At 44.7% G+C, this 131,087-nt stretch overlaps 2 protein-coding genes across 3 annotated transcripts; one reads left to right on the top strand and one right to left on the bottom strand.

Annotated features, from left to right (window-relative positions):
- Positions 1–34,591: 34,591 nt before the first annotated feature.
- Positions 34,592–38,725, top strand: LOC147452091 (pentatricopeptide repeat-containing protein At4g18520, chloroplastic-like). 2 transcript variants are annotated; one of them, XM_086517889.1, is made up of 3 exons: positions 34,592–34,818; positions 34,946–35,010; positions 35,140–38,725. In XM_086517889.1, the coding sequence occupies exons 1-3, from the start codon at positions 34,677–34,679 to the stop codon at positions 37,492–37,494; spliced, it is 2,562 nt and encodes an 853-aa protein (XP_086374015.1). In that variant the 5' UTR covers positions 34,592–34,676; the 3' UTR covers positions 37,495–38,725. The 2 variants fall into 2 exon arrangements, with proteins under 2 accessions (XP_086374015.1, XP_086374014.1); XM_086517888.1 differs by having other exon boundaries at positions 34,594–34,818; positions 35,137–38,725.
- A 2,410-nt stretch (positions 38,726–41,135) lies between these two features.
- Positions 41,136–123,105, bottom strand: LOC147452090 (uncharacterized). The gene is made up of 2 exons (XM_086517887.1): positions 119,684–123,105; positions 41,136–41,530 (listed from the first exon to the last, which is right to left on the bottom strand). Exons 1-2 carry the CDS (start codon positions 123,003–123,005, stop codon positions 41,214–41,216), a joined length of 3,639 nt encoding a protein of 1,212 aa, XP_086374013.1. The 5' UTR covers positions 123,006–123,105; the 3' UTR covers positions 41,136–41,213.
- Between the last annotated feature and the right edge of the window lie 7,982 nt (positions 123,106–131,087).

Here is a 131,087-nt window from a genome sequence, read left to right as displayed (position 1 = left end):
ATAGGAATTCATAATGAATCCATACTTGTGTGATTGTGTTTGTACTTAACTAGTGCACATCGTTACAAGAAAAGGGAAGGTGATGAAGTGCAGCCATGGAGCTTGAGAGAGATGATTAGGAATGAAGAGTGAAAGTAGTTTTGTGCAAAACTAAGTGTGTGTGAGCAAGCACATGAATAGGGCAAGATAAGAGAAGACTAGGTGATAGAAAAAAGGCCCAAAATAGGTGTTTTTTCCACCAAAATGGCTCCAATATGGGTCCCAAAGGGTTCCATCCGAATTTTGAGGGTAGGTGGAAAGGGGAGGGCATGGAGGGGGTCCTAGGGGGGTCTATTTATGATATGGCATCCATCCTTTTAAAAAACTATTGAAAAAAATGATAAAAAAGGCTTGTTTTCGTTATGAGCCAAAGGGGAAGGTGGCCCTCACATGCACCTTGCTTTGGAGTCTTTCATTATGCACCACATGAGCTTGACACCTCAAGATACATAAGGGCTCATGATGTCACCAATCATCTTATCTGTACACAAGGAAATTTCTAAATAGATAATCCTAGAATGGTGGATCTTGCCACTTGACCTTCCAAACTTCACTCTTTCCCTAAGTAAAATTAACTTCCATTCCCTTTACCATGGAGTTCACCAATGCATGGAACTCATTCCCATGTGAAACCTCATGCATGCGGGAAAACCAAGTCATGATTAGGCAACATCCCCCAAGCGTATCCTCTCAACTAGCTATAATCTTCTGCCCACACTAGCATCACGCATGGAGTTGAAAGCTTGCAAATTTTTTTATTTTTTCTCTTTTTATTTTTTTTTGTTTTTTTTCTCTTGGCTATGTACAAGGGAAGACTTCTTGGGGGTCGTGAAAAGCATGCATCAACATGAAAACTCTCTGAATTAGAACAAGACAAAGTACTTGGGTCATTGATGATGTTCATTGAAGTCTTTCTACCGCTCCTGAGGTGCTTGGATTCTTTCTTTGTTTTGGACAATCCTTGTCGCCACAGAAGTGGCCGATTCGATGGCAATCATAGCATTGATTCTTCTCTGATTCTTAGCACAAGAAGTTTTACCTTTGCCATTGTCCTTTAACTTCTTCTGTGTTGGTGTAGTTGGCTGCTTGAAGTTGCTAATGTAGCAAAGGGATTAAACTTTGGCAAAGAAGGGCCACGGTTAGAGGTCTCCCCTGCACGAGGCCACTCTTTGATATTGCTAGAGTACTATTGTATTTCTTTTCAAAGCTGTAGATCTTCTAAGTAATGTAATGGGATTGCACAATACCTTATTTTGGTATGCCAGTGGCAATCTGAACACATAAAGCATCTGTAGAATGACTGTTGGGTCTTTCAAGGCCTTTGTCTTGTGGACAATTTCCAACTCGAATAGTTTCTTGAAGCATTCAATCTTGTCCACTTGCATGAAGCGAGCACGAAAGACCACTTTAAAATCACCCAAGTTATCAGCTAAGGGCATAACCCAACCCACCACAAGGTGTTTCCATACAACATAATTTGTATTTGATTGATGCATTGGGCATCAATGAAATGATATAAATTGAGGTAGGCATTCCATTTTGCTAGCCATGAGTCAATGGCAGTCTCTTCACATTCCTTCTTCTCCCCTTTGAAGGGGTTGGGATGGAATTGAAGAGGCAAAGTGCTCATGGTCGTGCACAAAAATAAGTCTTGTGTGGCACGAATCTCCACGATTTTCTTCTGCATCTCCTCTAGCTAGTTTTGAAGCACGGCTATAAGAGAGGCATCGAAAGTGGGGGGAGATAGAGAAGAAGAGCTTGAAGGACAATGCTTGTGCGTGTGTGTGAATTCAAGAGGAGAAACTAGGGTTTCCTTCATGGGTTGAAGTATGCTAGCATCACCAATCCCATGTAGAGATGCATTGTGTGATGCCATGGTGCTGCATACATAGTGATATTCAGGAGTATGTGAAGGAGTACAAGCAGAAGTGCGACGCGAGAGAGAGTGCGAGAAGAAGAGCACGACGATATGGTGAACTCGCTCTACTGTAATGTGTAGAGCATAGTGAGTTCTTATTAGGTTTTTACAAAAGAATATGTGTACATACCTGGCGGCCCGCCCACTTACCTGGGCGACCACATTGGGCTTTATACCCCAACAACCTCCCACTTAAAGTCCAATGTGGTACTTTAAGTGTGAGAGAAGCCACTATACAAGCTAATATACAAGAGATGTGGAGAAGTGATGTACTACCCTACACCTAACTGCTTGCGAAAATGCGCAAAGCTCTCTGAGGGAAGTCCTTTTGTAAGTAGATCAGCAGGATTTTCTGTGGTGTGAACTTTGACAAGCTGAAGTTGCTTATCCTCGAGCATTTCCCTGATGAAATGATACTTCACATCCACATGCTTTGTCTTTGAGTGATAAACTGGATTGCGAGCCAATTGTATAGCACTTTGACTATCACAATATAACACAGGCATCTCTTCTTTGATTCCCAAATCTGTTACTAGTCGATTAAGCCAAATTGATTCTTTGCATGCCTCTGATGCTGCAACATATTCAGCCTCTGTAGTAGACTGAGTAACAAAATCTTGTAATCTAGAACGCCATGATACTGCTTCACCAGCCAATGTAAAGACATACCCTGACGTAGACCTTCGGTTGTCTAAGTCACCTTCATAATCTGAGTCTGTAAAACCCTTTACACTTAGCTCCTGACTCCCATAGCATATGCGCATACTCTTTGTAGCTTTCAGGTATCTCAATATTCCTTTCACTGCTTCCCAATGTTTCTTGCCTGGGTTTGACATGTATCGACTTACTACTCCCACTGCAAATGCAATGTCTGGGCGAGTAGAAAACATTGCATACATCAAACTACCCACTGCAGACGCATATGGAATCTTATCCATTTCAGCCTGTTCTTCCTCAGACACAGGACAATCTTGTTTGCTAAGTTTCACATATGGTGGCAATGGAACACTCTCCATATTGAAACGTTGCAAAACCTTGTCAATATACTCTGTTTGAGATAACCAAATCAACTTCTTTGATCTGTCTCTCTCAATGCGCATACCAAGTATATGACTCGCCTCACCCATGTCTTTCATGTCAAACGATTTTGCCATCTTTGACTTCAAAGCTGAAATTTCTTCCAAGTGCTTGCCAGCAATCAACATGTCATCCACATACAAAATAAGGATCAGCCAACTACCATCCTTAGCCTTCTTTGTATATAGACAGTGATCGAACTCACTACGTTTGTAGCCTTGAGAAAGCATAAACTTGTGGAATTTATGGTACCATGCCCTCGGTGATTGTTTTAAGCCATAAAGACTCTTTAACAACTGGCATACCCAATCTTCCTTGCCTTTCTCAACAAACCCTTCTGGATGTTGCATGTAAATTTCCACATCTAAATCACCATGCAAGAACGCTGTCTTGACATCCATTTGGTGCAACACCAAATCTAATATGGCAACCAATGCAAGAAAGCATCTCAATGTAGTCATCTTGACCACCGGAGAGAAGACTTCATCAAAGTCAATGCCTTGTTCTTGCTTAAAGCCCTTGGCAACAAGCCTTGCTTTGTACTTTGGCTGACTATCATGAGTGGTGATCTTATACCTGTAAACCCATTTACAAGGTAGAGCCTTTTTGCCCTGTGGTAATTTAACTAGCTTCCATGTCTGGTTTTTATGCAGAGCTGTCATCTCTGACTGCACGGCCAATTGCCAATTCCCGGAGTCCTTCATTTGCATTGCTTCCTTGTAACATGAAGGCTCATTGCAATCAGTCAACATGACATAGTTCATAGATGGAACAAACCTATCAGAAGGTCGCGTGATACGTGTAGAACTACGCACAATAGGTGGCTCAGGCTCAGCCACAACCTGTGGTTCCACTATATCCTGTCCTTGCTCCTCTTGAGCCCTGACATTTTGTCTTGCACGTGCAGGTCCATCTTCTTGGAAGACAACTCTTCTAATCTCCTCAACCCTCTCTGGTTTAGAATGATATTTGGCTTCACTAAAGTGAACATCATTGCTGCGGATAACCTTTCTGGATTCGGGATCCCAAAGTCTGTACCCCATTTCACCAGAATTAACATAGCCTAGAAAGATGCACTTTCTACTCTTTGGCTCAAGTTTGTTCCTAAATTCCTTGGCAACGTGAGTATATGCCTCACAGCCAAAGACTCTGAGATGCTTGTATGAGGGCACCTTGCCTGACCATACCATCTCTGCCACTAAATCCTTCTGCAAAACCTTGCTAGGAGATCTATTTATAAGATGAACAGCTGTTGATACAGCTTCAGCCCAAAACCCATTTGGCAGCTGTGCATTAGACAACATACTTCTGACCTTCTCTTGTATGGTCCTATTCATCCTCTCAGCAACACCATTTTGAGGAGGATTGTAAGGAGCAGTAAGTTCACGTTTTATACCTTTTGACTCACAAAAGTCCTGAAAGGCCTTTGAAACATACTCTCCACCATTGTCAGTGCACAAGCATTCAAGCTTCTTGCCACTCTGATTCTCCACAAGTGTCACAAACGTTTTGAAAACACTAAACGCTTCATCCTTGTGCTTGAGAAAGTAAACCCATACTTTCCTTGAGTAATCATCTATAAATGTCATAAAGTAAGAAGCTCCCCCTAGAGATAGGTTAGGCATAGGTCCACACAAATCACTATGAACAAGTGCCAACTGTGTATCTCTTCTACTGCTTCTATGCTTATGTGGCTGCTGTGTTTGCTTACCATACAGACAATGTTCACAGAATTCAAAATCATTAAATGACAAGCCAGGCAAATAACCAGAACGAGACAAGATTTCCATTCCCTTCTTGGACATATGTCCTAACCGGCTATGCCACAAAGAAACGTTCGGCTGCTCGGTTACATTGATTACATTTTTAGAGACATTTGATACATAAATCATGTAAAGTCCTCCAGACTTTACTCCATGTGCTACTGTCATAGAACCCTTGGATATCTTCCACATGTTCTGTCCAAAAGTGGTGATGTAGCCAGCATCATCAAGTAAACCTGTGCTGATCAAGCTCTTTGTAATTGCGGGAACATGTCTCACATTCTTCAGTGTGAAAGAAGAGCCATTCTGAAACTTCAATTGAACATCTCCAACACCTAAGATCTCACATGTCTGCCCATTGCCTAGCCGAACATGATCTTTAGTGGTCACATAAGAGGTAAACCACTCCTTGTTTGGAGACACATGAAGTGATGCCCCTGAGTCTATAATCCAGTCACTCAGTGCATTTCCATCAGATGCTGTAAGAAGAGCTGAGTCCATTGTATTCTTCAAGAAGTAGATGTCTCCTGACACTAGACGGTCACCCTCTGCAACAGTGTTTGTCACATTTATTTCTTGAATCTTCACTGAGGACTTGTTCTTCTCACCATGGTCTTCAGCTTTCTCTTTGCCTTTTTCTGCTTTCCATTCTCTGCAGTCTCTTTTCATGTGACCCTTCTTGCCACAATGGTAGCATTCTATGTCAATCTTGCCTTTAGCACTGCGGGACTTGCTACGAGACTGATTCCTCTTTCCACCTTTGTACTTTTTTTTGGTCCTTCCCCTGACAACTAAGGCTGTTCCTTTGCCTTTGTCCATTGTCTTTCTATTGGTTTCTTCAGTAACCAGACTTCCTTCTACACCTGCTATGTTCAAACCATCTGGAGGTGCAGAATTACTCAAAGCTGTGCGAAAAGTGTCCCAACTTTCCGGCAATGTGATCAACAGGAACATAGCTCTAACAGGTTCATCAAACTTGACACCTTGAGCTGACAACTGACTATAGATTGTGTTGAATTCATTTAGATGATTGGACATAGGTGTCCCTTCTTTCATCTTCAAGTCAACAAGCTTCTTAAGCCAGTATACCTGTGAAGCTGCACTCTGCTTCTCATAAAGATCACTCAGCTTTAACCATGCTTGATAAGCCGACATCTTGTCTGCTACATTGAAGTAAACGCTTTCTGCCAAAGTCAGCATAATGGTAGAAAGTGCCAATTCATCCATTTCGCTCCATTCATCTTCGTCCATATCTTCTGGTTTTATCCCCTTGAGCTTTATAGGTTTTATCTGCTTCTTTTGTACCAACACGTGCCAAATTTGCTTCTTCCACAATGGGAAATTGGTTCCATCCAGTTTCTTGATATTGTAAAGAGCAGTGTCCTGTGATCCAACCATAGCTACGCTTCACAGTAGTTTACTTTCCTGGGAAAAATTCGGCAGAGTTTCCCCTGTAAACTGACCTTTGAACCAATATCAACCTGTCAAATGAACCAAGAAAGCTTCAGATTCTACAGAAATTTCGGCAGAGTCTCCTTTGTAAAATGGCTCTGGTGTACTCAAAAACAGACCAAAAACAACTCAAAAAACCACTATCTCTCTAACACTGTAAGCTGTGGGTAAACCTGTCCTGCACCTGTACTGTCTCTCACTGTCCTGTCACTGTCCTGTAAGCATAGACTGCGACAATGCCTCAACTGCAGTAAAGCAAAGATGCAATCCCAACTATCTAACTCACAGTCAATACATCCTAGCTGCCTATCTAAGGGTGCTCGAGGGATCGCTCCAAGACCTGTATCACCGAAAGGATCTCAACATTCGAGAATCCCCCAGCTCAATAAAACCTCACTCGACCCTCAACAAAGGCTCCAGTAAATCTGATAGTACATAGACTTCCCACAAAGTCATACATCCACAAATTTCCCCACTGTATGCTGTAACCGCTGCGGCGGTTGTTTGCTGCGTGACTCATAGCCAGCAAACCCTCAACAGACATACATCATCTCTGACAATACATCCCATGTGGAAGTGCCTGCAATGTCAGGAAGAAATCTGGAATATCAAGCAGCAAACACAAGCTACCTGATGAACTGGTGGATGTCGCCTACAGTCTGTGTGTAGGTGCGTCCGTGTCGTATGTGACACGCCTCCAAGAACTGTGAGCCGTCCTTCGATGTGTAGACATCCACAAATCAACACTCTGGGAGTGTCGATATCCTCAGCACCTGCAATCGTAAGCCGAAAACCCCGAATTTGCAGAGTTGGATCTGCACCTGCCAAGACCACGTAGTCGAAAATGGCATGCACAGAACTTTGTCGAAGCTGAACGGTGGCCGAGATGATCTCAGAATGAAATTCTGAGAACATTCGGGTTCTCCCACAGGAATTTGGGCCGTGTCTTCGCCTGTCAAATCTCACTCCAATCTGAGCAGGTGACTCTGGCTACCTGCAAATGCTGCCCCGAGCCTCGATCTAAGCTCTGATACCAGTTGAAGGAGTACGAGTGGAAGTGCGACGCGAGAGAGAGTGCGAGAAGAAGAGCACGACGATATGGTGAACTTGCTCTACTGTAATGTGTAGAGCATAGTGAGTTCTTATTAGGTTTTTACAAAAGAATATGTGTACATACCTGGCGGCCCGCCACTTACCTGGGCGACCACATTGGGCTTTATACCCCAACAGTATGTAGTAGAGGCTTTCTTGGGAAAAATGCCTAAGGCACTTAGGTAAATGAGAGAATTGATAGTAGATATAAAAGAAAACGAGAGGTATAGTGGGAGAGAGAGAGAGAGAGAGAGAGAGAGAGAGAGAGAGAGAGAGAGAGAGAGAGAGAGAGAGAGAGAGAGAGAGAGGTCCGCAAGTGAGAGTTTGTGGTGAACAAAGTCATCATACTCTCACTCACCGACACCTATTTATAGATGAAATGCTTAACTACCCTTGTTTGCTTAACCTCCTCAAAGGGAAGCTTCCCACAAAACATCTTGCAAGGAGGCTTAACCACCATTGCTGCTTAATCGCCTCAAGAGGAAGCTTCTAAGGAAATTTCCTGCATCGAGACTTAATTGCCCTTGATGCTAAATTGCCTCAAGGTAGAAACTTCCTAGGAAACTTCTTGCAGGGAAGCTTAACTTCCCTTTATGCTAACCTCCTCAAGGGAGAAAATTCTCAGGAAACTTTCTAATTTATGGCACAAAAAGCATTCGGAAAAACGTATATCTTTTATCCATGAATATCTTGAAAAATAAACATACTCTAGAATGTGAAATCTCTCTTACCATGATGTACCTGCGGAGGGTACTGCCATGTCCTAGGGTCGCAACTCCGAAGGACACTCTCCCACAAATGGTAGTTGAGAGATAAACTAAAACTTAGAAAACACACCCACCAACCATGTGACTGTCTCTAGCATCAACCTCCACACACGAGAATCCATGTGCAAATCACAAAAGCAAAAAAAGATTCTCACCATCACAAAAAGAAAAACAGATTCTCACCATCGGCTTGCACGCGCCCCCCTTTCTCCCTTCTCTTGATAGTATCAAATGCTTTATGTGTTCAAATTGCCTAGAGTGACATGCTGGCCCCCCTTTCTCCCTTCTCTCTCTAGTAGCCATGAGGCCATGATGGTCTAGCATGACTTCTTAGCCTCCTTTCTTAACCTTCCTTCAACTAAGGACGCGTTCACATGCAAGGTCAGTTCACACCGATCGAACATATTGCAGCCGCCCATTCTAATGTCATAAAATATAATATCTAACCAACCCAAATGATTTTCTCATATTAAATTGATCATCTAATGTGGGAGAATAAACATGAACAAGGGTTAGAATATAGACATGTGCTTATGGATCTATCTCAACACGGGGCCAAGGTTAAAGGGGTCCAAATGAGAGATGGTCTGTTAAATAGCAATGCTACATAATGGAGCTTAAAGACCTTAGGGTTAGCTTCATTAAAGACCTCCAAAAGTTAGTGTTAAAAAGTACTTTGATCTTAGGCAAGCTAGGGCTGACCTTGAGGTGGGAATCCTACCTAAGCATGAGGTGCTTATCGGCTTGCTAAGTGTTAGTGGGAACCTTGCCCAAAAGCTTGAGGTGTTTCTCACATGCTTAAATGACTAAGGTTCTTGAAGTGTTCAATTCAAAGATAAATTCTCAAGAGGCATCAACGTTTCCATATGCTTGATTGACTAAGTGCTTGAAGTATTCAATTCAAACCAAGTGACTTAATAAGCATAAAAGACACATGTTCAAATGATCCTCCATATGTGGCCCTCATGATGTGCTTGAATACTATTGGGGTCCAATGAGAATTTAGATACATAAAAATAAATAATTATGTTCTTTCTCTCAAAGAGGAAAAAGAGGACACATGTCCAAATGAAATAATCAAATAATACGAGAGAGAGAGAGAGAGAGAGAGAGAGAGAGAGAGAGAGAGAGAGAGAGGTGTGGACCAAGCATGAGAGGGGGGTATACTCCCTCCCTCTCTCTCTCTCTCTCTCTCTCTCTCTCACTCACACACACACACACACACACACACACACACACACACACACACACGTTCTCTCATTGTGTGGAGTACAAAGAGCAAGATCTCCATCTCCTTCTCCAAGCTTGTTAAGAAGTGGAGAGCTTACATTAACACTCTTGGCTATGGAATGCAAATCAAACCAAGAGCCATGCTTCAATGCTTAAGCTTTCCATCTTCTTCATCTTCATTACTATGCTATTATGCTATGTTAAGCAAGAAGAGTGATGATAAGTGAGGAACTATTTCTTTCTCCTATGGATGGTTCTTCTTCCTATTCCCTACCCTCATCCCCCGCTAGCTCTCTCCATCTTCGAAGGTGTTTGAGGCCTTGGAACTGAGGCTTGGGATATTTATTTCTTTTTGCAAATTTTATGTTAAGCTCGTGATGCATGAAGCTTTCCATCTTCATAGCATCACCAAGGTCACAAGGAACACAAAGATTGTATTATAGCAAGTGTTTCTTGAAGGGAGAATCTATAATACAAACGCCTTTTGGAGGGGGGACCGCCGGCTCCAAGTAAATCCTGTCCTCAACTATTGTCACATTCTCTAATACTCTCTCTCTTGCAAAAGTATCGATCATGCCAAGTTAATTAATTAAGTACTATGTTCATGTTGCTACCATCAATTAAGTTCACCCTCTATGTTCTCAAAGTAATCTCACAAAAATGCTCACTCTAATTCTCTTAATTCCGTTATTCTCAAAGTTCATAGGCCATTTTCATTAGATTGGTATCAGAGCATTTGGTTTCTCTTTTTTTGCTTAAGAAGAGAGGTCCTTAAGTAGCCTATTTATGGTTGATTTTGTTAATTATATTAGGGTAAGCGGGAATGGGATCTATTATCTATTTTGTTGAGCCCACTATGTGGAATATGGTGCACACCTCGGAAGCTTTGGTCTTAATAATGGGGTCTTTTTAGACTTGCCTACGGATTTACCATTATTGAGCCATAAGAAGTTCAAAAGGAGGTATCCCTTGGCAATTCTGCTATGTTAGACCCACCCCACTACTCTCTATAATTAAACAATTCAAGCCGTGGGTGTAGATACTTAAGTGCTTATTTTTCAAAGGCAAGGAGGAGTAGCAACTAAAGCTTTGAATTGCCAAAGAATACACTAAGTAAACACATAAGTATAATTAGCATGGTTGACAATAACCAAGAAAGTATAATGAACATTGATAAGTTTGATTTTGCACATGAGGGTGCTAATGAAGATGCCCCCATGTTTATCAATTATCTTGTTACTAGGTTGCATCAAGCTATGGGCAACCCTACTTTGCAAGCCGAAGTTACTCAACAACTTCGTGCTTATGGGATTTCCCTTCCTCTTTAAGAGGAGAGAGAGCTTATGAGGCCTCTTTATGAGACCCCCAAAAGAAGATGTTGGATTTAGGCAGAGAAACGCACACAGCTTGGAGAAGATGAAGGAAGCTCAAGGCACACAATAGAGAGTTTGTTACTTAGTATGCAATGGAAAGATAGATAGCCCTAGAGTGATGGGCGTATATACAATGCTCGGGGGGGAAAACCTCCTAAAGAGGGAAAAAATGCCCCAACGGTCCTAGTGTGTTCACACACATCACTACCACATGTATATGGTAACAAATCCCCCTTGGAGTGATGCAGTGAACGAGAGCTGGCACATGAGTAAAGGGAAGTGCCATGCCCTGAGGACATGATCAGTCCACAAAGGGGAGTAAGCCCAAAGCTTTGCAAGCTTCAAGCTTCTCACGAGACAATGCCTTTGTGAAAAGATATGCAAGGTTGTCCTGAGTTGGCACATAAGCAAAGCTGATCTCTCCTGCTGAGAGTCTCTCCCTGACATAGTGGTAATGCACCTCAATGTGCTTTGTGCGAGCATGAAAAACTGGGTTCCTCGCAACTGCCAATGTGCTCTAACTGTCAGTGTAGATAGTGTTGGCAGTGTCCTGTCCAACACCCAAATAAGCCATAAGGCGTCTGAGCCATACACACTCAACTGTAGCTGTGAAGACTGCCCTGTACTCAGCCTCACAACTCGAAGTGGCCATAGTAGGTTGCTTCTTGCTCAACCATGATATACATGAACTGCCAAGCATGAAACAAAAACCACTTGTGGACACTCGCGTGTCAAAACAACCAACCCAATCTGAGTCCGAAAAAGCATGTAAGTTTTGCGGCAATGATCCCCCCTTGAGATAAAACAAGCCAAGATGTAAAGTGCCACTAAGGTGGCGGAAAATCCTCTTGACAGCCTGCCAATGCTTAGACCCTGGACTATGCATACATCTGCTGGCCTGTGAGACTGCAAACTGAATATCTGGCCTCGTGTTTCATACATAAATGAGGCAGCAAACATCAGTTTGGTAAAGAGTGACATCAGCAGGATCGCCAGCATCATGTAGACTCAACTTCAAACCTATTTCCATGGGAGTGGCAATAGGTTTGCAATCCTCAAGTCCAAACATACATAGTGATAGCCGTTTTTCGGCTCTCCGTAATTGCCATAATGAGTTAACCCACCCTATCAAAATCATCCAAACACTGTGGCTATCCCTACAATTTCACTGTATATAGGTGTGTGTGAGTTAGGGGACTTTTCCCATATCTTCTTAAAAACCCTTAATTAGCTAGTCAGTGGGCGCCAAAGTCTTTGACCTTTGATGTGAAAGCGCGCCAGGTGTCTGAACAAAAGGCACGCCCATTCAGTTTCTAGTTGTTCCAGAGCTATGATGACAGTCTTGATGGCTAGTTTGTCAGCCCAAGCACTGACATTTCTAACTCCAAGACCTCCCAAGTTCTTGGGCAAAATGCAGATGTCCCATTTGACTTTTGCAGCCCCCTTTTTGAAGGGGTCCCCTACCCACAAAAAGTTCCTGCAGATTTTGATGGTTTCTTTTAGATGGGAATCTGAGGGCCTCCAACAGTCATATAGTGATTGATTACATCAACTCTTCCAGCAATGTTGCTTTGCATCTATTCTCTTTTACTCTCATAAATTAGAACACCAAAAATATTCATCTTTTTATGTAGACTTATAATGAGAGAGATTTATTTTGACCCCTTTATATTTTTTCCACCTATATTATTTATATTTGACATGTACATATTTTTTTAGACCCCTAAATATTTGATTTTCTTAGTTGTACTATTCACTTATATCATGATCTCAACAATATCTTCAATTATAGACCTACCAAATAAGATCAAGGGTATGTGGCATGCATGCATGCACCATGGGGAGCTCACTCTTGGAGGTATTCAAAAGAATCATCCAAAGAAGGACCTCACAAGGACCTTGTGCAGTGGAAAAAACAGTCGGTTTTGCTGAATTTTTAAAGATCACATGCTCCCGAATTTGAAAAGGTGATACAAACAAAAGTTGTAGCTCGTGAGCTGAAATTTCACCTCAAATTTTTTCATATTTTTTTGAGCTACGAGCTGTGAGCTATGATTTTATTGGTGGACCCCAGTTTGCCCATGCTATGCAGCCACACTCCCTCTTCCACTTTATCATTTTCCTCTTTCACACACACTCCTCCCTCTCCTTCCCACTCCCAAACTTGCAACTCCCATGTCCTAATTCACCCTCTTCACCATTGCCACATCTCTCACACCTCCATAGCCTTCATCCTCCATTTCTACACCCTATGTGTCCCCCTTTCTCTCTACATATATGTCCATATTACCATACTCTCTTCAACTTTGTAAAGAACTTCAAAAAATAAACAAAAATCCAAGGATAACCTCTGCAAATGAAGGCTTTTATCATGAATTTTCCAAGGTTTGAAATAACATAGCTTCATCGACACGCGCTGCTTCGCCATGCTGACTGCTTCTTCTTCCAGTGCTGTAAAGAGGTGAATGTCAACTTCTCCAAAGCTTCAACCTCTCTTTACAAGCTCATCCCTTCTCTAACTTTTCTCATCATATATCTCACCATTTGGTGAATGATTTTGTAAATATTTTTTAGTGATAATTACTAACTACTAACCACTAACCTTATTGTAAAATGCACCCTCTACTAGAGTAGGCACTCCCAAATTATTCACTCAATCCTCTCCTATCATCCTCAATAATTCTCTTCCCTTGAGCCCACATCCATGTGACTCAAAGGACAAGAGAGACCCACCCTCATTAAAAAAAATAAAAATATGCATAATCTTTTATTCCTTCAAATAAACTTGATTAGGCCTAATCCTAATCGGGGCTTCTAAAACCTATAAATAGAGACCTTCTCTCCCTTGTAAATCAACACATGATCACACTACACCACACCATTCTCAACACATAACACACCACTCTTCAAGCCTAGTTGTGTAGAGTGTGTGCATTGTGAGTGCTCTATTCCATCACTACACATAGGTGCATGGAGAAGCTTGAAGTTAGTTATGCCATCTAGAGGAGTGGAGTGATACTATACTCTGCAATTACACTTGTAGCCTACTCTTATCCATAAATAAGATTCATAGTTTTGGGTGCAATTGTATGCTGCAACTACGACTCTTCTCTCCAAATTGACTTGATAAGTTGGCTCATCAGGTGGTTGAAGGTATATTGTCCTTGAAGTTTGTTGTGCCATTTCATGCTTGGTGGTTTGAGGGTTTGTGGAATTGTTTGCCTAAAAGGTAAATTGTAAGAGGGTGCTCGGTGAGAGGGCTCCCGTGACCCTAAGACAATTTGTGTATTGGCAACAAGGTCAAGTTTTGTGTTGTCTCTCTATTTCTCATCAAGCTTTGTGTGCATCTAGTCTTTAAGGCTAAGATTGAGTTGCTCAAGTTGATTTGTGCGCTTTACCTCTCTCTGGCGTGGTGAATGTTTGTGTTTGGTTCCCCTCTCTTTGTGCGTTTGAGTACAAGGAGATATCACTTGCGTCCTAGTTCGCATCTACAACTAGGTGGTGCCCCTTTTCTTGTTTGGTTTCGGGCTGTGGGTTGTTGTTGTCTCTGATTGTGCTTGCCCCAGCCCCAATTGAGCAGCACGGGAGCCTCGAAGGGTCTTTAGAGGCCGCTCTTCTTGTTGCCCACCCCGGACCGCCTCAAATTGGTGCCCCCACTGAGGAACCAACTTGTGTATGTTTTTGTGTAGGTTCAACCTTTAGCATAGTCAAGTAGGTTGCATGAATCACGAGAATCTATATGATCGTTTCATTCCGATTGCAAGGCAAAAGGTACACATAATTGTTAGTACTAAGTTGCAATTTCAACGTGTAATTCGTAGAATTTTATGTCCCCTTAGGTTGGCAGAGATAAACGCATCAGTAAATCCCTTTATTTTGCCTCTCATTAGGTACGACCTTAGTTTGGACGTCTATATTTTTGTTTTGTTTTAAGCATTAGGTCATGCATAGACAATAGATAATGGCCCAAGAATAGAGGTTTTCCCCTTTCATTTCACTCCACACATTAGAATAAACATTGCAATTAGTAGAAAAATCCATTTTTAACAACGTATGGTGTTCATGTTTGGTGTCCAAAGAGTAGGAGAAATTCTCGCATCACCAAACCCTGTCATCCTACCTCTTATTGATTATCATAGGTAATGCATTTGATGTGAATATTTTTATTTTGTTGTAGAATAGATTGCAATTTAGAAAACATTATTGTGTAAATCTTTTTAAGAAAGAAAAACAAAAACGAGTTGTCACTTTGAAACCGATTCAATGGAGGCCCAACGCCAAATGTCCGGATATCCTCTTTTCTTTGGAGAGCCTGGAGAGGATGCATAATTATTTTTAGCAAATTTCAAGATGTCTTGTCGTATCAAGAGGATAGTAACTGATCAAGAATGTGTAGAGATGTTTGAGGTGGTCCTTAGGAAAGATGCTAGCACTTGGTTTGACTCTTTGCCTGAGGAAGTTAATGGGAATTACACAGAAGTTGTGAATCATTTCAAGAGATACTTCTTTGACCCCCAAAACACTCAAAAACAATGCCTGACATTGTTTCTCATAAGCAAAAAGACTTAGATGACTACTACTTGTACAAGCAAGAGTTTCTACGTCTTTGGGCTGTATGGGTGAGAAATGTTGCTAACCCTGGTGATGGTGCAGAGTTCCTAAAGAAGGAGAGATTCATAGCTGGACTCTTTCCTGACCTTAAGATAAAAGTTGAGGCGGGTGCACCTGCTACCTTTGATGCAGCTAAAACTAGGGTTGCTGAGTAATATAGGAAACTCAAGTGCTTAAGGGGGGAGGTTCCAATAGAATGTCTTAGACCCAAAGGTAAGTCACAAGAATCAACATCTAGGGAGCTTCCGGAGGTAACGGCGGAAGTGATTGAGAAGTTAAATGAATCTTTAAGCAGCTTGTCAATCCACCTTGCACAAGCTGTAGGTCCAAAGGGACAAGCAAAGAAGTCTGAAGAGCGAGATCCACGACCTAGGAGAGTCTTGCAATGTTGGAATTGCGGAGAGTCTGGACATGGGATGTATAATTGTCCTTGGCCCCGTGGGGAGCCAGGGAGACCTAACTTGAATTACCCAGTGATGAATGCAGGTGAAGGAACTGGTCAACAACCAAGGCTTCTACAAAGGCCAAATGGAGCAAGACCACCTCCACAAGGAGTGGAAGGAGTTCCACCTTTGCCAGACCCAAATGTGCATGTGGTAGAGGTGACAAACTCAAATGAGGTTGACATGGAAGCAAATGGCATTAAGCGTGGCCGAGGAAAAGGTAAAGAGAAAGAAGGTGTCTCATCACAGAGTGACCATGGACGAGGCAAGAAGGCAAAGGAGACCAAGGAAGCTAAGAGGACTCGATGTCGTATCAATCTCCAAGACTTCCCTCTTGGACATGGTATGGATCCATACAACCTATTGGAAGACATGAGAGGTAAGGGTCCTGATATCTCATGGCCTTAGTTTCTTGCATTATGCCCACAAGTTAGGAGGGATTTAACAAAGGCAGTTAGCACTAGGAGAAAGGTAAAAGAGAGTGTGCCTGTTGTAAAAATTGCACATGCTGAAATGAATGAGGATATTACACCTGTGCTAGATTGTTACATCAAAGGAAGATTGGTTAGGAAAGGTCTAGTGGATGGGGGTGCACAAATTTACATCATGACAGAGGGACTCATGCAAAAACTAGGCATGCACATCCATGAGACACGTGAAATTAAAGTCAAGATGGCAAACAATAGCAAAGCTAGGTGTGTAGGCATTTGTAAAAATGTCTCTGTGGAGGCCTTTGGCATTAAGAAGGCAGTGGATTTCTATGTCATGTCTACCAAAGGAAATGGTTACCCATTTATCCTAGGGAGACCATGGCTAATGAAAATGCGAGCTTTGCAGGATTGGGAGAGTGGAAAGCTAATTTGCAGGAATGACAATCATAAGAAGGTTGCCTTTGACATGAAGGAGCAACGCCAAGAGGAGCTCCATGAAGAATCATCTCAAAGTGAGACGGAGGAAGGCTGGACCGATAGCACTTCGAAAGGAGAAAGGAGCGGCAACATTACTGAAGAGGAGTCTTCCATCGAAGTCATGGGGGTAAGGTTTAAGCCAAACAACCAAGAGACCTCTTGCCCAGGTTTGGAAGAGGTAGGTTCCCATGAAAACCAAAAAGTGGAAGATGAAAGAATGCTAGAAGGTATGTTATCTACAACACTTACAAAGGATGAAAGAGAGGAGCTCAAAGGTGTGTTAAGGAAATTTCCTAGGCTTTTCGCTAAAGACTACACCGATGTGCGTGGAGTAGATGCTGTTCAACACAAAATTGAGTTGAAGCTAGAGGCCACACCTAAGGCTCAAAAGCTACGAAGGCTAGGAGTCATCAAGGAGCAGGCTTTACTCAAGGAGGTAAGAAATCGTCTAGCAGCAGGTTTCATTTATCCAGTGGAGAATTCAGAGTGGGTCTCTCCCGTTGTTGTCACTCCTAAGAAAAATGGCAAGTGGAGGGTGTGTGTGGATTACCGTCCACTCAATGAGGCAACAAAAAGAGATCACTTTCCCCTCCCATTTCAAGATGAGATACTAAATGAGGTAGCTGGTCATGAGAAGTACACTGTGTGTGATGGCTACTCGGGTTACTTTCAAATAGGTATCGCATTGGAAGATCAGTTAAAAACAACCTTCATCACTCCTTGGGGTTGTTATGCTTTTAGAGTCATGCCATTTGGTCTGACAAATGCTCTTGCAACATTCCAATGTTTCATGAACATGGTGTTTAAGCATTCTTTGGAAAGTCAATTAGGGTGTTCATTGATGATTTCTGCATTTATAGCTCAAAATCATTGCATCTACAAAGGGTAGAAGAAGGTTTAAAGAAGCTCTATGACATGGGAGGTCAACTCAACCCCGACAAATGTCACATAGGTGAGGATGAAGTGATCTTGCTTGGTCACAAGGTTTCCTATAAAGGCATTGAGGTGGATCCTTCAAAAGCAAAGGCTCTTATTGAGCTCCCATCGCCCAATAATCTCAAAGAGGTAATCTCATTCATTCAAAAGGTGAAGTATATGTCACGCTTTATTCACTTAGCTTTGGAGTTGCTTCATCCTTTGCAAAAGTTGACACAACAAGTAGAATTTGCATGGTCTGATGAGCTTGAAGAGTACTTTTGTAACATTAAAGTCATTTTGTCAGAGCTACCAACACTCACGCCTCCTTGTTGGGAGTATACATTCTTTGTTAGCTCTAATGTTGGGAAAGAAACAATTGGTACGGTTTTGATACAACAAGATCCCCACAGTACCAGAATGCGACCCATCTACTTTGCTAGTAGGGTCATGAATGCTTTAGAGAGAGGCTACACAGAGGCAGAACTCATGATGCTTTATCTCATGTTTGCGGTGAGAAAATTTAGATCCTACCTGCTACCAAAACCTTTTGTAATTCTCACTGCAGAAAATTTGTTCCCTTGGGTGTCATCTCAAATGAATCTTAGTACTAGGATCTCAAAGTGGATTATGGAGTTGCAAGAGTTTCAATACTCTTTCAAAGTAGAAGATAGTGTGCGTGCAAAATTGGCAGGGATCCTTACTTATAGGGTACATGAGAAGGAGATTAAGGTGCCTGAAGTAAAGACCCTACCATTTCCACCACCTAAAAGTATTCCTAATGCTTTTACCTTGTTCTTTGATGGAGATTTTTGACGAGCCACAGGAAAAGCAGGGGGAGGGCTAGTATTGCTCAACCCAAGTGGGGAGGTGGTCATGCAAGAGAAGGTCAATCTACCAGGTTCAACTAGCAACAATGAAGCAGAATATGACACACTACTTCATGGTTTAAAGATATGCATTGGCCAAGGTATACAACGTCTCATGGTAAAAGAGGATGCACTTCTCATTGTGAAGCAAATTTTAGGCATTTGGGCATGCAAGAATGAAAGCCTAAGGACAAAAGTTCATGCCATTCGTAGATTGTTTAATCAATTTGAAGAAGTGCAACTATATCATATTCCTAGGAAACAGAATGAAGATGCCAATTTACTTGCGTAACAAGCAGTTACATGTGTTGAGAAAGAAGTGCAGGTCATCATGGTAGCAACAACTGTCAAGCAACCGAGATACCAGGGATTGGAGTCATTGACTCCCATTATTAGCTACATTTTGGAGGGTGAGTTTCCACAAGACTTCACGAAGGCTCAGAAGAGAAGACTCATGAAGAAGGCAAGCACGTATCTCTTCCTAGAAGGATCCCTCTATCAAAGAGGGAAGGATCAAGTGTGCAGAAGAGTACCAACTATTGAGGAAATCCCAGCCATTCTAAAAGGTTTGCATGAGGAAGCGTGTGGTGGTCATTTTGCACAGGAACTCACTGCAAAAAAGATTTTTCTTGCCGGATATGTTTGGCCAAGCTTGCACATTGATGTTCAACATTGGTGTAAAAGCTGTCACAACTGTCAGATTAATGGAAACAAGCGTCTGTTACATGGTCCACGTCAGTTAGTCCTTGCAAATGGTCCATTTGAAAAATGGGGCATTGATGCTATGGGTCCATTGCCTAGGACTAAAAATGGGAAATCGTATATCTTGGTGGCCATAGACTACATGACGAGATGGGTAGAAGCACAAAGTGTGGCAAAGGTAAATGAGAAAATAGTGAGCAAATTTGTCTACACTCACATTTGTTGTAGATTTGGCACACCTTTGGAGATTGTTTCTGATAATGGTCCAGGGTTTAGAAAGGGCTTGCTCACAGAGGTCTGTGAAGAACTTCACATTCTACATCGTCATAGTACACCCTACTATCCCCAATCCAATGGTCTGGTAGAAAAAGCTAATGGTGTCATTGCAGGCATCATTAGAAATATGGTGAGAAACAAGACAAAGTTGTGGGATGACTTCTTGGATGGTGCCTTGTGGATACTAGATTTTTACAAAGGAACAGTGTCAGAATAGTATTGTTACATGAAGCATGAGTGTAACTTAAACCAAAATGCCGAGGGGCCAAACATTGAAGATCTTGTCAAGGACTTCTTGGATGGTGTCCAGGATACTAGATTTTTACAAAGGAACAGTGTCAGAATAGTATTGTTACATGAAGCATGAGTGTAACTTAAACCAAAATGCCGAGGGGCCAAACAATGAAGATCTTGTCAAGGACTCTGAGGCACTCTCTTTGGAAAAGATGCTCTATGAGTAGTACATGAATATACTATCATCCTGGGGAAGGGCTAATGATAGCCGTTTTTCGGCTCTCCGTAATTGCCATAATGAGTTAACCCACCCTACCAAAATCATCCAAACACTGTGGCTATCCCTACTATTTCACTGTATATAGGTGTGTGTGAGTTAGGAGACTTTTCCCATATCTTCTTAAAAACCCTTAATTAGCTAGTCACTGGGTTAGTTGAGCCAAAAAATTAAAAAATATATAAAAAATATAAGTATATTATGGCCCATTTGTGTGTAAATATTTCATTGTATATAGGGCCTAAATAAAAAGATTTTTCATAATTATTTTGGTATTTATTTAAATATTTCTACCTATAGTGTGTTATTTATGCTATGTACATTTGACTCACCATTACCATATTTTTTCTTACCATTTTGCATACTCTTTATTCTATATAAAAATAATTTCATGCAAGCTTCACTTATTTTTGGTGTAACTCCATCCGAAAAAAAAAAAAAAAAACTAGTTTTATTTATGTGTATATTTTTTCACTATTGTGATTTTTCCTTCCTACATCTATTTTCTTTTACTCTCATAAATTAGAACACCAAAAATATTCATCTTTTTATGGTAGACTTATAATGAGAGAGATTTATTTTGACCCCTTTATATTTTTTCCACCTATATTATTTATATTTGACATGTACATATTTTTTTAGACCCCTAAATATTTGATTTTCTTAGTTGTATTATTCACTTATATCATGATCTCAACAATATATTCAATTATAGACCTACCAAATAAGGTCAAGGGTATGTGGCATGCATGCATGTACCATGGGGAGCTCACTCTTGGAGGTATTCAAAAGAATCATCCAAAGAAGGACCTCACAAGGACCTTGTGCAGTGGAAAAAACAGTCGGTTTTGCTGAATTTTTAAAGATCACATGCTCCCCGAATTTGAAAAGGTGATACAAACAGAAGTTGTAGCTCGTGAGCTGAACTTTCACCTCAAATTTTTTCATATTTTTTTGAGCTACGAGCTGTGAGCTATGATTTTATTGGTGGACCCCAGTTTGCCCATGCTATGCAGCCACACTCCCTCTTCCACTTTATCATTTTCCTCTTTCACACACACTCCTCCCTCTCCTTCCCACTCCCAAACTTGCAACTCCCATGTCCTAATTCACCCTCTTCACCATTGCCACATCTTTCACACCTCCATAGCCTTCATCCTCCATTTCTACACCCTATGTGTCCCCCTTTCTCTCTACATATATGTCCATATTACCATACTCTCTTCAACTTTGTAAAGAACTTCAAAAAATAAACAAAAATCCAAGGATAACCTCTGCAAATGAAGGCTTTTATCATGAATTTTCCAAGGTTTGAAATAACATAGCTTCATCGACACGCGCTGCTTCGCCATGCTGACTGCTTCTTCTTCCAGTGCTGTAAAGAGGTGAATGTCAACTTCTCCAAAGCTTCAACCTCTCTTTACAAGCTCATCCCTTCTCTAACTTTTCTCATCATATATCTCACCATTTGGTGAATGATTTTGTAAATATTTTTTAGTGATAATTACTAACTACTAACCACTAACCTTATTGTAAAATGCACCCTCTACTAGAGTAGGCACTCCCAAATTATTCACTCAATCCTCTCCTATCATCCTCAATAATTCTCTTCCCTTGAGCCCACATCCATGTGACTCAAAGGACAAGAGAGACCCACCCTCATTAAAAAAAATAAAAATATGCATAATCTTTTATTCCTTCAAATAAACTTGATTAGGCCTAATCCTAATCGGGGCTTCTAAAACCTATAAATAGAGACCTTCTCTCCCTTGTAAATCAACACATGATCACACTACACCACACCATTCTCAACACATAACACACCACTCTTCAAGCCTAGTTGTGTAGAGTGTGTGCATTGTGAGTGCTCTATTCCATCACTACACATAGGTGCATGGAGAAGCTTGAAGTTAGTTATGCCATCTAGAGGAGTGGAGTGATACTATACTCTGCAATTACACTTGTAGCCTACTCTTATCCATAAATAAGATTCATAGTTTTGGGTGCAATTGTATGCTGCAACTACGACTCTTCTCTCCAAATTGACTTGATAAGTTGGCTCATCAGGTGGTTGAAGGTATATTGTCCTTGAAGTTTGTTGTGCCATTTCATGCTTGGTGGTTTGAGGGTTTGTGGAATTGTTTGCCTAAAAGGTAAATTGTAAGAGGGTGCTCGGTGAGAGGGCTCCCGTGACCCTAAGACAATTTGTGTATTGGCAACAAGGTCAAGTTTTGTGTTGTCTCTCTATTTCTCATCAAGCTTTGTGTGCATCTAGTCTTTAAGGCTAAGATTGAGTTGCTCAAGTTGATTTGTGCGCTTTACCTCTCTCTGGCGTGGTGAATGTTTGTGTTTGGTTCCCCTCTCTTTGTGCGTTTGAGTACAAGGAGATATCACTTGCGTCCTAGTTCGCATCTACAACTAGGTGGTGCCCCTTTTCTTGTTTGGTTTCGGGCTGTGGGTTGTTGTTGTCTCTGATTGTGCTTGCCCCAGCCCCAATTGAGCAGCACGGGAGCCTCGAAGGGTCTTTAGAGGCCGCTCTTCTTGTTGCCCGCCCCAGACCGCCTCAATAGCAATGTCTCTATGTAACTTTTCTGACACAAGGCAATACCACCATCACACTGCTTAAACTATATACCCAAGTAATGATGCAACAGCCCCAAATCTTTCATCTTGAAAGTAGCATTCAAATCAGCCTTAAATTCAGCAATATGTCTCTCATTTGGTCCAGTGATCAACAAATCATCGACATAAAGAACCACAATGAGAAGTACATCACCCTCACGCTTTACATACAACGTGCTTTCTGTTGGACTATTACAAAAGCCTCGTTTAACCAAATGAGTGTCAGCTTTCTCATACCAAGCACAAGGAGATTGCTTCAACCATACAAAGCCTTCTTACATCTGCACACTTTGTCCTTTTGTCCTTTTATGACAAAACCGCGAGGCTGTGTTATATAAACTTCCTCAAATATGTCACCATTCAAGAAAGCAGTAACAATGTCTGATTGATGTACATCCCAACCAAAATGAGCTGCCAATGCACATAAAAAACGCACAGTAGTCATACAACATGTGGGAGAAAATGTCTCTTCATAATCTATGCCTTTTTGGTGTGCATAACCCTTTGCAACAAGTCGAACCTTATGGCGATCGATCTCACCATCCGCTTGTGTTTCAACTTGTAAACCCACTTCGTACCAATGGACTTTTTGCAAGGAGGCAAATCACATAAAGTCCATGTGTCATTTTCTATAAGTGCATCATATTTTGATTGCATGGCAGCCATCCAATTTTCTGAATTATGTGCTTCATCAAAAGACAGAGGCTCCTTAACATCATGTAAGCTAGACACAGCCAAAGCATAACAATCTGATGCATAAGATGCATGGCAAGAGCCTGAACGAGTACAACTAGATAAAGGTGCATCCAATTTACTGTCACGCAAAGTGTGCACCAGCCATTTTGGCATACCTCTAGCTTGCTCATTTTCAGCCCTTTCCTCATCAAGTACATCATGTACATCTGCATCAGTAATAGAGCTGATCTGTAACATTTTCAGAAACCCCCATAGGCTATACATTTGCCTCATTGGAAATTACATTCGTATTTCCACCACTCAAAAGAGGCAACAAAGTGTCATAAATGTCCTGTGAGCTTACATTACTGTCTCTAGTACATGACAGCAAGGGTTGAATAGAATCTTCCACAAACACTACATCCCATGAAACCAGAATACGCTTTGTTTGCGGATGATATAACCTGTAGCCTTTGCTTTCAGCACTATAACCAACAAAAATACATTTGACAGCCTTATCATCCAATTTTCTGCGTTATGTTTGTGGCACCAAAGCATATGCCAAATAGCCAAAAGCACTCATGTGCTCAATAGAAGGCTTTCTATCATGCCATGCTTCATATGGAGTAATAGACTACAAAGCTTTTGTAGGACACCTGTTAAGTACATAAGTGGCACACATGATGGCCTCAAGCCAAAAACAATGCAGCAAAGCTTGACTTTTGACCATACATCGTGCCATTTCCGTCAGTGACCTGTTTTTCCTCTCAGTGACACCATTTTGCTGAGGTGTATAAGGCAGTGTACATTGGTGTTTTATCCCACGACTAGCCAGAAATGCATTAAATTCATGAGACATATACTCCCCCCCTCGATCGGAACGGAGGGTGCCCATAGTACATTTCGAGACATTTTCAGCCATAGCCAGAAATTGTTTGAAGCACATAAAAACTTCGGACTTCGCTTTAAGCGGAAATACCCATGCATGCCTGGAGTAATCATCAATGAAAGTCACGAAGTAAAGGTAATTGCCCAAGGATGGAGTTTGCATGGGCCCACAAACATCACTATGCACAAGCTGCAACCTGCATGTGAACCATCCTTTTGAAACTTAGAACGCTGCATCTTACCCAAAATACAAACTTCACAAACATGTTTGACAGGTGCTTCAAGAGGTGGCAAAGAAGCAACCATATCAAATTTCTGCAAACGCAGCAAACTGGCAAAATTCAGATGACCAAAACGTGCATGCCAAAGTTTTGCATCTGAAATAGCCCTTGAATCTGCAACAGCATTTGCAAACTATTGTCCACACTTGTCATACAAGGTGAGCTTATACAGCCCATGGCACAAAAATCCAGATGCAACAATTTCATCACCAAAACTGAGATCATGAACTGTACATCTATCATCCACAAATTTGACTACAAGTCCAAGTCTAGCAAGTGCGGATACAGACAAGAGATTCTTCTTTATGCTAGGTACATAAAGTGCATCAACAAGTGTGAAGGAACTGCCATTTGCAGCAGTAAGCACAATCTTTCCAACTCCTTAAACCGGATAAGAGGCATTGTTGGCACAAGTGACTAAATTCCCATGAGGGACAGACTCGAGAGAGGTAAACAATTCACGATGTGAGGTAATGTGCTTTGAAGCACCACTGTCGAAATACCACACATGTGAATTTGTAGCAACTGACAAGCATGCATCATGGACAACAGGATTGTAAGTGCACTCTGCACTAAAAGCCCATTCTGCATCAACATCAGCAACACAGTCTCCTTTCACAGAAGAGTCAACAATGGCTACATTTGTAGTGGAACCAGCATTTGTAGTGGAACCACCCTCTTTCTTCTTAGCCTCTTTGGCCTTCAACTTAGGACACGACTTGATCAAGTGATCATTAGCTTTACAATAATGGCAACGCATCTTCTTTTTGCCCTTATAACCAAAATTTCCAGACGAATTGCTGCCAGCAGAAGCATTAGGAACAGAATTTTTGCCACTCGCAGTAGAACCATAAGAAGTGGTTGCATTGCTGTTACCACCCTTTTTTTGAGAAGCAATAAAAGCCTGTTCAACTACATGCTGCTTAGTCCTGTTTTTTCTGGAAAGTGACTCTTGCAACAGCAATGTGCATAATGCATCAAACTTGATAACTTCAGAATTTCCTTGGGTCATAAGTCTCTAAGTACTATCAAAAGTCTGGTAAGAATCTGGTAAGGCATCAAGAACAGTTTGCAGAAGGGAACTGTCTGAAATGACTTCACCTGCAGAAATAAGTTGCTCATTGAGATCCTTTACACCAGCAAGAAAAATGTCCATATCATCTTCCTCATGCATAATCTTCGACTCCAGCTCTTTACGCAACAAAGCAATTTTAGCCTCATTGCGGCTTGCATAAAGACGTGCTAGAATATCCCAAACCTATTTTGCAGATTTTGCTGAACGAATGTGAGGAACAATGGTGCACTTCACAGACAACGCAATCAATGCATGAGCCTGTGTATCCTTTACATCCCAACGAGCTTGTTCTGCCGTAGGCAAAACAACTCTAATAGCAGCAATCCTTGCAGCAAGACCTGTAACATCCTCAACATCGCCTACATCCTCAGAACCATGACATACATCAATGCCCTGCACAATGCCCTACATCCTCAACATCGCCTACATCCTCAGAATCAATGCCCTGCACAATGTTCCAGACGCCCTTTGACACAAGAACATGTTGCATCATATAAGCCCACATAGGGTAGTTGTTCCCATCCAACCTGTCCTCAGCAGCAAATATCTTGAACACATCTATAGCACAAACCGTAGAAGACTATGAGGCACTTGTTATGCAAAAAATGACCCTGACAGTAATTTTGCACAAAATGACGAAATAGCCTGTGCAGTAATGCCTGTAGTAGAAACGGAGGCTGAAATGAGCCCGAAATTTTTGTCGACTTGCGAACGCTTGCCAAAGCTCACTAAAATCGGAGAAAGTGAGCAGGCGTGTGCTGGAGCAGCTAGTGACTAAGCCCGGGAGGATGCAACCTACTCTGATACCGATTGTTGGATTTAGGGTTTCAGAGAAACACACACAACTTGGAGAAGACGAAGGAAGCTCAAGGCACACAATAGAGAGTTTGTTACTTAGTATGCAATGGAAAGATAGATAGCCCTAGAGTGATGGGCATATATACAATGCTCGGGGGAAAAAACCTCCTAAAGAGGGAAAAAATGCTCCGACGATCCTAGTGTGTTCACTCACATCACTACCACATGTATATGGTAACAGAAGACTCTCTCCCATGTGAGAGGAGGAATCCAAAGAACAAGAAAGTAATGAATCCATATGTACCTCTGAAGATGTGGCTCCACGAAGACGACGGTCTAGACGATCGCCAACTCCTCCCATGAGGAAACGGTCAACACACAGTCCTTCTCCTTGTCACTCCGAAAGGGAAAAGAGGAAACAAAGGTCAAGAAAGAGGTCACCCTCTTCTCCTTCTTCTTCAGCTTCCTTCTCTCCCGACGAAAGCTATGGCTATTCTCCTAGAGAATACAAGCGGGGAGGACATCGCAAATCATACCCTGCATGGCGAAGATCACAAAAGCTCAAGAAGTTCAAAGAGGAAGGAAAGAGTATCTCTTTTCTCACCTATGATGGCACCTTTGATGCCACCCACAAAGTATTGGCCTTCATCCAACAATTTGATGCGGCCTTTGGAGACAAGGGCTTCACGGAGACCTCCAAGCTACACCATGTAGCTATGCACTTCCAGAAATCGGCTCGTCAACGGTGGGCTAGCCTTCGTGGCAATGATGAAGCCCCAAAGACATGGAAAAATCTATGAGTTTCCATCATGAAGAAATTCCTTGCAAGCGATGCAAGGGACAAAGTACTTACCGAATGGTGCAGTTTGAAGCTTCTCTCACATGAGTGTATTCACAAATATGTGGACAAGTTTTGGGATTTACATCTCAAGGCTATTGTCTTCCAAAAGATAGAATTCGCCAAGCAAAAGAAAACAATTTTGTGCGGGATTACCTGAAGAAACGGCTGAGTATGTCAACTCCCAACGGCCTGGTTTTCTCACCGAAGTAATCCACCACACCATGGTTGCTTTCCGCATCAATTTCCAACAAGGGGCTAGACGGAATGTCAAACCCATGGAAAACAAAGACAAAAATGATGCAAAGGGAAAAACCAATGACCAAAATTCTTCCCAAGGCGCTTCCTACAACAACAACAACAATAGGTCCAAGGAGAAGGGAGTTTACAAAGGTTAAAAAAAACTCTCTCATGAAGAGCTTAAAGCTTTTTGCAAGGATCATAAGTGCTTTAAGTGTGGGGATCAAGGACATGGCTATCGTTCTTGCCCCTAGAAAATGCTCACAAATGAGACTCCTAGGGCTTCCACCATCGAAGCTCCAAAAGAGGATGTTCGACCCTGTCTCTACTCACAACTTCATATCAATGAGTTGGCCACCAAGTTGGGCATTCAAGCTTTCGAGATGGGAGATATTGTAACGGATGACACAGCTTTCAAGGGACAGCAAGCCTCCGTTACTCTCTTGATTGGGAAGTTGAGGCTTCATGTCCAAAGCTATGTTGACAAAGAAGATTTTTTCATCTCTCCTCTCCAACATGAGGATGCTATCCTAGGGGCGCCATGGTTTGATCGCATGGCTGCCAACATGAAGTTCCCTGAAAAGAGAATCTACTTCACCTACAGGGAAAAGAACATGTATATAGATGCTAATGAGTCTGGTCATACTATACCACTTGTAAATTCACCAGCTTTTGATAAGTCAATGAAAAGCTCAATTTCTGCGTACATGATTTTTATCAAAGAACCCACTAATGATGCTAATGGTTTATCAAATGAATATGGTAGCAATCAAGAAGAGTTAGGCTTGTCTACTTTTCTAAATGGATTCCAAGATGTTTTCATCGATGATATCCCTATGGACTTACCTCCAAAACGAGGGGATGATGACCATTGAATTGAGCTCCTACCAAGAAGCTCACCGCCTAACAAGCCTCCTTATCGAGTTTCCCAATCTCAACAAGAGGAGATCATGAGGCAAGTACAATAATTGGTAGATAAAGGGATGGCGAGGCTAGATCCTCTCCCTTTTGTTCTCCAGTCCTTCTAGTGCAAAAGAAAGATGGTACATACGGTATGTGTATGGACTATCGAGCACTAAACCATATCACTATCAAAAACAGTTAGAGGTAATAAAAGCATGGTCTAATCCAAGGAATATACATGAGCTAAAAAGCTTTATTGGTATGTGTGCATACTATAGATGCTTCATAGCAAAATTTTCTCAAATAGTAGGACCATGACATGACTTAACAAAGAAGAACGTTAAGTATTCATGGACTGCTAAGGAGCAAAAAGCCTTTGACAAGCTCAAAGAGAAGCTTACCTCTCAACCAGTCCTCATGCTTCCAGATCTCTCAAAGCCATTTGAGGTCCAATGTGATGCTTGTGGTGATTGCCTTGGAGCGGTCTTGCTTCAAGAAGGGTATGCCATAGCATATGAGAGCCGAAGGCTCGATATAGATGAACATGCCTTGGGGCATTTATGAGAAAGAGCTTTTAACTATTCTGCATGTCCTAGACACATGGAATCACTATTTATTGGGGACTCCATTCATTTTACAAATAGACCACCAAAGTCTCAAGTATTTCATGACGCAAACCAAGATTTTTGACAAACAAATGAGGTGGGAAAACTTTCTTTTGCAATTTTATTTTCATATTGCTCACATTGCTGGTAAGCACAATCAATGGTCGATGCACTTTCACGACGGCCAAAAGTCAATGCGATGTCTATAGCAACTAACAATGATCTATTTTCTATGGTAGATGAGTATGCTACTGACCCTGACCTTAAAGATGTAATGTCAGTCCTTGCTTTGGGGAAGAAAGAGGAACCATTCACCTTGCAAGATGGTTATCTTCTCCATGGCAATAGGCTATGTGTTACCCACTCCCTTCTTGAGAAGGTCATGTATGAATCCCATGCTCCTTCCTATGCGGGGCAAAGAGGCATTCAACCTACTCTTCAAGGAGTAGAGATGTACTTCTATTGGCCTACCATGAAAGTGGACATACAAGAGTATGTTTCAAAATGTGTGGTATGCCAAAAGACTACGTATGATAGAGGGAAGAAACCTCGATTACTCTAGCCATTGTCAATCCCTAATTCACCATGGGAGAGTATATCCATGGATTTTATCTTTGGATTACCCAAGTCTATCCATGGGAAATGGGAATATGGACAATAGTTGACAGGTTTAGCAAGCAAGCACACTTTATTCCTGTCAAAAAGACTATTAAGGCACACCAAATGGCAACCATCTTCATATCTCATATTTTCAAACACCATGGATTACCAACATCCATCGTGTTGGATAGAGATCCTAGAATGACCAGTAATTTTTGGAAAGGCATCTTTAAAAATCTAGGTACAAGATTGAATTTCTCTTTGGCCTATCACCCACAAATGGATGGCCAAAGTGAGATAGCCAATCTTACGATACTCGATCTACTAAAGACTTATATTACAGAAGTAGATCAACAATCACAATGGGAGAAGTACTTACCCCTTGTAGAGTATGCGTACAATAATAATGTCCATACTACTATAGGAAAAGCACCTTTTGAGATCATAGAGGGAAGACCTAAAAGTACCTTGCTACTTAAAGTACATGGGAAGATCTTCGTTGCTGATGAGTATAGCAGTGACCTAAAAGAATGTTTTCAAAAGGTTAAGGAGGCTATATCTATCTCTCAACAAAGGCAAAAAGCTATTGCTGATAAGCACAGAAGGGCCTTAACGTTCAAAGAAAATGATTGGGTCTTACTTAAGTTTCCCAAGGCTCGATTGAGGCAAACGACGGGCAAAAATCCTATGGGCCATCAAAAGTATTATGCTAAATAAGCAAAAAGATACTATGGACCTTTTCAAATCTTGAATCCAATCAATGATATGGCTTATCAACTCAAGTTTCCCAACCATTGGCTCATACACAATTCTTTTCATGTGAGCCTACTTAAGCCCTACAAAGGAGAGCCACCAATAGAACCAATTATTGAAGACCCTCTAGAAATCAAAGACCAAGAAGAGGTGCTACAACCCGAAGCTATCCTTCGGCATGACGACAAGGTACTACGGCATGGTAAGATTATCCGACGATATCTTATTAAGTTAAAAAATTATCCATTTGAAGATGCTGGATGGATGCAAGGAATACAGCTTAAGGATAGTATGAACCTTGTCAATGCTTACAATGCTGCACTAGAGTAAGTTAATATAAATGCTTTCTAAATGAACAATGTTTTTGTCTTATAAGACTAATTTTCTTTTGTGCACAAATTTAAATAGTATGCATGCTTAGAATCATGTTTGTGATGACGACGTCACTCAAACACCAAGTATAATTTGTCACTCTACTTTGGGAGTATGATATGGACTAAAGAGCAGACATGCTTGCGGCAGCTACGTCTTCCAAGCACCAAATGGACTAGTCATCCATTCTAAAATGATGTTGTAGGGTAAAAAGGGATCCTCTACCCGCTAAGAAATGTAGACTAATGACTAAGACTTTATATCTTTTACCTCATAGTGAAGGACGGCTATGATTTCAAGAGAGAGGTATTGTCATAAAATCTAATATCTAACCAACCCAAATGATTTTCTCATATTAAATTGATCATTTAATGTGGGAGAATAAACGGGAACAAGGGTTAGAATATAGACATGTGCTTATGGATTTGTCTCAACACGGGGCCAATGTTAAAGGGGTCCAAATGAGAGATGGTCTGCTAAAGAGCAATGCTACTTAATGGAGCTTAAAGACCTTAGGGTTATCTTCATTAAAGACCTCCAAAAGTTAGTGTTAAAAAGTCCTTCGATCTTAGGCAGATCTTGCGCAAGCTAGGGCTGACCTTGAGGTGGGAATCCTACCCAAGCATGAGGTGTTTGTCAGCTTGCTAAGTGTTCATGGAAACCTTGCCCAAAAGCTTGAGGTGTTTCTCACATGCTTAAATGACTGAAGTTCTTGAAGTGTTCAATTCAAAGATAAACTCTCAAGAAGCATCAATGTTTCCATGCTTGATTGACTAAGTGCTTGAAGTATTCAATTCAAACCAAATGACTTAATAAGCATAAAAGACATGTGTTCAAATGATCCTCCACATGTGGCCCTCATGATGTGCTTGAATGCTATTGGATAAGTTTTTAAGGGGTCCAATGAGAATTTAGATACATAAAAATAAATAATTAAGTTCTTTCACTCAAAGAGGAAAAAGAGGACACATATCCAAATGAAATAATTAAATAATGAGAGAGAGAGAGAGAGAGAGAGAGAGAGAGAGAGAGAGAGAGAGAGAGAGATAGTCATGCTTCAATGCTTAAGCTTGCCATCTACTTCATCTTCATTACTATGCTATTATGCTATGGTAAGCAAGAAGAGTGATGATAAATGAGGAACTATTTCTTTCTCCTATGGATGATTCTTCTTCCTCTTCCCTACCCTCATTCCCCGCCAGCTCTCTCCACCTTCGAAGTTGTTTGAGGCCTTGGGACTGAGACTTGGGATAGTTAATTCTTTTTGCAAAGTGTATGTTAAGCTCGTGATGCATGAAGCTTTCCATCTTCATAGCATCACCAAGGTTACAAGGAACACAAAGATTGTATTGTAATAAGTCTCTCTTGATGGAAGAATCTGTAATACAAACGCCTTTTGGAGGGGGGATGGGCTCCAAGTAAATCCGGTCTTCAACTATTGTCATGTTCTCTAATACTCTCTCTCTTGCAAAAGTATTCTTCATGCCAAGTTAATTAAAGTACTATGTTCATGTTGCTACCATCAATTAAGTTCACCCTCTATGTTCTCAAAGTAATCTCACAAAAATGCTCAATCTAATTCTCTTAACTCCGCTATTCTCAAAGTTCATAGGCCATATTCCATTACACTAATGTTTGGGGATGTAACAAAAAGAATCCCAAAATCATGTCATCATGCACACCCCACTTTCCCAACAAGAATCATTTTTTTTACCCTCCACAAGGAAGATAAGTGCTTTGGGAGTATTTTGATCAGGTGAACTATTGCTTTACCCCCCTTTTGAAGCTAACAGAGCCATCAAAACCCCCTTAGAGCCAAGCTACATAAGATACAATTTAGCCACGTTTTATGCTAATTTTCTCTTTTGATCAAGGCATATACTCTCTTCATTATCATTCATATAATTATCTTATTGTGATTCATGCTCCGCAAGATGAATAAAAAGGCAGAAGACAAATACTCAATCATACTAATTGACGGGAATAGTTGGTACTTAGTATGGTGTTTTCTGTTTTGCTTCTTGTTTATGTTGTTCTCTTTTTATGTTATGATTGTTTAATCAACTATTTTGCCAAATTTATTTTGATTTAATGAATTGAATTTGTGTTGAAAGTGTTGTGAAGATTTCAGGAAGCCAACAATAAAATATAGTCCACCATATGTCCATAAGCCAATGCCCTTCTTTCCCTTTGTTCTTATTGTTTGAATAAAAAGAGCAGGGGCTCAAAAACCCCTTTTCTTTTTTAAAGGGGAAGATAATAATCTTCTAACTCAACATGAAGATATCACAGAGTCAACAATATGATATAATCCACCATCTATCCATAAGCCAATGTGCTTCTTTCCCTTTGTTCTTATTGTTTAAATGGAAAAAGGAGGGGCTCAACAACCCTATCTCTTTTTGGAAGGGAAAGATAATGATCTTCTAGCTCAACATGAAGATGATAGATAGCAGAATCCATAGTTGCAATAACAAGGTCCAAGCTTAGATAGAGGAGATTGGATATGGTGAAGGAGAAGGTGTTTGATTGGCAAGCCTTGCTGTGAGACTGACTAAGGGAAAGCCAATGCATTGAGAGGGAGAATTTTTTGGAAAGGGACCCACTTCCAAGATATTACTCTTCATGTGGGGCCTTAAAATGTGGCATCTCATGCAATATTAAAAAGATGGAGACTCTTGTCAAACTTTGGGATTTCAAATTTGTTCTCTACATTTTTTTTTAAATGAAAACCATTTACTCTGTGTAGCATTTCTTACAAGGCAAAAAATTGATCCCAAAATTTCCTTGGTGATTACACATACAAAAAGAGCTCATTGAGGTGACTCTAAGCTATCAACTTCATAGGGATAATCCCCCCACTAGACTACTTAAAACCCCACTTTTTTGCTATTTGAATAAGTACACAAATTTTAACAAAAATGGTCTTAAAGTGAGGTCCAAAGAAGATAACTCCACTCAAAATAGCTAAAAACACATGTGCGGGAGCTCCATGAGGCTGCACATTACTGTGCTTCAATAAGAAGGTCCCCTTTACATGTTTTAATTATCTTTTATACCTAGGTTTTCGAGCCACAAGTCTAATTGGGGAAATGATTGATACAATCTAGAAACTCAAAGCCCATTTAGGTATGCCAATAGCAAGATCTACGTCTCAATGGATTTTATGTTTTAGTTGTCTCAATGCTAGAAATCTAGAGTCTCATTCCCACAAAGTCTAAATGGTCTACTCTAGCGCGTTGCATAAAAAGGTTTGATACCTCTTGTTGCATTGGCAAAAGCATGCACTTGCGCTTCTCACTTGGCTCCCTTTGAGATAGTCGACATCAAATGATCATATCGCAACTCCTAGTTTAAGTCATAGACCCCTCATGAGGCTCAATGTGAAGCAATTCCTCTCATTCAACACAACATTGAATAAGTGGGCTTTCTACAATTACGATATTAGTTTGTGACATCAAATTATCCTATCCCCAATCCTATTTTTAGATATTTAATCCTCCTTATTCTTAGTGCCAACCCAATCTCACTCATTTAGCATGTCATTAGGATTGCTCAACTTGTCTGTAGATTGTCGTACTCACCTTGTCATAGACCCCTTTTTGTGGTGTAGTTGGTTAGCTCGATCAATAAAGCGTCGTGAAATAGTCACCTTGTTCAAGTTGCAAATGTGATTCTTTGCCAAAGGCCAATATATATTTGGATGTGTTTGTAAACTAAATTAGGATGCATGTTGAGATTAGGAGCGCTAGAGATTCAAATAGAATGGTCATTGAGTCTTGATAGCATTGTCGATGAACAACATCTACAGCGTTGAACTCACCACCAACTCCGAGCCAAGATACTCTCTGGCCTATAGGTTTGCTCATTCTCACCCATTGCACCAATCAGCAATCACATAAGGTAGTTTTGAAGCATTGGTTCCTTGGGTGATTGCCGATTTCTAGGGGCCTGTCCACCAGAATTCAATAGTCAAAGAGCATTGGGCCACGTAAGAAATTATGAGATAGAACTTTTTCCAATTGGAACGCAGGCATTCAAATACAAAAAAAACATGATAAGCGCAAGCCTGTCGTGAAAATGTTGATCCATCAATTGCTGCCTGCTGGCTATGGCGTCCATGAGGCTTGCCAGAGTCGAAGCTTCTGTACCTCCCCTCAACCTTTGCTGGATCATCTTGCCCAACCTCCTTGCAGTACCTTGCAAAGCTCGAGTCACACAGGTTTCCTGGCTTCCTGCTCGATCTTCTTCGTAAAGACAGTCCCTTTTCCTTTACAAAAGCGCATTTTGATTCTGACATACCCAGACACAAACCTCCCCCTTGCTCATTTGTTCGTATCTTCTGGCAGAAATGTTGAGCTCCGAGCTCCACTTGCAGGATTTCGTGGCAGATCCATGCCACGGCATACAGAAGGTGAGAAATTCTCCACCTTGTATTGTGATCATAGTGGAGATGAAGTTAATCAATGTGCAGTACTTATGAGTTAAGGAAGGCGATGGTGATCAAAACTTGATGTTTTTCCTTCTGTGTGTTTGGCAGAAGTATCTGAAAGATAATAAACATGAGATCGTTGAGCATTCAGTGGGGGTTAACAGCTGCAAGGATCTAAATTCTTGTAACGGCAGGCATCGAGGTATGGATCGTACGAGCAACAATTCTGGTGACCGCAATGGGTGTATATCTAAGAGTGATAATCTGCTGCCTCGGAGCTTGCTGGATGTTGCAAATGTACATAGGGCACAAGAAATAGCATCGGAAGTTCACATCGCAAGCAAACTAGGATGCCATCATCTCCATCGAGCTCAACTGGAAGAACAGACCATAGAGGAGGCTCTTGCTTGTATAGAAGGCATGGCTGATGAGCCCCTCCCTACTTATGTCTTCATTCCCGTTTTGAAAAAGTGCAGAAAGGAAAAGGAATTAGCTCCTACTAAGCGCATACATCTCCATATGTGTAAGCACGGCCTTGAGTGTCATGGACTACTGAAAAACTTTCTTATTACAATTTATGTCGACAGTGGCTTTGTAGATGAGGCTCAACGGCTTGTCAGTCAGTCAAAAAATATAGATCAGCACTCTTGGAATACATTAATAAAGGGGTACCTAGATTCTGGAAAGTCCAAAAAGGCATTTACACTCTACAAGGAGATGGAAGGGAAATTTATACCATCTAGGAGGTACATTCTCATGGCTTTACTGCAAACCTTTGCTTCTCAACAGTGCTTGGAGGAATGCCAGGAACTACATGCCAAGATTGTAGAGAGAAAGCTGGAAAGTGACCGTTTCTTTTGTAACACTCTCATTGACATGTATGTCAGGTGTGGGTCTTTTGATGATGCAAAAGAAGTTTTTAATGAACATCCTTGCAAAGATATAGTTCTGTTTAGCACTCTAATTACCGGGTTAACTGATCGAGGACATTTTGAGGATGCCTTAAGGTGTTGGGATCAGGTTGTAGTGGAAGGTTTGGATCCAGATGTCCCTACCCTTGTTTGTGGCTTAAAATCTTGCGCAAGCATACAAGATTTGAATAAAGGGTGTGAAATACATACTTCAGCTGTCAAAGCAATGCTTGAGGAAAACATTGTAGTGGGAAATTCCCTGGTAGATATGTACGCTAAGTGCGGTGCATTGTCAGATTCACAGGCAGTGTTTGACAAGCTCCCAGTGAGAAATGTGGTGAGCTGGTCTGCTTTGATTGCAGGATATGCTGATTATGGTTTTGGTGAGAAGGCATTGAGACGATACGATCAGATGCAGCTGTCTGGTGTTATTCCAAATGACGTTACTTTTCTTGGTGCTCTAAAAGCGTGTGTCTGCATAGGGTCCCTAAAGAAGGGTCAAGAACTGCATGCAGAGATTGTAGCCGAGGAGTATGAGGGTTACCCGCTTGTTAGTAGTACTTTGATGGATATGTACAGCAAATTTGGGCTAATCTATGAAGCTCGGTTTTTATTTTCCTTGCTGCCTATTCGAAACGTCATTGCATGGACTGCCCTTATGGAAGCTTATGCTGAGCATGGGCTTTACGGTAAAGCATTTCGATGTTTTAAACAGATGCAATCGCAGGGGGTTCTACCGAATAGGGTAACCTTCCTCTGCATTCTGAAGGCATGTTGTGGTCGTCAAATGATTGGAAGGGGAAGAGGATTGCATTGTGAGATTACCATGAAAGGATTAGAAGGAGACTTATTAATTGGAAGCGCACTAGTGCACATGTACGCCCAGTGTGGTTACCCCTCAGATGCTCAGTTCATATTTGACAGATTGCCTAATCAGTGTGTAATCTCTTGGACTGCAATTATTGGTGGGTATGTTAAACATGGGCATGGTCAGGAAGCGATTTGCTGCTTTCAGCAATTGAAAGAAGAGGGAGCTTTGCCAGAACCGGCTACTTACCTTTATATGTTGAAAACTTGTAGTGATAAAGAAAGCTTAGAACTTGGGCAAACCATACATACAGAAGTTGTATGCCGAGGTTTTGAGAAACAGGACCGCATCAGCTCAGTATTAGTGTACATGTATGCTAAAAATGCTTTGCTTGCTGAAGCTCAGAATGTGTTTGGCAGTTTCCACAATCGAGATACAGCATCATGGAATGTATTAACGAGGAGTTATGTTGAACAGGGGCTTTTTGAAACAGCACTGGCTTATTTAAACAGGATGGAGATGGAAAATGTGCTGCCTGAGGTCACCACATGGCTTTTGTGTATGAAGGCCTGTCAATGCCCAGGTCTCCTACACAAGGTGTACGATTTACATTCACGAATCTTGAAGCAGGGCCTTGAGACATATCCTCCCATGGAGCACTGCATAGCAAATACATATGCCTTCCATGGGTCCTTTGAATATGCAACAGTGATGTTTGACAGGTTACCTGATTGTGATCCCTCTTAAATGGAGGAGTAGATTAGCTGCTGGCTATTGTTTACTTGAAGATATGGGTTTTGCTGGACATGGCTATGGAAACAATGAGACCTCTGCTGAGTGTTCTTGAAAATGGTAGCATGGCAGGCATGGCATACAATGTGGTAAACAGGAGATTATCTTCCTCAAGTACTGAAGGAAAAATCAATATCTTCCACAAGCCGTGAAGGAAAATCCAAGCAGAGAAAGTGTCTGCCATCCATCTGCTCATGGAACTCTGAATGTGAATCGGGAACTGGAACATTCCCTGTGATGATATACTCACAAATGTCACATGCAATGGGGATTGGGACAGATAAAGGGGATGTTGAACAACATGATTGTCGTCTAAATGTCATCTTTGTTCTTGAATTTTTGCTTCCAGTGAGCACATTGTGGATGCTGAAGGTCTTCCTGCACAGGCATTCAAATTCTTTTGGAGTCGATCGTTATTGTGCCCAGGTTGGTTAGCTAGCACGTAAACATGCGGAGGACCCAAGAAGGTTCAGAAAATGGGGGGAGGAACTTGGGTTTTCCACAAGTTACAAGTGAGGGTTAAGTGAAGGGTGGGGCCATAGATTCTGATCTATAAGGCTCTACCTTCATACTAAAGGCTAGTGAGGTCCATGTGCGTCTGGTAGATGTTTTTGGGTAGTACCTTGAGCGCCCAGGGGCATCTTGGAAGGCTTGAATGTCCAGGGCCCTTGAAGAGGTTGATCTTGCAATTCTTAGTGCGATGGGATCATGGGAACGAGGGGGAAGTCCTTAAAGATAATGGACCATTGAGGCAAGCCATTGATCTCTTTCCGATTCCGAAAGGATGGTGCAAGTTTGCCTCATTTGAGCAGGACGCAGTGCCTTGAGGAAAAATGTACAGCAGAGCTTACATCAAGAGAATGAGTGTCTCTTCCTTTGGAGTTTGGACATCAAGAAGCTCTTTGGACTGTCTATCCTGTTGATTTCAGGTTGGGTCATGCCCTATATATAGCTCAACTCTATCTCTCATGGGATATCTAGTGACCTAGGAGCTGTGAGATTGATGGCGGCAAACTCGGGCACAAAATTTAGTGCCTGTGTGTGCTGTAGGATGGGGTGGGACCGTCCTGCTTCACCTTTTTGGCTTTCTAAAACAAGCCTTAATGAAGATAGTGAAGAAGAGAGATAGGCATACTTTCGATTGTTTTGCATGTGAAGGATTGAAATCTTTGTTGGTTTTTTAGTCTGTCATGGATTATGGTGTCTTTATTTAAGATCCTCATCTGTGTCCTTCTCAATTTTCTGAATGCTCAAGTGACCCTTCACCTTGTTTAGTTTACTTTTACATAGGGTAGTTTAATGTAGAGACCGTGGGGTGGCGATTCAGGGTGCTTTAAGTTCCCGAAATTACAACTGTAATAGATACAAAGACATGAAAGTAGTTAATTTGTAACACTTGGTCACAATTATTAGTATCTGGCATTTTAATGTGAGTTTTAGACGGGTTATAAATACATGTTGCAAAAATTGATGATAGATTTTATTAGCAAGATTATTCAAACTAGTAGATATTCTGAGAAGGAAATTATTGGCAAACGACATGGCCATTTCTAGTGTGCAAGACTCCCATTCCTTAGCACATGTGATCCACACATTGCACCCATCTCTTATATTAAAGCACACACCATGTTGACTGAATTGGAGAATGAACCAACTCTCATGATTTGAAGATGTTACCAACAATCACACTGAAATATGAGTAGCTAATACATCAAGCCTTAACACTGCAACCATTAAATTGTGTCTCACCCCAAAACCCATCAATTGTGACCAAGAACTAAATTCACAAATCAGCAACTTTTCGTGCTTTAAAGCTGCTTAGCTAGCCTCAAAGCAAAAGTTTTTAAAAGAAGCAGCTAGCATCTTTTTGGCACTGCAAATTTGCATCGAGACAAAACCTTGAACCCATGAGCTCTACCTCAAGTGAGGTGTCAACCATGAGTAGCACGAGCATCTTTGTCCTCTTTGACCACTTTTGAGAGCAAATTTTGCTTGTGTGTGCATAACGGCTTATGTCCTTGTGCTCTATATGTTCATGGACCACCAAGTGGCCGTATCTTGCTACAGCTCTATGGAATTTTTGGTCAAAAGGCCTACTACATCGATTTTTGATGGGCACATTTCCAACAAGAGTGAACATGATCTCGAGATCAATAGTCTTATTTTTCTCATGGAGGTGCAACCATTGTGCGTGTGGAGAGAGAGAGAGAGAGAATATTGAACAATAGGATTCAACGCTGGTCATCCCTTCTTATGGTGAGCAACCCTATTCTTGTGGCAAGTCCATGCATGGTGCATCTTTGGAAGGGTTTAATAAAAAGGGACTTTTTTGAATATACAATATTGACAAATTGCCTTTCCCATCATAGGTTCTTTTTGGCTTGCTCAAAAAGACCTTAGAGAACAAGGGATTAAGGAGTTCATTCATCCCATGGTGTGAAATCTTGCCTCATCGGAAATTTCCTTTATTTTAATTTGTGAAAGCTTCATTTCATTTAAGAACCTCGTAAAGGTTCATTCTATTAAATTGTTTTATTATTTCCTATGCTTGTGCTTATTAGACCTAACTTTTCCACCAAAAGCATTAAAATGTTCGATTGTTTATGTTTGACAATGGGTCCCTTTATTTTGTTGTTTTTGTTTTACTTCCTTTTCATTTTATTTTGTTTTACAATATGAATGTGAGCCATTCACCTTGTCGTTTAAGTGGAGCCCTTCGAAACATAAAAGGCATTTTTTATTATGTGTATATGGACAAAAAATATATATATTAACACAACAAAATTGACATGATTGTGGCACTCATTCAGACCTACTTCCCATAATCCTGATCCCTCTTAACTCAGCAAGCCTCCATGACTCCTCACCTTGTTTTAAGTAGCATTGAGTGCACTGTTCTGATGTAGTTAGCAAGCCTTCACCGTCTCAAGATTAAAACCTATTTTTAGGCCCCAACCATAGAGCAGACTTAAGAAGAATTTGGCAGGTAGGAAATTTGTGCCTGATTAGAAGTCCTAAAAAAATAGCCAAGTGACATGCTGTCAGTCTGTTGCATGAATGCAAGGGCTCGATGTGTCTTACAGATGGAATATATTATATCACCAACTATAGCAAATTCTCACACTGAACTTGGAGTTTGAAAGAGCGTACTAAGAGGACACCGACCCTTTTTTTCTCGAAGAGTTGACAGAAAATCTTCCCTCTATCAGGGAAGGTAAACTTTGTGACAACTCATGTTATAAAAGTAGGGTTTCTTTCAAAGCCATTCATGTGCCCGCGCACGCCTCCCAAGTTGAATGCCAACAAGGACCAAGATGATTAGGTAAAACAATGTAAGCGGTTTTATTCAACATCCACGGTCAGATGAAAGACTGCTGCAACTCAAATGTTTGTTTTAGATAGAATGTCAGCGTAAACCTGTGAGAATAGAGCACTTCATCCAACAGACAAGGTGTAATCAACGGCAGCTACTTTTTAATAAGGTCATGTTTAACCAATAAAGAAGCACCTGGAAGATGTAAAATGTTCAAGAGAAAGCATCCAAGGACGAACACAAACCCAAAACACTAATCTGCACACAAAATCAAGGTTCACACTGAAAGACAAAGAATACACTTTTAACATATCATATCAATAGTCCAGAGGTTGGTTTTACAAGGCGCAATGGCGCATAATCATACCATTTTCATCTGAGGCTCCATGTTCTGTGTGTCAAGTCCTGTGGGGGAGACATTTGCGTAAGCAACTGGTCCAATCTCATTGCCACTTAAAGCATTATGATAAGGGGCATGCATCATTGCTTTTGGTGCTGGACGACCGTCAAGATCCTTCGGAGGATACCGGAAATCAGGTCCAAAATTGAACCTTACAGTACAACTTGGCTCCTTTGGTAGTGTGTACATGGAAGCTGCCGGAAAATATCGTCCACCATAAATGTCCTTGAAGGCTGTTCCTTGACAAATACCATTCCGAAAGAAGCAAATCTCGCTCCCTGTTGGAGCAAAACAAAAAATCCAGATCAGTGTGTATGCCTATGTTATCTAACCTATCCAGCCACACAGCTAGATCACACTGTATGGCTGGATAGATTCTTAGTAGAGACATAATGAGATTGTTAGCAAATGACCATTTTGGCCTTCAATACTCTCTCTCTCTCTCTCTCTCTCTCTCTCTCTCTCTCTCTCTCTCTCTCTCTCAATATACGTAATGGCAATAAGCCGACTACAAACATGCCCAATTTATAAGATGCAACCAAAGGTGAAAAAACCCCCTCAAGCTCTTCAGGGTAAGGGTAAAAACCCAAGTAACGGGACAAGAGGTAACGAGACATGTAAATGGTGCTGAGATGAAGCCCAAAGATCAAGACCTGCAGAGGAACGACGTAAATCTTCCAGGAAACATCCTCAGCTCAAACAAATGCAGCACTCTTAAGAAAGCCCTCTATGCAAGGCACTAAACTGAGAAATACCCAGATTACGCGTGGTCCAACCCACTGCCAGCCTCCTGGGTAGGACACAATTACAATCATGGTACTACATTGTCACGTGCACATCTAACCCTATGTGCATGTGGACAAGCGACTTCAGGTCCAGGGTTCGGGTCAGCTTAGGAAGTGTTCTGGCACCTTTGTGAGCCTGTGCACAAGCCGTGCATGTCCAGACACTTAGAGTAGTTGCATATCCTCTGGTTGCACACAGCATGATCATCAACATTACAGTTAGTACCCATCATGAGCATTTTACACTGCACAGAACCCATTTTCCCTATTTTATCCATTTTTTACTTATTATTTAATGAGTGACTTTTGTTCGAAAACTCGGGCAGGGCAAATTTGTTAAGTTCTATAAAAGAAACCTAGCGCTAGCACCTTCTTGCAGAAGAGGCAACACAAGTTCACCAACTTACAGTGCACCTTCTCAGCAAGACCAGCAAGTGAACTAGCATTTCCAGTCAACAACAGATCAAGACCAACGTTTTGGCAGCAGATCAGGCTTAGCGTTTTTCATCAGCAGCACCAGATCAGGCCTGGCGTTTTACAACTCCCAGACTCAACCTGGCGTTTTTGCAGTTTGCAAAACTAGACACAGCCGATCAGACCCTAGCCTCGCAGATCTCACCTGCCCGCAGCAGACCCTCGCTCTATCGTCAGATCAGCCAGCGTTTTCAAATTCAGCCCGCTGTCCGCAGATTTCACTATCTGCGTTTTCAACGCATCGTCGTCGCGTTGTCACTGAAACCGGCCCGTAGGGCGGTAGGCGTTGGCTTTCACCCGAAATTCTTTACTTTATACACACACACAGAGCACTTTGCAAAGAGAACCTGCGACGGGAGTTAACACTTGAATACACACACGGCTCGGCAGCTAGAATGCTCCGAGCAGACGCCGACAACCTGTAGGCCCCAAAATTGGCGCCCCTTTCGGTATTTCTTTAGTCTTTAGGGGGGTAAATTACAAGGTAAGGTCCTGGGAATCCTTCACGTGTATCCACCTAGATACCATTTGATTTGGCCAAATTTCGGCAGCATACCAGCCCCAAAACTTGCGCGAAACCAATTCCCCTGCTGGAACTCGCTTGCACTGTCGTATACCCTCTGATTCCTGTCCAAAAACAGTAAATTCAGCACGCTGTATTTACTGGTTTTTGCCCTGTTTTCAGCCCCAAACAGTCCCCTAACTGTCCTCTGCCAGTGGGGCACGATTCCCAATGGTCCTGGTGTCCGTACGGCTGAAAAACAGTGAATTTACAGCGCATACACAGCGCTGATTTTGCACCTGTACGGTGAGGTTATGACCCTCACCAATGCCTGCTTTGGAGCAGCAGTTAGCTACCCCTGTTCCTGCTCAAGGAGGCTCTTGCCTCAACACAAAAGCATGAACCCACACAACTGTACATCAGTCAAATGAGTAGCCCTCTTGTGGGGCATCACATAACTGCACGTAGGGGAGAAAGAGAGCAGTGTGTAGTGTGCAGGTCATCACTCCTAGCACCACACTGTACATAGAGAGGAAAGCATGCACTCCATAGCTCTTAACCTGTGATAGGTTCTCAATGAAGCATCCTCCCAGCATAAATCGAGCGCCCCCTCTTCTGCCCTTAACCTGTAATGCATCTGTGAACAAATAGATGCAAAAAGGAGAAGATTTCCATGGCTGCCAAAACCTGCGTATCGCTGAAAACGCAGCAAAACAGCCTTGTAAACACGCATTTGATGCCTTCCAATGCTGAAAATGAGCTCCTTGGACCTAGGCAAAGTCATGGGAAGCTCAAAAATGGAGAGAAATGGCTGAAAATCCAAGTTAACAGCCTCCCAAAATGCTCTCCAAAGTCAGTTACGAGTTCTCTTCTCCCAAACTTGGTAAATTGACCAAAAAGTGCCACTTGGCACTCATGCATGCAATTTCCCCGCATTGGGTTTCCTGCTTAAAAATCTCTCAACTTGTGCATCAGTTGACTTTGCAGCAGAGTACTAAAATGTTCCCTTGGTCATACCGAAGGTAATGACGCGAACACATTTCATGGCCCAGAATAGCAGTTCCCTAATTTTTAGGAGATACTTCCGTTGGGCTCCCGTTGGTCTTCTGACCATCTATCCTCATTGGGACCGCATCCAAAAGTGCAATGTGGCCCAACTGTCGGATACTTTCTGTTGGTGATCCCACCTTGACTTTATGCCTTTATTGAGTTCACTTCCTAGTATCCACCAACTTGCTAACTGCGATGGGGGGGACCTGTATGATCTTGCTCTGAGCCTAGACATCCTCTTACCATACGGATTCCAATGCCGACCAACTTCCCGTCTGCGGGTGAAACTACCGTTCACATTGGCCATACAATGTCCGACCATTTGCAACTTCAAAAAGAGGGTCTCAAAAATTAAACAAAAATCATTGGAAAGAAACCAACAACTAAGGTTAGCAGTTGCCACGTCCTCGTGACATACCCCCCTCTTGAAATCGCAAACGTCCTCGATTGCATACCATAAATACATGCCACTGATGATCTTGTGTTGTTAGCACTCTTTTATCATCGCATGTATCCGCAAGAAAGACTGTCAAAACATGTGTACAAATGACTTAATGAGGCCTTCATACTTTTGTCAAACTGTACAGTCCTGTTGCACTGAATCCATATGTACATTTGATGTACTAGCTCTATCATTACCCCTCCTTTGCACACGTTGGGTTGGGGCATAAGTAGGCTGTAACCCAAAGGCTTCAAGGTAATGCTGCAATACATTTGGTGACTCTGACAGTTCATGCTCTTCCATCCACTTTGCATCCATAGGTGGATAGTTCTTGAACTTCACCACATAGCATCTTGCAACCTGTCCCTTAACTTTTACGTGTTGCAAAAGGCTCTTGCCTCTGCAAACGAACATAATTCCACAACCTGACGTACCACCCACGACCAAGCAAGCTCAAATTTCAAGATGATTTACCAATGCATCATAGAATCCAAGCAATCGCCTCAGAGAATCGGCAAGCAGCATGTCACCTGGCAGACCCACATCACTCCCGCAGGAGATCTAGTGGCCAATCTACCACTGTGAGACCTCTCCCTATCTCATCTTGGTTCATACTTGCAAACCCTAAAACGCAGCAGAAAATCAGCCCTAATTTGACCACTTTTTGGCAGGGCGAACATGCGGAATTTCTTGTCTGTCCTGTAAAGAGGAACCCTCTTCCATAATGCGCTTCCCTTTGTCGGCCATAGTGTAATCCCGTATTCTTGCACTGTGTGTCTTTACCCTGAACAATCCAGGCTCACTCTTTGAGGAAAAAGTGATTGAGATCTCGGCAATGGAACCATGAAACCGGCCCGTAGGGCGGTAGGCGTTGGCTTTCACCCGAAATTCTTTACTTTATACACACACACAGAGCACTTTGCAAAGAGAACCTGCGACGGGAGTTAACACTTGAATACACACACGGCTCGGCAGCTAGAATGCTCCGAGCAGACGCCGACAACCTGTAGGCCCCAAAATTGGCGCCCCTTTCGGTATTTCTTTATTCTTTAGGGGGGTAAATTACAAGGTAAGGTCCTGGGAATCCTTCACGTGTATCCACCTAGATACCATTTGATTTGGCCAAATTTCGGCAGCATACCAGCCCCAAAACTTGCGCGAAACCAATTCCCCTGCTGGAACTCGCTTGCACTGTCGTATACCCTCTGATTCCTGTCCAAAAACAGTAAATTCAGCACGCTGTATTTACTGGTTTTTGCCCTGTTTTCAGCCCCAAACAGTCCCCTAACTGTCCTCTGCCAGTGGGGCACGATTCCCAATGGTCCTGGCGTCCGTACGGCTGAAAAACAATGAATTTACAGCGCATACACAGCGCTGATTTTGCACCTGTACGGTGAGGTTATGACCCTCACCAATGCCTGCTTTGGAGCAGCAGTTAGCTACCCCTGTTCCTGCTCAAGGAGGCTCTTGCCTCAGCACAAAAGCATGAACCCACACAACTGTACATCAGTCAAATGAGTAGCCCTCTTGTGGGGCATCACATAACTGCACGTAGGGGAGAAAGAGAGCAGTGTGTAGTGTGCAGGTCATCACTCCTAGCACCACACTGTACATAGAGAGGAAAGCATGCACTCCATAGCTCTTAACCTGTGATAGGTTCTCAATGAAGCATCCTCCCAGCATAAATCGAGCGCCCCCTCTTCTGCCCTTAACCTGTAATGCATCTGTGAACAAATAGATACAAAAAGGAGAAGATTTCCATGGCTGCCAAAACCTGCGTATCACTGAAAACGCAGCAAAACAGCCTTGTAAACACGCATTTGATGCCTTCCAATGCTGAAAATGAGCTCCTTGGACCTAGGCAAAGTCATGGGAAGCTCAAAAATGGAGAGAAATGGCTGAAAATCCAAGTTAACAGCCTCCAAAAATGCTCTCCAAAGTCAGTTACGAGTTCTCTTCTCCCAAACTTGGTAAATTGACCAAAAAGTGCCACTTGGCACTCATGCATGCAATTTCCCCGCATTGGGTTTCCTGCTTAAAAATCTCTCAACTTGTGCATCTGTTGACTTTGCAGCAGAGTACTAAAATGTTCCCTTGGTCATACCGAAGGTAATGACGCGAACACATTTCACGGCCCAGAATAGCAGTTCCCTAATTTTTAGGAGATACTTCCGTTGGGCTTCTGCTGGTCTTCTGACCATCTATCCTCATTGGGACCGCATCCAAAAGTGCAATGTGGCCCAACTGTCGGATACTTTCTGTTGGTGATCCCACCTTGACTTTATGCCTTTATTGAGTTCACTTCCTAGTATCCACCAACTTGCTAACTGCGATGGGGGGGGACCTGTATGATCTTGCTCTGAGCCTAGACATCCTCTTACCATACGGATTCCAATGCCGACCAACTTCCCGTCTGCGGGTGAAACTACCATTCACATTGGCCATCCAATGTCCGACCATTTGCAACTTCAAAAAGAGGGTCTCAAAAATTAAACAAAAATCATTGGAAAGAAACCAACAACTAAGGTTAGCAGTTGCCACGTCCTCGTGACAGTCACCATCGCCGTCCTCGTCGACACAGTGTCAGTATTCAGCAGAAAGTCAGAGTTTGCAAATTTCAGCCCTAGCGTTTCAGTTTTCAGCCCGTCCTCGTCGTTGTCATCATTGTCGTCAATGGTGATGCATGAGACTGATACAAGTCTAGGCTATGTCGACGGGGATGACGACACGGGTCCAAAGGCTGAAATCTGCAATCTTTCTACTGCTGTCCAAAAACGATATGCGCTGAAATCTGCTGCTAGTCCAAAACGAGGACGGGGATGACGACACCAGTCCAAAGGCTGAAATCTGCAATCTTTCTACTGCTGTCCAAAAACGATATGGGCTGAAATCTGCTACTAGTCCAAAAACGCTGATTTTGGGGGCTGTTTCTGTGGGTATTTATCGCTGAAATTCTGCAGGTTTAGGGCTGAAAACTGAGGTTTAGTGGGTATTTGTCGCTGAAATTCTGCAGGTTTAGGGCTGAAAACTGAGGTTTCTTAAGTCTGAAAACTGATCTTTCCGGGCTGAATCTGCTACTTTCTTTAGGGGCTGAACATGCAGGTACTTCATGGCTGAAAAACGCTGCAGGCTGAGGTCATAAATGCTGCAAATCTGCAAACTCTGGGACATGCAAAAACGCTAGGTTGATGTGTTTCCAAAAACGCTAGGGAAGGTCTTCAAAAACGCTAGCTGATGGGGGTACTGTGGCGATGATCTTCTGATGGAGAAATGCCAGGTTGATGCAGGTGATGGCGATGTTCTTGTTGAGAAAACGCTAGGGGATGGTTCTTCTTGCTTGGAGGGTGAAACCGCCAAGGGGTCTTGTTGAGAAGTTGCCTGCTGAGCTTGGCTCCTGTTGCCTCTTCTACCATTTAGTGCTAGTCTAGGTTTGCTTATATACAAACTTATTCAATTTGCCCTACCTACTTTCCAGCAAAAGTCACTTAAAAATAATAAGTGAAAAATGTCAAAAATAGGTAAAATAGGCTAAATGCACTAGAAAATTCCCCTGAAGGATTCTGATGGGAATGCTTATGATCATGCTGTGTGCAACCAAAGGATATGCATCTACACTAAGTGACTGGGCATACACGGTCTATGAATATACTCACAAAAGTGCCAGATCACTTCTAAATCTAGACTGACTGAACCCTGATCACGCTGTAGCTTGTCCACGGACACATAGGGTTGGATGTGTCACGTGACATCTCTCGCCATAGAGAGGGGGCCCCTTGGAGGAGGGTTTGAGAACCGTCTGGTGTCGTATTCTTCTCTCTCTCTCTCTCTCTCTCTCTCTCTCTCTCTCTCTCTCTCTCTCTCTCTCTCTCTCTCTCTCTCTCTCTCTCTCTCTCTCTCTCTCCGCAAGCACGACAGCCACGACCAATAACACCCGCCGCCCAGCACCACCAGCAACGCCCCCACGGGGAAGGCACACGGACGCCATAGCTAGGGGGGAGAGAAGCTCTCTCTCTCTCTCTCTCAACGCGAGCAAGACTGCAACGACCAGGTATGAGCTCTCTCTCTCTCTCTCTCTCTCTCTCTCTCTCTCTCTCTCTCTCTCTCTCTCTCTTAGCGCGAGCAGGACTGCAAACTCTGCGCAGGCAATACAGTAGGCGCAGGCAGGACAACAGCGACCTGGTATGAGCTCACAGCCTTAGCGCATAGCCCACAGCCTCGAGTGCCATCGCAGGCCTTTAGAGGTGGTCGCGTTCAGCCCTTCCCTGCAGCTAGCCCATCACGAGCAGTCCACACAGCCTCTGCGTTGCTTGGAGTTCTTGGATAGGCAGAGCCTTCCCGCAGGCAGCAGAACATCCCGCGTAGTGGGCGACGGCCATCGTTGGCCCCTAGACCGCAGTCCCCTCAATATCAAGTAGCACCGCAGTATTCGACTGTCAGAGCACAACACTACTACCAGCCCCATCAATATTCAGCCAGCAGTTATTACAGTTTTCAGTCTTCCCATAGTTCCTGCTTTGCAGAACAACAGTACCACAATGTTCAACGCGGAGTTCCTCGCGTTTCCTTCGTGAAGAACTGCTGCATCAGCATCTGTTTGTCAGCCCAGTGTTACATCAGCATATTGCATTAGGTTCGTGCAACCGAAAGTAAATACCATTCCGGCAACAGAGTGAGGGCCCTTGGAGGGGGGTCTGGGATCCCATCTGGTGTATGTCTTCTGCGAAATGGTAAATGAGCCTGATATATCTCTTGAACAACAAAACATGGAAGCAATCTCCCCTACGCAGGACACGGAAGCAGTCAATGTCTCACCTGTTTGCAAGTCGCGTGCAAAGGCAACCTTCATGCTCACGAACAAGCGGATGGCGCAGATGGAGAGGGAAATGAAGGAGTGGAAAACAAAGATGGAAGAATGGTGGAAGGAGAAGGCCAACCTCCTTCAGATAGTCTTCAATGAAGGCGCACAATAGAAGAAGGAGAAGAAAGTCTTAGCCCTCAAACAGGAGAACCCAAACGTCGAGATACGGACACTCAAAAAAGAAGTCTTAGCCCTTAAACAGAAGCTTGCTGATAGAGTAAGCAGTGGACTAGAGGAAGGCAAATTTCAGCCCTCGGTAATACATGAAATCAAGGAACAGGTAAGGATGATCATAGAGGAAGAGAAACTGAGTGTGGCAAAGACAGCTTCATGGACGGAGATGATAACAAGGACACAGAAAAAGGCGAACGAGGCCGAAAAATGGATTGAGGTCGCCAAGAAAAGGAAAGGCCAAGAAACCCCTTGTACACCGACGCTTATCAACATGACCCTCGAAGAGGAACAAAGAAGGCGGATGCGAGCACTACATGTGAGAGTGACCGGTCTCAAGGACATACACAATGTGGAGAAAGAGGTCACAAGCCTTACATCCATGATGGGGATGGAGAAGCCTTTGCACACAAAGGGGTGGAGGGTAGGTAAGAAAAGTGATGGCACGGGAGATTCTTCAAAGGGGAGAGCTCTCATACTACGCTTCCCCTCGTTGGAAGAGAAGGAATTCTTGAGGAAGAGGCCTACTCTCAAAAAGACAGGTATTTTCCTCGGTGATGACTTGACTCTCTCACAGCTCGCACATATGAGAGAGGTAATGCCAGAGATTACAACGGCAAGGGAGAAGGGAAAGATAGCCTTTTACAGAGATGGACGGGTGGTGATTTTAGAGCGGCGCACTGCATGACGGTGCAAGACCTATGGGACCACACTGAAGATGGCTACCTGGAATTGTAATGGGTCTATGAGGTTGGACGTGGGTGCATTTGAGGACAGTTTCAAAGACAAGGATATTGTATTCTTCTCAGAGACTCATCAGGCCCCTGGACAGGTGATGGGATACAGATGGGAGACAGCTCACAAGACAAATGCGAGATCTGAGCATGGGAGTAGAGGTTCAGGAGGAGTAGCACTGCTATTCATAGAGGAACTACAACCATTACTGCATATTGTACGAAGAGATGATCATGCTAGATATATGTGGGTGAGACTAAGAGCTGACACAGGTCGATTCCTATATATTTCCATATGTTACTTTTCTCCCAATACATCAATGTATGCTGCATCTAGAGGGCAGTCGCCTTTCTCTATTCTAGATGATGACATATGGGAATTTTCTAGGGATGGTGATATCATTCTGCTAGGGGACTTCAATGCCCGAACGGGCAACTTGCAGATAGTCCTCTACGACACTTCAGATGAGATGCTTAGAGAGCTCGATGTGGGTGAGTTGGGACTTGACAGATGCTCAGATGACACAGAGCAGACGGAGTATGGGAGATACCTCATGGAAATGACGACTACACATGGATTAGCCATACTTAATGGCTTACGGCGATTTCTTGAAGCAGCCGGTTTCACATGCTTTCCACACAGACATGGGGCCAGTACAGTGGATCATGTTATAACACAACCGAGCTTTGTCCCCTGCATTCAGGATTTCATAGTGGGAGCCAGGCCAGTGGGCATAGCAGTAGATCATGCTCTCTTGACACTGTCTGTTAAATTTCAGTATAGTACAACCCAAACATCAGGAGGCAGGTCACACACCCGCTATACGTTTACACCAGAGACTGATTTCGTCTATACAGAGGAGATCTGGGACCGTCTATTGGAAGGCACGGCTGGCACAAATGGTATAGGCCTCTTAGTGGAGGCGTGCACCACTCTACTGACTGAGACACTATATGGAGCTGCATCAGTGGCATACCCACACACTCAGCCGGGCAAGAGACGACATTCTCGGAGCATGCCCCAGAATAGTTGGTATGATGAGGAGTGCAGAGAGATGAGAGCCCAGCTTCAGAGGGATCTTCTTTTAGGAGTCATCACTTACAGACAGTCTCGGATTGCTTTCCGACGCCATGTGCGACGAAAGAAGCGAGCTTACCTAGCTCAGATGGAGCGAGACTTATATCAGATGTTCTTAAGTAGGGACTCAGGAGAGGCGTGGCGACTCTTCCATGAGCACTCCCCTCCCCCAGTGATTACTTCACCTGATGTGTGGGGCCAATATGCGACATCATTATATACGGTTCCCGGACAGGAACCCCTTCCAGACCCTACCAAGCCTTGCCCAACTACGAGCACTTTCTTTACACCTGAGATGGTACAAAGGGCCATCGACAGGATGAGGACCGGGAAGGCATATGATCATGACGGTCTAGTAGCGGAGCACTTTATACATGCAAGGGATATGCTGATGGAGGTTCTCGCATTGTTGTTCAATCGTGCCATGTGTGAGGGATTACCTAAGACTTGGAGGTTGTCTAATATTGTGCCTATCTTCAAGGCTGGTGACCCTAAAGAGCCTAGGAACTAACGCACTATTATGCTTGGACACACATTGGCACGGTTAAATGCATCTATTCTGGAGCAACACTTGAGTAATTGGGCAGAGGGCGAGGGTGTACAAGCAAAGGGTGAGGCCGGCTTCAGGAGGAATTTCTCCACTCTTGATCATATTCTGACACTCAGGGCCATCATTGAGGAGGGCAGAGCACGTGGGAGACGGATCTATTGTAGCTTTGTGGAATTTCGCAAACCATTTGACATGGTACCAAGAGCTCAATTGATGCGCAGACTGCAGGAGATGGGGGTGCCCATAGAGGTGATTTGGGGGATTATGGCTTTTTACAGATCAGTGGTGGGACATGTACGCACTCGGAAGGGGTATTTGATTTAGTTCTCTACTAATGGTGTGAAACAGGGCTGCCCATTGTCTCCTACTCTATTTGGTATATATGTTGATGAGGTGTCTGATTACATTTGACAGAGAGGGTGACAGGGGTGCCTAGTTGGCAGGGACGTTGTCACCAGCGTGTGACTACTATCTATCCTTTTTGTTGATTTCTTTCTTATTATCTATTTATTATCTATTTTGGAAACACCCCTCGGGAAATCCAACTACCTTGCATTGCATAGCTAGTGTGGAACTGTCCAGAGGGAGTCCAAGCCTGAGGGCAAGAGAGCACTAAGGTTGGACAAGGACTATGGTTAGCCAAGTGGGGTCATTGACTAGCCAAAGTGGAATCCTTTGCTACAGAGGCTACATTTCAATTCTGGGTGTGGCCAAAGTGTACAGAGAGGGTCGGATGACCTAGAAAGATACAATGGCAGCATCTCCTAAATTTTAGGGAACTGCTATTTTGGGACCTGAAAATGTGTTGACGTCATTACCTCCGGAATGACAAGGGGAACATTTTCTTACTCTGCCGTGAAGTCAACTGGGCAACCGATTGGGATATTTTTAGACAGCAACCCTGAAACGGGAAAATGCTTATAAATGTGCCAAGTGGCACCTTCTGGTGCACTTGCCTCATGCAACAAGAGTTGGCGCTGAATTTAGGAGGGGGAGAGCCTCATTTTCAGTTTTGTCACAGGTTAAGAGCTATGGAGTGCTTGCTTTCCCTCTTATGCACAGTGCGGTGCCAGGAGTTATGCCCTGCACGCTACGCACTGCCCTCTCTCTCCCCTTTGGCAGTATGTTATGCCCCTCTAGTGGGCTCTTCATTTGACCAATGTACAGTTGTGTGGGTTCATGCGCGATTGCCGAGGCAAGAGCCTCTTGCACAGGTACTGGATTAGCTAGCGGCTAATCCCCCCGCACGTACAGGTGAATTTGGAGAGGTTTCACGCCAGAAGTCTCGTCCGATTCAAAGGGCAAGTAGCCCTACAGGTGCGGGAGCTCGAGGACTTGCTACGGATGCGACCGGCACGCGAAACAGAGCCCAAAACAGTAAATTACAGCCTGCTGTGTATTTTTGTAGGTTTAGGGTTTTTGGCCCTAAACGGACCCTAATACCCCCAGGAGGTTCGGGGACGCAAGGGGACCGCTGTATAGGCGATCTGGCGCATTTTCAGGGCTGAAAACAGAGAATTCAGCGTGCTGCAGATTCTCGCCAGGTTTTGCAAAGTGCCTGTATGCGTCGGGAAAGTCATTCAATGCGTGGGAATACTGACTGTGAAGGGTTCTAGTACAGTTATGCTGCTGAAATCAGGCCACAACAGTCAAAATTCAGCCGAGGTTGTGCGGGGCAGCTTGGAAAGAACCACAGCGTATATTCCCTCTTTTAAACAATAAAGAAATACCGAAAGGGGCGCCTAAATTAGGGGCCAATCTAGTGTCGGTCTTCTCATACGGGTGCATTCTAGCATCTGTATCCCATTCCCCTCTCATGTGTCACTATAGCGCAGGTATAATAGACGACTAATAATGGGTGAAAGCTAAATCAAGGTTTAAAGTAAAGTCTACCGCCCTTTTTGGATTGAATAGGCCGGTTTCAGACGTGGATCCCATTGTTGCTATATGCTGATGATATTGTGCTGATATCTGACTCACCAGAAGGTATGTAACGACATTTGGATGCACTACGCAGTTTTGCAGAGGGTAGTGGACTGTGTGTAAACCTAGGTAAAACCAAGGTTATGGTGTTTAACACCACACCGCAATGGGTCAGGAGATCAGTACCTACTTTCAAATATGGTCAGGAGATTGTGGAGTATACAGATGCATACACTTCTTTACTGGGCCGAGATTTTCTTTGAGAAGAGCGGCAGAGACTAGACTAACTAGAGCTGGTGCAGCTTTGGGAGGAATGGAGAGGATGTGTTCGTAGGTTCAGTTCCAGGAACCTAAAACAAAGTTATGGCTCTTTGATACTTTGGTTGCCTCTACTATGTTATATGGGGTGCAGGTTTGGGGACCTTCTATAGGCCAGGATGGTTGGAGGCGTATGGAGAAACCCCTGGTATCTATGATCTTTTGGCTGATTAGAGCCAAGGCTTCCGTACCACAAGATATCATTCGAGCGGAATTAGCTGCCCCCCCCTATGGAGATTGAGGTGCTTACCAGATCAATCTGCTTTGTACACAGTCTGTGGGATACTACCACAGACAAATATGCCAGGGTAGCTCTAGAGCCCTCCAGACAATTAGCTCTTAATGGGGATATATCATGCTGGCATGCATAGATGGCATCATGGTTTCAGACACATGGTTTCACCATGGACAGGTTGCCTCCTTTTCAATACTCTCTACAGGCACCCTTGAGGTCTCTGACACGGGTAGAGATTAATAGACTTATTCGTCAGGATCTGATCCAGCTAGACACGAGGAGGACTTGGTTAGAGCCGTTACAGGAGTTGGGCACAAAGATGGCTTTCTATAGAGAGCATCTTCTCCACCTCACGGGGGATGGGTTTGTGATTCGACCTAGCTATATGGACACGCATCTTTCTCATGGTTTGCGTTGTGCCATTGGGCAGATACGCACGTCCTCACATCAGCTCGAGATTGAGATTGGCAGATTCAGAGGGACACCAACAGATAGCAGGATATGTCGCCTATGCCATCTAGAGCCAGAGACAGAAGTACATTACATATGTCATTGCACAGTGTACTATGAGATACGAGGCCGTTTTCACTGTCTATTCAGAGAAGGTTTTGGGCCTCTATCTAGGGTCATGAGTTATGAGGATCAAAGATGTCTTGGGCTATATCTACTTGAGTTACACAGGCATAGAGAAACTTTACTGAGGAGAGTTGAAGAGAGACAACCCCAGAGACAGATCACAGATTTCTTTACACTAGATATTGTACACCAAGAAGAACAGACAGAGGAGCAGCCAACAATGGAGAGGTCTACCTGCACTACTGGCATTCTCATAGACAGAGCATTGGAGCTAGGGAGATCTAGACGACCCCGATGGAGAAGAGGAGCTACACAGTTTCGAAGGAGGCTACAGCAAAGGATTTGAGCCATACTCTTTCGTCGTCCATAGTGCAGATGAAGATGGATCTCTATGAAGATGGATCTCTACTCCCCTCCCATATTGTCTTCACATTGTACTGCTTAGTTTAGGATCCCGCGGTATTTATATTTTGTTATCCTAGTTTAATTTATTTTGTTAATTTGACTTTGTATCAGATACACCGCATTGTAACTTTCTGGTTTCATAGGTCACTTTGGCCTTTTGAAGACGTTAATATAACATTTCATTTCATCATCTCTCTCTCTCTCTCTCTCTCTCTCTCTCTCTCTCTCTCTCTCTCAAAAACTTCACTCACAGAAGCATTCACTTTGTTTGTGATCATTGCATTCTCTCTCACTGAAGGAATGGAAGGCTCTCCCTTTTGTAAGAGATTGGAGCTCTTGATATCCTGAGTCGTTGGCTTCTTAGAAGTATCCCATCCAATAAGGAGTCTCATTCTTGGAACTCTTAATATCCTGGGTCGTTGGTTTCCCAGAAGTATCTCATCCAATAAGGAATACTCAGTGGTTGGCACATCACGATGCAACACAAATGCTCAAATATGCATGTTACAAGACATTAAAACATAAAGTCGCCGATGAACATTCCTCCCGCAAATAACCATCCAGGTCTCGGCCATGAGCTGTTCAACGACTCTCTTATCACTCCTCCCGCATAACCTAAAAAGGTTCGGGCAGGGAGATATTGAGGCCTTTTACAATCAAACGCCCCCCCAGACAACAGCTTGCATCATTTGGAGGTGCAGAGAGTAACCACTACTCAGACTTCTTAATATTCCCCCCGTAAATAACCACAAGGGTCCGGGCCATGAACAACACTTTTCAAACATTCAATACTCTCCATGCAAATAACCACAAGGGTATGAACAAGCATTCCCAAACATCATTTCTCAGTACTCTCACCTGAAGTAAAATCATCAATCATTGAAACTAGTATTAAAACTAGAGTCAAACAATTAAAATCAGCACCAAGACAGGTTCAAAACAGATACCATCCATTTCAAACAAATTCCAAACAAGATCACCAAATAAGTTCTCCACATCAATCGAGCTTGAAAAGACGATTGGCTTTCCATCCTAAAATCTGCACCAAGATTAGGATTAGATTTCTTTCATAAGGTCGTAGCCGACTACAGCATGGTCCATAAGCGCTTGAATAGTTGAAACAAGCCTCAACAAACAATGTGTTGGGAAAGGCCTAAATAACCCCGTTTTGTACATTTTTATACTTTGTCCAGGTTCAAGGACACATTTTCTTAAAGTCACTTATAATAAAAGTGGGAAAACCCAAAACTCACTAATTGAATTTTCGCCAAAAACGTGAGCTCTCTCTCTCCCCCTGCTTCGATCCCTAGCGCTTCCTCTTTGCTGCACTCCTCCTCCTACTTCTTGCCCCAATCCTGCACTACATTGCGACGCGCACCTACTGATATCCTTTGCTTCGCGCTTTCAACTGGTATCAAAGCCCTAGGGTTTCACAAGGACCTGCACAGGTGACTGGACAGCAAGCAAAAGGTGTTTTCTTACAACAATCTCCACTTCTATCGCGAACCCCCTTGCTTCCGAGGTCACCGGGGATACCTAGAGTGCTAAAGCAACCCAAAACATGCTATTTTTAGGTCAAAAACAGGTTATTACAACAAAGTACAGGTTCTCTCATGATGTATTAAGTTATGGGAACACTTGTTCTTGGTCCCTACTACCCTAAATCAACCAAATTTGTTGAAAAACAGATTCTTACAGCAAATTACAGATTTACGCTGTAACAGACTTGGACACTCCAAGTCAAGAATCAATCGCGACAGCACCAAATAACCACTTCAAACAATTCACAGATCACAATACATTTGCACTAGCCCGGCGGAGTTCCGTGCCTAGAGATATTGGCCCCAAAGACTGGCGCCCCTTTCGGTATTTCTTTTTATATTAATCAGTTCAAAGTACAAGAGAGTGGGTTGGGATTCACTCTCAGACTCTGCGTCCAGATGCTTTGAAAAGTGAATGCCCAAACCACTTCTTTAAAGTTACAAGGGATACCCAAAAGCAGAGCCCCAAAAGCTTGAAAGCAAAAGCCTAAAGGAAAGCAAAGGCTCTTTCTCTCTCTCTTGCTTGTAAAAAAGCAATGGAACTCTCTCTATCTCTCTAGCTCAAATTGCGTACAAGAAAAAGCAGTGCTTTTCCGTACGGCTGGCCACAAAACGCGCCGCAAATCACGGAAATCCGTACCAGCTACTGCCACGTGGCATCCCAACAATTTAGGGTTTGCTGAAATTAGGGTTCAGCCAGAAATTAGGGTTTGCTGCAAATTAGGGTTTTTGGCAGATTTTAGGGTTTGCAAGAATTTAGGGTTTCAGCCAGAAATTAGGGTTTCTGCTGTCCGCCACGTCATCACTTTGTGACATACCCCCCTCTTGAAAGCATTGTAATCGGCACACATCTAGCACATGTACCAAATCGACAGTCACATCACATGACATCATAGGACATCACATGACATTCAACATTCATTCGGATCTTAGAGCATGATTTATCGGCGATGTAGCTAGCAATCACATCTAGCCCGATTGACTAACCCCTATTGCAACCATGTCTATTCGAGATCAATCAGACCAAAATGCTACAGTCATTTCGTCTATCAGTTCCTGCACTCAAAAGAAGTGAAGAAACCATAGTTACCAGGAACGGGAAACCGGAACGGGAACGCGGAACGGGAACGCCGAACAAAATGCCATGCCCTGTTACGGGTACTCACGTTTGAAACACGGAACGGGGATTCGGAATGGGAACTTGGAATGGGAACGAGGAACGGAGACCTGAAATCGGCCATTCCCTGTTACTATGGAAGAAACAAATCAGTATCATTATCAGGAATTCCATTTCATAAAGTCATACAGCAGAATACTGTCAGCTCTCAGTATCCGTGAAGCTCAAAAAGACATCAGTGACTCTAGTATCTAAATCAAGGCATCTGTTGACAAAGGAGCGGAGTGACTCCCCTCTTGTGCATCCCACTGCACCAGATCTCCGGCCAAGCTGAATTCTGGGTTTCATTTGGAGTAGACTATGCTAAACCAAAAGCGTTAAGGTAAAGTTTCACAATTTGAGGAGTATCTGCTAGGTCCTCCTCCTCCATCCACTTCGCATCAAGTGCAGGATAATTCTTGAACTTAACCAAGAACCGCCTTCGGACTTTACCTTTAGTCTTCGTATCTTTATGTGCCAAAATCTGTTCAGGGACAAGGATCTCCTCGTTTTCTTCCACTTCGGGTTGCTCATCAGGCTCCTCATCATCAGGCACATCACCTTTAAAAGGTTTCAAGAGACTCACATGGAATGCATTGTGAATCCTCCAAGTATCTGGCAGTTTCAATCGGAAGGAGACATCATTTATCTTTTCCGTGATCTGGAAAGGTTCGTAGTATCGCATACTAAGCTTTGGAAAAAGCCTCTCCTTTCCCTTTTTCTTCCGTAGGCGTGCCTTCTCAAAACGTAAAAAAGCACCCAATCATCCTCCTTCAATATCATGTCGCGACGATGGCGATCCGCTGCCTTTTTCTGTCGTTCTTGAGACTTCTACAAAGTCTCGCGAACCTTGGCAAAAGACGTATCCAAATCTCGCGTATATTCATCCGCTTCAAAGATTTTATCTTTCGTGCTCAGGAAGGGTGGAACCTTAGCAGCACCTTCAACAATCTCAAATGGCGCCTTCCCCGTCAAAGAGTGTATCGTGTTATTGTAGGCAAATTCCACCAAAGGTAAGTATCTTTCCCATTGAGTCTTCTCGTCTGAGATATAACACTTAAATAAATCTAGAACCACTGAATTGGCAATCTTGGATTACCCGTCAGTCTGCGGGTGGAACGATGACGAGAACTGCAACCGCGTGCCAATGTTCTCCCAAATTGCCTTCCAAAACAAACTCGTAAATCTGGGGTCTCTGTCGAAGACAATCGTCTCAGGCATGCCATGTAATCTGCAGAGTTGGGCCACAAACAGTCTCGCTAAGTGATCCGGCTTGACTGTTTTCTTCACTGAATTGAAATGAGCCTATTTGCTAAATCTGTCAATAACAGTCCAGATACCATCGTGACCACTCTGTGTCCTCGGGAGATCAAAAATGAAATCCATCGCAATACTTTCCCAGGGGTGGGTGGGTATGGGTAAAGGCTGTAACAATCCTTGTGCCTTATGCTTGTCAAATTTGACCTTCTGGGATACTAAGCAACTGCGCAGAAACTCTTCCACATCCTTTTTGAGTCTCGGCCAAGAGAAGTATCTCTCTACCCCTTTCATGGTGGTAGCAATGCCGCGGTGACCCGTGAAAGGTGGACACTAGCATTCTGTCATAACCTTTTCCCTCAACGGCTATGTAACGCACAACATAGTCTTTTTCATCAAGTAGCCTTCCCAAAGGGAGTATCCAGCTACTGTCTCCCCATCCCGTATCCGTGTGAATATCTGCAAAATCTGTAGCTGTGGCATACTGATCGACCATATCCTCGAAGCTCCTATAATGTATCGCGGAAATAGCCAGAACCAACGGCTTCCGAGACAATGCATCTGCCACCACATTCTTCTGTCCCTGCACATGGACAATCTGGAAGTGAAACTGTGACAAGATGTTTGCCCACCGCATCTGCTTTTCCGAAAGCTGCTTCTCTGACAAGAAGTAGCGCAAACTCTGATGGTCTGTAAAGACAGTAAAATCCGCTCCGAGTAGGTAATGCCGCCACTGAGTAAGAGCATGGATAACCGCCAAAAGCTCTTTCTCATATATCTGTGCTGTCATCTCCGGCCTAGAGAACAATCGGCTCTCGTAAGCAATGACATGGCCTTCTTGCATCAAGACCGCACCCAAACTGCGACCACAAGCATCACAATATACTTCAAATGACTTCTGCAAGTCTGGCAAAGTCAAAACTGGTCCCGTAGTCAATTTCTCTTCCAAGGTCCGAAAGGCAGTCACCTCTGTGGATCCCCACGAGAAAGGGACTCCTTTCTGTGTCAAGATATGCAAAGGGGAAGCAACCTCTGCAAACTTTCGTATGAACCGCCTGTAGTACGAACACAGTCCCAAGAAGCTTCTAACTTCATGGACATTCTTCAAATCGGGCCAATCAAGGATAGTCTCTATCTTGGCCGGGTCCATTTGCACTCCAGTTGCTGCTGAGACAATGTGTCCCAAAAAGTGTATCTCTGGTAGGAAAAATTCACTTTTCTTCACATTAATCACTAACTTGTGATCTCGTAATGCCTGAAAGACCTGAAGCAGATGATCTCTGTGTTCTGCCTCATTCTTGGAGAAAACAATGATGTCGTCAAAGAAAGTGCCAACAAATAGTCTGTACTCTCGAAAAATATTGTCCATCATCCTGTTAAATGTCGCAGGAGCATTGGTTAAGCCAAAAGGCATCACCAAAAACTCAAATTACCCAAAAGTAGTCCGCTGTCTTGTAGACGTCTCCCGGTGCAATTCGGATCTGACGATATCCACTCTTCAAGTCAATCCTGCTAAAGCACGAGGATCCCTGTAAGCTGTCGAGTATATCATCGATCCTAGGAATCGGAAATCTGTTCTTGATGGTGATTTTGTTGAGAGCTCTATAATCGATGCATATCCTCCAAGATCCGTCTTTCTTCAAAACCAACAACACTTGAGAGCAATACTGTGAAGTACTAGGCTCGACAAGCATAGTCACAAGGGACGCATTCCGGGACGGGGGAACGGGGGACGGGGGACGGGGCTGAAATGGATTTTTAGTGTAAAAAAGAGAGCGGGACGGCAAGTGGGGACGGAAAAGTGGGGACGGGAAGCCCGAAAAAGGGCGTCCCCTGTTACTATGTCGACAAGACCCTTTTCCAAGAGGTCTTTCACTTGGTTCATAATCTCTTCATTCTATGCTCGGCTCACACGGTAAGGTGGCCGGTTCGGTGGTGTGCTTCCAGGTATCAGATCAATGGTATGATCCTCAGGACGAGCAGGTGGTAACTCTCCTGGTAGGCCCTCTGAGAAGCAATCGGCGTGAGTGGAGAAAATCTTGGCGTGAGAGTAAAGATCGAGTAAACAAACAGATTGGATTTCATTAATTTTGAAATGGCCGAAGCCGATACAATAGGGACAGACTCGCCCTTCTGTTTAACATCAAGTACAATTGTTCTGCTCTTTTCTGTAGTCAAAGTCGCTTTTCTCGCCCGATAATCGACCACGGCGTTGTTCTTGTGGTACCAGGGAATCCCTAAGAGAACATCACAACCCTCCAAAGGCATTATGAAGAAGTCCTCATGCCCCAAATACCCCTGACAATGCAACCGAAGTTTGCCAATGATAGGTGTAATGGCTACGTCCGTGCCGGGTGCCGCTAGAACTGCCTCTGCAAGTGGTCCCATTCGATCGGGAGTAATCTCGAGCCGCGCCGCCAATTCCGGTGAAATGAAGTTGGCCTTGGCTCCTCCATCAAAGAAAATCAAGGCCTCTTGATCTTTCACTTTGCCCCAAGCTCGGGAAAGTTCTGTACTCTCATCCATGGTGTCGGGATCGGTATCTACACAATCTGGAACCAGTCCAGTTTTCATCTTGCCTTCTCGTCCACGTTCCTCAGTTGCTCTCGAACTCTCAAGCCTGTCGTCGTCTTTCGGTGCCTTTTTAGGGCTCTTCCCGGAGATGTGTCTCGGTTCCCCACATCCAAAGCACTTCCCCTCTTTGATGCATCGAGCTCGCTCCTAAGGAGTAAGCTTGGGTCGTGCATCCTTTTTCTCTGGGTTGCTCTTTTTCTTTCTACTTCCATTCCCAGAAGTCTGTTCGGCTCGTTGTGTCATGTTCTCATCTGTGGGGTAAGTCAGACTTCCAGAGTGAATGGCAAAGCCCCGCTTCGCATGACTCATCAACTCCTGAATAGAAGCTGACTTCTGCTCCAAGCAATGATCTCGGATCTCTATAGGTAGACCCAAGGTGAACCACTCAATTTGTTCTCTGAACGTGATCTTCTTGAATGAAGAGGTGAGTAGAAAAGAGCTCCAGAATCTTTCACAATAAGCATTGCTTGTATCTTTCTTGGTCATCCGAAGATGGTTCCAAGAAACTCGTATATCTCGTTCATATTCTTGCGTCAACAAAGAAGAAATAAAAATCTTTTTGAATTTCAACCATTTAACTGGCGCAGTCTTGTTTAAAAGAAGCGTGGACCACCAAGTACGAGCATTCCCCTTAAGGTAAGAGGTAGCTCTCCGAATCTTGGAGTGCTCTGAATAGCGTCCACCCGCAAAAGTAGTGTCAAACTGCTATATAAACGACAAAGCCTTCGAAGCATCTGAGTATCCTGAAAAGGTATCAAACTTGATCGAGTGGCCACCTTCCTTAAACTCTCGAACTTTCTTGCTTTTATCTTCGAGAAAGTCATACTGGTTGGCTTTGTAAAAGTTCTTCTTGTTCGCATAGAAGTTTCCATCATCAGAATCTGAGCTGTCTGTAGACGAGTCCTCAGTAGAACTGTTAGGCTCTGGGCAAGATTTAGCCTTCTTTGCCTTTTTCTTGCCCTTTCCGAAGCTTTGTTTCTTGCTTCTCTTTTAACCTTTTCTGTCTTCTTCGCTCGAATCTGAAGAGCTAGAAGAACTGTCAGAAGAAGAAGAAGAAAAACTGGGTACTCCTTCAAATCGAACACGCTTCTTCTGTTTCTTTGCCTTATCAAAAGTTGACTGACGACCCAAATATCCCGAGAAGTCAGTGCTTTTCTTCTGCTTTTTGCCGTGCTTTTTGGCTTTCTTTTGCGCGTCAAAAAGCTAGGCGATCCGTGCATCAACCACCTCTGCTAATTCCTTCTCTGAATATTTCTTGTGAGCAGAAGGTTTCTTGAGAGTGGGTTTCGTGGGTGGTGTAGTGGTTTTCTGCCACTGCTCATGCACTTCCTGAAAAGAAGTCTCGCTCATATATTTTGCAAATTTTGGATCTTCGCAAAATTGAGCATCATCTTCGTTGCATCGCCGATCAACTGGCGACGCTCCATCTCTCGCCGCTCCGCCTGAGTAGGCCGAGGCCGGCCATACTCTCTGCCGAAATCTTCGTTGTGATCCCTGCCCACATCTCCAGATGCAGAGGGAGTCGACTGATCCTTGCGTGAAGCCATAGGTGCCGCGGAAAAAAAATTTGGGGATCGGATTTCCCATAGAAGAGAAATCGGCCGTGCTCTGATACCACTGTAACATACTTGGACACTCCAAGTCAAGAATCAATCACGACAGCACCAAATAATCACTTTAAACAATTCACAGATCACAATAGATTTGCACTAGCCCGGCAGAGTTCCGTGCCTAGAGATATTGGCCCCAAAGACTGGCGCCCCTTTCCGTATTTCTTTTTATATTAATCAGTTCAAAGTACAAGAGAGTGGGTCGGGATTCACTCTCAGACTCTGCGTCCAGATGCTCTGAGAAGTGAATGCCCAAACCACTTATTTAAAGTTACAATGGATGCCCAAAAGCAGAGCCCCAAAAGCTTGAAAGCAAAAGCCTAAAGGAAAGCAAAGGCTCTTTTTCTCTCTCTTGCTTGTAAAAAAGCAATAGAACTCTCTCTACTCTCTAGCTCAAATTGCGTAGAAGAAAAAGCAGTGCTTTTCCGTACGGCTGGCCGCAAAACACGCCGCAAATCATGGAAATCCGTACCAGCTGCTGCCGCGTGGCATCCCGGCAATTTATGGTTTACTGAAATTAGGGTTTCAGCCAGAATTTAGGGTTTACTGCAAATTAGGGTTTCTGGCAGATTTTAGGGTTTGCAGGAATTTTAGGGTTTCAGCCAGAAATTAGGGTTTCTATTGTCCGCCACGTCATCACTTTGTGACATACGCAGGTTATGCAAATGCACATTTGATGTATTTGGATTGGGGAAAGTACTAAATGCTGTAATTCCCCAGCATTAAGCAAGTTTTGGATGCAAAATACCCTTTCCGAGTCAATTTTATGCACTTTTATGCTAAAAATTGGGGCTTTTGTCCATACATGCTCCCAAAGGCTGTGTTTTTGAATTATGTACACTCTTTGAGGATAAAAACAACAACATTTGTTGTTTTTGGGCAAAAATTTGCTTGCTGAATTTTCTGCACAAAAAATCAGAAATTGCTGTTCTTGCCTAAACTTGCATAGTTTTGGCTCAAATTGCTTCTGTGACACTTTGGAGCTGTTGTGCACATTGCGGTGAGGTTATATTCTGTTTTTGGTGCTTTTTCCCCAAAAATTTAAGCATTTACGCCCTCTTGTTTGTGCAACTATGGCATCGGCTTCCTCTGACGTTAAGAATCTCTTCGAGATCAAGCGGTTTGAGGGAACAGGTTTTGATCTTTGGAAGGATAGGATTCAAGGAATCCTCTTTCTTAAAGATTGTGACAAGGCACTTGAAGCAGAGAAGCTAGAAGATATGTCAGATAACAGCATGGCTTACATTGAACAAGAAGGCCATTACCTACATTAAAATGGCCGTCTCTGACGAGATCTTGGAAGATCTCAAGGGTCTTGTCAATGCTTTTGAGTTGTGGGAGAAATTGAAGGCAACGTATGAGAATACGACCCCAGTTAATCAGGTGCATTTGATGCGGAAACTTGTTGGCATGCAGGTAGATGAGTCCAAGAGCGCTGCAGAGCATTTGTCATTGTTTATAGGCACTCTATCTCAGTCCACAGGACTCATGTTTGCCCCCTTTTGATGATAACCCCAAAGTTATCTTCTTGCTGATGACTACCTGATTCTTGGGAAACATTGGTGGTCTCACTGTCAAATAATCCCAACTTGACTTTTGATGGAGTTAGGGGTTCAATATTGAATGAAGAAATCAAGAGGAAAGCAAGTGGAGAAGGAGGTGGCTCAGCCAACATGGTTAGAGGCAAGACAGAGAAGAAGAATGCCTATGCAAAGAGAAGTAAAAGTAAGAGTAGAGAAAGGGGAAATGCCAGCATAGGTAAGGGTGATGTGACATGCTATCAATGTGGTAGGAAAGGTCACAAGAAACCCGACTGCAGGTACTCTAAGGCAGAATTGGAAAGGAAGAAGAATGGTGGAGACAAAAAGAAAGAGATCAAGACAGATGCATAGGACAGTCCAAAGGACAAAGAGAAGGCCAATGTGGTCTCTAGTGTTGTTATTGAGGAGCTGTCAGATGTTGAAGACATCTTATGTGCCACTTTGTCTGCTGATGATGCTCATAAGTCTGATGCCTCTCTCAATGTTCATACACAGGATATGCAGATCACCAAGAGTGATCTAATTGATGCTTTATTGACTGTTAATGATGCATTATCCCAGACTTGGATAGTTGATCCCGGTGCTTCATTTCATGTGACTCCTATCAAGGAGTGCTTTTCTACTTTTGTTGCAGGCAGCCATGGCCATGTTTACCTTGGAAACTGTCACGAGGACGTGGCAACTGCTAACATTAGTTGTTCGTTTCTTTCCAATGATTTTTGTTTAATTTTTGAGACCCTCTTTCTGAAGTTGCAAATGGTCAGACATTGTATGGCCAATGTGAACGGTAGTTTCACCCGTAGACGAGAAGTTGCTCAGCACTGGAACTTGTAAAGTAAAAGGATGTCTAGGCTTAGTTCAAGATCATATAGGTCCCCCTGTCGCACTTAGCAAGTTGGTGGATACTAGGAAGTGAACTCAATAAAGGCATAAAGTCAAGGTGGGATCACCAACAGAAAGTATCCGACAGTTGGGCCACATTGCACTTTTGGATGCGGTCCTAATGAGGATAGATGGTCAAATAACCAGTGGGAGCCCAACGGAAGCATCTCCTAAGAATTAGGGAACTGCTATTTTGGGCCATGAAATGTGTTCGCGTCATTATCTTCGCTATGACCAGGGGAACATTTTTTTACTCTGCTGCAAAGTCAACTAATGCACCAGTTGAGAGATTTTTAAGCAGGAAGCCCAATGCGGGGAAATTGCATGTACGAGTGCCAAGTGGCACTTTTTGGCCAATTTGCCAAGTCTGGGAGAAGAGAACTCGTAATTAACTTTTTGGAGCAGTTTTGGAGGCTGTTAACTCTGATTTTCAGCCATTTCTTTGCATTTTTGAGCTTCCCATGACTTTACCTTGGACCAAGAAGCTCATTTTCAACATTGGAAGGCATCAAATGCATGTTTACAGGGCTGTTTTGCTGCGTTTTCAGCGATACGCAAGTTTTGGCAGCCATGGAAATCTTCTCCTTTTTGCATCTATTTGCTCACAGATGCATTACAGGTCAAGGGCAGAAGAGGGGGTGCTCAATTTATGTTGGGGGATGCTTCATTGAGAACCTGCCACAGGTTAAGAGCTATGGAGTGCTTGCTTTCCTCTCTATGTACAATGTGGTGCTAGGAGTGATGACCTGCACACTACACATTGCTCTCTTTCTCCCCTACGTGCAGTTATGTGATGCCCTACAGGAGGGCTCTTCATTTGACTGATGTACAGCTGTGTGGTTTCATGCTTTTGTGCTGAGGCAAGAGCCTCCTTGAGGAGGAACAGGGGTAGCTAACTACTACTCCAAAGCAGGCACCGGTGAGGGTCATAACCTCACCGTACAGGTGCGTTTTCAGTGCTATGTATGCGCTGCAAATTGACTGTTTTTCAGCCATACGGACGCCAGAACCATTGGGAATAGTGCCCCACTAGCAGAGGACAGTTAGGGGACTGTTTGGGGCTGAAAACAGGGCAAAAACCAATAAATACAGCGTGCTGAATTTACTGTTTTTGGGCAGGAATCAGAGGGTTTAGGCCAATGGAAGTGAGTTCCAGTAGGGGAATTGGTTTTGCGCAAGTTTTGGGGCTGTTATGCTGCCGAAATTTGGCCAAATCAAGTGGTATCTAGTTGGATATAGACAAAGGATTCCCACGACTCTACTTTGTAAATTTACCCTCTCGAAGTATAAAGAAATACCGAAAGGGGCGCCAATTTTGGGGCCTATAGGTTGTCGACGTCTGCTCGGAGCATTGTAGCTTCCGAGCCATGTGTGTGATTAAGTGTTAATTCCCGTCGCAAGTTTCCCTTGCAAAGTGCTCTGCGTGTGTGTTTAAAGTAAAGAATTTCGGGTGAAAGCCAACGCCTACCGCCCCACGGGCCGGTTTCAGAAACAATCATGCATGTTCCCTTGAGGGTATTGGCACCGTGCATCTTTCTATAGATGGCACAAATGAGCTTGTCTTGCATGATGTTAGATATGTGCCAGGAATCAAGAAGAGTCTACTTTCTGTTGGTCAGATGGATATGCATGGTTACAGCATTTTGTTTGAGAAAGGATAATAGAAGATGACAAAAGGCTCAAGGCTGATTGTAAAAGGTACAAAGACAAGGACACTTTACTGCTTGCATGGAAAGGCCTTGTTGGGCAAATTTATTGCTTTGGCTAAAATTAACTCACATATGGAGTTGTGGCATAAGAGGCTTGGCCATATGAGCCAAAAAGGCCTTACTAAGCTTTGTAATTTGAACAAGCTTGATGCTAAAGGCACAAAGCTTGATTTTTGTAATGAATGTCAATATGGCAAGCAAGTGAAAAGTTCTTATTACTCAAGTGTCTCTCGCAAATCTAATGTGCTTGATCTTGTACATTCTGATGTTTGTAGCTTGCCCACTAAATCTATGGGGGGTGCGGTGCACATTATTTTGTCTCTTTCGTTGATGATCATTCTAGAAAAATCTGGGTTCATTTGCTCAAATCTAAGGATGAAGCCTTTGCTGCGTTTAAGAAATTTCATGCATTTGTGACCACCCAGACAGGTAAAAAGCTGAAATGCTTGCGTACGGATAATGGGGGTGAGTTCACAAGTTGTGAATTTAACAAATTTTGTGAAAAATTGGGCATTAAGAGGGAGCTTACGATTCCATACACCCCCTCCTCTTCTAATGGTGTGGCTGAAAGATACAATAGGACTTTATGTGAGAGGGTGAGATGCATGTTGTCCACAGCTAATCTCCCTCATGGATTTTGGGGAGAAGCTATAAAAACTGCAGTGCATATATGTAATCGATCCCCTCACATGTCTTTGAAAGGTGACATCCCTGAAGAGGTTTAGTCTAGTAAACCTGCTTCATATGATCACTTACGCGTCTTTGGTTGTGAAGCGTTTTTGCATGTAAGACCTGGGTTGAGGAGTAAGCTGGATGCAAAGTCCATTAAAGGCCTCATCATGGGATAGGGTGAAGAAGGTGAAATGGGCTACAAAATTTGGTTACCTCAGCTCAAAAAGGTTGTACGCAGTCGGGATGTTGTTTTTAATGAGGCAAGGCTGCTTAAAACATTGTGCCTCTAATGGTGACCGTAAGAAGGTCAAATTTCAAGATGTACTTGACAGGTTTAATATGGCTGATGCTAAGCCTCTTGGAGTACCTTTACCTCCATACACTAAGCTTAGCAAAGCAGATTGCCCAAAGGATGAGGTAACATTGAAAGCAATGAAGGGAATCCCATATGCATCAGCTTGTGGTTCTCTTATGTATGCTATGGTTGCCACTCATGGTTGCCACTCGTCCCGACATTCCTTATGCAGTGAAAGTTGTTAGTCGATACATGTCGAATCCTGGCAAAGCGCATTGGGAAGCTGTCAAATGCATTTTGAAATATTTGAAAGGTACACGATCAAAGTGTATTTGTTATGGAAAAAGTGACTTGAAGTTGCAGGGATATTGTGATGCAGACATGGCAGGTGACATGGATACCAGGAAATCTACAAGTGGATATGTATTTGCCATTGCTGGTGGTGCAATCTCTTGGTGTTCTAGGTTGCAAAAAATGTGGCATTGAGTACTTCTGAGGCTGAATATATTTCAACCACAGAGGCTTCAAAGGAGGCCATTTGGTTGGGCAGACTTGCAAAAGAACTTGGCATGCATGCTCATACACCCGTGTTGGGTTGTGATAGCTAGAGTGCTGTCTATTTAGCCATAAATGCCATGTTTCATGCGCGTACCAAACACATAGATGTGCGGTACCACTTCATACGTCAAGTATTGGAGGATGGTCTAGTCACCTTGACTAAGATCCATACACAGGATAACCCTGCAGATGGTCTCACCAAGAGTCTTGCTAAGGCTCAACATGAGCATTGCATACAGCTGGTGGGAGTTGGTTAACTTAAAGGCGTCATTTATGCCTTTAAGTGGGAGGTTGTTGGGTTAAAGGCCTAAATAACCCCGTTTTGTACATTTTTATACTTTGTCCAGGTTCAATGTACACATTTTTTTTAAGTCACTTATGATAAAAGTGGGAAAACCCAAAACTCACTTATTGAGTTTTCCCCAAAAACGTGAGCTCTCTCTCTCTCCCTACTTCGATCCCTAGCGCTTCCTCTTTGCTGCACTCCGCCTCCTGCTTCTTGCCCCAACCCTGCACTACATCGCGACGCGCACCTACCGGTACCCTTTGCTTCGCGCTTTCACAATGTTCTTGTGGCAGTGATGGTAACCCCAAGATATACCAATCGCTCTTGCACGAAGCTGCCGTAAGCTGGTGCCAATCTGTCAGGACATCGGCTTCAAATTCATTTGATAGCCAAGCAGATGCAAACATTTGCTTGAAGTAAACCCAAGTGGCGGGTGCCTGTCCTTGCATTAACAATGTCGTCCACCATGTAAGCACATTGTCCTTTAAGAAAGTGGCAGCTTTTCTGACCTTCGAGGCCTCCGTAAAATTCCCTCCCGCATAAGCTGTATCAAACTGCTGGAGGAAAGTGAGTGCCTTTGTCTTATCCTCGAAACCACTGAAGGTACTGAACTTTACCGCTGCACCACCTTCTTTGTAAGCCTTCGGCTTCTCTAGTGCCCCCAAGTTGTCATACGGGATGGTCTGCAACATGGGCACTGTACTAGGCATGATCGGCACGTGTTGGCCATTCACATTTTGCGTCAGAGGTGCGATATCTGGCTGCTGTCCAGAAAAACCAGCCATGCCAAAATGAGCCTGTGGCACCCCAAACTGGCCCTGGTTGCCGTGGAAACCTTGCTGCATGCCGATAGTACCATACATGGGGTGTGGCATGATGCCTTGCATACCCCCGAACACTGTTCCTGGCATGTACGGCTGACTTCCAGACGCATAACCAGCCATACTTTGGAACACTGATCCACCCCCGAAATACCCAGGATGTACCGTGGGTGGTCGAAAAACTGAGTGCATAGCCTGGTATCTAGCTCCCTGTCCATTCAAGACAGCATGCTGGCTCTGAAAGGTGGCGGGCTGAACTGGCATAACCTGTGGAATAGGCGTTCTAGCCACCTGTTCAAGCACGGGAGGAACCTACTTTGGAGCCCCCGACTCCGCAACATGCGAGTGTTTCCTTTCCTCCTGCGCCTCATGAAGTACCTGGGCTTGGGCTTCAGCAAGCTCCGTACGCGGCGTAGGTTGCCTATTTTGCTGTTGCACTGGTGGCGCTTGCAAGAATTCCATAAACCTCGGATTCTGCACCAGCTGCGAAAAGACATTCACCGCGGCAACTAACTGAGTCTTAAACGCATCATCCTCAAGTTGCCCTGTCATAAAGCCCTGTACTACTGGAGGGACATTCACGTTGACAGGAGGTACAGACTGACGTGGCCGTGAGCTCTCGCCAATCTCAAAAGCCATAGGAATCTCCTGCCTGTCCTTTGGAGAGGAACCCTCTTCCATAATTCCCTTCCCCTTGTCGGCCATAGTGTAATCCCCGCGTTCTTGCACTGTGTGTCTTTACCCTGAACAATCCAGGCTCACTCTTTGAGGAAAAAGTGAATGATGTCCCGGCAACGGAACCATGAAACCGGCCCGTAGGGCGGTAGGCGTTGGCTTTCACCCGAAATTCTTTACTTTATGCACACACACAGAGCACTTTGCAAAGAGAACCTGCGACGGGAGTTAACACTTAAACACACACACGGCTCGGAAGCTAGAATGCTCCGAGCAGACGCCGACAACCTGTAGGCCCCAAAATTGGCGCCCCTTTCGGTATTTCTTTATTCTTTAGGAGGGTAAATTACAAGGTAAGGTCCTGGGAATCCTTCACGTGTATCCACCTAGATACCATTTGATTTGGCCAAATTTCGGCAGCATAACAGCCCCAAAACTTGCGCGAAACCCATTCTCCTGCTGGAACTCGCTTGCACTGACGAATACCCTCTGATTCCTGTCCAAAAACAGTAAATTCAGCACGCTGTATTTACTGGTTTTTGTCCTGTTTTCAGCCCCAAACAGTCCCCTAACTGTCCTTTGCCAGTGGGGCACGATTCCCAATGATCCTGGCGTCCGTATGGCTGAAAAACAGTCAAATTACAGCGCATACACAGCGCTGATTTTGCACCTGTACGGTGAGGTTATGACCCTCACCAGTGCCTGCTTTGGAGCAGCAGCTAGCTACCCCTATTCCTGCTCAAGGAGGCTCTTGCCTCGGCACAAAAGCATGAACCCACACAACTGTACATCAGTCAAATGAGTAGCCCTCTTGTGGGGCATCACATAACTGCACGTAGGGGAGAGAGAGAGAGCAGTGTGTAGTGTGCAGGGCATCACTCCTAGCACCACACTGTACATGAGAGGGAAAGAAAGCACTCCATAGCTCTTAACCTGTGACAGTTTTGCAAATGAAGCCTCTCCCAGCATAAAAATCAGCGCCCATTTTTCTGCAAGAGGAAAGTTCACCAAAAAGTGACACTTGGCGCATTTTCAAGCATTTTCCCGTTTCGGGTTCGCCGCTTAAAAATATCCCAACTGACGCGTCAGTTGACTTCGCGGCAGAGTTATGAAGTATTCCCCTAGTCATACCGGAGGTAATGACGCGAACACATTTCACGGCCCAAAATAGCAGTTCCCTAAATTTTAGGAGATGCTTCCGTTGGGCTCCCAGTGGTCTTCTAACCATCTATCCTCATTGGGACCGCATCCAAAAGTGCAATGTGGCCCAACTGTCGGATACTTTTTGTTGGAAGTCCCACCTTGACTTTACGCCTTAATTGAGTTCACTTCCTAGTATCCACCAACTTGCTAAGTGCGACGGGGGGACCTATATGATCTTGCTCTGAGCCTAGACATCCTCTTACCATACGAATTCCAGTGCCGACCACTTCCCGTCTGCGGGTGAATCTACCGTTCACATTGGCCATACAATGTCCGACCGTTTGCTACTTCAAAAAGAGGGTCTTAAACAAATAAAATAAACCCCATTGGAAAGAAACCAACAACCAAGGTTAGCAGTTGCCACATCTCTGTGACATGGTTAATAACTGCCACGTCCTCGTGACACGCGGGACTCCGCCGTGCGGTGTCTCTCTCTGGGGCCAATATTCTCAGGGGTGGAATTTTGCCACTCCGTGTCGCGTGTCGCCTCTCTCTTTCAGTTCAGTTGTTATTGAAGTGCTAAAAAATATGTTGAGTCTGTTCTTTTCTATTGGCACATGGTGCCCGTCTTGTGAGAGTCGCTCTACCTCTGTCTCTATAGAGTCTACAGGCACGTCCTGCACAGCTAAATGCTCTGTCTTGTGAGCATGGTGGAGCTCACCTGCAAAGCAGACACGTCTCGTCTCTCGCTCAAAGCATGCCAGAAACCGAGACTATGCCGTCTCGAACCTCAGACACATGCATAGGATATACCAAGCCGTTACAGGCTCCTCTGGCAATCACTAATGAACCGCAATGCATCTGGAAAGACTACTCTCTAAGCACTATCTGACAACCAAAGTCTACTGTATCACTCAGATCAAGCTTTGTCAAGCTTTGTCTCAGCTAAGGAACGTAGCGAACATATCGTATTGTGTATGACGCACCACTGAGCAAACAAACATCCCCTGCACCCTCTATGTAAAACGCAGAACCATCGGCCAAGTGCACACATCCAAGTCTCCCACTAGAGATGTTGAATCATTCACGACACGGTGTGACGTGGAAAGTAGCATCGCTATCTAGAAACACTGTGAAGAAAGTGTGTCATGGATGCTTGAGAGTCAATCGCTGCCTGCATCATCACCTATGTCATCGCCTACATCATCGCTAGAAGGCTCTAGAAAAATCTAGAAGGATCTAGAAGTATCAAGGAGATTCTAGAAGTTTCTAAAAGCATGGAGAAGATTCCGGAAGAATCTAGAAGTTTCTGGAAAGCTCTAGAAAGTTTTTTTTTATAGAAAAAGATCCTTCTATTAGTTAATGAAAACTGCCCATAGGGCTACATCCACCTCTGCAAGAGAGGGCTACAACAAGCATGGTGGGGAGACTCTCCCAATGAAAAAACAGCATATGTACAATGGGGCTAAATCAAGAGATGGGAGGAGGGAAAAGCCACACAGGTGGACAGTAGTGCCATCTGAGCACCCCCTGGACCATGGAGTAGAACGGCCCAGGGCGCCAGAGTCGAAGGAAAGCCTCGTGGCGCTCCCGCATGCGGTCGGAGCTGCCTTGTAGTCCCTCAAGCTGTCCTCTGAGAGTATGGATCAGCTCTAGCCAAAAGTCACGAACAGTCTCTGCTGGTGGTACAAGGCGAGCCTCAAAGATGCGGAAACAACGGGCCCGCCAGATGAACCAGAGAGCTAGGCCGCTGATGAGCTCCCAACACTCCGCTCTCTCACTGCTCCACTCCTGTGGAGTAAGGTCTGTAGCAGGCTAGAGTGTAGGTCGACCCCCCTGTATCACTATCATCCTGCTGGTGGAAGATAGCTCAAACTGAAGTGCCGGGCCCGTGAGGGTGGACCAAGCCGCTGCCCCCCAAGTGTACTGTCGAGCCGTGGAGAGGGCAGGCATCAGCCGAAGAACTCGTAGCCACACCTGCTGGGCCGAGGGACAGTCCCAAAGACAGTGACGCTGACTCTCCACCAACTGGTCACAGGCTGTACATGCGGCCGAGAGACCACTATGTACAAGCCAGCTCCCTACTGCTGTGGCTCTGTGTGCAACCAACCACTGGAACAAGGTGACGCGCCTCGGCTGTCTGGAGTCCCACAGCCTCTGCCAAAAAGCTGCCAAGAACTCAACTGTGAGACCCTCCTCTTGCCAATGACGTGCTGCAGCGGGGCGGGCCTCACTCTGTGCTGCAAGTATATGACGTCCAAGCCGAACAGTGTACTGAAAGAAAGGGACTCCTGGGCGGTCTGCAGAAGAGAATGGGTCCCTCCAAAGCCACTCACCAGGATCCCACTGTACTCGTGCCAGTGGACAGCACTCCCAAGCCCATAGCCTCCAGTGTCCTGTCTCAAGAGCTGCTGGGTCAGGGTCTATGACGCAAGTCCTCCCACAGATGCCCACAACTCGGATCCTCTGGAAACAACACTCTGCTACCTGCGGGGCCTCTACTGCAACTCTCTGTAGTCGTCCCCCACCCTGAAGCTCGAAGAACAGGGCTGGGACAGTCTCTGAGCAAGCCCTGACTGAAATGAGAACCTCCAGTCGTGTGAAGGCTCCCATCCACCGGGGTGCCACTGGCTCGAGAGGCGTGAGCCAGTCAGCTGGAACTGACTCTGAGATGTCCTGACACATGATCTGAACCCCTCTCATGCCCTGTAGCTGGACAACCTGCACCTCCTCTGACAAACCTGTGAACTCTAGCCAGTCACCTAGAGAGCGCGCTGGACCTGCTGCCATGGGACCCCAAGAAACATGAGGCCTACTCCCAACCAAGTGGCCTCGCTGAGTGCTAACCATGGGGTTCCAGACGAGGGGCTGCCGTAGGCGCTCCTCCGTGCACGTCGGCTGTCTCTGCTCTAGGCCACGCCGTAATAGCTCCCAAGAACGAAGCAGACTCACAGCGAATCGGTCCTCCAGTCTCCTGCTCAAACCAACTCGACGCAACTCTGTAAAGATCCATCTGGTCGAAGGTAGCCAAGGGCCTCCTGACTGAGGCACCCTGGCACGAAGCCTCTGCAACAAGAACTCCTTCCAGGGCTCCTCGCCTGGAAGAAGTCCTCTGACGACGAACTTCCCAAGAAGGGCTCTGCTCTGCTGTGCTGGATCAATGATCCCAAGCCCTCCCTGAGAACAAGGAAGTGTGATGACCGACCAAGCCACCTTGGCTCGGGCAATCTGAGTGTCGCGACCTGACCAAAGGAAGTTCCTGATCAGCCTCTGTACCTGGCTAATGCAAGAACTCGAGAAGATCCAGCAAGAAGTGATGTACCACATAGTCGCCAACAACACCTGGTTGGCAACTACTACTCTACCAGCGAGCGAGAGTCGGGCTGAGCTCCAATGTAACAGCTTTCTCCTGATGGACAGGAGAAGAGGAGCAATCTGCTGCTCGGGGGACAAATCCAAACCAACCTGACAACCCAAGTACCGAACTGCAGTCCCTGGAGGAATCCACCTGAAACCCTCTCCTGGCATCCAATCTGGCACAGGAGCACTACCAACCGAGAAAGCCACTGTCTTTCTCCAGTTGATCAGTGCGCCCGATGCACAGCAGAAGGTCTCCAACGCCTGCCCACATCTGTGTAAATTGGTCTCCTGGCCCTCTAAGTACAAGGCTGAGTCGTCGGCAAACTCAGCGTCCAGAAGCTCATCTCCCCGTAGAGGGAGTGCTAAGCCCCTCAAACCAACCTGCTGTGACACCAAAAATCTGCTCATCGCCTCCGCATAGAACAGAAAGAGAAAGGGGGCAAGAGGACAACCTTGTCTGACCGATCGTGTGAGCATGAAGCGCTCACCTCTACCTCCTGCCAAAAGCACCTGACTGTGAGCCTGTCTGTACAAAGCTGACACCCCTCTGATCCAAGCCTCTGAGAAGCCCATCCTGCGTAGCGTGCCCTCTAGAAAGTCCCAGTCGACTCTGTCGTATGCCTTCTCAAAATCGAGAAGAAGAATCACAAGGTCCTCCCCACGGAGCCGTGCAAGGGCAGAAGCCTCCCAAAAAGTGAAGATGTTGTCAAGGATACTGCGTTCCTTGACAAAACCTGTCTGAGTCCCATGTATAAGGCTCTCCAAAAGTGGCTGAATCCTCAAACTCAGAGCCTTGGCAAGAATTTTGTAGGCTGAGTTGAGAATGGTGATGGGGCGCCACTGTCGAATCTCATCCAAGGAGCCACCCTCCTTTGGAATGAGGTAAATCAGGCCCTCACTCATGCTATCCGGCATCACTCCTGTGTGCAGAATGTACTGAAAGGCACTACAAAGATCTGGGCCAAGCAGGTCCCAGTACTCCAAGAAGAAGCTGGGAGTCAGCCCATCCTCACCTGGACAGCTACCACGAGGGAGGGCCCTAAGAGCCGTGTGCAGCTCCTCAAGCTGAAGACGTAACTCAAGCCTCTGCCGCATCTCCTGAGTCACAAGACAGGGCATCTGTGCCCAAACCTGCTCCCTGCATACATCCTGTCTCTCTGACTCGGGCTCAGCCGACAGTAGCTCACGGTAAAAGTCAGTAGCGACTGCACGCATATCCTCAGGCTCACAAACAATTGACCCATCGGGTCTCCTCAACTGATTGACCTTGGCATGCGAGTGCCGAGGTCCCACTGTCTCAAAAAAACCACCTGTCACCCTGTCACCCACCTGAGTCCACTGAGATGCCTGTCGATGAAAGGCAAACTCATGGCGCCTCTCCTCTGTGCAAGCAAGCTTCTATCGAGCCTGCTGTAACTGCTCCTCCAACCATGGACTGTCTGGATGCTGCTCCTGCATCCTCTGTAGTGAAGCAATGCCTCGTCTGAGACGCTGCTCCTCCTCTCTCGCTGCAGCCCGTCGAGCCAGAGACTCCTGGAGAAAGAAGTGGCTAAGCTGAGCTAGGCCTGAGGCCACTCTGTCTGCAGGTGGAGCCTAGCTGTCCATGCCCTCTGACCATAGAGCCTCGACCCTCTCTTTGAGTGCTGAGTCCAACAAGACCCGCTCTGGGATGCGAAGCATCGTGCTCCCACTCCTCTGCCTATCTGCCACTGTGAGAATCACTGGTGCATGGTCCGAGAAGGATGTCCCTGCCAGGATGCCCACTGATCCCCCCAAGTCACTGAAGTGGTCACTAGTGTAGAAGCGATCTATGCGCGATAGATTCACTCCTCCCACTCTGCGGTCCGATCTAGAGAAGGCAAGACTCTCTGGAGGCCTCACAAAGCCAGAATGCTGCCATGTATCCGAGACCCTCAGCGTCATACAAAACCTCTCCCAAGCTGCTAACTCGACTCCATGCACAGTAGCATGGCTGCCTCCGATCCTGTCAGAAGGGTCCTCCAACATGTTGAAGTCCCCTCCTACACACCACTGGTCAACCTGTGGCAAAGACTCAACAACTTGTGACCAAAACTCTGCACGAGCACTCGCCACATTGGGCGCATAGATGTTCAGGAAACCCACAAGGCTACCCTGAACCTGCATAGTAATCCACTGAGCCCTGCCTGGTACAATAATCCCTCTGCCCACAATGGCCTGCTATAGTGAGTCCGCAATAGTCATACATACCCCACCCTGGATGCCTCCAGGTCCAAAAGCAATTGACCAAAAGGTATCATAGCGTCCACGCAAAATCTGACCACATCGCCGAATGCGGCTCTCAGACAAATGGTGCTCCTGAAGCATAAGGAGATCAATCTCTCCTCCCACAAGGCAACGCTGAAGCTCCTGACGCAATCGGCCCCGCTGTCGCTGAAACTGGGGCCCACCTAGTCCCTGCACGTTCCACGAGACGATCCTCATGGGGAGCGAGAGAGAACAGATGCTGCCGCAGCAGCAAGACGAGCTATCTTCGAAGCAGGCTTGGATGGGGAGTAATCCGCATCTGAGTGTCCTCTAGATAGGCGAGACTGCAGTGAGTGCCTTGTCCAAGCCCAAGCAGAGCGAGCCGTGCGTAAAGCAACCTCCTCTGTCCAGGAGTCCTCATGAATGAATACATAGCAAGGCAAACACTGCGTATCAGCAAAAAAGTACACCACAATGTGTCTACATCCTGCTGAGTCTGGGGGTGTCACCGCAAACTTGGCCAGTGGCCACAACGTCTGCAGCAAATCTGTAACGCCAAGTTCTCCCATGTGGTGAGAGAACTCGAGAACCTGTGTATGCAACCATCCCACCACTGAGTCGAGGGACCACTCTGTCTCAGTCCTGCCACAGAGGGGGAAGGAGAAACCAACTGCTGAGTCCAAGGCCTCTGTCCCCCTAGCGGCGAGGAACAAAGCGTGGACTCTGAAGCAGGCTGCCTCGTGGTCTGCTGCGGAGTCGCCAAGAAAACGAGTAAACCCGTAATCGAAGAAATCCCAGCGGCGTCGGAGGTCAATGCTCGTCAAACCACGCGGGATAGCTGCAAGAGAAGATGTCTGAATCTGCAGAGGGGGCCGCATGAAGCGCTGATCCTCTCTCGCTAGGCGACTCGTGGCAAAGGCGCTGCCAAGAGATCTCCTAGCCGCCGGCGAGGGTCTAGTCTCCTGAGCCGACTGAGGTACTGAAGCAGGAGGAGGGGGAGAAGGGGCTGGGGGGGGCGGGGGAGAGGAGAAGCGGGGTGGGGCGGCAGAGACATGGGGGGGGCGAGGTGGGGGGTGAGCGGTAGCAGAGGGCGGGGGAGGGCATGAGGAGAAGGAGGGGAGATCGGAAGGCGGAGCGGCTGGCGAGGGTGAAGCGGAGGTGGAGGCTGGCGAAGGAGGCTCCTCCTGCTCAAGAGGCCCAAAGCGGTTCCCCGTGGGAACCCACTGCTGCTGAGTAGGCACCTGGGGGCCACTCTGAGAGCCAAACTGACGCTGTGGCCCCTGGCGTCGACGGCCACGGGCCTGCTGCCACCCCTCCTCCGCTGGAGCCCCAGGCTCGGAGGGTGGCGCTGGATCTGTGCTCTGTGTCGCTGGCTGTGGCTGCGGCCCAGCCTTGGCAGGTTGGGGCTGAGGCTGGGGTGCGGGTCGTGGTCTCCTCCGTGGACAGGCCTTCGCTAGGTGGCCCATCTGTCTGCAAATGAAGCACTGGTTCGGGAGACCCGAGTACTCCACACTCTGTCGAAACCAACCCCCACTCACCCGAGGCAAAAGGATGACCTTCGGGAGCGTGTGGGTATCTCTGACCAAAACTCGAACTGAAGGGATGCCAGCCGCCTTGGCAGCTACTGATGCTGCCGTACGAGGTGTCTCCAGGACTGTCCCGATGGCGGAGCCAATCCTGGAGAGAAGTGGAAGGTACTCCCTCCGTAAACCCGGAAAGCAGACTGAGATGGGGATGTCTGCCTCCTCTACTAGCACATCCGAAGTCGGGTCAAAACCATGTCGCCACTGTCGAAAGTGGGCGCGTGATGCTCGGATGGCCAGTGGACTCATAGCAATGACCTTGGAAGCCATCTCGGAAGTCTCGAACTCAATCTGGTAGTACCCCCGTCCGAGAATTTGGACATCCAAGATCTTGCCCACCTCTGAAAGAAGGCGGGCCTGGAGAAGGTCTCGCAGCCCTCCTCTACTAGGTCGAGTGCCGAGAACCTTGCAGATGACCGAAGTCGCCTGCAATCTCTCTACCTCTGCGGCAAGGCTCGCTTGCTCTGTAGGCGAGAGAGCAAGTCGAATGGTGGGCTCAGCGGGGTCGGGCGAGGGGGCTTCATCAGAGTCCCTCTGTGGCGAAGCTGGAGCCTCCATTTGTGTCTGCTGCTGTAGGGGAGGGGCGGAGAAACGTAGTCGAAAAACGAAGCTTTTGCAGGACCGAACCCGTCACTGGTACTGGCGAGGCCCGACGAGCAGGATGGCCGTCGTGAGTTAGGATTGGGAGGCGGGGCTGGGGGGCTGAGGCACAAAACGGGGCGGCAGGCGAGAGTGGGGGAAAGCTGGCGAGCAGGTGGGCAGGGCGGGCATAGGGCTGCGGGCAGGCTGGGCAGCGCGCTGGCGTACGCGCAGCAGGTGCGGGCGGCGAGGGCAGGGGGGGAATGGGCAGCGGTGGCGCGCGAGGGCAGGGGGGGGAGGGGCAGGGGGGGGTTGCGATGGCGAGTGGGTAGCGCAACAGCAGCAGCGAGAGGCCCTCACAATACTAATGATATTTTATTGTCGAAAGCTCTAGAAAGTTGAAGAACGATCTAGAAGGTTCTAGAAGAACTAGAAGGATCAAGAAGTTTCTAGAAGCTTGGAGAAGATTCCGAAAGAATCTAGAAGTTTTTGGAAAGCTCTAGAAAGTTGAAGAAGGATCCAAAAGGTTCTAGAAGAACTAGAAGGATCAAGAAGGTTCTAGAAGATTCTAACCTCCTCAAGAAGAACCTAGAAAGTCCTAACCTCCTCAAGCACTAGTATAAATAGGGGTCTTGGGCCACGAGCCCCTCAGTCTTTCCAACTCCAGTTGTGAGCCTCCTATGAGGAAATCCCTCTTCTAGTTCTTATGTTCCAATCTTGTCCTTGCAATCAAGCCTTGTCTTGTACTCAAGTCATGTAATCCAAATCTTGTATCTAACTCTCTTAATTAAACATTAAGTCTTGTAATCAATATTAAGCTTACCATCAAATCCAAGTTCTTGTACATTGTGAGCGCCTCCTCTTGCTCTCTTCTAGCTCTATACGCGCTCATAACAGTTTGACAAGACTTACCACCTCTTAATCTTCTTAAGCCATCATGGAGCCGACAATGGAATGTGTCATCAACGCATTGCAAAGCATCCAAGCTCAGTTACAAGAACTTCGCGAGAGTAACACTCAACTTCAAGCAGGGCAACCCCTAACCTTGGGACCAGCGTCGCAAAATCTTCAACGTCAAATTCAAGAGCTTCAAGAGACAAGCACACATCAAGCACAAGCTGCAAGATCTAGCTATTCTCAACAACATAAGAAGGAGCCGAAGGTCAGCATGCCTGAAAAATTTGATTGGACTAGATCAAAGCTTACAAGTTTTCTCCAACAAGTGCGTCTCTTCATTCGAATGCAACGAGAGCATTATCCAGATGATGCCTCTCAAGTAGGCCTTATTGGGACCCTCCTCTCGGGTACGGCTCTCTCTTGGTTTGCTCCCTTGAAAAAGAATCTCCTCTTCTTTATGACTTTCAAGCTTTTGTGCGGGAGTTCTCTATAACCTTTGGGGATACTGATAGAGCAAGGGTTGTTGAAACCAAACTTAGAAATCTCAACCAAGGATCAAGACCTGCATTCGTCTATGCATCCGAATTTCAACAGCTCACTTGTGATCTGACTTGGCATGAGGAATATTTCATTAGCCAATTCCGGTGGGGATTAAAGGATGACGTAAAAGATCTTTTATTGACTATGCCAAAGGTTCACACACTAAGCGAGTTCATCTCTCAAGCAATAGAATGTGATAATCGACTATTTGAGAGGAGACAAGAGAGGCGTCTTGGGGCACCATTGCGACCCCAAACAGAAGTGACACATAATGGCTACACACCTCAACAGGGCCATGAATCAAGCATTGAGCCCATGCAAATTGATTCAACACGGTTTCAACCTCTCTCAGCCCAGGAGAAGCAAAGGCGACGCATTAATGGCTTATGTATGTATTGTGGAGAGCAGGGCCACATAGTTCAACAGTGTCCAAGGAAGGGAAGGATGAAGGTTCATGGTGCAATGGCCTCAACGTGTTCGGAAAACATGGACGTCCAACCCCAATAGAGACCGACCGGTTGGACAAAAGACAAGCAAAAAATGTCTCTTTCTTTCCGCTGATTCCACTTCAAGTTTTATGCCACAAGCCAAGATCCATATGCTGGGTAGGCACATGGATTGTGAAGCATTACTAGATTCACACGCAACGGCGTGCTTCATGGACAAAGAATTTGCAAAAGAACAAGGCATACCACTTGTGGAGAAGTCTAATCCAGCAACTGTAGAAGTCATTGATGGTCGTCCCCTCGCTTCAGGGGATGTCAGGTATGAAACTCGCCCCATAGAAGTAACATTGCAGGAGCATGTTTCAAGAATAGCGTTCAATATTATACAAAGCCCAAGCAGTCCAATTGTTATTGGGCTACCGTGGCTTGAATTACATAATCCTGACATCGATTGGAGGACTCGGAGAATTGAACCACGAAAAGTCCAAAAGAAGAAGGGAAGGCATAATAGGCCTATATATCTTGGAGCCAAGGTCTTCATGCGTGCAACCAAAAAGTATCCAACTTTCTTGATATTTGCAACACCAACCGACACGTCAACAACAAAAATCATGGAGGCATTGCCACGTCGATATCAAGATTACAATGATGTTTTTGAGAAGAAGAATGCAGACCTCTTACCGGAGCATCGACCCTATGATTGTGCTATAGAGCTTCAGGAAGTAACCCAACCCCCTTTTGGCCCAATATACAAGCTATCTCAAGATGAATTGGTAGAATTACGGAAAAATATTGATGAGAATCTTGTTAAGGGGTTCATACGGCATTCAAAGTCCCCAGCAGGAGCTCCAATACTCTTTGTAAAAAAAGAAGGACGGAACTCTCTGGATGTGCATGGATTATAGGGGCCTAAACAAGATCACCGTCAAGAATCGCTATCCCCTTCCCTTGATCCCAGAGCTTCTTGAGCGCCTTGGCAAGGCAAGAATATTTACAAAAATAGATCTTTGTGGTGCTTACAACCTAGTCAGAATCAAAGAAGGTGATGAATGGAAGACAGCCTTTCGGACAAGGTATGGCTACTTTGAATATACCGTCATGCCATTAAGTCTCACAAATGCCCGAGCTGTTTTTCAACACTTAATGAACGATATCTTTCGGGAGTATTTGGATTATTTTGTGGTAATATATTTGGATGATATCTTGATATTTTCCAAGGATCAAGAAGAGCATGAGCACCATGCACGATTAGTGCTTGAAAAGCTTCGTGCATCAAGGTTATATGCAAAGTTGGAGAAGTGCTCTTTTCATCAATCTAGGGTGGAATTTCTTGGTTATGTAATTTCTGAAAAGGGAATCTCCATGGATCCAAAGAAGGTTCAAACCATCCTTGATTGGGAGACACCCACCTTGGTAAGAGATGTTCAATGTTTCCTCGGATTTGCAAATTTTTATCGTATCTTTATACAAGGATACTCCAACGTGGTTACAGCACTCACAAGGTTGACAGGCCATAATAAGTTTATCTGGGACTCAGAGGCCGTGAAAGCATTTCAGACGCTCAAGCAAGCTTTTACGACCGCACCCATTCTAATTCACGCGGATCCTACAAAGCCTTTCATCCTAGAAACAGACGCTTCAGATCTTGCCCTTGGCGCTATTCTATCCCAAGTAGGAGAGGATGGTCGAGTACATCCAGTGGCTTTTCATTCCCGCAAGTTCTCAGCTGCAGAAATCAATTATGAAATCCCTGACAAAGAGCTCTTAGCAATCGTCGACTCCTTCGACACTTGGCGTCACCTACTTGAAGGAGCTCCTCATAAGATCATTGTCTATACAGATCACAAGAATTTGGAATACTTCATGACATCCCGCGTCTTGAATCGTCACCAAGCCAAGTGGAGTGGTATCCTATCAAGGTTTGATTTTCTTATCTTTTATAGACTTGGCCGTCAACAAGCTAAGCCAGATGCCTTATCAAGAAGATCCTACCTTGCACCTAGAGAAGGCGACGCAGCATTTGATCAACAAGGGTCAGTGATTTTGAAACCTGAGCAGCTTAAGCTAAACGCCACCATGAGCCAAGCTCTTGAAGATTCTACTTTTCTTTCTAAGGTGAAGACGCAAATTGCCAAAGACCCACTTGGTCAGAATATTAGACAACTACAAGGACGAGGTTAATGAGGACTTTCAAGAAATTGATGGACTAATTTACTATAAGGGTCTTCTCTATATTCCGCCAGGACCAACATGCTTGGAGGTACTTCAGCAACGGCATCATCTTCCATCAGCAGGGCATTTTGGGGTTAATAAGACAATTGACCTTCTCTCCCGTGACTTTTGGTGGCCTCAAATGTGGAAGCTTGTCAAGGAGTATTAGGCACTTGTGACACTTGCAATAGATCAAAGGCCCCTCGTCCCTTGCCCATTCCAACCAAACCATGGTCATCCATCTCCACGGATTTCATTGTAGAGCTACCCTTGTCACAAGGATTTGACTCCATTCATCTCTAGCTTTTGGAAAATCTTATTCAAGCTACTCGGAGTACAAATCAACCTCTCCTCAGCCAATCACCCACAAAGTGATGGACAAACAGAGAGAGTAAATCAAGTTTTGAAATAGTATCTCCGTTGTACTATCAATTATGACCAAGATAATTGGGTCGAGCTCCTACCGCTAGCAAAATTCTCCTATAATAACAGTTCTCATGTCTCCACCCGTCACACTCCATTCTTTGCTAATTATGGACAACATCCAAAACAGGATATCCACAGACACTATCAAGTCAAGAATCCAGCTGCTATTCATCTTACACAACAACTATCTGTAATTCACAAAGAACTTACAATTCATATCAAAGAAGCTCAATCCAAGTATAAGGAAAGTGCAGATCTCCATCGCATGCAGCATCCAAAATACAAAGAAGGGGATAAAGTGTGGCTCCTCCGACGTGATCTGCATTCATCTCGTCCCTGTCAAAAGCTTGATTATCGAAGGCTTGGCCCGTTTAAAATTATCCGTCAAGTCAATCCAGTCACCTATCGACTCCGATTGCCCTCATCCATGAAAATCTATCCGGTCTTTCATGTCTCAGTCCTAGAACCTTGTCACACATCTAAGATCCCAAGAAGAGGCCTACAACCACCTCCTCCGGTTGAGATTCAAGGACATGACGAATATGAGGTCGAGAAAGTCCTAGATTCTCGAGTTTTGCGTGGCAGGTTACAGTACTTGGTGCATTGGAAAGGCTATGATGTTAGTGAACAAACTTGGGAACTAGCACACAATCTACAGCATGCATCTCTCAAAGTCCAAGAGTTCCATCAACAACATCCATGGAAGCCCAACTCAAGGAACACCACTGCTCCTCGTAGAACTTGTCGCCAGAGGAGGGGGTAATGTCATGGATGCTTGAGAGTCAGTCGCTGCCTGCATCATCGCCTATGTCATCGCCTACATCATCGCTAGAAGGCTCTAGAAGAATCTAGAGCATCTAGAAGATTCTAGAAGTTCTAAAAGTATCAAGGAGATTCTAGAAGTTTCTAGAAGCATGGAGAAGATTCCGGAAGAATCTAGAAGTTTCTGGAAAGCTCTAGAAAGTTGAAGAAGGATCTAGAAGGTTCTAGAAGAACTAGAAGGATCAAGAAGTTTCTAGAAGCTTGGAGAAGATTCCGGAAGAATCTAGAAGTTTCTGGAAAGCTCTAGAAAGTTGAAGAAGGATCCGGAAGGTTCTAGAAGAACTAGAAGGATCAAGAAGGTTCTAGATGTCACAAAACGGGAGCATACACGAGCACTTAGAAATATGAAAAATAAAATACTTTGCAAAAGGGAGAGAAGGGAGAAGATCGACACAGTATTGGGGACCAGAAGATGGGCTGGTCCCCCCCCCCCCCGTTAAGAGTATTCTTTATTCAGGGAGAATTCTTATACAAGCACGAGAACCCGAGGAAACCCCTCCGTTCTGTAATCTTAGACCCGAAGGTTGTGCTTTCCCGTAAAGGGCTTGAGCGCAAGGCCGTTCCTTCCCATAAGGGACTTAGGCACGAAGCCGTACTTTCCCGTAAGGGACTTAGGCGTAAAGCCGTACTTCCCGTGAAGGGCTTTCCCGTAAGACGGGAGGTTCCTGCAAAACAAACCACACCAAGCAATAATTCTCAATGCGTATCAACACCTTATACCTGTCGCTCCTTGCTCGGAAAAGCGGCCTCCGTACTCAGTCGTCACACGAACACTTGCCGTTTCCGTCGCCAACGTCTGCTCCAGAATCCCAGCGCTAGCACTTTCTGCTGCTCCCAGCCTCTCCAAAAACTGAACGCTTGCTTCCCTTTTATAGGCCCTGGCACCCGGCGGGAATAGCAGCCGAAAAAGCAGAGCCCTGGCGCCCTAGAGAGAGGAGAGAGAAGAATCGTTGATTCTGGCGCTTTCTGGAGAGAGGAGAGAGAGAGAGATCACAGATTTCAGCCCCCTGCGTAGCTTTTAGCGCTGGCTTTTTTTTAATAAGAGCCTTGCTTTATTTTATTAATAAAAGGGCTGGTCATTGAAAAGGGACCGGCCACTTTATAAAATAAAGTGTGAGCCTGTTCAAACTTTAAAAACTCACTCAATTAGTGAAAACAATGCTACACGAACACATTCCAGGCGTCCCCGGGTGCAGGACACGACACAGATGCAATGCAGACACAGACTCCTCGCGGAAAAACATCTGCCCTCCCTGGACTGTTCCTGCTTTTCGTAAAAAGCTTCCTTGAACCCATCTTTATTCTTGTGCTTGCGTTCTTACGCGTATTTTCTTACTCAGTTCGGATTTCCTCCTTAGCCTACGGGATGCCCCCTTACTCATGCACCCGTCACCCATCATGTGACGCATCAGGGGCACTCGTAACCCGGCCCTTTCCACTGAACTTACGGAAACTCCTTCGCGATGTTTACCGTCACCACCCATCAAATGACACATCAGAGTTGTCCGTTCTTGATGGCAGTTCCTGTAGCTACAATCTTTTAGCAATTCTTAGTGCACACAATAAAATATCTTAAAAAGAGATTAATCATTAAAAATAAGAAAATAGTCCAATTAGCAACATCCCTCTGGCTTCTAAACAGTTGACCTCAACTGTAGTGCTTGGACATATACCTCTAGTATCTGGGGATAAGCTGCTAATTCCTCCTGCATCATCCACTGAGCATCTAGATTCGAATAGTTCTTAAACTTAACCAAATACTTCCGTGTTATCTTTCCGGATTTGAGAGGCCGCTCTTGATGACTTACTATCTGCTCCGGTTGGAGTATTTCTTCCGTTTCCTCAACCTCAGGAGGTTCCTCAGCACTAGGTTGGCGGTCCCACATACGGCCGGAGTAAACTGACATGGAAAGCATTATGGATCCTCCAATTAGGCGGTAGCTCTAATCGGAAGGTGACATCATTCACTCGCTCAGTGATCTTAAACGGCCCATAATAACAGGTAGAAAGTTTTACCACCTTCCCCTTATGAGACGCTTGTTTCTTAAATCTTGCCTTCTCAAACTTGAGTAAGACTAACTGTCCGACTGTTAAGTCTAGATTCCTCCTGAGCTTGTCTGCAGCTTTCTTATGCTTTTCTTGAGAGCGTAGAATAGCTCTCCTAACTTGCCCGTAGGCTGTGTCCAAATCCCGGACAAATTCATCTGCTGCAAAGATCTTATCCTTAGTTAAAAGGATCAGTGGAAGCAAAGGCTTACCATAGAGAATCTCAAAAGGTGCTTTCCCTTCGATGAGTGTATGGTATTGTTATACGCATACTCGACAAGGGGCAAATATTTCTCCCAGTCAGATTGCCGGTCTGACACATAAGCTTTTAACATATCCAATACTGTGGAATTGGCTATCTCACTTTGCCCGTCCGTTTGAGGATGGTAGGCAGATGAAAAATTCAACTTCGTACCAAGATTATCCATCAAGGCACGCCAAAAATTTCCTGTCATGCGAGGATCTCGATCACTCACAATAGACTTAGGCATTCCATGATGCTTAAAAATCTGTGCCAGGAAGACCCTAGCCATATGATCTACTTTGATCGTTTTCTTGACTGGTATAAAGTGTGCTTGCTTGCTAAACCTGTCCACAATGGTCCAGATCGCGTCAGTTCCAGTCTGAGTTCTAGGGAGGTCCATGATGAAGTCCATGGCAATACTTTCCCAAGGTTTATTAGGCACAGGCAAAGGTTGTAGCAACCCAGGCATCTTATGCCTATCATACTTCACTTTTTGGCAAACCAAGCATTCCCTGACATACTTATCAATGTCTGCTTTAAGGCTAGGCAAAAAGAAATATCTTTCCATTGCTAAGGTCGTAGGGAGAATACCCCGATGACCCGCATAAGGCGAAGCGTGTGCTTCATCCATGATCTTCTTTCTTAATGGTTCTGCCACACATATGGCCTGATGGTGGTAGAGATAACCATCCCGGATGGAATAGGGAAACTCATTCTCTCCACAATGTAGCTTTCCCCAAATGGTGGAGAAGTCTGGGTCATTCGGATACAAATCCGGTAGTGCTTCTAATTCTTGGTGATACACCAAAGTGATAGCGTTCACCCTTGGCCGTCTAGACAATGCGTCTGCGACCACATTCTTACTCCCAGCCGTGTGAAGGATCTGAAAGTGAAACATAGACAAAAGATGGCCCATCTCATCTGCTTCTCAGATAGTTTCCTTTGCGTAAGAAAATACCGCAAACGCTGGTGATCAGTCTTGATCACAAAATCCGATCCTAGAAGATAGTGCTTCCAGTTCGATAAGGCGTGAATCACAGCCGTGAGTTCCTTTTCGTAGATTGATGCATGCAACTCTGCATCCTTAAGCCGTCTACTTTCGTAGGCCACTGCATGGCCTTCTTGGTTTAACACTGCTCCGATGCAATCGCTTGAAGCATCGCAGTGAACCTCAAATGGTTTCCTTAAGTCAGGCACTATCAAAATAGGTCCATGGCTTAGCAAGTACTTGAGCCGATCAAAAGCTCCTTGTTGTCTCGATCCCCATCTGAAAGGAATCTTCTTCTTTGTCAAATCATGAAGTGGTCCTGCTACATGAGCAAATCTTCGGACAAACCTTCGATAATACAAACATAATCCCAGGAAGCTACGTACATCATGTAGCGTAGTGGGAATAGGCCAATCTTCTACCACTCGGATCTTGGCAAGATCCATACTCACTTGATTGTGAGAGACTATATGGCCGAGATAGTGGATCTCTGAGAGACAGAACTCGCTCTTCTTTGCATTCACATGCAACTCATGCTTTCGCAATTCTTGAAACACTAAGTCCAAGTGCTTCCGATGTTCCTCTTCTGACTTAGAGAAGATGAGTATGTCGTCAAAGAATACTCCCGTAAAAGCTCGATACTGGCTGAAAATGCGGTCCATCATGCGATTGAACGTCGCAGGAGCATTGGTCAAGCCGAAAGGCATTACCAAAAATTCATATAGTCCAAAGGTTGTGCGGAAAGCAGTCTTATGGATATCCTCAGGGGCGATCCATATCCGATGATACCCACTCTGTAAGTCTATGCGACTAAAGACACTTGCACCCTGTAACTTATCAAGTATATCATCAATCCGAGGGATCGGAAAGCGATTCTTGACCGTGATCTTGTTTAAAGACCTATAGTCTATGCACATTCGAAACGTGCCATCTTTCTTTTGAACCAGTAGAACTGGAGAGCAGTAGGGTGAAGCACTTGGCCGTACTAACCCTTTCTCTAGAAGCTCATTGACTTGCTTCAAAATTTCCTCTTGCTGAGCAAGACTTACCCGATAAGGGGGTTGATTGGGATGCGAGCTACCCGGTATGAGATCTATGCGGTGATCTTCAGGGCGTACCGGAGGGAGTTCATTAGGAAGTGTTTCCGTGAAACAATCGTTGTACTTTTCAATAAATTGAAGACGCTGAATTTCCAGACTAGAGACAGAGTCCCTACTAGTTTTATCCTTCTCACGTGCAAAAATCAAGTAAGCAGAAACACACTTCTTCATTTCTTTCTTGATGGAGATATGGCTTACAATTGGGAACTGCCAATCTCCTGCATCAGCATGAATCTTTATTTTCTTACCCCCATGATCAAAAGTGAGGGTCTTTTCCACATAATCGGGAATAGGTGTCATGTGGAAATGCCATGGCATACCCAAGATGATATCACATCCCTCGATGGGTGCCATCAAAAACGATTCGCGGTCCTTGTACTCGCCAATCCGAAGATTGAGCTGTCCTTGCACGGGAGTTGCATTGGTTGTCAACCCCTCGAATGCCGATCCAGATGTAACCGGTGTGCCAAGCTGAGCCGGTGTGAGGCACAAACATTCCGCAGTATCCAAGGAGATGAAGTTATCCGTGGATCCTGGATCATAAAGAATCAGTACTCGCTGGTTGTTCAAAGACCCCCAGCCCTTCAGAAGTTGACGCTTCCCTTTCTCCGTTTCTGTGTTTCCTTGAACATCTGGAATTGATGTTGGAGCTTGGCGGTGCGGGTTCCTTCCTTGCTTTCTCTTGCCTTGTAGAGGCTTGTTCTTGCCGTTGCTGCTTTAGCGGGCCATCCGGTTTCATATGTCCTTTCTCGCCACAGTAGAAGCATCTTACTTCCTCTTTGAAAGTTTGAAGTTGAGTAGGAGAAAGATACTTAGTTCGCTTGCCAGTGCCCTCTGGCTTCTTAGAATGATCATCATCCCTGGATGGAGGACGTTTTCTTCCTTGGCCCCCATGATCATCGTAGACCCCTCTTTGTCTTGCACGGTAAGTGCTATGCTCCATTTTTCTAGGCGTCCCAGTTGAGTGCAAATCCTCAGCAATAATTGCTGACTCCATCATCCTCTGAAGAGTATCATGCGGATACACTTTCATACTCTTTCGAAGCTACGGTTGGAGACCCGCTTCGAACTTTCGTTTCTTTTCCTCATCGGCAATCTTCAGAAAGGGAGTGACCTTCAGAAGAACCGACCAATACTTGTCGACATAAGTCGTTACTCTTTCATGTTCCTTCTGGGCAAGCCAGTCCCATTCCTTCCGTATGTCCTGCTCGAAGTCAGGTGGAAGAAATTGTTCATAAAATTCAGATTTGAAGCTCTCCCAAGTTCTGGCCTGAGAACCTTCCAGAATCTTGGCTAACCACCAATTACTTGCCGTTTCCTTGAGGTGCATCCCCACATGGCGTAATCTGGATCTTTCTGTGAAGTGCCCATTGGTAAAGGCGACTTCAAACTGCCTGATGAAGGACAGTGCTTTGGAGATGTCTCTCTGTCCGTTGTAGGTTTCGAACTTGATGTCCTTGTCGCCCGATTTGAAGACTCTCATGCGATGTTGAGACTTGCGACCATGCTTCTTGAATCGAGGCTTATCTTTAGGTTGATGTAGGGTAGTAGTAGTAGCGGCTTCCTTCTTCTGTCGAGATGATCGAGAAGTAGAAGTATAATCAGGAGAGTAGGATGGAGATGAGATAGAGATGTCCTTGCTCTCGTCTAGCAAAGAGAGCGCTTTTTCCTGGCCTTTCCTTGGAGTAGGCCGTTCATTCCGATCCGAAGATCCTTTGTGCACCTCGGCACGTTCTTCTTCTCTTTCCTCCTGTGGTCTCACGCCAACACTGTTGTCTGGATGCTTGGCTGCATCAGTTCCATTCGTTTTCTTCATTCCGCCCAAGAGCTTTTGGACGTCTGGCAAGAGTAAGATTTGTTGCAAATCCGCAAGCTGAGCTTGCACTTGTTGAAGCTCCTCTCCAACGCTTCTCCCTTGGCCCGACATGGTTCTTCCCGGAATCGTCCTTCTTTGCAGAGAGAGAGAGGAGTCCTAGCTCTAATACCACTGTGACAAAACGGGAGCGTACACGAGCACTTAGAAATCTGAAAAATAAAATACTTTGCAAAAGGGAGAGAAGGGAGAAGATCGACACAGTATTGGGGACCAGAAGATGGGCTGGTCCCCCCCCGTTAAGAGTATTCTTTATTCAGGGAGAATTCTTATACAAGCACGAGAACCCGAGGAAACCCCTCCGTTCTGTAATCTTAGACCTGAAGGTCGTGCTTTCTTGTAAAGGGCTTGGGCGCAAGGCCGTTCCTTCCCGTAAGGGACTTAGGCGCGAAGCTGTACTTTCCCGTAAGGGACTTAGGCGTAAAGCCGTACTTCCCGTGAAGGGCTTTCCCGTAAGACGGGAGGTTCCTGCAAAACAAACCACACAAAGCAATAATTCTCAATGCGTATCAACACCTTATACCTGTCGCTCCTTGCTCGGAAAAGCGGCCTCCGTACTCAGTCGTCACACGAACACTTGCCGTTTCCGTCGCCAACCTCTGCTCCAGAATCCCAGCGCTAGCACTTTCTGCTACTCCCGGCCTCTCCAAAAACTGAACGCTTACTGCCCTTTTATAGGCCCTAGCACCCGGCGGGAATAACAGCCGAAAAAGCAGAGCCCTAGCGCCCTAGAGAGAGGAGAGAGAAGAATCGCTGATCCTGGCTCTTTCTGGAGAGAGGAGAGAGAGAGATCACAGATTTCAGCCCCCTGCGTAGCTTTTAGCGCTAGCTTTTTTTTAATAAGAGCCTTGCTTTATTTTATTAATAAAAGGGCTGGTCACTTAAAAGTGACCGGCCACTTTATAAAATAAAGTGTGAACCTCTTCAAACTTTAAAAACTCACTCAGTTAGTGAAAACAATGCTACACGAACACATTCCAAGCGTCCCCAGGTGCAGGACACGACACAGATGCAATGCAGACACAGACTCCTCGCGGAAAAACATCTGCCCTTCCGCGACTGTTCCAACTTCTCGTAAAAAGCTTCATTGAACCCATCTTTATTCTTGTGCTTGCGTTCTTACGCGTATTTTCTTACTCAGTTCGGATTCCTCCTTAGCCTACGGGATGCCCCCTTACTAATGCACCCGTCACCCATCATGTGACGCATCAGGGGCACTCGTAACCCGGCCCTTTCCACCGAACTTACGAAAACTCCTTCGCGATGTTTATCGTCACCCATCAAATGACACATCAGACTTGTCCGTTCTTGATGGCAGTTCCTGTAGCTACAATCTTTTAAAAGTTCTTAGTGCACACAATAAAATAGCCTAAAAAGAGATTAATCATTAAAAATAAGAAAATAGTCTAATTAGCAACACTAGAAGATTCTAACCTCCTCAAGAAGAACCTAGAAAGTCCTAACCTCCTCAAGTAACCTCCTCAAGCACTAGTATAAATAGGGGTCTTGGACCATGAGCCCCTCAGTCTTGCCAACACCAGTTGTGAGCCTCCTTTGAGGAAATCCCTCTTCTAGTTCTTATGTTCAAGTCTTGTCCTTGCAATCAAGCCTTGTCTTGTACTCAAGTCACGTAATCCAAATCTTGTATCTAGCTCTCTTAATTAAGTATTAAGCCTTGTAATCAATATTAAGCTTACCATCAAATTCAAGTTCTTGTACATTGTGAGCGCCTCCTCTTGCTTTCTTCTAGCTCTATACGCGCTCATAATAGTGTGTTGTCAATAGACATGTCTGCAAGAGGTACACTCGAGGCAAACATGACATCACCGTCACTGGCATAGACTGCCGCTGGAACTGCCTCTCCAACATGTGTCAAAGTCGTATCTGCATCTAGCATACATCTCCGCTGCTGTCTCATATGTTTGAAACAACGGCGTCTAATGTGCCAGGTGTGACCACAATGCCAACAACGTACGTATCGGCAAGAACGAGACCGCCGTCTCTCAATGTCACACATGTCTGCTGCCATAAGTGAACGCCAAAATGGCAACAAAGTGGGAGATCACTCAACCACTACACAATCATGAAAACCATGACCAATCTATTATCTGCAAGTATAAACCAGGACAAAATGCTCAACAGAGCGCATAACCATATAGGTAAGTAGAGAGCAAACTAGCTCAAAACGCATCCCACAAGAGAAACTGCCTACAAAAGTCTGCAAAAAACCTGTGAAACTTGTGACTGCCAAAGTCTGTAGCCACACAAGCATACGCAATCCTCACTCCTGCAAGAGTGTGTACAAGAACACCAAACTATTGCCAAGCTGACAAAACCTGTCAAAGTGAGAGTGAACACTCGATCATTGTCAAAGTGGGAATATATCGACCACTATACAAGATGGCATAACATTGCAAACTTTTATGGCGAAAAGACGGGAAAAAACCAATTTCCTTTGCAAAATGAGACAAAACTCAACACAAACCGCAAGCCCAAAAACTGTAGATAATTGCCAGAGTGGGAGTCAACTCGACCACTAACTCATCAGAGAGTAAACTGCGAATACGTGCAAACCATAGCGAGAATCTCGGAAAATCCGACAAAGTTTTCCCTAAAAATTGAGCAAAAACTCAAGTACAATCTCTACCATAAACCATAACACTATTCAATGCCGATGAGTAGAAATGCCAAAATGGCTCCACATTTTCACATACAATGGCAATCCGCACTCAACGTACATCAACGGAGTGCCCGCGTATAAGCAAGTGCCAAAAGAGTTGCAATGTAACAAACTTGGACACTCCAAGTCAAGAATCTACCGCGACAGCACCAAATAACCACTTCAAAACAGTTCACAGTTCACAATTTATTCAACACTGGCCCGGCGGAGTTCCATGCCTAGAGTTATTGGCCCCAAAGCCTGGCGCCCCTTTCGGTATTTCTTTTTGTATTAATCTGAGTTCAAAGTACAAGAGTGCGGGCAAGCACACTCTGCGTCCAGATGCTCTGAGTTGTGAGAGGCCAGTCCATTTATTTAAAGGTTACATGGGATGCCAAAAGCAGAGTCCAAAAGCTTTCAAAGCTGAAAATAAAAAGCTTGTAAAATAAAGCAGTTCCACTTTCTCTCTCAAGCTCTCTCTTGAGCTCTTGGATAAAGCAAAAGAGTTCCCCTCTTTTTCTCTCTCTATTGCGTAGAAAAAGCACCTCCAGCAGCGTAGAAAAAGCATCGCCCAAAAGATGCCAGAAGTCCGCAATCAACGGCGTGAAATAAGGAGGTCCGTACACGCTGCCATGTGGTATCCTTTCCACAATTTCCGGCCTTACCGTACAGGCATGCCACGTCAGCATGCATTCTCGGGAACTCCAACCATGTCAGCATTTCACATCATCTGCCAGAGTGTGTGTATGTTGGGCAACCACATCATCACTTTGTGACATACCCCCCTCTTGAAAGCATTGTAAACGCCCTCGATTACGCCTGCAAAAACACTGACTATTAGTACCTACGCACTAGGAACACACATCTAGCACATGTACCAATCGACAGTCACATCACACGACATCACGAGACATCACATGACATTCAACATTCATCATTCATTCGGATCTTAGACCATGATTTATCGGCAATGTAGCTAGCAATCGCACCTAGATCCACTAAGGACCTCATCGATGCCCGATTGACTAACCCCTATTGCAACCATGTCTATTCGAGATCATTTAGACCAAAATGCTGCAATCCTTTCGTCTATCAGTTCCTGCACTTAAACAAGTCAAGCACAAGTCAGTTTCATATTCCAGAATTTCATTTCATAAAGTCATACAGCAGAATACTATCAACTCTCAATATCCCTGAAGCTCAAAGAGACATCAGTGACTCTAGTATTCAAAAATCAAGGCATTCGTTGACAAAGGAGCGGAGTAACTCCCCTCTTGTGTATCCCATTGCACCAGATCTGTGGCCAAGCTGAATTCTGGGTTCCATTTGGAATAGACTATGCTAAACCAAACCCTTTAAGGTAAAGGTTCACAATCTGAGGAGTATCTGCTAGGTCCTCCTCCTCCATCCACTTCGCGTCCAAAGCAGGATAGTTCTTGAATTTAACCAAGAACCGCCTTCTTCCTTTCGCGTCCAATGCAGGATAGTTCTTGAATTTAACCAAGAACCGCCTTCTTACTTTACCCTTATTCTTTGTGTCCTTATGTGCCAAAATCTATTCAGGAACAGGGATCTCCTCGTTTTCTTCCACTTCGGGTTGCTCATCAGGCTCCCCATCGTTAGGCACATCATCTGTAAAAAGGTTTCAAGAGACTCACATGAAATGCATTGTGAATCCTCCGAGTGTTTGGCAGTTTCCGTCGGAAGGAGACATCGTTGATCTTTTCGGAGACCTGGAAAGGTCTGCAGTATCTCATACTAAGCTTTGGAAAAAGGCTCTCCTTTCCCTTCTTCTTTCTCAAGCGTACCTTCTCAAAACGTAAGAGCACCCAATCATCCTCCTCCAATTTCAAATCGCAACGATGGCGATCTGCTGCCTTTTTCTGTCGTTCTTAAGATTTCTGCAGAGCCTCGCGGACATTGGCAAAACCGTGTCCAAGTCGCACGTATACTCATCAGCTTCAAAAATCTTATCTTTCAAGCTTAGGAAGGGTGGAACCTTCACAACACCTTCAACAATCTCAAATGGCGCCTTCCCCATCGACGAGTGTATCGTGTTATTGTAGGCAAATCCCACCAAAGGTAGATACTTTTCCCATTGAGTCTTCTGATCCGAGATATAAGACTTCGATAAATCTAAAACCACTGAATTGGCAATCTTAGATTGCCCGTCAGTCTGCGGGTGGAAAGATGACGAGAACTGCAACCGCGTGCCAATGTTCTCCCAAATTGCCTTCCAAAACAAACTCGTAAATCTGGGGTCCCTGTCAGAGACAATCGTCTCAGGCATGCCATGTAATTTGAAAATCTCGGCCACAAACAGTCTCGCTAAGTGATCCGGCTTGACTGTTTTCTTCACTGGAAAGAAATGAGCCTGCTTCCTAAATCTCTCAATAACAGTCCAGATACCATCGTGACCACTCTGTGTTCTCGGGAGATCAAAAATGAAATCCATTGCGATACTTTCCCAGGGGCGGGTGGGTATGGGCAAAGGCTGTAACAATCCCTGTGCTTTATGCCTGTCAAACTTGACCTTCTGGCATACCAAGCACCTGCGCACAAACTCTTCCACATCCTTCTTGAGTCTCGGCCAAAAGAAGTATCTCTCTACCCCTTTCATGGTGATAGCAATGCCGCGGTGACTCGTAAAAGGTGGACAGTGGCATTCAATCATAACCTTTTCCCTCAATGGCTATGTAACGCACAACATGGTTTTCCTCATCAAGTAGCCATCCCCAATGAAATATCCCGCTACTGTCTCCCCATCTCGTATCCGTGTGAAAACGTCTGCAAAATCCAGATCTGTGGCATACTAGTCGACCATATCCTCGAAGCTCCTATGATGTATCGCGGAAATAGCCAGAACCAACGGCTTCCGAGACAAAGCATCTCCCACCAAATTCTTATGTCCCTGAACATGGACAATCTGGAAGTGAAACTGTGACAAGATGTTCGCCCACCGCATCTGCTTTTCTAATAGCTGCTTCTGTGACAAGAAGTAGCGTAAACTCTGAGGTCTGTAAAGACAGTAAAATCCGCTCCGAGCAGGTAATGTCGCCACTGAGTAAGAACATGGATAACCGCCAAAAGCTCTCTCTCATAAATCTGTGTTGTCAATTCCGGTCTTTAGAACAATCGGCTCTCGTAAGCAATGACATGGCCTTCTTGCATTAAGACCGCACCCAAACTACGACCACAAGCATCACAATATACTTCAAATGACTTCTGCAAGTTTGGCAAAGGCAAAAATGGTCCCGTAGTCAATTTCTCTTTCAAAATCTAAAAGGCAGCACAACTGTGGGTCCCCACGAGAAAGGGACTCCTTTCTATGTCAAGATATGCAAAGGGGAAGCAACCTCTTCAAACTTTCGAATGAACCGCCTGTAGTACGAACACAGTCCCGAGAAGCTTCTAACTTCATGGACATTCTTCAAATCGGGCCAATCACGGATAGTCTCTATCTTGGCCGGATCCATTTGTACTCTTGCTGCTGACACTGTGTCCCAAAAAGTGTATCTCTGGTAGGAAAAACTCACTTTTCTTGGCATTAATCACTAACTTGTGATCTCATAATGCCTGAAAGACTTGAAGCAGATGATCTTTATGTTCTGCCTCATTCTTTAAAAAAACAATGATATCGTTAAAGAAAGTACCAAAAAATAGCCTGTACTCTCGAAAAATCCTGTCCATCATCCGGTTAAATGTCGCAGGAGCATTGGTTAAGCCAAAAGGCATCACCAAAAACTCAAATAACCCAAAAGTAGTCCGAAAGGATGTCTTATAGACATCTCCCGGCGCGATTCTACTCTGATGATATCCACTCTTCAAATCAATCCTGCTAAAACACGAGGATCCCTGTAATCTGTCGAGTATATCATCGATCCTAAGAATCGAAAATATGTTCTTGATGGTGATTTTGTTGAGAGCTCTATAATCGATGCACATTCTCCAAGATCCGTCTTTCTTCAAAACCAACAACACTAGAGAGCAATACGGTGAAGTACTAGGTTGGACAAGACCCTTTTCCAAGAGGTCTTTCACTTGGTTCATAATCTCTTCGTTCTCTGCTCGGATCACACCATAAGGTGGCCGGTTCGGTGGTGTGCTTCCAGGTATCAGATTAATAGTATGATCTTCAGGACGAGCAGGTGGTAACTCACCTGGCAAGCCCTCTGAGAAGCAATCGGCATGAGAGTGGAGAAAATCTTGGCGTTCTTTATTAAGTTTAGACATATTTGTCCTATCCTCATCACTCAACTCTTTCATAAAAATCAAGTAAACAAGCAGACTGGATTTCATTAATTTAGAAATGGCCGAAGCCGATACAATAGGGACAGACTCGCCTTAAGTTTTATATCGAGTACAATGGTTCTGCCCTTCTCTGTAGTCAATGTCACTTTCCTCGCCCGATAGTCGACCACGGGTTGTTCTTGTGGTACTAGGGAATTCCCGTGCTGGGATCGGTACCCACGCAATCAAGAACCAACCCTATTTTCATCTTGCCTTTTCTTCCACGTTCCTCAGCTGTTCTTGAACTCTCAGGCCTTTTGTCGTCCTTGTCATTCTGTTTTTTCTGTGCCTTTTTAGGGCACTTTGCGGAGATATGTCCAATTTCCCCGTATCCAAAGCACTCCCCCTCCCTGATGAAGCAAGCCCGCTCCTCAGGAGTAAGCTTGGGTCGTGCATCTTTCTTTCTGAGTTGCTCTTTCTCTTTCTACTTTCATTTGTCGAAGTCCGTTCAGCTCTTTGTGTCATGATCTCATTGGTGGGGTAAGTCACACTGCCAGAGTGGATGGCAAAACCCCGTTTCGCATGACTCATCAACTCCTGAATAGAAAGCTAACTTATGTTCCAAGCAGTGATCTCGGATCTCTGTAGGTAGACCCAAGGTAAACCGCTCAATCTGTTACTTGAACGAGATCTTCTTAAATGAAGAGGCGGGTAGAAAAGAGCTCCAGAATCTCTCGCAATAAGCGTCCACTGTATCTTTCTTGGTCATCCAAAGATGGTTCCAAGCAGTTCGTATATCACGTTCATACTCTCGAGTCAATCAAGAAGAAATAAAAAGCCTCTTGAATTTAAGCCATTTAGTTGGCCAGTCTTGCTTAATAGAAGCGTGGACCACCAAGTTCGAGCATTCCCCTTAAAGTAAGAGGCAGCTCTCCGAATCTTAGAGAAAGCCTTCGAAGCATCTCTATATCCCGAAAACGTGTCAAATTTAATTAACTGTCCACCTTCCTTAAACTCTCGGGCTTTCTTGCTTTTGTCTTCCAGAAAGTCATACTGGTTGGCTTTATAAAAATTATTCTTCTTTTCATAGAAGTTGCGGTCGTCAGAGTCTGAATTGGCTGTAGACGAGTCCTCTGTAGAACTGTCACTCACAGGGTGAGATTTAGACTTCTTTGCCTTTTTCTTGCCCTTTCCGAAGCGTTGCTTTTTGCTTCGCTTTTTGCCTTTTCGGTCTTCTTCACTCGAGTCTGATGAGCTAGAAGAACTGTCAGAAGAAGAAAAAGAAGAAGAACTGGGTACTTCTTCAAATCGAAAACACTTCTTCTATTTCTTTGCCTTTTCAAATGTCGACTGACGACCCAAATAACCCGGGAAGTCAGTGCCTTTCTTCTTCTTTTTGCCGTGCTTTTCAGCTTTATTTTGCGCGTCAAAAAGCTGAGCAATTCGTACATCAACCACCTCTTCTAATTCCTTCTTTGTATACTTCTTGGAAGCAGGAGGTTTCTTGAGAGCGGGTTTTAGGGGTGGTGTTGTGGTTTTCTGCCACTGCATGTGCACCTCCTCCAAAGAGGTCTTGCTCATATATTTTGCCATTTTCGGGTCCTTAGCAAAATTAAGCATCATCTTTGTTGCGTAGCCGATCAATCGTTGACGCTCCATCTCTCGACACTCCGCCTGAGTAGGCCGAGACGGGCCAGACTCCTTGCCGGAATCTTCGTTGCGATCCCTTCCCGCATCTCTGCATGCAGAGGGAGTCGACTGGTCTTTGCCTGAAGCCATAGGTGCCGCGGGAAAAAAAAAATTGGGATCGGATTTCTCGTAGAAGAGAAATCGGCCGTGCTCTGATACCACTGTAACAGACTTGGACGCTCCAAGTCAAGAATCTACCCCGACAACACCAAATAACCACTTCAAAACAGTTCACGGTTCACAATTTATTCAACACTAGCCCGGAGGGATTCCATGCTGTCACAAAGTGATGACGTGGCGGACAACAGAAATCCTAATTTCTGTCAAAAACCCTAAAATTCTTGCAAACCCTAATTTCTGCCAGAAACCCTAATTTCCGGAAATCGCGGAGGCTTTCATTAAATTAAAAAATTGAAAAGGATGAGCGACGCGAATTTTGCTTTTTTTTTTTTTTTTTTTTAAGAGAAAAGATTCTCTAAGAGAGAGAGAGAACTGATGCTTTTTATTTTAAAAGCTTTTGGGGCTCTGCTTTGGGCATCTCTTGTACCTTTAAATTAGTGGTGAGGGCCTCACTTCTTAGAGCATCTGGACGCAGAGTCTGAGAGTGAAACCCTAACCGCTCTCTTGTACTTTGATGATTGATTAATACAAAAAGAAATACCGAGAGGGGCGCCAGTCTTTGGGGCCAATATCTCTAGGCACGGAACTCCGCCGGGCCAGTGCAAATCTATTGTGATCTGTGAATTGTTTTGAAGTGGTTATTTGGTGCTGTCGCGGTTGATTCTTGACTTGGAGTGTCCAAGTCTGTTACAGTGGTATCAGAGCACGGCAGATTTCTCTTCTACGGGAAATCCAATCCTCGAATTTTTTTTCTATGGCACCTATGGCTTCAGGCAATGATCAGTCGACTCCCTTTGCATCTGGAGATGCGGGCTGGGATCACAACGAAGATTCAGACAGAGAGTATGGCCCGCCTCGGCCTACTCAAGCGGAGCAAAGAGAGATGGAGCGTCGTCAATTGATTGGCGATGCAACAAAGATGATGCTCAATTTTGCCAAGAACCCGAAGATGGCAAAATATATGAACCAGACCTCTTTGGAAGAGGTACAGATGGAGTGGCAGAGAACCACAACCACTCCCGAACCCGCTCTCAAGAAACCTTCTGCCTCCAAGAAAATATACGGAGGAGGAACTGGAGAACGTGGTTGATGCACGAATTGCTCAGCTTTTTGACGCGCAAAAGAAAGCCAAAAAGCACGGCAAAAAGCAGAAGAAAATCACTGACTTTCCAGGTTATTTGGGTCGTCAGTCGACATTTGACAAGGCAAAGAAACAGAAGAAGCGTGTTCCATTTGAAGGAGTACCCAGTTCTTCTTCTTCTTCTTCTTCTTCTGACAGTTCTTCTAGCTCCTCGGATTCGAGCGAAGAAGACAGAAAAGGTAAAAAGCGAAGCAAGAAACAAAGCTTCAGAAAGGGCAAGAAAAAGGCAAAGAAGGCTACATCTCGCCCAGAGACTGACAGTTCTACTGAGGACTCGTCTACAGACAGCTCAGATTCCGATGACGGAAACTTTTATGCGAACAAGAAGAATTTTTACAAAGCCAACCAGTACGACTTTCTCGAAGATAAAAGCAAGAAAGTCAGAGAGTTTAAGGAAGGTGGCCACTCGATCAAGTTTGATACTTCTTCAGGATACTCAGATGCTTCGAAGGCTTTGTCTTTTATACAGCAGTTTGACATCGCTTTCGCGGGAGGACGCTATTCAGAGCACTCCAAGATTCGGAGAGCTGCCTCTTACTTTAAGAGGAATGCTCGCACTTGGTGGTCCACGCTTCTTTTAAACAAGACTGCGCCAATTAAATGGCTGAAATTTAAGAAGCTTTTTATTTCTTCTTGGTTGACGCAAGAATACGAACGAGATATACGAGCTGCTTGGAACCATCTTCGGATGACCAAGAGCGATATAGTAAATACTTATTGTGAAAGATTCTGGAGCTCTTTTCTACCCGCCTCTTCATTAAAGAAGATCTCATTCAGAGAACAGATTGAGCGGTTTACCTTGGGTCTACCTACAGAGATCCGAGATCACTGCTTGGGACAGAAGTCAACTTCTATTCAGGAGTTGATGAGTCATGCGAAGCGGGGCTTTGCCATTCACTCTGGCAGTCTGACCTACCCCACAGATGAGGCCATGACACAACGAGCCGAACAGACTTCTGGGAATGAAAGTAGAAAGAAATAGAGCAACCCAGAGAAAAATGATGCACGACCCAAGCTTACTCCCGAGGAGAGAGCTCGCTTCATCAAAGAGGGGAAGTGCTTTGGATGCGGGGAACAGGGACATATCTCCGCGAAGTGCCCTAATAAGGCACAGAAAGAACAGAATGATAAAGACGATGACATGTCTGAGAGTTCGAGAGCAGCTGAGGAATGTGGCAGAAAAGGCAGATAGAAAAGCAAAACTGGTACCACATGGCGTGGGACCTGCACCGAATCTAATGAATGAAAGTACCAACTTTGCCGCTTTTGGGGCAAAGTGAAGGATCAGGAAGCTCTTTTGAAGGAGCCAAGGCCAACTTCTTTTCACTTGGAATTGGCGGCTCGATTTGGAATTACGCTCGACACACTGACGCCACAGGCGGAGGTAGTTTGACCGGCACCCGGATGGGATGTTGCCATTACACCGAGCATTGGCAAACTTCGTTTGCAATGACAAAGGTGTTCAGGGCACGCGAGTGACGTTCTACTCAGGATCCCTTGGTACCACAAGAACTACGCCGTGGTTGACTATCGGGCCGAGAAAGCGACTTTGATAAATGAAGGGCTTAGAGATTGTACTTGATGAACTTCAGTTTCTTACTCATTCTTTTGGGAGAGAATTGAACGCTGGATAAAGGTTGAATATGTTTTGACCTGATCAAAAGAACGCCAAGATTTTTCTCCACACTCATGCCGATTGCTTTTCAGAGGGCCTGAAGATCAAACCATTGATCTGATACCTGAAAGCACGCCACCGAATCGGCCACCTTATCGTGTGAGCCGAGCACAGAATGAAGAGATTATGAACCAAGTGAAAGACCTCTTGGAAAAGGGTCTTGTCCAGCCTAGTACTTCACCGTATTGCTCTCCAGTGTTGTTGGTTTTGAAGAAAGACAGATCTTGCAGAATGTGCATCGATTATAGCACTCTCAACGAAATCACCATCAAGAACAGATTTCCGATTCCTAGGATCAATGATATACTCGACACGTTACAGGGATCCTCGTGCTTTAGCAAGATTGACTTGAAGAGTGGATATCATCAGATCAGGATAGCGCCAGGAGATGTCTACAAGACAACTTTTTGGACGACTTTTGGGTTATTTGAGTTTTTGGTGATGCCTTTTGGCTTAACCAATGCTCCTGCGACATTTAACCAGATGATGGACAGGATTTTTCGAGAGTACAGGCTATTTGTAGGTACTTTCTTTGACGACATCATTGTTTTCTCCAAGAATGAGGCAGAACACAGAGATCATCTGCTTCAAGTCTTTCAGGCATTACGAGATCACACGTTAGTGATTAATGCAAAGAAAAGTGAATTTTTCCTACCAGAGATACACTTTTTGGGACACATTGTGTCAGCACAGCAGGAGTGCAAATGGACCCGGCCAAGATAGAGACTATCCGTGATTGGCCCGATTTGAGGAATGTCCATGAAGTTAGAAGCTTCTTGGGACTATGTTCGTACTACAGGCGGTTCATACGAAAGTTTGCAGAGGTTGCTTCCCCTTTGCATACCTTGACTCAGAAAGGAGTACCTTTCTCGTGGGGACCCACAAAGGTGACTGCCTTTCGGACATTGAAAGAGAAATTGACTACGGGACCTATTTTGACTTTGTCGGACTTGCAGAAGTCATTCGAAGTATATTGTGATGCTTGTGGTCGTAGTCTGGGTGCGGTCTTGATGCAAGAAGCCCATGTCATAGCTTACGAGAGCCGTTTGTTCTCTAGGCCGGAGATGACAGCACAAATCTATGAGAGAGAGCTTTTGGCGGTTATCCATGCTCTTACTCAGTGGCGGCATTACCTACTCGGAGCGGATTTTACTATCTTTACAGACCATCAGAGTTTGCGCTACTTCTTGTCACAGAAGCAGCTTTCGAAAAAGCAGATGCGGTGGGCGAACATCTTGTCACAGTTTCACTTCCAGATTGTCCATGTGCAGGGACAGAAGAATGTGGTGGCAGATGCTTTGTCTCCAAAACCGTTGGTTCTGGCTATTTCCGCGATACATCATAGGAGCTTCGAGGATATGGTCGATCAGTATGCCATAGATACAAATTTTGCAGATATTTTCACACGAATACAGGATGGGGAGACAGTAGCGGGATACTCCCTTCGGGAAGTCTACATGATGAAAAAGACTATGTTGTGCGTTACACAGCAGTTGAGGGAAAAGGTTATGACTGAATGCCACTGTCCACCTTTTACGGGTCACCGCGGCATTGCTACCACCATGAAAGGGGTAGAGAGATACTTCTTTTGGCCGTGACTCAAAAAGGACGTGGAAGAGTTGTGCGCAGTATGCCAGAAGGTCAAGTTTGACAAGCACAGGGATTGTTACAGCCTTTATCTATACCCACCCACCCCTGGGAAAGTATTGAAATGGATTTCATTTTTGATCTCCCGATTACACGTAGAATGATCATGATGATTTTCCGATTACATGGCACGTCTGAGACGATTGTCTCCGACAGAGACCCAGATTTATGAGTTTGTTTTGGAAGGCAATTTGGGAGAACATTGGCACGCAGTTGCAATTCTCGTCATCGTTCCACTTGCAGACTGACGGGCAATTTGAGATTGCCAATTCAGTGATTTTAGATTTATTGAAGTCTTGTATCTCGGATCAGAAGACTCAATGGGAAAAGAACCTATCTTTGGTGGAATTTGCCTACAGTAACATGATACACTCTTCGACGGGGAAGACGCCATGTGAGATTGTTGAAGGTGCTGCAAAGGTTCCATCCTTCTTGAGCACGAAAGATTAGATATTGGAAGCGGATGAATATTCGCGAGATTTGGATACGGCTTTTGCCAAGGTTCGCTAGACTTTGCAGGAGTCTCAAGAACAACAGAAAAAGGTAGCGGATCGCCATCGTCGCGACTTGAAACTGAAGGAGGATGATTGGGTGCTCTTACTTTTGAGAAGGCACGCCTACGAAAGAAAAAGGGAAAGGAGAGGCTTTTTCCAAAGCTTATTATGCGATACTACGGACCTTTCCAAATCATTGACAAGATAAATGATGTCTCCTTCCGATTGAAACTTCCAGATACTTGGAGGATTCATAATGCATTGCATGTGAGTCTCTTGAACCCTGTTAAGGGTGATGTGCCTGATGATGGGGAGCCTGATGAGCAACCCGAAGTGGAAGAAAACGAGGAGATCGTTGTTCCTGAACAGATTTTGGCACATGACGATACGAAGAAAGGTAAAGTCCGAAGGCGGTTCTTGGTTTAGTTCAAGAACTTTCTTGCATTTGATGCGAAGTGGATGGAGGAGGAGGACCTAGCAGATACTCCTTGGATTGTGAAACTTTACCTCGATGTTTTGGTTTAGCATAGTCTACTCCAAACAGAACCCAGAATTCAGCTTGGCCGGAGATCTGGTGCAGTGGGATGCACAAGAGGGGAGTCACTCCGCTCCCTTGTCAACAGATGCCTCGATTTTGATACTAAAGTCACTGATGTCTCTTTGAGCTTCAGGGATACTAAGAGCTGACAGTATTCTGCTAGATGACTTTATGAAATAGAATTCCTGATTATGATACTGATTTGTTCTTGACTTCTTGTGAGTGCAGAAACTGATAGACGAAATGACTGCAGCATTTTGGTCTACTTGATCTCGAATAGACATGGTTGCAATAGGGGTTAGTCAATCGGACATCGATGAGGTCCCGATTGGACCTAGATGTGATTGCTAGCTACATTGCCGATAAATCATGGTCTAAGATCCGAATGAATGTTGAATGTCATGTGATGTCCTGTGACGTCTGGTGATGTCCTGTGATGTGACTGTCGATTTTGTACATGAGCTAGATGTGTGTTCCGAGTACGTAGGTACTAACAGTCAGTGTCTGCTAAGACGGTTTATGGCTTTTGTCGGTTTTGCAGGCGTAATCGCGGTCGATTACAACGCTTTCAAGAGGGGGGTATGTCACAAAGTGATGACGTGGCGGACAACAGAAACCCTAATTTTTGGAAATCGCGGAGGCTTTGATAAAATATATATATTTATATTTTTATTTTTTTATTTTTTTTATTTTTTTTTGAAAGGATGAGCGACGCGAATTTTGCTTTTTTTATAAAAAAAAAAGAGAAAAGACTCTCTAAGAGAAAGAGAGAACTGATGCTTTTTATTTTAAAAGCTTTTGGGGCTCTGCTTTGGGCATCCCTTGTACCTTTAAATTAGTGGTGAGAGCCTCACTTCTTAGAGCATCTGGACGCAGAGTCTGAGAATGAAACCCTAACCGCTCTCTTGTACTTTGATGATTAAATTATACAAAAAGAAATACCGAAAGGGGCGCCAGTCTTTGGGGCCAATATCTCTAGGCACGGAACTCTGCCGGGCCAGTGCAAATCTATTGTGATCTGTGAATTGTTTTGTAGTGGTTATTTGGTGCTGTCGCGGTTGATTCTTGACTTGGAGTGTCCAAGTCTGTTACACATGCCTAGAGTTATTGGCCCCAAAGACTAGCGCCCCTTTCGGTATTTCTTTTTGTATTAATCTGAGTTCAAAGTCAAGAGTGCGGGCAAGCGCTCACACTCAGACTCTGCGTCCAGATGCTCTTGAGTTGTGAGAGGCCAACCCGTTTATTTAAAGGTTACGTGGGATACCAAAAGCTGAAAATAAAAAGCTTGTAAAATAAAGCAATTCCACTTTCTCTCTCAAGCTCTCTCTTGAGCTCTTGGATAAAGCATAAGAGTTCCCCTCTCTTTTTCTCTCTCTATTGCGTAGAAAAAGCACCTCCGGCAGCGTAGAAAAAGCATCGCCCAAAAAACTGCCAAAAGTCTGCAATCAACGCCGTGAAATGCGAAGGTCCGTACACGCTGCCACGTAGCATCCTTTCCGCAATTTCCGGCCCTGCTGTATAGGCCTGCTACGTCAGCATGCATTCTTGGGAACTCCAGCCATGTCAGCATTTCACATCATCTGCCAAAGTGTGTCACGTGACACATCCAACCCTATGTGTCCGTGGACAAGCTACAGCACGACAAGGGTTCAGTCAGTCTAGATTTAGAAGTGATCTGGCACTTTTGTGAGTGTTCACAGACCGTGCATGCCCAGTCACTTAGTGTAGATGCATATCCTCTGGTTGCACAAAGCATGATCATAAGCATTCCCATCAGAATCCATCAGTATCCTTCAGGGGAATTTTCCAATGCATTTAGCCTATTTTACCTATTTTTGACATTTTTCACTTATTATTTTTAAGTGACTTTTGTTGGAAAGTAGGTAGGGCAATTGACTAAGTTTGTATATAAGCAAACCTAGACTAGCACTAAATGGCAGAAGAGGCAGCAGGAGCATATGCCTCAACGGGCAACTTCTCAGCAGAACCCCCCCAAGAGACCTAGCGTTTTTGGAGCAGAAGCCAAGACCTAGCGTTTTCATCACCAGATCAGCCAGCGATTTGCTTTGCAGATTCCGGCGACAGCAAGACCACAAGCCTAGCGTTTTGATCCCAGATCTTCACCGCAAGTAAACCTCAGCCCTAGCATTAGTAAAAAGCCCAGATCGCTCTCCCTTCTGGCAGCATTTTTCAGCAAGGAAGCAGTCCCAGATTCAGCCTAAAGACCATCAATTTTCAGCCTACACGAAGTGCATTTTTCAGCCATAAAGACCTGCAGGAAATCAGCGTTTTTCGACAAGCCGAATCAGCGTTTTTCCGCCGCAGCAGAATTCAGCCATTAGCGTTTTTGGACAGCAGTAATAGGACCTCAGATTTCAGCCCATAGCGTTTTTGGACAACAGATAAAAGATTGCAGATTTCAGCCCTTAGGTCAGTGTCACCATCACCGTCGTCATCGTCGACATAGCCTAGACTTGCATCAGTCACATGCATTCAATTTATACCAGTTTGTGCAATCAATAGTAGACCACTCTCGCCGACCAGAGTGGGGCCTTCGGAGGAGGGTTTTACGTCGTCTCTGGTGTCGTATCTCTCTTCTCTCTCTATCTCTCAGTCTCACGCACAGTGTCCATTCACTTTGTTTGTGATCATAGCACTTTCTCATTTAGAACGGAAGGCTCTCCCTTCCATAAGAACAAAAAGGAACCTTGAGCACAGTTCGGAGCACTCATCTTGAGCAAAGCGCAAACATTCATTCCACTGCACCTAACAGAGTGTATGTATGTTGGGCAGCCACGTCATCACTTTGTGACTGCAATCCGAAAACTTAATCAATACAAAAACAATGCTCTCAAGAGAGCTCACCGGCACTTGAAAGTGCTCCCCAAAATGCATGTATCAACCATGTGCCATCACCATATGCAAACCATCCGCAAAGCCCATGAATCGAAGCACAAAATCATTGCCAAAGTATCCTGTGAAAACCTCTGAAAGAAGCTCCACCTGTGTGCTCCAAAACCGTCTCTCAAGAAACCGCTTCAATGGTGTGTAAATGCCTCTGTACTTCGTTGCCCAAATCTACCAAAAACCCTCAAACCACAAGCTCTGCACAAGCTAAAATTGCATCTTCAGCTCAGAATTTAAGCACCCACTTGGAGCATTTGCCGTGCTTCCAAAAGTGCATCAAACTCGCACACTCTGTGAAAACAGAAAACCTGCAATTTCTGGATACAGTCAGTCTGAGTTGAATATCAGCAAAACGGTGAGAAATTTGCAAAAACTTTCTTCTACAAAGTTGTAGACCATGTCGAAACAGATGAGTCAGTCTGAGTTGAATATCAGCAAAACGGTGAGAAATTTGCAAAACCTTTCTTCTGCAAAGTTGTAGACCATGTCGAAATGGATGAGTCAGTCTGAGTTGAATATCAGCAAAACGGTGAGATATTTGCAAAAACTTTCTTCTGCAAAGTTGTAGACCATGTCGAAACGGATGGGCGTATAGCGGGCGGAATTCTCATATCTGCATTCTACAAGGAGAAAAACGAATCTAAAAATAGTGCTGCTACGCACACAATTTTTAGGACAACACCTTCACTTACACAATCTTCCACACTCCTTTCTGAGCTTCTACAAGAGCATACATCACTCTCAACTGAGCTCACAAGCTCCCATTGCATTCTCACCAAGCTTCCAAGCTTTCTTGATCTCTCCACCGTCGAGAGCGGACGAGCTATCACCTCGAAGCTCTCGAAGCCATCGTGCTCTCCCCGATCACCATGCGCTCTGATACCAATTGTGAGTGCATGTAGCAGACTTCGACACTCCAAGTCAAGAATCTACTGCGACACGAACTTCAAAATAGTTCACAATTTGATTCGACACTGGCCCGGCGAAGTTCAGTGCCAAGAGGTATTGGCCCCAAAGACTGGCGCCCCTTTCGGTAATTCTTTTTATATTAAATCTGCAGCACAAAGTACAAGGGAGTGGGGGGGTCTCACTCTTAGACTCTACGTCCAGACGCTCTGAGTAGTGGGAGCCCAAACCACACTTATAAAGAGTTACAAGGGATGCCAAAAGCAAAGCCCCAAAAGCTGCCCATAAAAACTGTCACAAAACGGGAGCGTACACGAGCACTTGAAAAATCTGAAAATTATAATTCTTTGAAAACATGAGAGAAGGGAGAAGATCGACACAGTATTGGGGACCAGAAGATGGGCTGGTCCCCCCCCATTAAGAGTATTCTTTTATTCAGGGAGAATTCTTATACAAGCACGAGAACCCGAGGAAACCCCTCCGTTCTGTAATCTTAGACCCAAAGGTCGTGCTTCCCCGTAAAGGGCTTGGGCACAAGGCCGTTCCTTCTCGTAAGGGACTTAGGCGCGAAGTCGTACTTTCCCGTAAGGGACTTAGGCATGAAGCCGTACTTTCCCCTAAGGGACTCAAGGCGTGAAGCCGTACTTTCCCGTAAGTGACTCAGGCGTGAAGCCGTACTTCCCGTGAAGGACCTTCCCGTAAGACGGGAGATTCCTACAAAACAAACCACACAAACACGCGACAACAATTTGTATGGCGAATCCATAATAGATACCTGTCGCTCTTGCGCGGGAAAAAGCGACTTCCGTGCTTCGTAGTCTCGCGATCTCTTGCGGCAGCAGAGTCTTCTCTTGCTGACGTTGGTACCCCCTTTGAGTGAGGGCATGTGGTGCTTTTATAGCTCCCTAGCCACGGCATGAATAGCTGCTCGCGTAGAGATCGCGGCGGGTTTTTTTTTTTTTTTTTTTTTTTTGCGTTGTTCTATCCGAAATAGGGAGAGAGAATTCGCTGGCTGGTTTTGTTGCTTTACCCTCTAAGTGGCTGCCCACTTATTAAGTGGGCGGCCGGCATATTTTAAAATTGGTCTGAACCTGCCCAAAAACTCAATAAAACCTTATAAGTTAAAACCAATGCATTTCACATCACTTCCCAGGCGTCCCTGGATGCAGCCACATGCACGAATGCAATGCAAACATAGATTCCTCGCGGGAAAGCGTCTGCCTTCCCGCGATTGTTCCTGCTTTTCGTAAAAAGCTTCATTGAACCCATCTTTATTCTTGTGCTTGCGTTCTTACGCGTATTTTCTTACTCAGTTCGGATTTCCTCCTTAGCCTACGGGATGTCCCCTTAGTGATGCACCCGTCACCCATCATGTGACGCATCAGGGGCACTCGTAACCCGGCCCTTTCCACCGAAAACGTACGGAAACTCCTTCGCGATGTTTACCGTCACCCATCAAATGACACATCAGAGTTGTCCGTTCCTGATGACAGTTCCTGTAGCTACAATCTTTTAACAGTTCTTAGTGCACATAATAAAATATCCTAAAAAAGAAATTAATCATTAAAAATAAGAAAATAGTCCAATTAGCAACATAAAAACCTGCCCCAAAAATAGGCTTACAAAATAAAGCCCCTTTCTCTTTCTCAAGCTTGCGTAGAATAAAGCAGGTCCAAAAGCTGTCGTACGCTGCTCCTTTTCCGTACGTTGCCTGCCACGTGGCTGTTCGTAATTGCCGCCGCAATTTGCGGGTGTTGACAGTACAGTAGTGCCACATCATCATTTCAGCATGTTTTCCCCGGGACTGTCCATGCCAAAGGGGAAGGTGTGTGTGTACACGGGCTGCCACGTCACTGGGTTGTGACCTACCTCCCTCTTGAAAGCATTGTAATCGCCCTCGATTATGCCTGCAAAACAGACAAAGGCCATAAACTGTCTTACCAGACACTGACTGTTAGTACCGACGCACTAGGAACACACATCTAGCACATGTACCAATTGACAGTCACATCACAGGACATCGCTTGACATCACAGGACATCACATGACAAATCACATTCAAAATTCATTCGGATCTCGAACCATGATTTATCGACAACGTATTTAGCAATCGCATCTAGATCCACTCGGGACCTCATAGATGCCCGATTGACTAATCCTTATTGCAACCATGTCTATCAAGATCGTTTGGACCGACATGCTGCAGTCATTTCGTCTATTAGTTCCTGCACTTAAACAAGTCAAGAACGAATCAGTATCATATTATCGGGAATTCCAATTCATAAAGTCATACAGCAGAATACTGTCAGCTCACGATATCCCCGAAACTCAAAAGAGACATCGGTGACTTTAGTATCAAAAATTGAGGCAATCTGTTGACAAAGAAGCGGAGCGACTCCCCTCTTGTGCATACCCGCTGCACCAGATTCCGCCCAAGCTACGTTCGGGGTTTTATTTAGAATAGACTATACTAATCCAAATGCTTCAAGGTAAAGATTCACAATCTGAGGAGTATCTGTTAGGTTCTCCTCTCCTCCATCCACTTCGCATCCAATGCGGGATAGTTCTTGAATTTAACCAAGAACCTTCTTATCGCTGTACCCTTTATCTTTCCGTCTTTATATGCCAATATTTGTTCTGGAACAAGGATCTCCTCGTTTTCTTCCACTTCGGGTTGCTCATCAAGCTCCCCATCTTCCGGCACATCGCCTTTAAAAGACTCCAAGAAACTCACATGAAAAGCATTGTGAATCCTCCAAGTATCATGCAACTTCAGTCTAAAGGAGACATCATTTATCTTTTCGGAAATCTGGAAAGGTCCGTAGTATCGCATACTAAGCTTTGGAAAAAGCTCTCCTTTCTCTTTTTTTTTTCCTCAGGCGTGCTTTCTCAAAACATAAGAGCACCCAATCGTTCTCCTTCATTTTCAAATCGCGACGATGGCGATCTAATGCCTTTTTCTATCTTTCTTAAGATTTCTACAGAGCCTCCAGGACCTTGGCAAAAGCCGTGTCCAAGTCCTGCGTGTACTCGTCGGCTTCAAAAATCTTATATTTCGTGCTTAGGGAGGGTGGAACCTTCGTAGCACCTTCAATAATCTCAAATGGCGCCTTCCTCGTCGAAGAGTGTATCGTGTTATTGTAGCCAAATTCCAGTAAAGGTAAATACTTTCCCATGAGTCTTCTAATCCGAGATGTAAGACTTGAATAAATCTAGTACCACTGAATTAGCAATCTCTGATTGCCCGTCAGTCTGCGGGTGAAACGATGACGAGAACTGGAGCCGCGTATCAATGTTCTCCCAGATAGCCTTCCGAAACAAACTCGTGAATCTAGGGTCTCTGTCGGAGACAATCGTCTTAGGCATGACATGTAATCTGAAGATCTGGGCCACGAACAGTCTCGCTAAGTGATCTGGCTTGACTATCTTCTTCACTGGAATGAAATGAGCTTGCTTGCTAAATCTGTCAATAACAGTCCAGATACCATCGTGACCACTCTCTGTGTTCTCGGGAGATCAAAAATGAAATCCATTGTAATACTTTCCCAAGGACGTGTGGGTATGGGTAAAGGCTGTAACGATCCCTGTGCTTTATGCCTATCAAACTTGACCTTCTAGCATACCAAGCAACTGCGTACAAAATCTTTCACATTCTTCCAGTCCCGGCCAAAAGAAGTATCCCTCCACACCCTTCAAGGTGGTAGCAATGCCGCGGTGACCCATAAAAGGTGGACAGTGGCATTCGGTTAAAACCTTTTTCCTCGACGACTGTGTAACGCACAACATCGTTTTCCTTATCAAGTAGCCATCCGAAATGGAATATCCTGCTACTATCTCCCCATTCCGTATCCGAGTGAAAATATCTGCAAAATCTGTATCTGTGGCATACTGATCAACCATATCCTCGAAGCTCCTATAATCTATCGTGGAATAGCCAGAACCAACGGCTTCCGAGACAAAGCATCTCCCACCAAATTCTTATGTCCCTGCACATGGACAATCTGGAAGTGAAACTGTGACAAGATGTTCACCCACAGCATCTGCTTTTCCGATAGCTGCTTCTGTGACAAGAAGTAGCGTAAACTTTGATGGTCTGTGAAGAAGTAAAATCCGCTCCGAGTAGGTAATGTCGCCACTGAGTAAGAGCATGGATAACCGCCAAAAGCTCTTTCTCATAAATCTGTGTTGTCAATTCCAACCTTGAAAACAATCGGCTTTCGTAGGTAATGACATGGCCTTCTTGCATTAAGACCGCACCCAGACTACGACCACAAGCATCACAATATACTTCGAATGACTTCTGCACATACGGCAAAGTCAAAATTGATCTTATAGTCAATTTCTCTTTCAATGTCTGAAAGGCAGTCACCTCTGTGGGTCCCCACGAGTCGCTGGAGCATTGGTTAGGCCAAAAGGCATCACCAAAAACTCAAATAACCCAAAAGTCGTCTGCAAAGCTATCTTGTAGACATCTCCGGTGCAATTTGGATCTGATGATATCCGCTCTTCAAATCGATCCTGCTTAAACACGAGGATCCCTGTAGTCGGTCAAGAATATCATCGATCGATTTTGCTGAGAGCTCTATAATCGATGCACATTCTCTAAGATCCGCCTTTCTTTAAAACCAACAACACTGGAGAGCAATACGATGAAGTACTAGGCTGGACAAGACCCTTTTCAAAGAGGTCTTTCACTTGGTTCATAATTTCTTCATTCTGGGCTCGGCTCAGACGATAAGGTGGCCGGTTCAATGGTGTGCTTCCAGGTATCAGATCAATAATATGATCCTCAAGACGAGTGGGTGGTAACTCGCCTGGCAGGCCCTCTGAAAAGCAATCGGCATGAGTGTGGAGAAAATCTTGGCGTTCTTTATCAAGTTCAGACATATTTGTCCTATTCTCATCATTCAACTCTTTCAAAAAGATCGAGTAAACACACAGACTGGATTTCATTAATTTTGATACGACCGAAGCCGATACAATAGGAACAGACTCGCCCTTAGGTTTCACATCAAGTACAATTGTTTGGCCCTTCTCTGTAGTCAAAGTCGCTTTTCTCGCCCGATAGTCGACCACAGCGTTATTCTTATGGTACCAGGGAATTCCCAGAGGACATCACAACGTTCCAAGGGCATTATGTAAAAGTCCTCATGCCCCAAATACCCCTGACAATGCAACCGAAGTTTGCCAATGACAGGTGTAATGGCTACGTCCCTACCGAGTGCCACTAGAACTGCCTCTCCTAGTGGTCCCATCCGATCGGGTGTGATCTCGAGCTGCGCCGCTAATTCACGTGAAATGAAGTTGGCCTTGGCTCCTCCATCAAAGAAATCAGGGCTTCTTGGTCTTTCATTTTGCCCCAAGCTCGGCAAAGTTTTGTCAATCTGGAACCAGTCCTGCTTTCATCTTGCCTTTTCGTCCACATTCCTCAGCTGCTTTCGAACCCTCAATCCTGTTTTCATCTTTGTCGTTCTGTTCTTTCGGTGCCTTTTTAGGGCACTTTGCGGAGATATGCCCAATTTCCCCGCATCCAAAGCACTTCCCCTCTTTGATGTAGTTAGCCCTCTCTCGAAGAGTGAGCTTGGGTCGTGCATCCTTTCTTTCTTTTCTGAGTTGCTCTTCTTCTTTCTACTTTCATTGTTCGAAGTATGTTCGGTCCTTTGCGTCATGATTTCATCTGGGGTAAGTCAAATTGCCTGAATAAATGGCAAAGCCCCGTTTTGCATGACTCATCAGTTCTTGAATGCTCCAAGCAGTGATCTCGGATCTCTGTAGAAAGTCCCAAGGTAAACCGCTCAATGTGTTCTTTGAACGAGATCTTCTTAAATGAAGAAGCTGGTAGAAAAGACCTCCAGAATCTCTCGCAATATGAGTCCAATGTATCTTTCTTGGTCATCCGAAGATAGTTTTAAGCAGTTGTATGTCGCACTCGTACTCCTGAGTCAGCCATGAAGAAACAAAAAGCCTTTTAAATTTCAGCCATTTAAGTGGCGCTTTCTTGTTTAATAGAAGAATGGACCACCAAGTTCGAGCATTTCCCTTGAAGTAAGAGGTAGCCCTCCGAATCTTGGAGTGCTCTGAGTAATGTCCTTCAGAGAAAGCTATGTCAAACTGCTGTATGAAGGCCAAAGCCTTCGAAGCATCGCGAAATCCAAAAGACGTGTCAAATTTAATTGATTGTCCACCTTCTTTAAATTCTCGGGCTTTCTTGCTTTTATCTTCCAGAAAGTCATACTAGTCGGCTTTATAAAAATTCTTCTTCCTTGCATAAAATCTGAGGTCGTCGGAATTTGAACTATCCGAAGACGAGTCCTCTATAGAACTGTCCGAAACTGGGCGAGATCTAGGCTTCTTTGCCTTTTTCTTGCCCTTTCCGAAGCGTTGCTTTTTGCTTCGCTTTTTCCCTTTTCCGTCTCCTCCGCTCGACTCAAAAGAGCTAGAAGAACTATCAGAAGAAGAAGAACTAGGTATTCCTTCAAACCGCACACGCTTCTTCTGCTTTCTTGCGGAGGCAAAAGTAGATTGACGACCCAAATAACCCGAGAAGTCAGTTCCTTTCTTCTGCTTTTTGTCATGCTTTTTGACTTTGTTCTGCGCGTCAAAAAGCTGGCTAATCCGTGCATCAACCACCTCTTCCAATTCTTGCTCTGTAAACATCCTCGGAGTACGAGGTTATTTGAGCGCCGGTTTGAGGGGCAGCTCCGTGGTTTGCCGCCACTGTGAGTGCACCTCGTCGAAGGAGGTCTGGGTGAAAAATTTTGCAAGTTTAGGGTCCTTCGCAAAATTCATCATCAACTTTGTCGCATCATCGACCAATCTCCGATGTTCCATCTCTTCAAGCTCTGCCTGAGTAGGTTGAGGCGGGCCGTACTCCTCGCGTAAATCTTCTACGTGATCTCTTCCCACATCTCCGGATGCAGAGGAAGTCGACTGTCCTTTGCTTGAATCCATAAGTGCCACGTAAAAAGGATCAGATTTCCCGGTAGAAGAGAAATCGGCCGCGCTCTGATACCACTGTAACAGACTTGGACGCTCCAAATCAAGAATCTACCGCGACACGACAGGAATTCACTTCAAAACAGTTCACAATTTGATTCGACACCGGCCCGGCGGAGTTCCATGCCAAGAGGTATTGGCCCTAAAGATTGGCGCCCCTTTCAGTATTTCTTTTTATATTAAATCTGTTGCACAAAGTACAAGGGAGTGGGAGGGTCTCACTCTCAGACTCTGCGTTCAAATGCTCTGAGAAGTGGGAGCCCAAACCACACTTATAAAGAGTTACAAGGGACGCCAAAAGCAGAGCCCCAAAAGCTGCCCATAAAAAGCTGCCCCAAAAAAAGATTTTAAAATAAAGCAACTTTAAAAATAAGGCCCCTTTCTCTTTCTCAAGCTTGCGTAGGATAAAGCAGGCCCAAAAGCTACCGTACGCTGCCTACCCCATGGCTGTCTGTAATGTCCGCCGCAATTTGCAGGTGTTGACCGTACGGCAATGCCACGTCATCATTTCAACATGTTTTCCCCGGGACTGTCCATGCCAGGGGAAAGTGTGTGTACACGGGCTACCACACCACTGGGTTGTGACAGTGCACGAATGCGGTGCGTGTGCGGAGAGCGAGAAGGGGAGAGAGAGAGAACACAGGATATGGGTGGAGCAACTCAACACTGTGTGTAAGAGCCCCTTTTTCTTCTATCTAGTAAAGAAAAAGGTGTGTACAAGTAATGGGCGGTCGAACGTGTCTGACGTGTCCGACAGAGGTAAAAGGCACACCGCTTTACCCCAACATGGTGGTGTATGGGAATAAGAGCGAGTTTCTTCTTACCGGAGATCCCCTTTTTGGGACACATCGTCTCTGCAGAGGGTGTCAGAATGGACCCGGCCAAGATGTACACTATGAGAGATTGGCCCGATTTGAAGAATGTCCAAAGCTTTTTAGATTTTTGCTCTTACTACAGACGGTTCATTCAAAGATTTGTGGAGACTGCTTCTCCTCTACATGCTTTGACACACAAAGGGGTTCCTTTCGCACAAGGGACCATCTAAGATTGCAACCTTTAAGACTCTCAAGGAGAAGTTGATGATTGGCCAGTATTGGCTTTGCGAGTCTTGCAAAAGCCATTTGAGGTACATTGGAGTCGCAGTCAGACCTTATGAGAGCTGAATGTTTTCAAGACCAGAATGGGTTGCACGGATTTATGAGGAGGAGCTTTTGGCAGTCATCCATGCTCTTACTCAATGGGAATACTTTCTACTTGGAGCCGATTTGAAAGTGTTCCACGAACATCAGAGTTTGCACCATTTCTAGTCTCCGAAACAGCTTTCAGACAAGCAGATGTGATGGACAAAAACTTGGTCACAATTTCACTTTCACATTGTGCATGATCGGGGATGGAAGAGTGTGGTGGCAGATGCACTGTCTCGTAAGCCTTAGGTTTTGGCTATTTCAGCAGTTCATCACCACAGCTTCGAGGATATGGTAGATTAGTGCGCCACAAATCTAGATTTTGCAGACGATAAGAGTGGGGAAGTGGTTGCGGGCTATCTGCTCATGGAAGGCTATTTGACGCAAAGGGGAAAAAAAATACTTGTGTCTGACGCAAGCGTTGAGAAATAAGATTTTGACAGAGTGCCACTGTCCACCTTTTTCGAGTCATCGCGGCATAGAAACCACCAGCAACAGGTGTGCAACGGTTCTTCTACGAGATTGAGGATCAAAAAGAATGTGGACGAGTTTGTTTGATATGCTAAAAGGTCAAGTTTGACAGGCATAAGGGCACCAGGTCTTTTGCAACCTTTACCAGTCCCTAGCCAACCATGGGAAAGTACAGCAATGGATTTCATCCTTCCAAGACTCCGAGTGGACATGATGCCATTCAAAGAGTAAGCAGGCTCGTTTTCTTTCGGTAAGCCCAATCATTTAGCTAGACTGCGATTACATGATATATGGAATTGGCCCGTAGGGCGGTAGACTTTAGCTTTCACCCGAATCTTCTCTTGAAAAACTTTACTTGAACTTCACGACACAGAGAAACTTTACGTCATCAATTAAGCTGATCCATTTCAACATAGGTGACACTGTGACAAGATGATCCTCCCTTCTGAACAAGAATCTAGAACCACCATCCAGTGGATACTTAAAACCAAGAGTAGATGGCAAGCTCTTGCTGAATTCACAGCACATCACCACTTCTAGCCAAGAAAGGCACCACCCGACAACAAGAGGCCACATAGGGCTGTATAGGACAAAACTCGTCACCTTCCAAAGGGAAGAGGTACAGGGATATCGACCACATCCAAACATCTCCACCAACACATCCACCTGAGACGACCATGCAAACTAAATGCAAGTTGTAACCACCATGTCTCCATTGGTGCAATGCAATATAAACTCTCCATTGTCAATCTCTAACATATCAAGTCGATGTGAAGTCATGAGAGTATATTCACAGTAGACAAGTGCAAACAGGACTTCAATGCTGCAAGCGACCTCCCATGGAAAGGGATCTCCACACTCCTATCCAAAATCAACCCTGTCAGCCGCACAAAACCCAACTAGGCTCTGATACCATGTCAAAGTTTGGCCGAAGATGTGGTAACATGGGAGCACGGGGGGGAGAGAGGAGGAGAGGAAAAAATGCTAGAGATGGAAGGAGAGAGAGTAAGTGGATAAGCCCTGCATGGCAATCTCAACACACAAGACAAGGCTCCACAAACTCTACCTGAATGTGGGCGCCGAATGTCATAGCAGATAAAATAGGGTGCCCAGTCAAATGGCCTACAAGTGGCCAAACTGGACTAAATCTGAAAACTCCCCAGTGATGCTTAGAAACTCATAAGATAGGGCACAGCCAGTGTCAACCACAAAGAAGCCCTCACTCACTCGATCTTGACAGGAAACCTATGAAATAACCTCCAAAGTTGATGAGATATAACCGCTTTACCAAGCATATCAACTCGTGGTATTTCTTAAGAGAGCAATCTTGGTGTGGCCCAACTGTCAAGAAAAACTAATAACGATTCCCGAGTTGACTTCACTCTTTGTCAGGCGGCAATCCCTAAATGCAAATATTCAAAAAATATGTCGTCGACGGCGACATGTGAGTACCCTTGATATTTCAATACCACCTGCATCCTCTTTACAGGTTGGTCTACCATGCCAAGATGGTCGATTGAGGATGAAGTGAAACAGATACCTTCTGAGGAGTGTTAGCTTATCTTCCAACCTTTACAAGTAAGGCAGAGTCATGTTAAAGCGGAGTTCGTACCTGGTACTCTCCTTGGTTGTTCCTCCTTAACATCTGACAGATATGGCCGCCCTCGAACGGAAAGCAACGGAGCCGGCTTCGGAGCGTACTCAGCACCATTGGGCAAATGTATGTAAAAACCAATCACATCACCCTCAACATATAAATCACCATAAGTTTCTCGCACTGCAACATGCGTCTTTGAGCCATCTAGATCTCTATATCCATAGCTATTGCTGTCAAAACCTACAGGAGCTTGCACATCACCCTTTTGGGTGGACCATCCTAGCCTTGTATGTCCTGTTGGTCCTAGTTGCTCCACAACAATCTCATAATACCAAGTACCCTCCTGGACACCTCGAGTTGCTCTAACCATCCTATAGCCTTTGGTACTACTTGCACTTAATCTATTCTCACTCAGCTCAATTTTCTCAGCTTTGTCATATTTGGAGAGAGCAATTGGTTGATCTGGTCCATCCTCCACCTTATCAGGATTGACATATACAGGTGTAAGAAGAACAGAATCCTCAGTGGGAGGATTCTGAGGACCTCCATTCTTACTATTTTTTTTGGGACCTTTCCTGGTTGTTGTTTTAGCCCATACATTGACAGCCTTTTTTTTTGCTTTCTTTACGACACTGTCACTTTGACCAGGTTCATTCATAGCACCACTATCACAAACAAGATTGTCTGACAACTTCCTCTTCAGACCAGTATTTTCCATGATTCGTCCCCTCTCCTGACCACCAAAAAACTTTTCTTCTTCCGAAGTACCAGTGTTTGCCTCATCTGATAACCCTGTCTTTTCTTCCTCAAAAACACGCCTTCCACTAGGATGCATACCATTGTCATGGCCAGCCCCTTGAAAAGCCCACACTTGACGTTCTTCAAACGCATGACTTGCAAAATTTTCCTTGTGTCCTTCCAGTGTGTCTTCCACGGGACTATTCGATTTGGATTTGACTTTCATTACTATGCCTACATGCCAGTGCTTTCCAACAGATGCAACTGGCTCTTCTTCTTTGCTTCTTTTAAGTGACAACTCTCTTGACACGTTTCCTGAACTCCCCTCCATTTCTTCCTGATGTGCTTCGGCTAGCCTCGCCTTCATTTGGGTTTCAACCTTCTGATATGGCTTGCTCTCTCGCTGCAACACATCTGCGTGACTAGTTCCAGAACCGTCAGACGCTGAAAGCTGCAGTGAACCTGGAACAGCAGAAGAAACCAGAGTCTCCTGCCCAAAGAAGTAAGGTGTGCCTTCTTCCATTTGAGCCCGTTGCTCCGCTTTCACTACTGTGCCAGATTCCTTGCTTGAACCCACTTCAACATGGCACGCTGACACATCCATTCCATCCTTCTCTGCAGCTTCCTTGTTGCCTTGAGGAAATTCCTTCCCTTCCGTCACCTCCTGCTTAGGTCCCTGTCCTGCACAACTCTCAATATCCTGGTAGGAGTGTGTTGAGCCTATGCCTAAATTTTTCTCAGAAGCCCCCAGATCCTTTTCACCTAGCAGCTCTTGTCTTCCAACCTGTGCTCCTTCCCCAGCCACAATTTCCATACGTTGATCACTGACCATTTCCGTATCCATCCCAGCATGCGACTTCCCCTGCTCCTTTGCGACATCTGTGTCTCCCACTGCTACTGTTAAGACAGCAGCTTCTCCATCACATTCAGTTCGCTCATGAACCCTCTCCCTTCCTGTTAAGCTTTGAAAAGTCACATCAGTTATGCCTGCTATCAGCTCTGTCTGGGCTGTCACACTACCCAACTCTTGCTTCAGGGAGATATCTGTTGTTGCTCTTAGCTCTGTTTGTACCATCATGCTACCTGAACCCTCTTCCTTTTCATGGCCTGTCATCTCCTTCCCTAAATCGCTCTCTAAGCCTTGCACAAAGTTAGTTTCCCTATTTGATTGGGTGCATATCATGGTATCTGACTCTGTCCCCAAATCAGATACCCTATCTTCTTCATTTAAGGGAGCCGATACCCCTACAGCCATACGGCCTTTCTTCCTTTCTGCATCTACTATATTATCTGACAATGCACTCACGTGCCGACCATCTTCTTCAACTTGTTCTTCTGCAGCCCTTTTCCTGCAAGACCAGATATCTGACCTAGCTTCCACTTTCATGTCTCCTAAATCACCAACATCTTGTTTTGTCCTTTCTTCTTCATTTGGCATTAACCTATGCATGGACCCACTTGTCATGTCACCCAAACTTTCTTCAGTGGCTGACAATGCACTTGTGTGCTGACCATCTTCTTCGACTTGTTCTTCTGCAGCCTTTTCACTACAAGACCTGATATTTGAGCCGGCTTCCACTTTCATGTCTACCAAATCACCGACATCTTGTTTTGTCCTTTTTTCTTCATTTGTTGTTGACCTATGCATGGACGCACTTGTCATATCACCCAAAGTTTCTTCGGTGGGTGACCTTGCAGTAGCTTCTCTTGCATGTACCAGGGAAGGGGCATGTTCTTCCTGCATGGACCCACTTGCTGTAGCTCCCAAAGGTTCTTCAATGGATGACCTTGAGGTGGCTTCTATTGTCTGTAACAAGGAAAGAGAATAGTCTTCCTGCATGGACCTGCTTGCCATATCTCCGAAAGATTTTTCAATGGGTGACTTCACGATAGCTTCTTTTGTCTGTACCAAGGAAATAGGAAGCTCTTCCTCTTCCTTGCTTTTGAAGCTCCTAACTTCATCTAGGACAGAAAAAGAAGCGTGTTCCTCCAAAACAACTTCCTTTTGGAGTTTGGTTCTGTCTAGCTCTCTTCCTACAATTTCCTGCATCTTGGAGGACGCAGAGCTGTCATGTGAAGCTTGATTATTAGAACTGACCGATATTTTCTGCTGAATACTTTCAGCTGCTTCAGCAGTAGTACGAGGATTCTCCATCTCAGAATCAACTTGCTCCAGAGCCTGCACAGAAGAAATGGCATCCCTACAATGTTCAATGCTTCCCTCTTGCTTTTGCCCACTATCTTGGGCAAATTCAGCATCTGTGCTCATCTCAACCACTAGAGTAATCTCTACATTTTCAAGTTCTTTCTGTTGAGCAAATGCAGCACTAAATTTACAATCTCCTGCAGCATCCATACTACTGGTTTCTGCATTGTCGCTTTGAGAGCTTGCCTTGTCTGTGGTCGCAATGTCTACTGCAAGGTTTTCTTTCCCATCATTTTTCCCGGGGCCCACAAGATGCTCGTCCAATGGTTCACATTCTGCTTTTGCTTCAGCACCAGCTTCGGCAGCATCTTCGTCTGCGCTGATCGAATTCTCTCTGTTGTCCGTGGAGGCTCCTGTTGCAACACTTTCTTCTGCCGGTGAGATTACTTCCATACCTGCCAGATTAGGGTTCGCCGAGGCTCCTCGTCATCATTCGCCCAAGGAGTTCAGAAGCTGCAAACACCTCAACAAGATATTTCTTTCTTATTATTACATTCAGTCGTCCTTTGGCGTATAAAAGCAAACGTGAAAATTTCACAAGGTCTTCCGTATGATTCAACATGAATCTCTTGATTCCTTCAAGAGACTAGTACGTCGGCCGAAGGCGGCCTCTCTCTCTCCCCTTTACTCATATAAATCGGAACTCACCGGATGCAGCAAACTTTGACACGTGGCACTGGAAAACAAGTCTCCTTAATACTATAGTATAGATATAGTATAGATTCTCTATTCTTCATTCATAGCCTTAGAATTTCTCCTCACTAAGTAAAATGGGAGATCTCAAGAGTCGAACCTTAATGGTCTTACATGAAGATAGAAACGACCTGCTAGACCACTCCGGCAATGCTTAGCAGATGCCTTTGAGAGCACTCGCTTTATCTAAAAAAATAAGTATGACCAATGCATCCACGTTGGCATGTTTCTATCTGTCTCCCCCCTTCGTAGCAAATTGTTTTTGAAGGAACCTGCCCCGCCCCCCCTCTTGCCATTTGCCACCATTTTCAATATGCTCACTCAACGTAGCCCCTCTACCACCAACCCGACTGGCTATCCGTGCGCATTTTGCTCACTTGTATCACAGCTTCAAAAGATTTCCACTAATAGGGTATTTTTTTAAAATCAAGGGGACATACTACCTTCTTTGCGAGTCTGCACTACACTTGTTCCATATCCTAGTCTTCATAATCCACGAGTGGATACTCTCCACGCCTACAACAATTAGGTTGAGGAGAGTTCTGGTTCTTAGCTGATGAGAGAGAGAGAGAGAGAGAGAGAGAAATGAAATGAATTGAAATGTTATATTAACGTCTTCAAACGGCCAAAATGACCTATTGTTAGGAAATAAGACGTAGCTAAATAGATAATTGAGTAGATTACTTAATGGAGAGAGACAGATTTATATACACGAGATTATAGAGTAGAGAGAGAGAGAGTACACACGATATACGTGGTTCACCCAATGTGGGCTACGTCCACGGGAAAGCAGCCACTCAATGGCTTTAGTACTTCAAAACAAGAAGTAGTTTACAAAGGGATTATACCCTTAATGGAGCTCCCGCCTTGCTTCACTCTCACCACCTCACACTCACCTTGTTGCATCAACTTCACACTATGAAATGTGTGTAGAAATGGCCTCCTTTTATAGGCCAAAAGGGCTGCCCTCTCTTATGAGAGACAGCCATGTGGCCGCCCTTGTGCGAATAAGTCCAAATCGGACCCTCCAATTCGCCCATGTGTGGCCGCCCTTGAGAAGATAAGTCCGCTTTTGAATTCGGCCACCGGCCATTGAATTCGGTCACCGGCCACTGGCCATTGACTTCCGACCACCGGCCACCGGCCATTGACTTCCGACCACCGGCCATCGGCCATTGACTACCGGCCACCGGCCAACCGACCGGTTGTTTTCCGACCACTTTCCGGCCACCGTCCGGCCATAATATTCCGACGAAAAAGAATATTCCAGCGAAAAAAAAAAGTCTCGAGGGCCTTTAAAGTTGCCCCTGATTCTTGTCCGTGAAAATTTTGGTTTCCGGTGAGTGATTTTCCTTCACGCACGATGGCTTCTCCTCATAATGGGGGCCTTACAAATGTACGCTTTTACCACAGAAAATTACAAGGGTAAATCAGGCTCCATACTTAACAATCTCCCACTTGGAGACTGATCTCCAAACCAAACCTGTGACTGCTTTCCATTCTAGCTTCTTATCCTTGAATGCCGATTGAAGATGAGCAAAAACTCAACTTCTCCTTGTTGACCACCTTTGTAAACATGTCTGCAGGATTTTCACTTGTATGCACCTTTCCTAGCTTTAGTTGTCCCTCTTCCAAAAGAGTGCGTATGAAGTGATATCTCACCTCAATGTGCTTTGTCCTTGAATGAAAGGCTGAGTTCTTCGCAAGATGGATAGCGCTTTGGCTATCACTGTACAAGACACAATTGTCTTGTTTGAATCCAAGCTCTTCTAAGAATCTGTGAAGCCACATAATTTCTTTGCTTGCCTCCGTCATTGCTACATACTCTGCTTCCGTGGTAGAAAGTGAAACCACTTTCTGCAGCTTTGAAGCCCAGCTTACTGCTGTGCCTCCAACCGTGAACACATAGCCAGTAGTGCTCCTTCGAGTATCTTTGTCACCTGCCATATCTGCATCAGCATACCCTTCTAGAAAAATATCAGTTCCTCCAAAATACAAAGCATTTGTTGTTGTCTCTTTTAGATACCTAAGTATCCACTTCACAGCTTGCCAATGCTCTTTACCTGGGTTGTCCATGAACCTACTCACAACTCCCACTGCATGTGCAATGTCTGGCCTTGTCCAGACCATAGCATACATTAGAGAACCTACCGCTGCAGCATATGGAACTTTAGACATATAGGCTATCTCCTCTTGTGTCTTTGGACACATATCCTTCGTTAGTTTAAAATGACCAGCCAAAGGTGTAGAAACTAGTTTTGCATTTTGCATTGCAAACCTTTCTAGTACTTTCTTGATGTAATCTTCTTGAGATAGCTTTATTGTCTTCTTCGTCCTGTCCCTTGATATTTTCATACCAAGTATCCTCTTTGCAACACCTAAATCTTTCATTGAAAAAGATTTGGACAGCTCCTCTTTTAGGTCTTTGATGTCCTGCATGTTAGCACTTGCAATCAACATGTCATCAACATACAACATTAGGATGATGAATTTCCCATCTCCCAAATTCTTCGTGTAGACGCAGTGATCGGAGTTGCATCTTGTGAATCCATGATCCAACATCCATCGATCAAACTTCAAGTACCATTGTCTTTATGCTTGCTTTAAACCATACAAACTCTTCTTTAATCTGCAAACCATTTTCTCCTTACCTTTTACTTCATACCCCTTTGGTTGAAGCATATAGATTTCCTCCTCTAAGTCACCGTGAGGGAATGCCGTATTTACATCCATTTGCTCGAGATTTAGATCATGAGCAGCCACAAGGCTTAAGACAAGCCTAATTGAGTTCATTTTTACAACAGGAGAAAGTATTTCATTGAAGTCAATACCTTTCTTTTGAGAAAAACCTTTTACCACAAGCCTAGACTTGTACCTTTTCTTCCCACCTTCTTCTTCCTTTAGCTTGTACACCCATTTGTTTTGAAGTGCCCGCTTACCTTTAGGCAACTCAACCAACTCCCATGTTTGGTTGCGATGTAGTGAGTCCATCTCCACTTGCATGCTCTTCGTCCATTCTTCTTTGGATTTATGTTGCATAGCTTCTTCGTATGATTCCGGCTCTCCAGAATCTGAGATCAAGAGATGGTTGAAGGAAGGAACAAACCTTTCTGGAGGTCTACTTGCTCTTGTAGATCTTCGGGGAATAGGTTGAGGCTCCTCATTTGGTTGACGTTGTTGCACATTGTCACCGTTTGCAGTCCTTGAGTCTTCACCGTCCTCAAGCTCCATGTACTCATCACCTGTTTCTTTTGTTTGTTTTCTTTCCAAGTAATCTTTGTACATATTTTGTTCGTTAAAAATTACATCCCTACTCCTTAAGATTTTACCATCTTCAGGATTCCATAGGCGATACCCAAAGTCTCCTTCTCCATAGCCAATGAAGAAACACTTTTTGGACTTTGCATCTAGCTTTGATCTTAGGCTTCTATCTATGTGCATGAAAGCCTCACACCCAAACACTTTGAGAAATGCATAATTCACCGGTTTACCTGTCCATGCCTCTTCTGGAACTCCTCCATCCAAAGCCGTTGAGGGTGACCGATTGATTAAGTACACAGACGTACTTACAGCTTCTGCCCAAAGCTCAAGCGATAGGCCTGCATGTAGCCGCATGCTTCGTGCTCGTTCCATGATTGTCCTGTTCATCCTTTCCGAAATCCCATTTTGTTGAGGTGTCCTTGGGGTTGTCCTTTGCCTCCGAATGCCATTGCTAGCACAAAAGCTTTCAAAAGCTTGGCTGCAATATTCGCCTCCATTGTCGGATCTGAGGCATTTAACCTTGGTACCTGTTTCATTCTCCACAAAGGCTTTCCACCTTTGAAATATGGAAAATACATCGGATTTATTCTTCATGATATAAACCCATGTTTTTCTAGTCGCATCGTCTATGAATGTTACATAGTACAATGAGCCACCAAGTGATGGTGTACTTGCAAGACCCCAAACATCAGAATGAACCAACTCAAGTTTTTTATTTTTTCTTTCATTTCCTGATTTTTGAAATTTTACCCTCTTTTGTTTACCATAAACACAATCTTCACAGAACTCTAAGTCCACTTCTTTCAAACCTAGTAGAAGCTTCTTTGTTTGAAGGATTTGCATTCCTTTGGCACTCATATGCCCAAGTCGGTAGTGCCACACCGCACTGTCAACTTCTGTAGTTGCTGCACAAGCTGAAGGTTGCGTGCTAACAGTACACAAGTAAAGTGTACCGACTTTTTCACCCTTGGCAACTACCAAAGATCCCTTTGAGATCTTCCACCGTTTGTTTTCGAATGCAATGTTGTGACCTTCATTGTCCAATTGTCCTGTAGAGATCAAATTTTTGCGAAGAGAAGGAACATGCCTAACATCTTTAAGCTTCCATTCATTTCCGTTAGCAGTTTTGACAGAAACTGTACCTTTGCCGACAATCTCACAAGCTTCATCATCTCCCAAGTATACATACCCAAAATTACCTTTGGTGTAGTCTTGGAAATGTTGCTTGTGTGGTGTCGCATGGAATGAAGCCCCGGAATCTACTATCCAGGAATTAGACACATTGTCTAATGAGAGAATTAGAGCATCTTGCTCTACTTTACCTGCCACATTGGCCTCCGATGTTGGCTTGTTGTCTTGAGACTCCGTCTCCTTCTTCTTCTTGGACCAGCAATCCTTCTTGACGTGGCCCTTCTTGCCGCAGTTCCAACATTCAAGAACTGACTTTGTTCGTGACTTGCTCCGTCTTGAACGATCACGACCCTTTTGGTTTTTGAACCTCTCCTTAGGCCTTCCTCTTGTTTCCACTGATAGTGCAGCACTTGATGATTCTCCTGTGCTTCTCCTTCGCATTTCCTCGCTTAGGAGAACACCCACAACATCATCAAACTTAAGAGTATTTGTGCCAGAGATAGAATTACTTACAGCCATCACAAGGCTGTCCCAACTATCCGGTAGAGATGATAGTATAAGGAGAGCTCGCACTTCGTCATCGAAATTGATTTTCACTGATCGAAGTTGACTTATGTTTGTGTTAATGTCATTTAGGTGTTCTGCAATTGAACCATTCTCTGCCATCTTTAGATTGAACAAGCGCTTCATAAGAAATACCTTATCGGATGCCGATGGTTTCTCGTAGAAGTCGTCAAGTGACTTCATCAAGTCCTTCGTGGTCTTCATCTCCGAAACATTGAAGGCCACCGTTGACGCCAAGCTTAACCGGATTGTTCCCAGTGCCTTTCGATCAAGGACAATCCATGCTTCATCTGCCATTGTTGCGGGCTTCTTCGCAAGACCGCCTAGTGGCAAATAGAGGTCCTTCTGGTAGAGATAGTCTTCAATCTGCATCTTCCAATGTTGGTAGTTTTTGCCGTTGAACTTCTCAATCTTGAGCTTCCCTTCCTCCGCCATAACTCCCACTCAATTCAAGGAATCCTTTCCTTGAGATAATTTAGCTACGAGCAAACCTTGCTCTGATACCAGTTGTTAGGAAATAAGACGTAGCTAAATAGATAATTGAGTAGATTACTTAATGGAGAGAGACAGATTTATATACACGAGATTATAGAGTATAGAGAGAGAGAGAGTACACACGATATACGTGGTTCATCCAATGTGGGCTACGTCCACGGGAAAGCAGCCACTCAATGGCTTTAGTACTTCAAAACAAGAAGTAGTTTACAAAGGGATTATACCCTTAATGGAGCTCCCGCCTTGCTTCACTCTCACCACCTCACACTCACCTTGTTGCATCAACTTCACACTATGAAATGTGTGTAGAAATGGCCTCCTTTTATAGGCCAAAAGGGCTGCCCTCTCTTATGAGAGACAGCCATGTGGCCGCCCTTGTGCGAATAAGTCCAAATCGGACCCTCCAATTCGCCCATGTGTGGCCGCCCTTGAGAAGATAAGTCCGCTTTTGAATTCGGCCACCGGCCATTGAATTCGGTCACCGGCCACTGGCCATTGACTTCCGACCACCGGCCACCGGCCATTGACTTCCGACCACCGGCCATCGGCCATTGACTACCGGCCACCGGCCAACCGACCGGTTGTTTTCCGGCCACTTTCCGGCCACCGTCCGGCCATAATATTCCGGCGAAAAAGAATATTCTAGCGAAAAAAAAAAGTCTCGGGGGCCTTTAAAGTTGCCCCTGATTCTTGTCCGTGAAAATTTTGGTTTCCGGTGAGTGATTTTCCTTCACGCACGATGGCTTCTCCTCATAATGGGGGCCTTACAAATGTACGCTTTTACCACAGAAAATTACAAGGGTAAATCAGGCTCCATACTTAACACCTATGAGACCAAAAAGTTACAATTGGTGAATCCGATACCATGTCTCAGTATGGACATTACAAAGTTACAAAGAACTAGCACTAAAACACTAAGGAGAAAGGAAATGGGGGAAGGGGGGGGGGGGGGGGTGGTTTCAGATGAAATCTCTCATCGGTCGTTGTCGGATCTCATTGAACTCCTCCATGGTCAGTACTCCGGTTGGGCATCTTGCTGTCGAGCTAGAGTGATATGTATCTTCTGTTGCAGCCTTGGTCGGTAGTGGGAGACCCCCCGAGGTCGTGGACGTCTGGATCTGCCAAGCTCCGTGGCTCAATCAAGCAGTGTACCTCTAGTATGAGTAGGCTCTGAGATCTGCTGTAATGACTGCTCCGTTGGCTCTCCTATGGCTGGTGTAAAGAAATCTGTGATTCATCTCTGAGACTGTCTTTCCTCTGATGTCCTCAGCAAGCTCTCCTTAAGTCTGCGCAGCTCTAGTAGGAACAATCCGAGACACCTACGATCCTTGTATCTCGTGACTCTAGAAAAGGGTCCAAACCCTTCTTTGAACAGGCAGTGGAAGCGGCTGCGTATCTCATAGTATACCGGGTAGTGACATGTGTAGTGCAGCTGTGTCTTTGGCTCTAAGTTACATAGGTGACATATCCTAGCTCCTGTTGGCACCCCTCGAAATTGGCCAGTCTCAACTTGGAGCTGATGTGAGGATGTGCGTATATGTCCAATAGCGCATCTTATTCCATGAGATAAGTGTGTGTCCATGTATGCAGGCCTAGTCACAAAGCCGTCCTCTGTGAGTTGGAGAAGATGCTCTCTGTAGAAGGCCATCTTCGTGCCTAACTTTTGTGCCGGTTGTATCCATGTGCTCCTGGTATTTAGCTGAGTCAGATCCTGACTTATGAGTTTGGTGATCTCTGTCCATGTGAGAGACAGGGAGGGTGCATCCAGGGAGTATTGAAGCGGAGATAATCTATCCATGTTGAGACCATGCGACTAAAACCATGTTGTCATCTGTCCATACCAACATGCTGTATCGCCTTGTAGAGCTAGTTGTCAAGATGCCTCCAGGGCAAGCCGAGCGTATCTGTCCCTGGGGATATTCCATAAACCGTGCATAAAGGAAACTGATCTCGTCAATGCCTCCACCACAAGTTCGGATAATCTCATGTGGCACTGAGGCCTTAGCCCGAATCATACGAGCGATCATAGAGACCAGAGGCCTCTCCATACATCTATATCCATCTGTGTTGCCATATCTCCCATGGTGGTCTACTGAGTGCATCCATCTAGCATCTTCAAAAGGATAATTCTTAAACTTGATAAAATATCGTCGGATAGTCTTACCGCCTCGTAATACCTTGTCTTCGTGTCGGAGAATGGACTCGGGCTACTGCAACCCTCTTCTTTGTTGTAATGGAAATGGCCTATGAACTTTGAGAATAGCGGAATTCAGAGAATTAAAGTGAGCATTTTTGTGAGATCACTTTGAGAACATAGAGGGTGAACTTAAT

Source organism: Adiantum capillus-veneris, chromosome 8, assembly GCF_014529385.1.
Source record: "Adiantum capillus-veneris isolate H3 chromosome 8, ASM1452938v2, whole genome shotgun sequence".
NCBI classification, from domain to species: Eukaryota; Viridiplantae; Streptophyta; class Polypodiopsida; order Polypodiales; family Pteridaceae; genus Adiantum; species Adiantum capillus-veneris.
Note: the sequence above shows the minus strand (reverse complement) of the source record. Positions and strands in the feature narration are given on the sequence as shown.

Bases quoted from the DNA above. Each gene is read 5' to 3' on its own strand.
- LOC147452091 (XM_086517888.1), top strand. From the start codon at position 34,677: ATGTTGATCCATCAATTGCTGCCTGCTGGCTATGGCGTCCATGAGGCT. The intron at 34,819-34,945 runs GTTTCCTGGCTT...ATCTTCTGGCAG, and splicing joins GCAAAGCTCGAGTCACACAG to AAATGTTGAGCTCCGAGCTC. The intron at 35,011-35,136 runs GTGAGAAATTCT...TGTGTTTGGCAG, and splicing joins CATGCCACGGCATACAGAAG to AAGTATCTGAAAGATAATAA.
- LOC147452090 (XM_086517887.1), bottom strand. From the start codon at position 123,005: ATGGAAGTAATCTCACCGGCAGAAGAAAGTGTTGCAACAGGAGCCTCC. The intron at 41,531-119,683 runs GTACGAACTCCG...TTGCTCCAACAG, and splicing joins ACAACCAAGGAGAGTACCAG to GGAGCGAGATTTGCTTCTTT.